Source organism: Melanostigma gelatinosum (genome assembly GCF_949748355.1).
Source record: "Melanostigma gelatinosum genome assembly, chromosome: 6".
In the NCBI taxonomy this organism is placed as follows: domain Eukaryota; kingdom Metazoa; phylum Chordata; class Actinopteri; order Perciformes; family Zoarcidae; genus Melanostigma; species Melanostigma gelatinosum.
In genome coordinates, this window is record NC_136639.1 from 7,999,695 (window position 1) to 8,143,873 (window position 144,179).

Here is a 144,179-nt window from a genome sequence, read left to right on the forward strand (position 1 = left end):
GTGTGTACAGTAGGCCAGCGAACAGATGGACCATACTCAGGAGAAGCTTGCACCGTATCTATCGCTCCCCGCCATGAATAAATAATGTTGTGTGCCATGATCTACAGCAGAGGCCATGTTCAACAATACACAACAACAGAAACAAACTAACCGGGTGGGGTGCGAGGGTGGAGGAGTATATCGGGAGTCATTTCATTGTAATTGTGATCAGATAATATGGATTTTCTGTCGGAAAAATGGAGGCAGAGGCACAACTTGAAGACCTGTACAGTACTTATTCCAAATGAGTGCTGTCAACCGATACAGTAGTTAGAGGAATGAGGACGGAGATATAAAGGAGGGTGCATTTGCGTAATTTAATTTACACATATTGTTGTTGGAGTCGACTCATCTTTTATAAGATGTTATAAATTGTTATGGGACAACTTTTACAGCAAACTTACTTGTGCACGATGTAAAAGTGCTGTATCCTTTTCAAATGAGTAAACATGAAGCTGAAACGAGGAGCCCATTCACTGATTGACAGAAAAAGAATGGGCAACAATTCTGTTTGTAGATTCATCGTTTAAAGGAACAGCTCAACAATTTGGTGACCACCTGGCTCTGGTAGAGCTCACCAGAGTGCTGATGACGTAAATTAGCATGGCACTGGTTCCCTCGACAAAAAGCCATTCTTGCTGAAGTAATCCTGTTTAGAAAAGAATGAACGACAGACGAGTTGAGAATGAAAAACAACAGTCATTTGCATTCCTAAAACAGGCATTTATGCTTAAAATGTAACATTTTTGGTTCATGGTGGTTTTGATTCGTGCACCTTTTCACTTACCACTGCTACCCCACATAAAGGAGAATCTTATTGTATATAATTCCTGTTTTAAGGCATTGGTTTCTCAAATATGAACAGGCTCTGATCATCTGGTTGAAAAACAAATTAACATTTCGCCTTGGGTATTACAATAAGCCCACAACCACAAATGGATGTTTTGATATTCCGACCCTTGGCTTGCATTCTATCTTTGGTGGAGAAAAGGAGACAAGTAATCCTCAGCTTACTTTCTTCCCCTTAATCCCTCCTTTTTTAATTTCTATTCTCTGAGCATCCACCTGCTAGGGGCCCCGAGCCCCCAGCACCAGTGTCCACCTGCCCCCCTGCAACCCTCCCCTCTACAGCACACACACACACAGGCACACACTCACACACACAGACAAACACATTCCACCTGATGCACAGCAGCACCTCCTGCTCTCCAGGCCTGCTGCCGGGCCTGCTGGCTCCTGCTCTGCTCCACTTCTTCCTGCCTCGAATTTAAAAGCTGGACTTTTGCCAATCCAAATAAATGTACAACATCCCTTTCGGTAAAAAAAAAACCCAAAACGTTCACGCTACGATTACCATGTTTGTCTAGTTGTTGTTGCTGTTGTTACCATATTTTTGATTGTAAGCTGGTTTCCACTCAGCCTTTCCATCGGTGTTGCTGTTGTTTATATTTTTAATCCTTTTGCAGTCACATGTATCCCCTATTGTGAAGTGTACCACTGTAATCTGATGGATCGCTTGTTTCGGTTCAGTAAATGAGGATGTTTATGGTGAGTCCACCTGAGGGGACATTTTCCGAGTAAAGAAGGCCTCTTGACACATACTATGTTCAATAATAACCCATACTCAATCCCTGGAAGCTTTCTGTATTGTGAAAAAAGGCATGTCTATATCGTGTGAATTGTTGAGAACGGACAAAATAAGACATCATAATAGAAGGGACTCAGCTTAAAGGACAATTGGAAACGCATTTTCTGATGCCTTTTACTTCCTCAACAAAAAAAGGAAGTATGAATGTTGAGTGGCGCTGGGAGTAAGTAGCAGTCAATGTGTGCCACCGACCGTGCAGACGACATTTCTGAGTTCCTGTTTTTTTGGGTGATGACTGGAGTTCTGCTCTCCGATAGCCGGGGCAGTGTCCAGGGCGGCTTTTTTTTCGTCTTTTTGTCCGTGTGAAACGAGCAAGCTTCCTGCTGTGGCTGGCTGGCTGGCTGCCAAGTCCCCAAACACCCCTCTACCCAAACTCCAACTCCAAACCCCCTCCCGTCCTGAAAAGCGCTGAAACGTACAACGGAAATTTCCAGGGCCTGTCCGCCCATCCAGTGACCCCCACCACCATCCAAACCCCTCCTCCCAACCTCCCTCCCTGTGGCCCCCTGCTCCCTCCTCCCCTGCCTTGAAACCAAAGGGGACAGAGAGCAGCTGGAAGGTGAAGTGCAGCTTGCCGGCGCTGAGCTGAAAAGTCCAGCCAGACACCTCTCGTGTGCCCTCCAACTCCTGGTGTCTGAAATCTCCCTGAAAACACCACCTCCTTCACTTGAACCCAGAAGTGCTTAAGAGTGCCGCAGAGTACTCTTGTACGCCAGACATAAGCGGCGGAGAGACGGGGAGGCAAATGTGGAGAACTACTCTGTTTGACAAATCAATTGTCCTCCCGTGGTTAACAGTTGTTTTAAGTGTATGTACATCTCAAGCAGGGGCCTCTGACAGGGCCATTAAGATGCACAAATAGCTCTGACTTTAACGCTATTAGGTACAGAAGAACGAGTCAGGGTAATCGATATTGCTCAAGCGAGAAAACCCCTGACACATCTATTTCTTACTTTCCAAGGCAAGCGTCATAAGGTGGCTGTATTGAATCAGGTAGTCTCTTTCAGATCTAGGTTTTTAAGAGAGATCTGACAGCAAAACCACAAATTGTGATTTTTACAATTCCGTTTGCGTACACAAACGAAGATAAACATGTTGATTAGTGAGCTTTACAAGTGCTGTAGGGTGTTACCTCGGTTCTCTTTTCATTTTGAACTGTAGGATTTTGTGGTCACTTCCTTTCTCCACTTCCTGCCTCCAATACACCCCCACGTGTTTTGTTGGTCCTGGTCCCATCTCTGGTAACACGAGCCAGTGCTTTGCTTCATCACTCACCAATGCTGTGTATGGCAGCCTGGCAGCCTGGCAGCCTGACTCTTCTGGTTTTACGACCAAGCGGCCGTTATTGGCAAAACAAACAACAACAAACCAGACAAGTCAAGACAGTGAAGAAAAAAGCAGGGAGTCAATCTAAGTACTGTTCTTGATCCAATGAAAGTGGAAACACTAAAGATGGCCTCCTCCTTGCCTTTCTACTTTCCATTGGTACTGGAGGTTTGTTGCGTTCACCCTGCTGAAACAGCATCAAAGCACTTTGTCTTAAGAGTGAACAAGTTAATCTATGGCGACACAGCTGCACCACAGCAACCATATCCCATGATGCCTTGTTTGCCTGTTTAGTATTATCCACACCTCCCACATTACAGGCTCCTTCCCAAGTCCGAGCCACAGAGTTTTGGAGTATGGGAGCGCTGCAGCGTTTGCAGAGCAGGATGCACCACAGACAACAATTCCGCCTCCAGGACTCTCTCATACACACATTCCTGTGGTGGTGGTGGTGGTGGTGGGGGGGGGGCTTAACCTCTGGAGCTCAGCAGGCTTTGTCTACCCCCCCCCCCCCTTCCCCCCTCCCTCCACCTCCATCTCTCACAGGCTACCCCCACCTTTTTACCGAGCGCTCACTGACACAACAAGCTTTTTCTCACACCAGAAACAGAACGTGAAGGCCTCCCTAATCTCTCCCATCAAGAGTCAGGAGAGACATTTATGTCAAAAGGGATATGTTGGCTGATGGGCGAGTGAACGCAAATGATGTGATGCCTTAATTTCACCAATGTGAGCCATGCAATATATATTAAAAGCCTTTCGGTTCGCAGTCATTTATATTAACGATACCACTTTCAGATTACTGCAGGGTAATGGGGACAAAAAGTGAACATTTCCATGAATGATGAGCACTCCGCGGTCGTTGTAAATTGCATTACAGAGGCAGTAATGATCTGTGTTGTTGTTACGTAAACTGTGTTGAATCACTTATTCATTCAATACGGACCCTAATTGAATAATTAGATCCTTGGCTGTGTAAAGACATGCATGTCGCCCCCCCCCCCCCCCCCCCCCGCGCTACCAAGAGGCAACAGATGGAGCATGTTATGTAATCATATTGATGTAAATTAAAATCTCAGATTATCCCGAGAGACGTGTAACAGAGTGACATGCTTATACATATCACACTGAAGGTGATAAATACCTTCAGTCCTTGGGGATAGCAGTATCTTGGCCATGGTGACACTGACAGAGGGCTTGCTGTGTTTTTCATATGGAGAGAGACAACAGAAAAGGCTGCTGGGGAGTGATGATAATATCGCGTCTCATCCATCCAGGTTTTCCCCTTCCAGACTAGAACAGGCAGCTACAGGGATGAAGTGGAGGGTAAACTCATGAACAATTGTTTTACAGCTTTTTTTTATATGTGGGTTACATATCAATGAATGTATTGGCTGATGTAAATGAACATTCTAAGAGTGATATATACTGGATTTGTATTCATTGATGTTTTTTTTGCCTTGTGTAGTTTGCCTTACAAAAGACACATTTTGCTATGTTGAAATTGGAGAACCCACTAACACACCGAGCCAATATACACAGTAGCATTTTAACAATATTACATGTATATTTTAATTTTCTTTGAATATTTAGCCATACTAGTGCCGTGGCTCTGTATGGCATTGTCGGTCGCTGGGTCCACCACTTTGGTCCAGGCTGAAATATTTTGCACAGTCTTTCATGGTTCCCAGAGGATGAGTCCTGACTGATGTCCTGACTCTTCCCCGAGCGCCACCATGATGTTGACATTCATGTTTTTAACTGAAATGTCTCAACAGCTACTGGATGTATTGCCATGACATTTGGGACACCCATTTACGTCCCCCTCGGGTGGCTTGTTATGACGTTGGTGATCTTTTGACTTTTTATTTAATGCCATCGCAAGGTCAAAATTTGTATTTGTCGTATACTTTGGTTTGAATAGCATAATATAATGTGACATTATCATCAACCTCAGCTTTGCTTTGTGTTCAGTGCTTAGTAGCACATGATAGCACGCTAAAAGGCGAAACTAAAATGAACATGAGCATGAACATGGACATTATACCCGGTAAACATCAGCATGTCAACATTGTCGGTTTTGTCACATTTCTTTCTCAAATCTTTTAAAACCCGTATCCTAATTATTATTCTAATTGCACACTATAGCCTTTTAAGCGAAGCCTCATTATATGCCACCATCTGTTTCTCTGCACATATTGCATTCATCTCTTTTCACCACATGTCTCCGTTCTCCGTGCACAAAAAAACAAGTACAAATGCAAAAGCTTGGATGTAACTTTCAGCTCTGACCATCATGACCGGAGCAAGTAACAGCCAGTCCACACAGAGGCTGCCACAGAGCTCCAGCGCCAGTGAACTTCCCTCTTCAAGGTCATCAGTCCAAGTAACTTAACTGAACCCCGCCTTGGCAGTCACTCCAGCCTGGCCCCCGAGGCTGTGAGTCCTTCCCTGACCCACAGAATCACAACATCCCCTTTTACTGCAGCGGAGGCCTGGAAGTCATCACCGATACGGGCAACACACAGGGAGCTCTGAGGTCATCAATAATGACTCCATTTACTTAACACCGAACCAAACACCTGCTCATTCATCATGGCTGGCACATGTCAGCCTAAACCCATTGCTCAAAGAGGAGCCAGCCAGCCAGCGCAGATCTTGATCAGGTCACCTCCGGCTCTGAGAGGGCTTCAGTGAGTCGATTGATACACAGAAAACACACAAAGTTAAGTGCTAATACTTCCACAGTCATGCTGGTAAATCCTGGACGCTGCCTAAGTGTGTGCGTGGATGTCATACCTGGATTGTACTCGGTAGAATGAAGCTGTTGTAAGCATATTCTTTTATAGCTCTTAGCATATTGTAATTCAAGCGATATGAGCGAAAAATTTGCTGTTTTCAGGCTTTAGAAAATCGAGCCCATGACGACAGATTTTGGGCAATCACAGGTCATTTCAGAGAGAGGGCGTTCCTATTTTTCTACAATCGCAGATGTGCATCCCTTCAGATGAACTATTGCAACATTTTTGCACAGGTTGCACTTTACGGGCGATTATTTTAACACTTCTATGATTCTGTCCCATAAAAAAAAAAGATAAAATCGGCCGATGTCACAAGTGTGTTTCATCTTCTGTCTTCAGCTTCTGCACTCGTTTCTGTTTTTCACAACAACATCGTGAGAGAGAGAGCGATACTGAACTGTCACACTCTGATAATCGACACTATATCTACGGATGGGTGACAAATAAAAGGAAAAACCTGAATCAATAAGTGAGGAAACCAAATGAATGCACATCATTACAACAGGAGCAGAGGTTCTTTGAATGATTTGTTTCTCCCAGGAGAGTAGAGCGGAGAATATATTACAAGGAACATTGATGATTCTCTGGAGGCTCGTGATGGCCAAACACTCTCTTTAAAAAAAAATGCTTTCTTTCTTTTGTGAGCCAAATGTATTTATAAGTGAAATGTCACATATTATGTCTTATTCACATATTATTATAAACTCACAGAAAGTCTTTTACTACATAACCGTGACTGGTATCTGTGGAACCAGACGTCAGGCAACTTTGTGTACTGTACACAAAGCTTTTGTACAGTAGAACATTGCAATATTCTAAAAAGAAGAGTGCTTGGTACAATGTGTCACTGTTACATCTTTAATTGTTGACATATTCGCAGCTGATGAGGCGAGGTGTTTTTAAATGAACAGGGGAATACATACAGTTAACATAACTGGGTGAAATGATTGAATTACAAAAAAGATATTGTCTAACTTATCTCCTGATCTAGCCATGAAGACAGTCATTTGTGGTTTTACTCTCCCTTAATATACTAGAGGTTATTAATATTAATTCATAGTACCCACAGCATTGAAACTGATTGACCGAGCTACCAGTGTAAAGTCATCAGGATTCATCCTCTGGGGACCCTGAATGTCTTCGCAAAATTTCATAGCAATCCATCCAAGCTGTGTTTTTTTTTTTTTACAGCAAACTAGCATGGCTTAAAATATTCAGCACAATCATTGTTAGTATGTGTTTTATTTGTCCTATCTTGTATTCTTGTAAATTGATGTTTGTCCTTGTGAAAATATCTGGTTCATGAGTGCAACAACATCTTTATTTCTTTAGTTGATAACTCTTCTCAAGCTCAATCTCCAAGGTCCCTTTGCAGAGCGAGGAGCAGCTGCCTGCAGTGCCCTTCAGCTCGATGCTCACACAGTTGAACACAGAGTTGAAGATGGAGCCTCCCTTCAGGGATTTCTTTCAAGAAACAGCACTAGTTCTTGTTTTGCAGTTGCGATGGCAGCCTGGCCCCCGTTCTCTGGAGACGCCATGTTGATGATGTTGGCTCAGTTGATTCCTCCGCCCGGGACTAGCATGTCTCAGATGGAAAAGGATTTTGATTTCATTGAGCATTTATCATTTAGACCTGCAGTGTATTGGTCCTGCGTCTGCTGAATACAGGGAGGGGAGTGGGCCTGGTACTTTTCCCAGCATGCAACATTCAGAAGGGAGGGAAAAAACACCCTGGACAGGTCAACAGTACACCGCACGGTTACGCAACACACACACACACACGCAGACAAAGAGGGACAGCTCACATCCACGCCCTGAGGGAATGCGTGTTTTGGGGTAATGTAATAGAAACTCACATGAACAGCAGGACATTCTGGATGTGTGGCAGAAGTATCAAGTTCCCATTATGTTTTGTTATTGTGACCTCAGTTTATTGTTTTCAATGAGAAATAAAGGAATGAACTGTAAACATGAGGCATTAAATCATAGATGGCGTCTGCAACTACCAGAGTGTTAAATGGCTCAAAAGCATCATTTTCAGCCGGGGGTTTCCCAGCAACATAGAAAACGTACATATTATCATGAGAACTTGAGTTTTCTCATCATCTTCTTTTCGATCCGACCAAACCTTTGTGATAAATCCCATGTTTCCTACAACACTGATACTAAACATGAATCACATCTTTTACCCAGTACGAGTAAATACGTCGGGAGAGTTGACGTTCAAGCAGAGACTCCTTTTCCTCATCTGAAGACTGTGTTCCACATTGTATCAGTGAAGACTGACTCGAGTTTGGACGTGCCCAGACAGTTTGGAGATTTATACAGGTATGTCAGTGGGCAGCTCTCTGTGTAACACACCACGCTGAATACCAGCCGTTCTATTCGACACAACCTCACTACATGTATATGTTCAAATACAACATGTGATTGCTAACACATGGATCTGTATTCCTGTTTTTAATGAATGCGTCTGCTTCCAAACTGTTACGGAATATATCATTGTCCAACTGATCAGGTTACACTGATATGCGCATAATTCTCCATAAGCGCATGAGACCGTGGTCAAGATAATTGGTGAGCCTCTTTCATCTGCGGTGTTGTTAGCCAGAATACCAACAGTGTTGTTAGCACCTGTGTCACAGAAGTCCTATTTAGCATAAATCCTGTTGCTTCCTGACACAAACAGGATGTTATTAGTCATTTTATTAGGCATTTTCTTCTCTTTTTTTTTTACAAAAGCAACTTTACATTCTGACATAAACTAACCTGATGGTGCTTACACACCAGGAGCGCTCTCCTTATAGGACAATACAGAAAGCTCTCAAGAAAAGAGATAATATGCCTTCTACATCACCCACAATGCTCCATCTCCATCCACACAGCATGGTGTGCTGCTGCAGCACGATTGATAACTCTCCAGGGAAATGATTCATGACCTTGTTCTACTGAAAAGAAAACACCTATACCGGCAATCTTCATCATTTAAGTAGATGAAAAACTAAAGCATGGAATTTAGAGACTTACATTATTATGCTAGAAAACAAAAAAACATCACTCGCCCACTACAAAGTGATTGACGGCTAAAATGGTTCCAGAACAGCATTGCACAAGTTTGTCAGATTTATGCCCCAAATAACTTTTAAATCAAACACTAGAAATGCAGGATGCAGCTGCTTGAAGCAGGTCTGAGCCAGCCACAGCTGGAGCACGCAGACACACTGAAAGACTGAGAAGCAAACCGAGAGTAGCTGGAGGGTCTCTTGTTGTTGTCCTGCCTTTGTTAGCTGCCCTCCTCCTGCTGTCTTTCGCTCCGTAGGAGAGCCGTGCAGGGCTTAGCGAGCGAGCCTCGGAGCATCAATGATGGAGGGCTCACAGCATCGAGCACAGAAAAGACAACTTAATACCATTCAGCTGCTAATTAACTAATTGAAAGACGAAAGTCTCTCAATCTCCGTTACAAATAACTGATTATGCTGCTTTGTGTCTGCACAGAAAGTGCTCATCGGTTTTAAAATGAGGCGTAAAATCAAGTGTGGCCTACAGCGAGTGTGAAATCTTGTGGCTCGGGTTCCATATTTGTCAATGAGATCAATGCCCTCTCTTACTACCGGCAGCAACAAGAGCCCATAAAGACCGGATTTATTGTCAGCTGTGTTTGTGTGGAGGAGGTGGATGGGCCAATCCCATAAGGTCAATCACATGAAGTTGTAAAATGAGATGTGGCCGACATTCATGAAGGGCCCTGAGTGGAGGAAGACAGGGGGAAAAGATGTAGAGGAAAGAAATGGACTCCATTTCTTTTTTGTAAGTCCTCCTCTCCAGCTGTCAGCCCCGCTCCCTGTCCCATGGGGGGTTGCCACGGTGACAGGAGGCCACATGTCTTGGGGGGCGTCGTTTTGGTCAAAGGACCCCATTGTTCTTGTGTTAAGCCGTCTTCACTATGCCCGTCTGCCAGGGGACAGGGGGCTCACACCCCTCACGCACTCGCACACACTCCCAGTTACAAGTTTTAGAATCAGACGGTGGGACGCGGCAGACCTAACATGGGCACGATGCTGTGAACACACACACACACACGCACGCATGCACGCACGATTCTTATTGGAACAAACGCCTCTTTGACACGAATGAATGTGCATCTGCTAAATGATTTCCTCTCCTGATGATAGCATCAGTTCCTGAGACTTCTTTCATCTCGTCAGTTGTGAACTTGACAGATGAATGACAGGCGTCTGCAATTCCCCGAGTCCACCAGCAGATGGCACAGCAGCCCCACGGCATGCACCCAGACCTATAGCGGTGACTGTAAGCCCGTGCATCAGTGTCCTAATGGGAAAGCAGAGGAGACTTTGGCACAATGAGAGCCAGAAACCTCTGGTGTCCTTCAGCCAAGTGGCTCTGACTTGTTGTAAAAAAGAAAAAAAAAAAGGAGCGAGTCAATTACCCCGTGATGGATAGATTACAGCCATGCATCATTCCGGGAGCCAATTTTCCAATGTGAACTGAATTTGAAACTCAATTTGTAAGCACTCCCTCCGCTCCTCTCTGACAGATGGAGCCAGTAAAGAGGAGCCCACTTGAATCTGTGACCGGTGGAAGCTGAGGTTAGAGGTCAATTTACTTCCAGACATTTGGCCGTGTTCAAAATGTAGATCGGGATGGCAATTTGTGTAGCGACGCGTTCAGTTATGGCGGAAGGTCCCGGTTTATGTGAGAGGAAAGCTGCTGTACTTGAACTCAACTGAGATATCGGCCGTTTTATTATCTGGATGAATTCCTTTCAAATGAGATTAAGTCATTAAGTCTTTACTTGCAACCAAGGCATTTAATCAGCATAAGAGTAAAGCAAGGTACATTCCAGGAAAGTCACTGAGAACACACAAACTTATTTCTGATTTGATGCAATGTTTAAAAACGTATTCACATATTAAAAGCGCCCATTAAAAGAACAGATAACGCAATGGGACGGGGCCCTCTTCTGGACATTTACCTGTATGTCAACAGTTCAGATCACTGGAGGGGAAATATATTTAAAAAAAAGAAAGAAGCGAAAACACAAATAAACAGAATTGTTTGAGCCTGTTCATTCGATTTCTGTGTGTTCCCCGCCATTACTATTCCGTTATTATTATTATTATCATCCCTTCCTCCAGCCATCTTCATCTATCCATGAAGAGCACATATTGACTTGGAGATGCTCGAGCCAATGACTTTGGGGAGTCTGAACATGCACGGCGATTACCAGCTGAGTGCTTGGCTATCGATCAGGAGGTGGTCAGCAGAGATGGTTGGGCTCACAGCGTATCGACTGGCTTGGTAAGCGGAGGGAGGGGAAACCGGCTACAAATTGCTGGTCAGCTCAAACAATTCACAGGGAACAAAGGCATCAACATTTTTAGCTAATATAAAACGACCAGCCTGCTCTTTCGAAACTCATGCCATCTAATCTAAAACAAACAGGATAGGAAGGTATGATGACTGTATTCATCTTAGGTCATGTAGTCCATTTAAAGTCTCACGAGGCGTCGTCTTGTGTCTCCTCGGGGAGCGAAGGTTGGACGGGTGGAGCAGCACTGAGCCGCCGGGCCCGGGGCTTCTTGCGGGACTCAGGGGAGATCCGAGGCAGCCAGGCGAGACCGGCACTGTTGCTGCTGTGCTCCGTAGTGATCTGGTTCCTCAGGCTGCGGCGGACTGAGCGCTGGTTTCTAGCGGCAACAGGTTTGAACATGTCTTCGAACTTAAAGTCAGCCTGCCAGGGGGCGAGGTGTAAATCGGCTACTTCCACCACTTCCTGGCTATCGGAGCTTGACCTGATGTTTTCCTGCTGAATCACTGCGTGGTCTCCCTCTTCCTTCTCCTCCTCTGCCTTGTTCTCCTGCAGCACTGAGACATTTGCACGTTTTCTCTGTGCTGACCGACTCAAAGCGTCGTTGGATTCTCCACCTGTAGGTGGGCAGTCTGAGGTGGGTGCCTCCGGACTTCCACGGCATTCCACGGAGTCTGTGCAGAGTGTATCTGCAGGAATCTGGGCATTATGTTCAGTGTCGACTTCTCCCTGCTCAGGTACAGTGCGGTTCAGCGGGGTTTCGCTTGATGCCTCAAGGTTTGTAGTGGTTTGGTCCTCGGTCTTTCCTCCAGCCTGATCCGGAGTCTCCTCACTGAGCAGGGCATCATTAGCAGCACTGACCTTACTCTTCTTCTTCGGTCCTCTCGGCCCCGGCAGCCTCCTGCCCTTCGCTGTGCGGTTTCTTTTACTGGAGCTTGGAGATGTGACAGAATCTTCGGAGGGATTTTCCAAAGCGTTCGTCACAGTGAGGTCAGCTGTTGCTCGAGTGTCGGTGGCCATCTCAGGGTTCGAGTGGGTCCCGTGATTTGGGGCTGTAGGGCGAAATGATGAAAATAAAAAACTCAATCAGAAGTTGTTTCTGAGAGCATAAAAGCAAAACCCATAATTGCCTATCAATAATGTAAAGATGAAGCTATTATCTGTATTTTTCTGTACCTGTGCCGCTCGTACAGGACGTCTGCTCTGCTGCCGACTGGTCGATGGGGGCCAGCCTCTCAGCGATGGGACTCAGGACGGGGTTCTTGGAGGCGTAGGTCCGGCAGCCGTACAGGGAGCGGTCCACGCTCCGGTTCCATCGCCGCGCTGCTGGCTCGCTCCTCTGTGGAAAGACAATCCTGCAGCGTTAAAGAGGTTTGTATTGACATGTCAGCGTAAACTGAAATGTGATAGCACTTCATTATGTCATCCTCAGTAAGTACATCAATCCAGATGTTTTTGTGGAAGGTTTCCGTGTGCTGATTGAGTCGGCGTCAGCGTTTGTACTTTGCATTGCCGATTGTTGTTAAATGTTACGCAGCTCCCGTCATGTCAAATTCCTTGTATGTTCAACATACAATGGCAATAAACGGTTTCTGATTCTGATACGCCTTTTGAGATGTAGCATTTCATCTTCAGAGGGTAATAATATCGAATATAAACGACACACCTTGTGCTCTACCGTGGATCTCTGTGTATTTACACTCTGCTTTAATTAAATCTCTACTCACGTCCTTCTGCGGAGTCAAATTGCAGAACTGAAAGTTATTTGGCGAACCTGACGAATAGAATCAAATTCAAACCCAAACACAGTCCTGATTTGGAGCCTGTATAAAATTAGAAATAATAAAAATAAAACTACAAAGCTGTCAGAAGACGAGCTCTGTAAATGTTGCAATGTGAGCTACACTAAGGGCAGCTTCAGCATTCCACACTGCCTTCAAACAAGCTGTCTGAGGCATAAGGGAATTTTTTGGTATTATTTGCTAACGTCTTAAAATGTGAGATTTCATAATAGAATTGTCATTATTGATAATCCTGTGGTGTGTGCCATGAGGTCATTTGGAGGAGGAACCCTGGGGCATACACACAGTTGTTTTCCTCCCAACTCAGGCAAAGTAAGCCGTCGTTAGATCGCTATCAGCGCCGAGACTTTCTTTCTGCCTCCCAGAATCCCTCAGTGGAGCCGTGTAAAGAGAAATCAAACGAGCAGACTCCGCCAACTCACCTTCATCTTCCCAGAGGCCGTCTTGGCAGCGGAGCGCGTCGACCTCTTCACAGGTTGGCTCTCCTCCGGCTGCTGGGGGAGCACAGAGCTGGCATGAGGATACATTATATGATCGTCTCTCTGCCACACTCGCTTGCAAACATTAAGTTGATGTCCTCGCATGAGATTTAGTTCAGATCCAGTGGAATCAAACAGTAGATTAAATGGGAGCATGTTATGACCCTGAAATTATTAAAAAAAGACGTCTCGTCTGGTAAATGGAGTTTTGCACAAGTGAAATCAAGCTGAAAACAGCTGGCGGTAACAGCAGACCTTTCTCCTTCGACTGCTGGAGCGAGCTGGAGCCTCGCTGCTCGGTGCATGCTCGGTTCCTGGCTGCTGCTGCTGCTGCTGCTGAGATTTAGAAGTTTTAGTGTTTGAAATGAATTATTCACAGTACGGGAATCTATACAGGATGGTAATAATCTGGTGATGAACAGACTGTTACTGAATAAATGGGAAGCAAACTTGTAAAACTATATCTTGTGAACCTAAAATGACCCATCCAAGAAAGTACCGGTCGATAAAAAAAAACACAGAAGCTACAATGATGGCAGACCTTTTTCCTTCGGTTTCTACATGGGGCTGGGGCTGGAGCTTCAGGTTGCTTCTCCTTCTCTGGCGAGGCTGTAGGCTCATCCAGGGTCCCAACTGGGGGGGATGGGCTGGGATTGGTCTCAGACTCTGAGGACAATTGACAGTATTATAGCTGAAATGACTTCTATTGAGAGTTTGTCAGCCGTAGGTAATAGCTGGGTCAGCATGGTTAATGATAACAGAGACTAAACATTGGTTAAACAGGACTTTGATAAAGCTGAAGCCAAATGACAAAGGTCCCGTTCTGTCTACGATACCGTGGATTAACATGTCCCATATTTCCCTTTTTACACACTCAAAGACCGGCAACTGGCCTGCTTTCTTCAGCTAACTTAAACTTAAATTTCATTTCTGCTCTAGAGACGGGAGAAGGTGCAGAACAGGAGAGACAAAGACATAAAGTTAAGTGGCAATGAAAGGAAAAACGGTAGTTCACCTGTCAGAATCTGAGAGAGGGACTCCTCGTCGAAAGCAGCGTCTAAATTCAACGGCTGGGCTTCCCACAGACAATCTGAAAATTCAACAAATGGAAAGAGCCGTTATCATCACAGAGTCTGACTGCATTCTACCAGAGACAACAGGCTGGAACTGTCAGGGTAATTAAACTAGAATAATCAACCTGTATTCCTCGTCCCCGCAGAGTCAATCTCCTCCATTGAAGGGAAAACAATCTAGGACAACAAAATACAAACAAACAATGTTGACTGTAACAAACACATAGTGAGGCATATCCTGGTTCCTGTAAGTAATATACTATTATTAAACATCATCCACAATTTGATCCAGTTATCATCTAAGAGCATACTAAGACAAACCCAAAACTGGTGTGTCACACTTTTACACACGTCAGTACTAATAAACAAATAAATGGAGGTGCTTGTGAAAGTCTTTGATGTTTGTAGCGGAGAGCGACTTGGATCGGCCCTTTCCACAGCAGCCACTGTGACACGTCATTGCAGGGTCAACAGGTGTAATCAATAACAGTAATTATGGGCCTGGTATTGTGCATGCTGCTCACTGGAAGGCTGTGACACACTAAATAGAAAAGGACCATAAATAATGTTAATTACACCCGTTATAACCGTGCTGTGACACCCGGGTTATTTTCCATTTTATGACCTGTAGAGAGCAGTATGAACACCAGGGCATCACAGAAACATTACCGATCTGTCTTCATCCTCTCCCACAGAAGGCATTCTGCGGTTGCGAGGCATTGCGAGTATCGGCGAGGCACCAAACACAGTGGGGCTGCTGAGATCGGGCTGTGCCGGCGCTGTTTGGGATTCACTTCTCTGCGGCGTCTTCAGCACCGAGCGCGGCTGTAAGCTCCCACCTGGTGTGGGCGCCCGGGCCGGCGTGCCCCCCTTCTGTAGAGGTGTGTTGGGAGGCAGGTTCTTATCAAAGAGCTCAGGAGAGAGCGGCCCTCCAAAGCAGACCCTCTTTTTCTTCACCGTGGAGGTCCCGGTGGAGTCGTCCTCTCCAGCAAAGACGGTCAACCCTTCAACGCACAAATCATTTGCATTTTTGTGGCCCTCATTACACAACGTACGAAGAGGCAGAAAGTAAAGTTTCTTTGCTTTAAACTCTTGCTGTGTTACATCAAAAGAAACTGATCACCAAATGATTTATGGTTCAGGGTGCTTGAAGTTTAAAAGAGATTGATTAAGGTTTTCAGACACTGATATGCCAGTTAGACAAGCAAATAGTAGAAGACACCAGTCACTAATATATGAGAAGATATGACATCCCGGAATTTTTCAAATCAAATTCAGATAATATACTGCATTTATAATTCAACTATATCTGAGATATAAAGGACGACCTAATTGTTGCAGCCTTCTTACACAACTGAAAATAAGTGTTTTCACTGGGTCAACGTAATGTCTGTGGTATCAATATTGGAACAATTGAATTTGCTCATCAAGTACAGGTCTTGTGAGTTGTGGGTGCTGATCCCCACATTACACATTGATCCCATGTTTGGTCTATTTGATGAGAACTATTAACACTCCCCTTGTAGGTAAAACACGCCGTTCTCCAATACACACAACTCACGACTCAAATGCCGTTAAATAACACACAATTTCCTTTCCGAAAATAAAAAGGTTAACACTCTCCTGGTATTCAGCCTGGACACGCTGCACCCAGCGAACGCTGTACACAGAGCCTCAAAGGCAGGCTTGAACCGAGATAAAAGGTGCGCGCCCGCTGAGAGTACCGTGTGTTTACCTGTGGGCTTCATCTCCAACAGAGAGGGGAGAGAGGGGATGTGGAAGTGGGGGGCGGGGCGGGCCGGTGAAGCCGCTGCAGAATCGTCGGGCGGTGGTCGGCCGAGGCTTTGGAGTTCAAAGACAGCGTCCTGTTGAGAGGGATTATATGAGACTGTAGTTCAAGGAGCTTCACAGAGCAGGTTGTTCAGTACGAGTGAACGTTATTGTGTATAGAATCGGTTTCATCTAATAACCTCACAGTAGGTAAAACTGATCCCCCGTCAAAATCGCATTGACAATGTCCAAATGTTATTGTGTAAAGTTAACCAAGTGGTTTGAACCACAGCTGTCAGCACTGATCAAAGTGGTTCACCTGTTACAAACCTTCAATGTGGGGAGGAAGGACCAGGAAATGCATATTTATTGTCGCATATTTAGCTCCATAGTTTTCGTGTAGTTTAGAATGAGACTGGTATCTTAAACCTTGATGTTGCACTTGACAGAAAGCAAGTGGAAGCTCTGAGTAAAAAACCCAAAAAGATGCAATTATAAATAAATAAACCTCCATGCACAGCACTTAAATCAAACTTGATTCGCTTGAAAATTGCTTTTATTTTGGATGCTTGTATTTAAAAAGCCCCGTGTAGCACGGAGTTCTAACATTCATCGAGGAGTTAAAAATAATCAGAGGATTCAATGGAAGGCAAGTACAGAGAGGGAAACCCTTTTAGCTAAATTATTAAAAGCAGTCAAGTAAGTACATGGTCAGAGTGAGTGTACCTCCTGCTTCTTCAAGCTCAGGTGGAGGATAGGAGTGCTGACCTCTTTAATCTCCACCTCACTGCCTTCAACGGGGCCCATGCGCCTCCTCTTGCCGGGTATGGGCTTCATCATTGGTGAGTGGTTCTCCTTCCCTCCATAAGGGCGGTTCCTATCTGACAGAGGGGGGAAAAAAAGCACCCATCGAAAAGACAAGTTATATAAACATACAAAAACAAATGGGACTTTGGGACACCTCAGCTAAATGAAGATAAAATATCCCATATCAAATAAACATAAAAGCACTGCTTGGAAAAACAACTTTGAAAAAATAAATAAAAACTTGATCAAAGGGACGGAGATAAACTCTGACTACAGCAACAAACAGCTCAGAAACTGGCCCATTTAAGAAGCTGACCAAGCTCAAAAGAAAACACTGCTGCAAGATGTTGTCAGAGTAAAACTTATACTGTGCTATGCATTAATCCACCGCTTTTCAACAGTGCCTCCAGACATCATAAAGGAGTCTTACTGGCATGGACCCTTGTTGAGAAATGAAACTATTAATCCTGTGGCAATGAGGCAGCCTCACCAGACAGATAATCTCTTGTCTTGATGCATCCTCCAGTGTTGCTGTCCTGCCTTGGCATCGGATCACAGACCTCACTCTCTTCCACATCCATCAGGCTCTGGTAGGAGGCCATCTTCTGCCTCAGCGTGGAGGCGGCCTGGAGAAGGAAGGGGTTACTTCTGACAAGCTGAGAGTTGAGACAGCAGAAACAAACAGATCTGCTCAGTGATGCAGTTTGACAGGTCAGAGGCTTTGGAGATTACAGAATTACCGAGAGGCAGGAAATCTATCACAAACTACTTCTCTCTCTCTCTCTCTCTCTCTCTCTCTCTCTCTCTCTCTCCACACACACACACACACACACACACACACACACACACACACACACACACACACACACACACACACACACACACACACACACACACACACACTTAGACGTTAACTGAGCTGTGCATCATCTAACAGCAAGAATATTCAGTGATTACTATTCACACAAGAGTAAAAGAATACTGCCTCACACAGGAATAGGATGTGACAAAGGTGTGCAAGATTTGCTCAAATGTATCCCATGAAGGATCTCACCTCTGGGGTGTGGAAGGTTGGTGGAGTCTTCATCCTCTGTTGTGCCATGAAGCGGATGAGGGAGTTTGTCTCTGGGGAGCCGCGGGCACCAATGTTGGACCTCCGCCTCACCTTTAATTGTACTAGATGAGATTTATCTAGAACAAGCGGGAGAAGAATGCCACTTCAGTAACACTTGATTGGTGCCATATACGGACAACTACAAATGTCTTTTGCCTCAGATTGTATGCATTAGTTGTGCTGAAGAGTACATCTGTTACTACTTTGGTCACTGTAGTATGATTTAACATGAGTGTTTCTTTTTGGATGGTTTAAATGCTAATATTACAGGCCATGTCAAACCCTAGAGTATATACATAATTCCTCATGTTTTCCAACGGTGGTGGCTGAATGAATACAAAGTAAACATTTCTGTCTATGGAAGGCAATGCACATGCAGTTTAGCGTCAAACAAAGACCTGTCCTCTCACCTTTGCTGTTTGGTAATAGCGCTGGAGTAAAACTCTGCACAGAGATGCCAAACTGACTAGGTGTGAGCTCGGAGAAGGTCAGGGGGACTGATGTGTTGTCTAAAACTGGAGGAGAGTCCTCTTCTGAGGGGGACAACGTTTGATCTCCATCGGTGTTCATCTCCGCGGTAGCCATCTGTGTTGACAAATTGAATGACGTTACGTCTAATAATTCAGCGGAACCACAACATGTGTTACTAGAAGTCACTAGGGAAAACTTAAAACGAATGACAACAGGGGACTATTAACTATCCTATATTCCCTTTATATGTGTTCCAATCAGTCTAATGCTTGTAGGCAATGTCAACTGACAATATACATTTAACATTTCTTTCAACTTCACGTCAAAGTCCATATGGTTGCTAAAAGTGACGTCCCACTGACTTAGCATGATGCTAATATAGTTAGCTGAATCCCCGGTAGCACAACAAAACTAAGTTAGCGTTAGTTAGCTAGCTTCATAATAAATGCCCTTATAGAATGAACTGAATGGTACGGTTTAACAACAGTAGCTAACTTTGCTGTAGACTCCTGCCAGGGACGTAACTCTGTTATATCGCCGACTATCACAGAATATTAATGATAAAGCCAATTGTTTCAAGCTAACGTAAGTTGTTCATGCCCTTCTCCTCACACGCGACGTTGGCTGAAGATAATGGAATGTGAAACACTTACCTCGTACATTTACCTCGTGTTTCTGATTAAATATATACAAATATATAAACACATGTAGGGACTATTGTGTCATAAAAAGCCATGACATCTTAATACATGTTCCTATAAAACACAAACGTTACAAAAGGGGGCAGGAGAGAGATTCAAATTACCCTCCACGCCAGAGCCAGCGGCGACGTATGTATCCCTCCGCAAAAAAAAGTAATGAACGTTTCTAAACAAACCCTTATACGAATTGAAAACACGCTATATATTATTTAGTCTTGTTTAAAAATGTATGTTGTGAATACCAACGACTCCCATTGTTAAAAAAAATGTCGATAATAACGGAGGAAGTGTATCGTTCGGAGGAACTAACTTCCGTATTTGTCAGGGGTTGAAAGAGAGCGGAACTCGTTTAATATGAACTGGCCAATAGAAATTCCAGATAAGATACCACGTGACCAAAGTCAAAGCAGGATGAATGGATGGATGGAGATATATATATATATATATATATATATATATATATATATATATATATATATATATATATATATATAGATATATATATAGATATATAGATAGATAGATAGATAGATAGATAGATAGATAGATAGATAGATAGATAGATAGATAGATAGATAGATAGATAGATTAAGATTTAAGAGAATCAAATCAAATGATGATCATGTATTCAGACATAAATTACCATATTTCACGTGGTTCACAATAGTTTGACATAATTTACAGCAAACTCAAAAATCAATAAGCCCAAACAGGTGGGTGAACTGTGGTCTAGTCTTGAAAAGCTCTGTAAAGCCTGCCCACACACACCAGTCACAAACAAACAGAGTTCCTTTTTTTGTGAGGTTTTGAAATCGGTGGCACAGCTGAGTACACTGAGATCAGATGCAACTGAGAGCCTCTTTCCACAGCTGGGACTGTCAACCACATGAAGCATGTGGCTTCTTCTGTTGGCACCAGGGAAGGCTGTGCAAGTCGATGGAAGCTTGACTGCTGTTGTTGTTGTGCAGCACAGGCTGGGCAAATGAAAGAAGTCTAGACATTCACAGGTGAAATAAGCCTCTGTGTGTATGAGTTCCTGTCCAAAATCAGATGTGTAAAATTTGAAAAACTGAAAGTCTTATTTTTAGAAAATAGAATTACCAACACAATGATGCACGGAGTCTTAAAGTATTGGCCTGGCCTACATTTCAAAATCATCCCCAACTAATCCTTAAATGTTGGGTTGTGATTTAGGATGTTTCTACAAAGGCTTATGAAACTTTCGAAGGTCATTTTTTTTTATGCGTCAATGCCATCATTTTATTACAGGAAGTATATTTCAAATGATCCTACTGGATAACTGTCTTCATTTTAACTGAAATAAGCTCAAGTACCCATTACCACCACTCGCCTTGTTCGAAATGTGTTGATTTGAGCAGATTTCAACAGTCATTCTAAAAGTGGATAGTGTTACAATATCCTTTCATGTAAGACATAGGAATTATGTGGAATTCGATGTTACAGCTTGTCATGTTCAGTCTAACACCAGTTTATAATTTGTGTGTTTATGTTCCTCTTTAAAACAGATATGTGGATGTACATATTTTTGGTCTCAACCAAAACTGTATAAGTACCCCTTTAAGGTACAAGTATCATTGGTTTAAAATATTTAAACACTGTCCAGTATTTACCTACATGTTGTGTATGTTGAAGGAGTACTTGAGTGATTCAGTTTGAGTCTTCCATAAAATTTGGAGACTCATCAGTCAAATTTAAAAAAATGAATGGTCAAAATTAAAGCAGCAGAGGATGAGATATCCTGAGTGAAGCTAAACACTGGATCCTACATTCCCCATAATGCATCACAATAGCTTATTTTTGTTGGACCATCTGTGTGCCCCCAGTATATAATGGAAGCCTCCTATTATAGCAGAGCCGAGATGGAAGCTACGCTAACCCAGCTAGGACCTAAGGCTACTATGAGTATGAAGTATGAGGTATGATGCAAATAAAAAAACGCACTACAGGAATAGAATACTGTTTTTGTTTTGTTTGTCATGTGTTTGTTGTGTTACAAATGGGCTACAACTACATTTCATCATGCATAATGACAATAAATGATCCTTAAATCCAAGCTCAGCCCGAGATAACTCTGATGACATCACTATGACATCATCAGGGTAATTTTCTCAGACTCGACAAAGCTTCTCCAGAGCCACAGAAAAACTTTTACTCGTGCTTTCACAGGACAAGTAGCACTTTCTATGACTAGTAAACTTTCTCTTTCACAAAGAAAATCACACACCTTGAGCATATCTCTATTTTTATTTGTGTATATATACACATATAAAAAATAAGGACATATGTACAATGATAATAAATATCAACACATTTGTACAAGTGAAATAAGTTACTTAACATATTTAAAAACAAACATAAAAGATCAATAACAGACAAGCAAAAATGGGGCAAAAATAAAATCAGGTTGATAATAGAATAATACAAATGATAATGCGAGAAACAGCAGAACTTAAAGCCATGTGTGGGAGGAAATATTATGAGCAAACAAATGTGTAAGAACTGAAGAAATGCACATAAAGTACATTACACATGCATTTTTTTTTGTATTTTGAGACCTGTATTCCTTTATCTTTTTGTTCTTTGCAACTTGTTATGTTAAATAAAAGGCCTGATTGTAAAAGGGAAATATTTTATAAGACATAACCAAGTACCAGTGTAAAGAGCTGACATGTTTTAGCTAAATGCTTAAGGGGCTGTAACAATATAAAGTGGGCACATTCTATCACTGATCTGCTTTGAATCAACAGATACATATTTGGTGTTTCGGAGCTGACAAATTAAATAATGGTTAAAGTTTTGGTACATTACTCAGCCTTTCATAAAGTGAGGGTATAAAGAATTGGGTCCAGCAGATCACCACTGACATAAAGAAAGGAAGAAAACAGGAAGTCCATCAGCCTGAAGACATTTTGCTTGAGGGAAAATTTAGCTGCAGACACAATATGCAGAGAGGTTGCAGACATCAGCTCAGTGTAGCAAAGTGGACGGACTGCTGAGACTTAAATATCGATGTGGAATCAAATCAAATCAATTTAATTATTTCAACAAGAACAAAAGCAACTGCAGTCTACTTTGGTTTTTCCAAAAGGTGAAGAGGCACAGAAAAAGTAAACACGTAAACATGAATTCCTGTACAACCCTTGAACCATAAAATCAGACATATATATATATATTTGTTTTTCAAAGAGAGCATTATTGTTCCACAATATTAGTGTCTGTAAAAGTCAAAAAATGGCCGATCAAAATGATGCACTTGTACAAGGATGATCATATCAAAGATGTGCAGTCCACTTGCAGAGGATCATGCAACGTTAAGATGGAGTGCTGATGGCTGAGTGCCTCTTCAACCGTGGGATCATTTTTGATATTCTACATCTCTCTCAGCGCTCTGTACACAGTGGGGGCAAACACAAGGTATTTTTGTCCTCCCCTTCCTTCTTGCTGTGCTCCTCTGGTCCCGACAGACACGTCCCAAAAACAAAAAGCCACCTCTGATGGACAAAGCACAGAAAGAGGACAAAATAATGTTAATTTAGGAACAGCAAACATATGCGCGTGGTGTTCGCTGAATTTGAAAGTTTCATTGAAATTGGATCAGAAAGAAGGTTTTTTTTCACATCACATTCTGGGCAGTTGGTGCATTGGATAATTTATTCTGATAGTTCATACTAACACCTGATTATACCCGCCTGAGTGAAGCAATATTTGAGGGTATTTGAGAATTTGCAGCAATTAATAAAACATTTGGTTATCTTCCAGTTCTGAGTAGAAGACTGGAATGAAATGGTCCCATTTACTGTCTGAGTCGTGCAAGCAGAACATTGTTATTAAACAGATATTTCAGGCTGACAAAGGTCTCCCTAAGGTCAACTTATTTTGATCCTTGTCAGATTGAAACGTTTTCTCCTTTATGAAATCTTGTCGTCGCAGGCTTCAGGCAGTGCAGGTCCTTTTCTTATCATTTGCCAAAGGAAGTTTCTGATGCACCTGTCCCCTCAAGACTTTAATAAAAGTTTGCACAAGGACAACTTTTGATGAGAAGGAGACTGGTCAAATGACGCAGAACATGATGTAACACGTGTGGGCGTCTACATGCTAGCAGCTCTGGGGGGCTGTACTTGCTGTACAATGCTGGCCACGTTAACAATGCTGAGAGGTGGTCTCACATTGTCACATGTCTATTCTTAGCTGGTAATATCTCCTCTGGTTGATTCAGTAGCACACAATAGACTCTGCAGGTAACAGGATGGGCCTTTAGTGCATGTGAAGGACTTAGCGAATGTATTTTATTTCAATGAAATACAGTGGGCACAAAAGAAAGTTAAAGTTTAACTCTGTATAGCTTGTGACTTTGTGGTGACTCGCAATTTTACCCGTAGCAAACAGGGTGACAGGTTAACCTGCACTTGACCCACGTGTGCAGTTTGATGGACATCAAACGCAGCCTCGCAATGACTTCTTCACTGGCATTGGATAAAAAACAGATATTAGAAAATCTGTCTTGCAGTGGTTTGACTTTTGAGAACTAGAGCCAATGAAAATGCGGGACATCATCTCAATATGTGGAAGGCGGGACAAGCGACAAAAATGCGGGAAACCTGGTCACCCGACGTAGCTGGAGTTGGTGTTTGATTTTTTTTAGTCTACAGGCAATATGCTGTAATAATACCACTTTGTACGATTAGAACAAGATCAGTCTTCTACCCGCGGATAATGCCTGTCTCTGCAAGATAAACTGGATCGTCTCATCATTAAAGGAAGATACATTTTGGGAGATGCACACATTTGCGCGATGGCAGAGAGTCAGATGAGAAGATTAATACCACTCACAAGCCTGTCAGCTAAATCTGGAACTGGAGCCAGTTAGCTTAGCTTAGCACAAAGACTGACAACTAGGGAAAGAAGTTAGCCTGGCTCCGTCTAGTGGGGAAAAAAACCCTGCCAGCATCTCTAAAGCTCACTAATTAAGATTAATAACGAATTTGTTTAGTGTTAAACAACAAATAGCAGTTTAGGGGTTACATGCCAGACAATTGCTTGGCCAGGAGCGGTGACTTTGGTGAGGTTAGCAACTTTGTTTCTACACTTCAGTTCAGTAAAGATTGAACAACAAGATGTGTTGTTTAATGAGCCTTTGTAAAGCTTTGCCTTCAGTTCTCTATGCTAGTTTAGCTAACCGTCTCATGGTTGTAGCTATATTTTTAATGGACAGATCGGAGAGTGGTATCAATCTTCTAATCTAATTCTCAACAAGGAAACAAAATGTTGCCTATTCCTTTTCAGTGATAAGTTGAGCAAAGGGACAGAAATATAAATTAACTAAAGAATTCTCAACACTACACTACAAGCAGAAAGATAAATTGGAAATCGTTGTGTGCATGAATTGAATGAAGTAGAACAATACCTTTCACTGGTTCACGGCTGTTTCCCGCCTGGAGCCAGCGGTTTATCGGCATGGCAGCAATCAGTCTGTCTGTCCAGTCGTCCATCAACACAGTGCCGTGTGCGTGTTCTTTTTGTGTTGGTGTGTTTTACAGTGCTCTTCCTCTGTATAAGTCCACAGTAGCCCCGGGTCAGTCTCTGGGCATCGGTAGGAGGGAGGGGGGGGGGGGTTCATGGGTTGTAAGGGTGCGTCACAAACACACTGTCGTCCAGGATGGTTGGCATTCAGAGGACTGTGAGTGTGTCGGAGTGTGTAGGAGGGGTCGTTTCCTTCTGGGCAGTGCAAGTTACCACCCTCACCACACACACACACACACACACACTATAAAGCACTTATTGAGACATCCACAGCGGTCGCAACAGTGACGGTTCAACTACAGTCTCCTTGCCTAATGTCTTCATGTCAGCTTCAATTTGGAATTAAGTGTGCAGTTATTGTTCCGCCGGTATGAGCTGAATGCAAATAGCCGTTTCTTTCTACAGTGATGAGCAAAATGTCCAAAAGGGCTCGGCCAAAACGCATATCGGTGACACACTTTGACTCTGATGAATGTCGTTTGGACTTGAAGGTGCGTTTGAAGGTCTCCGTGCAGGCCTGAGCGAGGAACGTAAGCCCTCACATCGTCACTCACAGAGTGGAGCCATTCGTCACGTGTTAATCGTCTGAACACTGCTGTGGTCGGTAAGACGTAGAAAAAGAAGAACAACAAATGTCTTAATTCAAACCAACCATCACAACAAATGAGTGGAAGGGATCAGGACTTTCTCCGGGGCTAAATACAACATGGAGCGGGGGGATTTCAATTGAGCAGAGAAAGTCTTGAGAGATTGTCCTTCATTCAAAACCCCCCCCCCCTTGCATCTTTCACGCCAATTCACTTCATTTTCCATTTCATTTCCTCTCTCTTTGTCTCTTGCTCTCTCTCCTCTCTGTCCCTCGCAGCGCTCCTGCTACGGGGACATGATTGTCGTCTTGCTTCGAGATTAATTCGTCTTTTTTTATACCGCTCTCGCACTCTTGGCTCACAAATACAAAAAGGAAAGACGCACGCTTCCAGTTTTTAAGTGCAGTAAGCTGAAAAAGTCTCAAAGGAACAGGACAGAGCGTCAGTTCAATATTTCCAGTCAGTTGCTTCTTGCCTTTCGTCAACTGGTTTCAGCACAGGGGCTGAAAGCCTCTTGGTCCACTCAACAAAAAAACAAGAAAATTTGCCCTTCAGAAAACATGTAACACCATTTGTTTGATTTCAATGCTTGACGTGTTCTCCTCTGCGTTCAGCCTTTTTAAATACAAAATGTACACAAGTGGCATTTGCACACTGGAAGCAGAAAAAGCCACAACCGTGACTGCATGTTGCCCAGAACATAATAATTATAGGAGTGCATGTTGGCGAACACAGTGTATGAGTGTTTATATTTAACATGCTGTGTGCTATAAATGTCAACAGTGAGCCAAACAGGCATTGGCAGAGCGGGAGAGAGAGAGAGAGAGAGAGAGAGAGAGAGAGAGAGAGAGAGAGAGCACGGGGAATTGACAGCGTGTCACTGAAAGAGAGAGAGAGCAGGCATCCTCAAAAGGAGGGAGGTAGGTTGGTTGTTTTGTTTTTCCAACTCAGGGAATGGTGACGGAGGAGGACAGGCCTAGACGGACGACTCTTCGGGGTTCGCGTCAGGCAGCACGCTTCTCTGCTGCAGAGTGCGCCTCAGCTCTTCCTTGAAGGGGCTGGAGTAGTCGTTCCCGCCCATGCCCAGGCCTCCCAGCCCGCCGCCCCCAGCGCCAACCCCGCTAGCCCTCTCCTCCCCTGCTGTGCTCAGGTTGAGGCGGATGTAGCCATTGCTACCTGAGCCTCGAATGTTGGTGAGGCTGAGACGGCTGGGGGAGTGGATGGGCTGGCCGGGAATGGCGCTGGGTGACGCCGTGCTGCTGACGCTGCTGGGGCCCAGGGCGTGACCGGGAACGATCTTCAGCGAGCCGTCTGAGTAGTAGTAGTTGGCGCCTGTCTCCCAGAAGCGGTCCTCGTCGCAGGGCATCTTGCTGGGCACAAAGGTGGGCGGCTCCTTGGGGAGAGTGATGGGGTAGACCAGGGTGCTCTCCAGAGGCTTCATGTCAGCCCCCTTTCCCAGGGCCAGCTTCAGCCTCCTGCGCAAGTAAAGAGCCGCTACAAGGAGCAGCAGGCACGTCGCTCCGAGGGTGATGACCAGCACCCAGAAGAGCCCCATGCTGCTGTCTGGAGCACGGGCCTCCATGAAGACCGGAGCGCTGGCTACTACGGCCACCTGGTAGCGCTCTGTCTGAAACTTCACCCCCTGCTCCTCAGAGTAGCAGATATAGCGTCCCGCTTGCATCTGGCCCGCTTCGGGGACGACGAGAGCTTTGAGGGTCCGGTCGAAGCGCGGCCCTCCAGCCTCGGGGTCACTCAGCTGGAGCTCACGTTCGTTGAGGACCCAGAAGGGCTGAGCCAGGTTGGAGACCAGCTGGCAAGGCAGCATCATGTCAGACCCCACCACCACTGTAACGTTCCTCAGACGGGAGTGCTCTGCAGAGGAAGAGGAGGAGAGTTTGAGAAGGGGGTGTAGGACAGAGGAAAAAGGAGAGGTGGCTAGGTGTCAGCCATAATAATTCCAATTCATATTCCACACCAGCCAGCTGTCTTCTGCACAATTCAATTTATTCAGCTCAATCTAACTCCAAGTCCATTCTCTTTACTTGCTACTGACTTCTGCACTGACAGTCAATTCCCACAAGGGGCCACTACTGAGGTGTGGCCCCTTACTCACCAGGGCTGGGGATGGAGACGGGCTTATCAAACTTGGCTTTCCCCCGGCTGAACCTTTCCAGCATTAGATCCTGTGACAGGGAGGAGGTGGACCTGGAGGGCAAAAATAAGAGCGGAAGATTAATAACATACAAACATATAAAAGAAACATTTACATAATAATTGAGCTACTACATAGCTGCAGATTTCCTTAAATAGACAAATACCGGATACAACTCGGTGAATGTGGTTCAGCTTTGATTACAGCTTGTTAATGTAGTTTCCCCAGAAGGGACATCACAGCATGTAAAGTAGGAGAATTTTACGCAACAGCTTCAGGGGGAAAGTCTGCAAAAGCTGCAGTAAAAGATGCATCACTCTTCTGTTAAGAGCTGCTTATATCTAGCAAATAGACTTTTATTAGTATGGTTTCACGACAGAGTTAAGTGGCACATCATATCTAAATACTGGTCCAATATTTGCAACCTGCAGGTTCCTTGAAAACATCAAATAACAAGCCTTTGATATTAAGTATGTTTAGTTTATAGTATGGGTGTATGGGTGCACATAGGTACTCGTCTGACCCGCGGTGGAGGTCGATGCGGACGCAGGCCCGGCCCTCGCTGTCCCAAGCGCAGTAGGGATCCCGGGCGAGCAGACAGTCTGGCTGAGACTGATAGCGGCTGCAGTTGGCCAAGGGCAGCTGGAGAACCTCCGAACGAGAGCCGATGTACAAGTACTTCTACAGACAAACACAGAGAGAGGAAGAAGAAGACGGAGACAAAGAACAGATCCAAGCCATCACCCAAAGACAGAAACCAGAGAGAGAAGAAAAACAAGGAGAAAGATAAACAGAGAGAGAGAGAAGGAGAGTGAGTGACTCAGTTAGGAGTTATAGTAGATAATGGGATAATCACTCTCAATTACAATAACATTCACCCCTCTGACCCTCTTCCAAACCAATCTGGATTGCACTCTTTTTGCGAAAGCTGTGGTAAAAAAAATCTCGGTCGCAGCTAAGCCAGCGTTAATAAGATAAGCTTTAGATCAGGGAATGCCCCGCCAAAACTGCATCGATCGGCGAACAAGCCATTGTAGAACCACGGGGACACGGCCGGTGGCAACACGCTCGCTCGGTTGACAGGACGGGGACGTTGAGAAAACAACAGGGGCAGAGGTTCAAATCCCCACTGAGGTGAAGGATTGTAATTACTGTTATTGCGAGGAGGGCTTTGGATTCATGAGGCGACGCTTGATCTGAAAAAGGGCAGTGTTAATAAAAACACCTGCTGAGTGACAGCGGGCCAGTGGCCCCCGGGCTGACTGCCTGTCAGTGGATCCAAGATTGTAAGTGTCTGGCAAAAACAGGTATTAACAGGACGGCAGAAGATAAAATCATACTGTTATCATTGAATAACAATGAACAAGTGATGCAACAGCAGAGCAAGCTAATGGAACCCCGGAACTAGGCTTTCGAGGGGTGTGATCAGGGGAAGAACCAAGCCGTGCCAACACAACTTGAGTAACCTTCCTCCTGAGAGACCATTAAGAGTTCTTATCTCTCTAAAAGACAGAAAACAATGCATCTAGGAGTCCATGACGTTACGTGCACATGGCTATGCTTTACTATACTGAGCACCAGCAGCTGAAAGCTCAAGCTATCAAAAAAAAAGGAAGCGCTGCTTTCTTCTATTTCTAATAAAATCGCTCTTGCCTCAATTTGTTGAATTGAATCTGGTCCGTTCACATGTTCTTCAGAAAAATGTATCCAGACGGAGATGAATCAACTGAAATGCCAACACAAAGCCTGAATGCATTTTGAGACGTTCCTTTTTGACTTGAAAGGCTAAGTCTCAATCTGCTTAACTAAATGGAAGCGATGTATCTTAAAGGGGATCCTGCAGGGACTCAGACCCCTTTTGCCCACAATTTGCTGACATCAGAATTAAAGGGCTGGATCGGACAATTTCTTTATCTTTCTGAAACAGACAAAGCGCCAATCAAGCCGACTTTACGCTGTGATTGGCTGTGACTGCCATCTTTTTAATATATATTTGTTGGGGCATTTTTAACTTCATCAGATAGCGATAGTAGAGAGGGATGACAGAAAATGAGGATGATGCCATTGAGTGCGGCAGTGCTGTAAATATCTTCCAACCTGGGGAGGTAGTCCCAGTTGACCAAACAGAGGTTGAGATATCCTGACGTTTTACTTCTAGATTGGGTCAGACCCCTGCCTGTGAGGTAACGCAGCCTTTCCATTAAACCGAGCATTATTAAAGCTAACCCAGGTGACATCATCAGGGGATATTTTCTCAGACTTGACAAAGTTCATCCAGAGCCACAAGGTAATCACACAACTGTTTTTGGTTCCCTACGACGAGTGTAAAAGTCTGCGTGTGTAAAACGGATGCAATTCCCTTTGAATAACAAATAGTAAACACGCTTTCCCGTTGTCCTTACCTTGGAGTGGGAGATGGTCAGGCTGTCCACTGGCTGGGCCGTCTCGAACAGCTGGATCTCCTCTATCACGTAGGCCTCGGAGCCCAGGATCACCACCCTTTGCAGCCAGCCCTCCGCTGCAGCACACAGGAGAGAAACAGGAGGGAGGAGTCAGCTCACTTCACCACTGTTGAGTCAATCTTTCACGTTCACCTTTCACTTTAGCGCAGGAGATTTTCTTTATCTGATCAGGGCAAAGTTTTCACGTCTGCGCTTCGGCACTCAGCGCCAGACTTCCCAAAAGATATTCACCTTTGACACCTTTGACCGTAGAAGAGCTCATTTGAATGTCATTGATGTGATATTAAGAAATATGTAGATACACACAGCTGCGACTGCACACCAGTTAATTTGAATAATGAAAATGTGATTTAATTAATTTGCCTGTACAGCTGTGACTGGATACCAATGAATATAAATATTAAGGATCTGCAAACAAACACCTGCTGTGACTGCACAGTATTTTACTTAAAAATGAATGATATGCACAAACTATGCACCTGTGATTGCATAGAAGTTCATTCAAATATGAATGGTGACATATTACAATACACAAACACACTCCTTTGATGCCATAACAATTGATTTGAATATTGATGTAAAAAGTCTATGAAAGACAAGGACTCTCCACTGAAAAAGTTTGTTACTTACAAGAAAACTAATGCAAAGTTGTCTGCAACTTTCATCAACTTCAATTTGTGAAACTTTAACGCCAGCTGCACTAGAATGTCATGCAACTCTGCAACTGAGAAAGACGGAAAACGAAACGGAAAACGACTTCTCCTGCCAGAGCCGAGTCCAGCTCAGCAAGAAAAACGATCCAAAGGAGTCAGCATGCTGGCCCTTTAAGACCTCGGGTAAAGATAATATCATCAGAGACATTTGCAGACTTTTTTATGAGGTGTTTGGGGAGCTGATGCTGAGCGAGGAGGAGGAGATCCTATGCGCCTCCTTTCATGTACGGCATTGTGAACAAGTTGAGATCCCCTGTGATGAAAAGCGTTTCAGGCACAGCTGGTGGGGTGACCTTGATGTGTGTGTGTGTGTATCCATGGATGGAACAGTATTACGTGCTGACATGTACTTTTTTGTGTGGCCCTCTCGATTAAGAGACTGTCACAGATAATATGAAAAGGTAAGTCGGTAGCCGACGGGAGGTTTGAGGGCAATACACACACACACACACACACACACACACTCACACACACACACAGCAAGCCACATATCATCACTCGCCTCTCGCGGTGTCAGGGACCCGTGTCGGCTAATCCCTCAATCCTGTGGCCTGTTTTTTTCTCTGAAGAAACAGTCTCGACAAGTGCTCCCTCTTTCTCTTTTTTTCACATCAGCTGTCGCTGTGCTGCAGCTAATAGCTAATCAACCCCACAGCCCAATTGGCACTATGAGCGCACGTCTGCCAAGGGCCCTGTTGAGTTTGTGCTGTGAAGCACGACAAGCGGGGATGACTACCGGTACACTTGGCTGAGGAAGCGTAAGTGTGTGCGTCTCTGTGCGTTTGTGTGTATCAGCTTGTGAGCGTGTTACCCACGTGTGTGTGTGTGCGTGTTGATTTGTGCGTGTCTGGGTTGGCCTCCCTGCTTGCCAGCAGAGAAGCCCCGAGTCCGCTGTTGTCGCACTGTCAGTTTCCACAGTCGCTCTGTCAGTTTCCACAGTCGCTCTGTCGCTGCAGTGATCTGAATGGTAAGTAGTTGAGTCTCGCTCCATTCATGAGGTGGGCTGCATTCAAATTCACATTCCCTGGAATCCACTGTCAGATCTGTGTTATTAAGGATTAAGGCTCCGTGAGGGATTCCAGGTCCGTGCCAAAACCGGACACCTGCATATGGGCCCGATGGCTACGACTGGAGATATTAATTAAGTCGCGCGTACGTAGATGTTTTCTTTGATGCATGAAGATGGATCTCAGCATGCAAATCAAGTCCTTAATTGAAACCCAGCTGAAGTCTGGCCAGATGGCATGTTGTTTTGCGCCACCATACCTAGTGCCAGTACCTGTCCCTGTCTGCCTCCATGGCCTGTAAGCTTTCATCTCTTCAACAAATACTGTGTGCAACTCACACACACACACACACACACACACACACACCCAGTTAGGGGAATATAAGCAAAGGCTGTGTACCTACAATACATTTTCTCTGCCACATCGAGAGTACATGATGTAGGTGGGCAAAGTCACAGGAACACCATATACTGTATAATGCAATCCAATACAACAACCCTGCAAACAAATTCTAGTTTTCAGCTTAACTTTTATGTATGAATACATATATATCATTTATCAGAAAGGTTATTTTGTCCCAAAAACTTGAACTGAATTTAAGTATGCTCACTTTAAGTACTAACATTATAACCAGGTAGAAATATCTTCAAGCGTAAAACGCATATAATGTCATTTCTGCCACTGTGGGGTCTCTCAATCAGAACTAAAATGAAAGACGGACTTTGCTGACATCGTGAAGTATTGTGGGATCATGGGAGTTGTAGTTTTCATTGTAAAACAACCACCACTGTCGATGAAAATCTATCTGAAGTGACTTGGACAGAGGTTGTGCTTACGGACGGAGTGATGTATTTAAGTGTTATTCATGTCACATTTACCAGATATATCATTTCATTCTGAAGAAATTGCCGCAAATAGCACCAGCTAAACGTTACGTTAACTTGCTCGTCACTCTCTGACGTATCTGCGGGCGTTTCTGTAGTTTGTACCTGTGCCGATGAACAGCATGTTGTACGCCCGCTGGTCCAGGGCGCTAACCCGATCCACCGCTAGCCTCGTGAAGTTGACACCCTTGGTAAGCAGCAGGGGGCGAGCCAGAGCTTTGTCCTCCATCAGCGGGTGCTTCTTGGCAAAGTTGAGCGTGGCGTCAGGCAGCTGCAGAGAGCTGTTGTAGCCGCTCTCCCTGTCTGAGTTCGTTATACACTGCGGCACAGACAGAGGATAGAGAGACGGGGGAGGGAAATGGAGGGAGGAAAGGAATGGAGGAAAGGACGAAGGGAAGAGTGAGAGGGCCAAGAAGGAGAAAGAGGTGAGGAAACGTCTTAGCTGCAGCTGGCACGGGTTGGCATGGCTTGCTGGCTTTGGGATGACTCCCTCCCTCTTTCCCTTTCTCTCCTCTTCTCCATCTTTATTTCACTCTCCCTTTCAAATCCGCCTTGCATCACATCCCTTCCCCTGCTTCCTTTCCTTTAGTCCTGGATCATTACCTTCTTAGCTTTTCGTGTCGTGCCAGCTTTTACTCTTTTCCACTTTCATCGCTACAGTACCCCACGCCGCCCATTTATACTTCCCTCCCTCCCTCTTTCATTATCCCTCCTCTGCCCACTTATGTCTCCTTCTGTGGTGCAGTGGTTGACAAAAAACCCTAGGTTTTAGAATGATGCTCTTGCTTCCTAAAGTTGCCTGGAAACATCATATATCACATATATCAGTTTCTTACCGATCCAGGACGTGGCACAGGGACAGCACCGGTGTAGCGCCCCCACCTTTGAGATGCCTCCCTGTACTCTTTGTAGGATCCTTCAAACACCTTCTTCACATCACTGATCTGGTACTGGCAAACCGCCGACACGTCCACGTCACCCCTGAAACATGGCGACAAGGCGGGAATTAGCGATGTGTGGCGGTAAAAACTGAGAGACGGATTACCTGTCATACGCTTGTGGAAAATGTGTCTTTTCAACAGCTTTTGGATGCAGCACAAGTAGAGTCAGACAGACATGCACGAATGTGAGCTGTACCGCACAGAACGGAAGATGGTAAAACAGCATTGTGTATATATATATAATACCCAGCACCCTACACTGTCACTTATTGAGTGAGCTGAAATGATAACATGTGTTGACACATTTTCTGTGGCGAAGCAAATTGATGTACAAATTGATGTACAGGCCACCGAAATTGTGCTGCGACTCAGGTAATGCATTCATTTTAATGGTAAGGCAAGGGGTGTAGGTTATTTTTTTTTTTTTTTCCCCCCCAAAGTGGGACTGAAATTGGGTATTGACGCATGGCCCAGGCACATTAAGCCATACTTGCACTCCTCATGTCACAAACATATTTCATTTCCATTTCCTCATCAGCCGGGACGACACTTATTTTATTTAGCTCTGAAACAGAGTTGCTGACATATCGATAAAAAAGGTACAGAGTTATGAATCAGCCACTAAAGGAAAGTGCTATTCCGGTCTGAAACAGTGCTGTTAATGTGCAGCAGTTCCACGGCATTTAACCGATGAACATCCCAACCAAAGGACAGCACTGATGTCTTAGTAAGTTAAAAAGCTGGCTTATTCAGCCAGATTATGGTTTGAACTCTTGAGTCATCATTTACATAATGTCCAATTATCTTAATGCCAGGGGACTTTAAGGAATCCCCGGCGAGTCACAGAGGAAAAGGATTCGGCGTTTTTTCAGCTGCAGTAGGAACTCTGAATGAAGAAACAAAGCTTGAAGTTCAAAGCTGGCTCGCTTTGCGATATGATATCTTATTGAGGAACACAAAAGACTGACATCAAAGGGTATTACCCGGAGACGGAGAAAGTCTCCAACTATCCTCCTGAAGAGAACCTCCTGCCCTCGCTCCTATTCTTTGTTGATAAGTAACTCATTCACACATTACAGTTATGTAGCGCTCCAGCAAATGCCAGTCTTTACTCCACTAATGACACTCCAGTTCATTATCAAAACTAAGTTACTGTTGTCAACACCAATCACCACATTGTTGTTCAATTAACACTTTTAATGAAGTCTTCTCTTCAGAAGAAACAAGTCCGAAAAAGTTGATTTGACCCTGAACTAATTATTATCAAGCTATAAACCAAGAGCCGAGAGCCGCGGACATCAACAGAGTCCGCTCAGTCTCACAAAGATGTAATTTACTCCTAAAATAGCCAATGGTAGGATGCATTTCTGCTCCCAAGACAAAACACAGGGGGGGTCATGATACTCACATCGGAAGGTATAAGAAGTCATGTAAATAATTGGATTCAACCAATGACTCAATCTCTCGTCTTTTCAGATTTAGGATGGAATATTTGTAGAGCAGGACCTGATTATTAAATCAGTCCGGCAAATGTGTCCACTATCATCTGAAACAACATTACGTCTATGTGACATTAAATCACTAAAACATGTTCAAGCACACTTGAGTTGTATCCACTCGAAATAACTCACAGCACTGTCAGTTGAAGGCCTATTATAATAAAAGCCCAATTACACAGTAAATACCTAATCACATAAAGCACATCATTAGAACTAGCATATCAGACTGACTGGCTGACCTGTGAGTTGAATAAAAAGCAGAGTAACTGATATGTTGGCAAAGTGATGTAGTGTCTCGCCCTGACAGCAGATGGCACACGTAGTAATTAACTCCAAAGGATGACACTTAAATTGAGCTACAGTCTCAATTAAAGGTCTCTGACAGCGCTCGCTCTGACTCACCACTGCGCGTGGAAGATGCCGTAGAAGGTGGTCGCCCTCCAGTCCTGGCCCGGCAGTGTGAAGACGGCCCTCAGGTTGTTGAAGGAGACGTGGCGCTCGGGGAGGGAGCACTCCAGACGGACTTTCTGGAAGGTGGTCCACTTCTTCTGCAGGGTTCTGGTACCACCCAGATCCCCCTGAGAGAGGACATGTTAGGTCTCATCAATGGCTGATATGGGTCGAATATATGTCAATTGTTTTGGATTATTTGGATTTGTTAAAACACCCCTGCAATGTGCCTTCACATGCACATTTCATTCCGTTCATTGTGCCTGCCCTGTATTAATGAGCACAAGCTGCAGCCTAGTATTGGAATTCAATTATGAAATCTAAAACATGGATTTCATATTATTGTTTCTGTTTTCCCTGCTGTGCCGAAAACGTACCGAACCGTGACCCCAAAACGGAGGTAGAAACCGAACCAAGACTTCAGTGCACCCTTCCACCCCTACACTGTGCCTTTTCTGTAGCAACATAATAACAAACCTGTTCCATGCCAATGAGCTGACAGAACTGTTGGCATGTTGGAAAAACCTCTTAAGGAGCATTTAGACCCTGTCATGTTCACGGGTACCATAGAAATGGGGGATGACAATAATAATAATATTCAATTATACAATAACCATTGCGCATTAATGAGCTGTCCCTTTATACAGCACACTGTGGGCTCAAAAGAGGCCCGTCTGACACATATTCCTATCATCCTCAGTGATTGCAGAAGCTGTAAAAAGGAATAAAAAAAGAAAGAAGCAAAGGCTCATAACACAGCAGTGAGATGCCGGCATTGTGCAGCGGCAGCAACAGCAATATCAGCAGGAGGAGCTCAACTGTTCATTGCTCTAGTACACATCGTGTGTGAACATCTGTTTGTAATTCCATTCAAAGAGCTTTATTGTTCATCACAGCGCAGACATGAAAGGGCATTTACCATAAAACAGTGCATATATTGTACACTTAATTAGACACATCTCCTCAGACTGTTAACAATCTATTTTGCTCAGTTTAAAGGTTACTGAGATATGTCCGCATGTGTCACTGTAACATGACTGAAAAGTCCCTAAAGCCACACGAAAATAAAAGAAAAGGCAGTCGCACTCTTCACAGCTAGAAGCACCTCTGATGTCCGGCCATAATCACTGTGGTATATCAGACCCAATCAGTTATCCTAATGAGACCATTAATGAGGCCAATGAAAGCATTTATTACCAAATAGCTCCATGTCAATGTAATTGTCGTCACATAACACATTGTTGGTAAATGGTTGTTTGGCTGAAATTCAGGGTGGGACAAATTAAAGCGCCGGACAGCTATTTTCTCTGTGCAGCCTTTTCTTCGTGCTTTATTCTGGTAACAATGTAAAAGCTTGTAGAAAATGTTTCTCATTACATGCATCAGGTCGTGTCTGACACGGAACTTGTAGGGAAAGTATCACGTTTCCATCATGTACAACGCACCGCTTTGTACAAGGTAGATGGAGGTGATGATTGGACGGATGCATACAGGCAGCTCAGAGAAAGTCTGTCTCGAAAGTTGTGTCCTCTTAGTTGAGGCAGTTTGTATCACTTGCACTTAAAATCCAAACAAAAGCAGAGCAAGTGCCGTTGGATCTGAACTGAAACGCCATTATGTGCACTTAGCTTTGTACGTAACGTCAGGCTATTCTAAGTGGGATTTATCAGATTTAATGTATTTACTTAACGTATACTCGAGCTGTTGAACAACTCCACCAGTTACCTCCTTATATGGGCATCTCCTGTTGAAGTCTGTAAGCCCAAAAGCAAGTGCTGTCTCAAATGATTAAGTGCTCAGAAACAGCTGCCAAAACAGCTGGCGAAAACAGAAAAACAGCTGATTGCAAGCCAAGCATGCAGGACACTGTTTTGCCGAGAAAACTAGTTTTGGGCTTCATATGTCCCCGTGCATTCCTAAACAGTCAGATTGATTACTGCTCCTTTGACGACGTTAGAATCCTAATTGAATCCGTTCTGATCAGTTTTGACGGTCAGCTGGTGCATTACCTTGCAGACTCGGGCCACTCTGGCCACAGTGAGCTCAGTGTCACAGTCCAGCTCCAACGCTCGCTCACTGAAGAAGAAGTAGATCTTGTCGTCGTCCCCATCTTTACTGCCGCTGCTCTCCCTCACCAGGGCTGAACCCACAAAGTCCGGCTCTGCACACACACACACACACACACACACACACACACATGGAGGTAGGTATCAAAAAGTGTATTTCCACATTGTCTCAGCCTCTAGGTGCATTTGAACTGAATCACAGCACACACACACACACACACACACACAGCTTGACACCTCGTTCTTATTCCCAGCCGCCTCTTCTCACCTCTCTGTCTATTTTCTATCAGCACTCTCTCCTTCGCCTCATCTCCCCTCCAGTCATTTCTCGCTCTCTGTCTCTCCATTAGCGGCCCCATTTTGTGTTTCTCATTTCCTCCCATCCGTTCCCGTCCTTCTCAGACTCTCTCTGCATCCAGCCCTCATTAGATTTCGATTGATATGTTTTTTAAAAAGGATTACACAGACATTCAACTAAATTCGATGCTAACCTTTTTTTTTTTTAATTACAAGGCTACAACGTTCCCTCCAGATGGACTGCTCTTTTCTGCATAAAAGCCTCTGAAGCAGTATTTTACGCCATCATGGGACACTACAACTCGCCACTGAAGCCCAGGCCAATTAAATGCTCTTAGAAGCCGCTTAAATCAAGGTGAGGCTAGCTTCATTGGTCGACTTTTTCATAAAAGCTCAGTATCAGCATGAATAACAAACGGACACATCGATCCGAACCTCAGCCTCATCTGTATGTTGCTCCTTCCTCCCCTCACCTATCCCTCTATCTTTTCATCGCCAGTCCTAATGTCTGTTCTTTCATCAGCCATTTTCCCTGCTGTGACTTCATCCTCTTCTCTCCCCTTCGCTTCTCTCCAAGTAGCTCACTCCTTTCTCCACCTCCCCCCCCCCAACAAGATAACGATCCCTCGCTGTAGCCAAGTCCTGCGCTTCATTTCCTGCAACTCATTTATTTTTTTCTCCTCTTGTTCTTTTGCATGTTTCTAGCTCACACTTTTTGTTAAATGAAACTCTGTTAAAAAGAAGCCAGCGTTATCTCTCATGCGATTCATTTTATTCAAATACATATTTAATGTGTCGCAGTGTCTGGGAAAACTTGATGCAGCATATTTAACTTTAATTCAATGGTAATTATGGAATAGATATTTTTCCATAAATTTGAATTTTCTTCTGAACATAACGGTAGAATACAAGTGTACAATTGTGCATGGAATTCTAGTAGTGGAGTAGTTTCTACGCTGGTTTGGAACGTAGTGTCTTCTTTTATCGCCTTTCCAAAACCAAAACACACACACACACACACACACACACACACACACACACACACACACACACACACACACACACACACACACACACACACACACACACACACACACACACACACACACACACACACACTACCACTCGATGGTAAGAACTGTGTAGCATACTTGTAGTAGGTAGCATATCATTCGCTCCATTACCTGAGACAGCGTTACTTTTGCCAAATTCATCCTCCTCCTTCTCAAAGACCAAATAAAACACATTGCTTGGATTTAACCTGTGTTGCTTGTTCATGTTTTTCCACAGACACGTTCAAACAGGGTTACATTAGGATTAACCAACATTTGAATTCATTCTCTACATTAATTAATGCACTATAACACTATGGTTGATTAGCTAAAATGCAATAGGAACGCAGCGCTACCCTGTTGTTCTATGTCTTTTACAGGCACCAGTAACTGGTGAGGATACTGATCTGGGACATGCAGCTTTCAGCGTCGGCCTTTTAGCATTACGTCATGTATGTCGCCAATAAGAGCAGATTAAAGATCCCTTTCCATTCGTTGGAACACGAGATGCCAGCTGGCAAGATTAAAAAGTCTTCTGGAGGCAGTTTTCAAACAGCTCATTAGTGCTGATAAAATGTGCACACAGCGGTCGTCACTTTAGCCGACAAAGTGGTTGGTTGTCAGCTAGAAATGAAAGGCCGGCTGTTGTTTACTTCTGTGTGAAATTGAAGACCCATTGTTTCAAAAACGACTCCGAATCTTGAGTAGTGAATGCGCTCTAAGCAAACAACCACTTTAATTATTTCTCTATCCGTTCCCTCCCCTTTACTTCCCTCCCTGTCTCTCTTTCAGTTGGCGGGTTAACCGCTTCTTCCTCTTCCTCTTTCTAAAATGTCCTCTTTTTCACTTACCATTGAGCCAGGCAGGCAAGTATTCACTCTTCATGCTGTAGTGCTGTTGGCCCAGGTTCCTCAAAATGACTGGCTCTGTACCCAGGAAGTTGTTGAGCGTTGCTGAGTACAGCTCCTTATCTGTATAACAAAATGCAAGCTTCAGTTTCACTCTCGTTGTGCGGGGCCTGAGAGAGGGACATTGGTTTAGCGGGGTGCACAGAGAAGCAGAGAGAATGGGTGCCTTTCAGTTCAGAGAAGCTGTTCACACTGAAGTGAACGCAGCATGCAAAGTTAAATTGGACTCCTGGACTCTCAGTGCAATCATGGAGCTCCGAAGCAGATGGGAAATGCCGCAGAAGTGGGTTGTGGAGATTTGATGGCCATTTTATGCTCGAGCTGTAACAACAATGGTGGTGTTGTTCACTGTACAGACTGCTGAGCCGGAACAAGCGGAGCTGACTGTTGGTTTGGTGTTGATGGATATGAACCCGTTTCCAACTAAGAAGTGCTAATGCATCTTTTGTTTAACGCGATCCTTAAATGATCGTTACGCTCGTTCAGAAACACTCAAACTTGTATTTTCTTGGCGATGGTTTTACAGTTGGTAAACAGTTCTGTCAAAGGCAAGTGTGCGCAACAGAAGTAACCGCTAAAGACCACAAAGACAACATGAACAAATTGACTTTACACATCCGTGTGCTATTAGTGAGTGGGTAAGACGTTAACAAGTGGCCGATATTTGCATGTATTTGGTGGAGAAACCTATTGTGTAGCAGCCAGCAGTGACGAGCATACAAGTCACTTGATGCCAACAACTACGTCATCCGTGGTCGTGTACAGAACGTCGACCACCATGACATAAATGAAGAGTTTTGACTTGATCGAGATTTAAAGCGCTCGTCAACGCGTTTCACAGCTCACGGACGCCGCCGGTGTTTCAGTTGAACAAGTGACAGTGATAACCGTGGTTGCTCGAGGTGACGGGCGCAGAACATGTCGGTGTTGTAAGAAATTTGAGCATAGAACTGTGTGTTTAGTAGCTATAATAAGTGTTCAATGATTCATATTTAAGAATTCATAATTAGTCATAATCATAAGTGTTTTGGAAATGCATAATTAAGATAAGCATAAAGTGTTTTAGGATTAGTAGCGAGATGGAGAATTTGAGACATGAAGCTTTTGCCAAAAGTTGCAAAGTCTTATCTATTATATGGAATGTTTATCATAGAGGGATTAAACCACAACTGACGGTCATTGAATGTGTTCGTAAACGCAGGGACAGAAAGGCAGACAGGCGAATACGCTGCTGGAAGTTAGCCAATAGGAATCGGGATAAACGGAAGAGGAGGTGTTTCGAACGGATGTGGGTGGTTTCATTTCAAGTCTTTTTCTCTCTCGCGTGATGGCTCTCAGAGGACGGACGGGTTTTATACCTGAGGAGCTGAGTTGAGTTTTTTGCAAACGGGGTTGTATTGATTTAATATTTCATGGAAATAGTGTACTTCACTGTAAACACTGTACTTGCATCAGTGGGATTAAATTCCTTTTAATTGTAAAGCAGTCTTGGTAGATTTCTTATTGCAGCGTGTCCACTGTGAACAGCAGCCGGACACGTGCTCTGGCCTCCTCGCTGTGGAACAGACTCAAACTTCCACAGTGTCCTGGTAAAAGCCTTCAACCCATTTTAAATACTCAACTGTGTTGATTTTCTACACGCACCATTTATGATCGTTCGGCTGAAAGTCACCAGTTCACATGGTCACTCATTAAACTGAAACTCCTGTTGCCCTGAAACTGTTGTTATCCCGTCGGAACATCGATCCTGACAACCAGACATCCTGATGCTGTGGACAGTTCAACATCAATGCTTAAAGCTTGCTTACTCGTCTGGACTGCTGGGGTAAAATGACACTTCCGTTGCCACCAGGCGCACGCATATTTTTGCATGAATACGGAGTACATTACAACATGCGTTCATTTACATGAATTCACACTGACACTCACCCACTATGAGGCCAGTATGCCCCTTGGCAGGGTCATATGGGCATTTACCCTTCCCATCTTCCAGGGCTGCAGTGTTCAGGGTAAAATAGTCGGCATTCTGCAAGCACACACAGGAACACAGGTGTTTGTGGTCAGTGTGTATTATGATCCGCATGACACAGCTGCGAGCTCTGTCTGTCCTTTCCGAGGACCAGAGCGCTCCATCCCTGGTCATGTTGTCCTATTGCATCAGTGTCACACACACACACACACACACACACACGCATAGTTACCACATAGGTGCATTTGGGCTGGAAGGCGTAGGTGCCGCAGGTGTAGAGGTGCGTGTGGTTGAAGCTCTGCAGGAAACGGATGTAGTTGAAGCACTCGGTCTGTGAAGGAGAAGAGGAGGAATTGTTAGAATGCTGTTGTTTGTTGGGCAGGTGAAGCTTTTGTCCTCTGTTGAGGTGAAGTCTATTCCACCGTGAAGTCTCTCGGTATGCTCGCACACACCTCTGAGATTTAGCTTTTAGTCGAATGCTTCAGTGTGGCTTCTTTTAAATCCTCATTCCCTTGAAATACCTCAGTAACCTTGAGACGAGATCATGTTTGCTGATTATATCCTCATATTAAAAACGTGTGAAATCAGTTGGCCAGTCAGTGATTGAAAGGATCTTTTGGCTTTGTCATCTTCTGTTATTTTTGTACAAAATAGTTAAAAAAAAACCTCAAAGACACTGAAGAGAGCAGATTTTTCTTTCATGTATTAGGTGTATGAAGTCAGCCAATCAACACTGTAGTACAAGTGTCCCATTGAGGACATCCCTTAATATATGATGTAACCACAATTTCTAAGTATCCTTTAAACTGAAGAAAAAACAACAACCACATATCAAAAGATAGGTGTGTAATTAGCAGTATAATGTATTCAGTGTTTTATGGGGAGTGCCCTTCAATGTCTGCGCTGTGATGAACAATAAATCTCTTTGAAAGGAATTGGAAACAGATGCTCACACATGATGCTAGAGGAATGAATAATTCAGTGCATCCACTTGATGTTGCGTTCGCAGCAGCAAAACAATATCTGTATCTCACAGCTGTAATAGGAGAAATATGATTTTTTTTTTAAATTCATTTTTACAGTTCCTGCAATCAGTGAGGACAATTAGGATGAGTATAACAACGGTCAGCGTAAACACCTTAATGGTTGTTCTTCATATATGTGTCTATATATATATAGTCAACTATCTTGATCATGCTGTATTTTATGAACGACAAATGATCAACTTTCAAAAGGTGAATTTAGAATAAACATTACATTTTGATAACAATTTGAAAACTATTTGTAAAGCTCCTGTTTTAAAAATACTCATTTCTCAACATGTTTTTCTTTCATTTTTTCTTTCTTTCTCTGAGTCAATTTTAGTCAACTGCAGCACTCCAGTGAACTATTTCCTCTGTTTAAAACCACATCAAAGGTCATTGTTGAGCGGTGAGAGACGTTTTAGCTCGCTGTGTGTTTCTATAACATATTAAAGGAGACTGCAAATGTACATTATGCTGAGACTAAAGTGCAAAGCAGTTCACTATCTGTGTTAACAAATGCACTACAACTGATGGTAAGGACTGCAGGCTCATATGCCTGGACAATGTATGACGTAATGCTGAATCACAAAGAGTTACTTCGCTGTTACACAGCATCATATTTGGAAGAAGTGGAACATCATTTTGAGATTTAAGTTTTTTAAAAATCGGATGGATGATTTCATCTCCGACCGTGGTCGACCATGATAAGAATTTATATATTAAAGGAATAGTTTCCTGCTGAGAGTTGAACGAGAAGATGTCTGTTGAATATGAAACCTCAGCATCAGTCGTTCTCACATTTTAGATTCTCTTTGGAGCCCCGTTAAAAGTTGCTGATCCTAACCCCATCTGGAAGTTGCACATTCACTGCGTGCTAATGTAATGGCTGGAAGGTTTCCAGTTAGAAGTCCCAGACTTGACCAAATGTAATTGAGCAAAGTGAAGCGCTGTCATAAACGAATGTCTTAAAAAGAAACGAGCAAGGCAGGTAACCCCAACGACTCGGACACTCTGTCAGCTTCAATCCACGTTACCTGGTTGTTCTTCCCTTTGGCAACGCACTCTCTCTTCTTGTCCTGCGGAGCCGGCCAGTCGATCTGGGGAAAAGAACGAGACAGATGCGATGTGGGCAACATGTCGTCTCCAGGAACGGTGCAGTCTGCCTTTCGGCCCATGAGCAATACATCCTGCAGGTACCAATGTGTCTATACATCATGTTCATTCATGGACCATAAAAAGTAAATATACGTGTAAATGACGTCACCTCACTTCTTTCTAAAAGGGTGCACTCAACAACCACAGACTCAAATTAATTGTGGCACTAAAAAAACATACATTTTTGAAGTTACACGAGTTCACCTTGAACTTAAGATACAGTTCGGTCCACAGACTGAGCCGCCCAGTCGGTGCAGTAAGAGAGGACGACTGCAGAGACCCGGGTTCAGCCCCCGGCAGCGGTGCCTCTTTAGTTCGTGGCAGAAAGGAAACTGTGAGGTCCTTAGTGCAGCAAAATTCCCTAATGATGATGCCATTGTTTAAAGGATCAAAGACTGACAGGCAAGACAGTGTATCACAATGCACCTGGAGGAAGTATCACTCCTGTGACAAGCTTTTGTCCTCCAAAAAGCAAAATTCTGCTGAAAGTGGGGAGGCAAATAGAAAAGAAGCGTGCACATTCTTTCACATGCTTCCATCTACCGCTGACGTTTGCTATGTCGTGTTATTCACAGTAGCTGCTTTTTTTAATGGCTGTGTGACACATGGCTGAACTTTGCTCCGTGGACAGAGGTCCACACTGTGTTTACTAAGAGGTTTCCACAACATTAGAAATAATTACACTGGTCATTACAGGCAGAGAGCCGCTGCGTATTCAATATGAAACTGATTTACTTGAGTGGCTATAAACCAACAGCAATCACACAACGAGCCGTGTACTGTACTAGTAGACAGATTGAGCTTCATAAACTCGACTTAAAATACTGACTTTTATATATTATGATAATAGAATTAATCATTAGGATCAGTGGCTTTGAGATAGAACCTGTAGGATCTGTGGTTTGAACTCATGCACAGTTTTTAAAGACAGACGAGATAATATGAAGCACAGCAACCAGCGGTTCATTGTTTCTTCTAATTTGTTCCCAAGGGACACTCATTAGTCACTAGTCACCGTCTCCTTTATGATCTGATGAAGAAACTCAACTCTCCATTTGCTCCACACAGTTCAGGTATTTTACAAAAAGCACCGGGCAGTAGCAGAAGCAGTCGAAGCGTTCTGTGTTAATGCCAGACGACCTACAGAGAGAAGTCTGCCAAAGCAAATGTCCTCCATTTTACATTAACACGTGGCACGAATAATAAGCTCTCTTCACATTAGTGTCTTAGAGGCAGTCTTTGTGTGACAAATAACTGTACAAAGTAGGTATGGTTAATGTATGGTTAATAAGCGTCTTATTCTGTCAGCGAAAGAGTCTCAAGTGATGAAAATGAAGCGTAAACCTTTAATTTGGGAAGGACCTCGGCGCTATTACACGGCCATCTGGTTTCAGCATCTTGAAAGCCCGGTGCTAATCTCGGATGTTTTATCTCATACAGTGGCAGCGCAAGTAATGGAATCCACGCTTTGGCCATTCGCTGATGAATGAAAAAAAGCACACTCGTTCCCGGGCAGCTCAAACTGAGACGGTCCTGAAAACAAATGTGTAGAGAAAGGACGGCTGGATATGTGAGCCTGATGTCTCGCCCACTTGAACATTTGCTACATTTTCTACTTTTCAAAATGCTGGCGGTGAAACGGCGCATTGATGAAGCGAAATTTCGTCGAAATTGTATCAGCGGTGTCTGAGGCACCATTGGGGAGAATGACTGAACACAATTAATAAATGAAATGAGGAAAGACAGAAATAACATAACTTATATAACTGACATGGGAAAGAACATAACTAAATAATGTAGGAGGAAGCACTTCAGACACCAATGCCTGCTGCCTGTCTCAAAACAAAAAAAAAGTCAAAATTCTGAGAAAATATATCCCTTGAAAATATTGAGGGAAGAAAAACAGGCGTGGAAGTAATGACGGAAGACGGCGGCGGAGGAATAAAAGAGGAGCAGTTAAAGGAAGGAAGGGGGAGGAGGGCTGAGAGAGTGATGGGCAGATGGTGGCGGAGGGGATGGACTATTCCCTCGTCTTCGCACCGCCATTTCTCTGCGTTGGCTCCTTCCCACTACAATGCACACTAGGGGGCTGACAACAGGCGGTCTTATCATTACTGTAAGACTCGTAACCCTCACTCAAACAGCCGCAGCCCGTGTTGCATGTGACAGTGTGTGTATGTGCATCTAATAACTGCTCATTACGGCTCTAAATCAGATCACAATCCCCAGACCGCTGCAGGCTGCCTGCTACACCTTCATCGGACTGCTGCAATTGTACTGATTGCAATATGGACCAATTATTGACGGAGCATAGCGAAACCAGATTGAGTCTCTGAGGCTTTAGCATCTCTGCGTGTGTACGTGTGTGTGTGTCGGTGTGTGTGTACGTGTGTGTGTGTGTGTGTATATCAGGTCAAGTCAAGGGTATTTATAGAGTGCGTTGAACAAACAGGTTTGCCTCAGAGTGCTTCAAAGAAAAACAAGATACGCAAATTAAAACAAGGACAATAAAAACATGATTGAATAAGTGCATCGTAAACTCCGAGAAACAGGGCCAACGCCTGTGTGTGCTCGTGAGAGTGCAAGTTTACTCCCACACATTCACAGTGGATATGTTTGTGCTGACAAAAGTGAAATATCGGAGCCAATATTAGGATCTTAGTATTTGGCAGCGTACTCACACTATTGCTGTTGGAGGCTTTTAGCAACAGATAACATAAATAACTCCCAAATAAAGTAATAACTTGTCAAAAAACATTTGAATTTCGTCCAAAATATATAAAACTTGATGGTGTAAAAATCCCTTTCCTGATTAACGATGAATCTTTATATTATAAGACCTTGTTTTTGTACGTTTATGGGATTTTCATGGTTTGATTTAGTTGAACGATTTTATGTTTGGTGCCCAAAACAGAAAGGATTCAGTTTAAGGGTATTCGTTAATTAAGTCTAAACACTACATCTGATGACAATGGATGCTTAACATCGCTAGCTACCTCATCTGCATCTTCAAGCGTCTCTTTTCTTCATCAAGGACCACAACAGAACTAGTCCGGAACATTCCATTTTCATCTAACAAACAGTGTTATTAATTCATATGATTCAATCTATGATAACGTGCGACGTGTATTTTGTCAGTTTCAGGGCTCCATATACTTTTTTTTCCTGCGAGAAATGCTATATCTTCAGTCAGCAGCAATAAATACATTTTATTATATTTTTGACCCTTTAAGGAGGACACACAATTCGAGAAGGCATTAAACTGCTTGTCAGCTCGTACATTATTAGCTTGTACAAGGCCTGAACATTTAATAAAATAAGTACAGCACATGCCAGACCAATAAAGAACCCAGCAACGAGTATGACTCAGTGTACTTTATGATTACTGCAGAGCTCTTTGATTGTTCGCCAGAATTTTTTTTGGTGTGTGTTCTGAAATGTCCTTGAATCCAAAAATGAGCCAAGAAAGGATCAAATGAGGTCGTTCTGTAAGTTAATAGACAGCAAAGAAGTGTGGCAGAGATTATGCTCTGTGTTCTTTGCCCGTTTGCTGCATATTCAAGCTGCAGCTTTGATGTAATAATTATATCACAGTTGATATCATAATTGAATTTGGCGTATTTAAATGAAGTATTTGAAATGTGTGTTTATCTCTGCAGTGCTCAGTCACCAGGCTGTGCGGAGGAGACGATGCTTTATCTTCCTGAACTGTCCATCACGAAGCGTTGTGATGTTAAATCGTATGTGTTATCATTTAATTTCTCACATTCCTACAAAAGCCTTTCAGACTGTGTGGGCGTTCGCAGTGGCAGTTAGTCAGAGGCAGTATTGTGTGAATACAATTGCTTGTCTTGAAGTCCTTCCTATCCTTCCCATATTGACGGTTTGTCAAATTGCAATCCTCTTAAATGGAAAACGCAGCTTTTAAAGTGTTGTGTGTGCGTTACCTGAGGCCGTAGCTGTTTGCTGATGTCGTTGGGGTCCAGGGCGAACAACGTCTCCCGTGCGCCGACGTACAAAACCCTCTCGTGGTCAGACAGAGTCAGCATGCTGTAGTTGAACACTCCCTGAATGCTGAACCTGGCCATGCTGTCCAAAACATCTGGATAAAGACACAGAGGGGCATCGGTACATTGCTGATAATACGTAGCTGCAGAACTGCTCAGATTTCCTTTCAATTGATCTGTTGACAGATGACAGAATAAAACCAGAGAAGAACATTTCACACTTCCCTTGTTGGAAATGTTTGATGTCTCATCTTATTCACACCACCGAGCCTCGCCTACTCCACCACCTATCGCTCAATGTCGTCCATTCTGCTCGTCCGGTACACGGTGCACTTCCCCCACAGCTTTGCTTTTCATTACGAGCTGTGTGTCGCATACGAACCGTTCAGCTTCACAACGTGTGAAAGTTCCTGCTCAATTTAACCCCGTGGCCAAATCTGCTCACGAACTTCCACCATCTCAGCTTCCACCTGTCGGCATTTCTGCAATCCATTACCTCGTTTCTACCTCTCACAAACGCATATCACAGCTCTTCCCTTCCCTTCCCTGGACCACCTCGCTGAACGACAGAGTAAGCAGCTAGCTGCTGGATGTAGCATTTAGCATTTAGCAGCCAAAGATCCAGATGTTTCCTTCAGGAGTTGGAAGAAAAAAAAAACAGCATAGCAACATCTATACAGTTTCGTGACTGCATCTTGCAGAAATATAAACACCGAACTGAAGTACTTAAAACTGCCTCTGTGGTAGTTCCTACAATCGGTGTCTGCAGGACCACATTCAGGCCCGCTGACTCACACTCAAGACTCACAAGGTGAACAAAATACCAGCTTCACTGTCTGGCTGGCAATCAACAAAACATCAACTAAACTGATAATGTAAAAAAAAAGAAAAGAAGCATTTTCCGTACTAAAAGCTCCCACGGTTATAACTCATAATTAAGTTTGCCGAAACTACCCGAGGTATCTAGCGTTAGGATCTGTTGTAAGTGATTCCTGCAGGATGGAACACTGCACTGAAAGCTTCAAAAGCTCTGTATTTACTTTAAGAACCTCCAGCAGAAGCCAGTCTTCAAGGCAAGTCTGATAAGTTCCAGATCTGCATGTCAGAGGAGAGATAAGGTGGTCTTCTATTTCGAGAAGCTGTGCAAATAAACAAGAAGCAATATTGCACTTGCCCTTCCAGCCCTTGTTTTGATGAAGAGTGCAGCGACGTGTGCTGTCAAAGTTATGCATCTAACAGCAGAGCGAAGGCAGCGTCTAGCTTTTAAAGTAGCACGATATTGATGAAACCATAATCTCACACTGATAGAAATGGCTGCAAGTCTGCACAATCTGCAACATCTAAACCTTTTGTTATCCATAAAAGAAACTAACCGTCAACCGCTTCAATCAGCCATTGCTTTAATGGGAGCGTTAAAAGGCAGTTTGTTATCGAGCCAGTCGACAAGAGGTTTGTATTCATACACTTGTTCAACACATTAAGAATGGCAATTTTCAAATTGAGAAAAAAAATTGGCTAATCTTGTTTTTATAAAACCACCTAAATTGTGTTTTGCCTCAATTGGACACAGCTTTTAGACTAATGCTTGTTAAAGAACTCCTGCACTCAGCACTGCAGCACTAAGAAGAGAGCAGCTTAATCAAGGCTAGACACACGGAGCGCCGATACACAACCAATACAGGGATTTAGAGTCAGACTTTAGTGCAAAAGGGAAAATGAGAGCCGACGTGGACGGAATGCAGAGCAAAAGAACATTGATAATGGGAGTAAATCTGCATGTGTGATTACATTGTTCATTATCTGTGTTGCACATCTTGATGCAAATCACATTTTAATAAAAGCCTAAATGAGGCCTTTTACTCTGATTCGGCGATCACTCAAGAGTATTAACGGAATATCAGCCTCCTTGTAAACCCAGTTATTGATCCTAGCTGACTCAATGTGACTTATCGCAGGACTGTCTGATTCGTTTGGGGAGTGCCCACATTTTTGGATTGTTTCTGATTTTCGCACTTGCCGACGGACACAAACAATCTCAAAAACATTATGAGAAAAATCACAAAATGGTCTCTCCGCGGTCCCATCTGCAGGGTTTGTTGAAAAACCAGAGCTGACTTTTTTTCATCGAAACTTAAAAAAAAAAGATAAACCCACTGTTTTACACACACACACACACACACACACACACACACACACACACACACACACACACACACACACACACACACACACACACACATATACATAAATGCAGACACACATACGCACACACACACGGCGTTCAAATCCCCTGACTAGCATACAGACAAACTAGTGGTGCAGAGCAGACGCAAGACAGGAGCAAAGAGATGTTGTTTAGTTTTCATTATCCACACTCTTGTTGCTTGTAGTGTCACCTTGTCTTCTCTCTCGCACTTTATCTGGGCTGATGGAACGTGTGCACAACGCGAGGCGATGACAGCCTGCGCTGCACGTAATGCGATCTCATAAATTGAATAAGAACATTCCCCTTTTTTGTTTGTTTTCGACAGCTTGAATATATTCACTTCTTTCGCTGTTTCCCCCGACTGAAAATAGCAGCTGAAATCCAGGGAGGGAACGGCGGGAACTGGTGTGATTTATGGTGTGACGAACTGCTCATGTGATGCTGTGGCCTAGTTGGGACTAAATAGACTTTTAGACATGCAGCAATATGTACTGGATGAAGGAGCTTTGTGTGTGTGTGTGATAGAGACAGAGAGAAGAAAAGAAAAGAAAGGGAGATTAGAAGTGAGGCCTGTTGCTGAACCCCTCAACCAAAGTCATTCAACCTAAAGCCAGTTTTTGGAAGATTTAGTTTTATTGGGTTCAAAAATACAGTGTGCACTCTCTCTCTCTCTCTGTACCTGCTGCACACAAGTGATGCTTTCAACATTTCAACATTGCTGTCAACGGAACGCAAACGCTACCAATTGTAGACAAATGGTAGCGCTAGAATCAAGACAAACTATAATCTTGGGCACATACTGTACTTTGCAGCCAGAGATCTCTCCTGTGACTGTTTGAAATGTATTGTTTCCCAATCTCATTTTCTTTCTAGTCTTACATTTTAAAGTAATCACTACTTTTTCTGGCCGCCAGTAAAATTGGGGCAAAAATGTGCTTTTATTTCTCATTTGCAAGATTAGATTTCCTCTCAAGGGCTCTCAACATGTCGAAGGCTCATAGCTAACGTTGCTAACAATGCAAACTACGACAAAAGTCGAAAATCATGATCAGCATTATCAGCTGTAACCGCCATATGAGAACAGTTCAGAGCAGCTAACCAGTGGAGCATGCTCACATGCACTAACATGCACTAAAGACTATGCACGGCCAGACCGGCTATGTCAACAAAGCAAAGAGAAGCTCGGATAACAACACACACACAGGGAGAGCGACTTACTTCTCTGCTCAGGTGGACATTACTCCACCATGTCTTCACATATATAACAGCTGATTGCTGCTATGTTAATGCTATGAATGTTAAATTCAGCTCCTTTAACATTTAGCCAGTTGAGTCTCACTGAACTTTTCTTTTTGCATCCACAGAGTGCTCAAGTGGCCCCCTTGGAACTGGACCAGCAGGCCCCACGTAATTTGAGTTTGAGACCCCTCTTTTGAAAAACCTCATATTACACCCTGGGTAAATGTCTACTTTAAATGGGACCAATTTCATGTGGAAAGATACAAAACATTTAAAGTGTAAGCTGTTAACGCCAGAATTGTTCTGAAAAACACTAAGAGCCTCTTAAAAAGCATTTTGACCATCCTGGCTCAATTAAACCCTTCCACTTAAAACCATGCTGCTTGTGTGTGTGTGTGTGTGTGTGTGTGTGTGTGTGTGTGTGTGTGTGGATGTGTGTTAACAACACCCAGCAAACATCTGATCAAGATATGGTTTAAAAAATGGCATGTTGTGAGAGGCACGGGAGGATGGAGGGAGAGAGATAGAGGAAAGGAGGGATAAGGACTGAAGTCAGCTTATTATGTGAAGAGCAGCGGCGTATAAACATTGGAGGGTGTGTACGGATGAGGGAGCTTGATGAGCGAGAGTGAAGAGAGAGAGAGAGGCGGCATCCTCAGGGGAGAACTGAGCACATCTGCTGTGTTCCACACAGCCAGGCAAGAAAACTCCAGAGCTGACACACGTTTACACACACACACACCTACACGCACACACACACACACCTACACGCACACACACACACACCTACACGCACCTGCACACACACACAAATCAGTGCACGTCTGAACACACACATAAAGTTGATGGGTAAGCTGAAAGACACATTGCATTTGCACACACACACACACACACACACACACACACACACACACACCTACACACACACACACACACACACACACACACACACACACACACACTCGCATGCAGAGTCCTGGATAGTTCTCCAGGGTACCTGCTCAGTGACTTGAGCATCTCTCCACCAACAGAGGGAAAGTTTTGCTCCGAGTGGCTTGTTTGAAGTGATCAGCAGCTCTGTCATTAAGAGGCGATACGGGCAGAAGCACTTACCATCTGCCACCACTCTGTGGCAGCCCTGAGGCTACCTGCTGTGTGTGTGTGTGTGTGTGTGTGTGTGTGTGTGTTGTAACCTGAGTGGCTGTGGGTGTCTCTGTAACAGACACAAGGCTGTCCACACCTGTGGTTTGTCACTATTTATGTGCAAGTGAACAAGTGTACATGTTGTTTTTGAAGGGACAGTGCGTGAGTTTGAATTTACATTTATGTAAACATCTGTAGGTTGAACACAAATCTCATTCGATGTTTTCACAGCAGTGGAGAATTGAATGCCAAAATAAAAAAGAGGCAACCCTCTGTTCTAATAATGACTGGAAAAAAAAATCAATGTACTCCAATGCACAAAGGATGCATATTATACAACCCGCCTTGCATTGAATATACAGCAGTGCAGCACACAACACTGTCCTTCACCTGATTCTGGATCAGGTCTATATATACTGGATGGAAGATATTTGAAAACAGTAAAGATTTTAGGACTGTCTTGAGAGTCTTTCCATCATTTCAAGGATTTTGTGTGTGTGTGTGTGTGTGTGTGTGTGTGTGTGTGTGTGTGTGTGTGTGTGTGTGTGTGTGTAAGAGTGGTTTAGGTTCAATTACAAGGCCTTTGATGCTTCTAGACAACAGTTTGTAGGGAGCAAAAGAAAAGAGGGAATATAAATAAAAGAGCATGAATAAGAAATGGAGGGCAGAGACGAGGAGATGCATAATGAGTCCAACAGATGAGGGGGAATACAAACAAAAGGGTAAATAGAAAGCCAGAACAGAAAGGGAGAATACAGATGATAGACAACTCAAAAGGCCCGACCGAGGTCAGTACCACTGGAAACAGAAATGATCAGCAATCTCTACAAAACCTCTCCACTGGCTGCGTGTGTGTTTGAGACTGTGATTAAAAAGAAGTATGAGCATTTCTGTAATGTTTATCACTATTTTTAGGTCGAAGTGTGGAACAAATACACGGATGCATCATCCTAAAATGTTTGCTCATTGAGTAAGCTATTTGTGTATAGCTCTGGGCTAAACTTGACATTTCTTCTGTCGGATGGATTTCCTTCCTTTCCGACAGCCGATTCTATTCCGTTCATTTCACTTCGACTCAAAGAGACCTGAAACACGCTTGAGAAAGATAAACCATCACAGTGAACCTTTGTTGCCAAAGACCAGCGAAGCTTGACCTCCACCAGCAGCCGGTGAGCTTAGCTTGGCATAAAGACAGGAAGCAGCGGGGAAACAGCCTGACGCTGTCCAAAGGTAACAAAGTCCACCTACCAGCACATCCGAAGCTCCCAAATAAACACGTCACATCTCATTTGTTTCAGTGTAAAAAAAATGACAAGTTACGATCTCGCTAAGCTCACTGGCAGCTGGCGGAATCTTCATATTTAGCGCACAGACATTGCAGAGAGCGCTATCAATCTTCTCATCCAGCTCTCGGCAAGAAAACCATTCAGCGTATTTCCCAAAATATCAAACTATTTCTTTAAGCAAAGAAACAAGACCATTTGAAAAAATGTCTTCCATTTAAACGCTTGCTTAAGAAAAAGTACAAAAGTATTTCAAGCAAAAATGTCAAAAGTAAAAGTGCTCATACTGCAGAAACAAAGTCCCCTGCATGCCGTATATCACTATGGATTATATTATTGAGTTATTATTAGTGAGGCAAAGAAGACGATGTGTGTGGGCAGCTTGTTAATGTTCGAGCTTGTTGAGACAAAGCTTACACCTTTATACTGTATACTGTTGTTTAGCTTCTTCTTATTCTGGTGAGTTTAACTTTGAAGATTATGATGATACATATTATGTATCATCATAATCTTTACAGTAAAGGTACATTTAGTGGAGTAAAAGGTCCAATATTTCCCTCTGAAATGTTGAAGCAGGACAACATAGAATGTAAGTATTTGAGGAAAGCACCTTAACATTGCACTTGTACTACTTTTATCCAGAGTCAAAGACATTTCGTTGAACAGGACTGTTTGGAATAACATCTTCCGACTCGGGTCACGACAGAGTGTGCAGCCTCTGCTCGAGTGTCCTTGAGTGCACCACACGGCAGAGTTGTCACCCAGGACCAGTTTATACAACTGCAGTCTCATGCAACAACAATGCAACTGCAGACAAAACATTATCAAGAGGACTACACACCGCAGGCCTCCTGAAGCGAATCAAGCTGTGACACTATGTGACTCTTAGGAACGCGGGCAACAACTTACTTAATACTGGTAGCTTGGTGGTGACATCAACAGGTGGAACTCAGCAGAAAGACATTTCGGGCATGTGTACAATGTGCTTGTTTCTGTGCTGGCATGTGTTCATGCACGGGCACTCTTCCTTGTATGTAGGGTATCTCAGGGTCATGTCACAGCTGCACCATCCAGCTCAGCCCAAATCATACCGAGCCAAACCCAACAGAACTCCAATGTGGGGTTGAGGCGGAGGACGAGGTGGCGGGGAGGCGGGGACGCGGGGGGGGGACGCCTGTTGCTTCACGGCCGGCCTCGCCTCTGTAATCTGCCTCCATCAGCCTTCCAGCGGAGCTCCAGCCTCCCTCTCCCTGTCTCCTATAAATACATCCAGCCTCTGCATATAGCACGCAACCGCCGAGCCACGCACTCACCAAACTATGATTAAAGGCCTATTTTAGGGAGCGCTTTGAAGCAGCGACAAACACCGAGCGAGAGACAGAGACAGACAGACAGACAGACGAGGGAGAGACGTTGTGCAGCGGCCACACAAACATGCAGATATACACGAGCGCGTGCACACACAGAGCTCCGTCAGATCGTCATCTGAGCAGGTGCCCGCCCTCGTTGAAGGAAAAACAACAACAATGTGCACACAAAGGCACACACACTCCCACGTGGATGCACAAGCTTTGTGTGCCGAACAGATGACAAGTTCACAGGAGAGTCAGGTGTACGACAGAATGAGAGCATGGATAGAGAGAGACACAAGAAAGGGAAAGATATACATGCCCGTACGAGCTACATCGCTAATAATTCCTTTTCCTCAACTGTGCAGTGAATTTAGGTCATTATGGATGATCTGCCATTGTAAAATAAGAATAAATGAGATTGATAGGATTATTCAACACAAGGAATTCAGGTACTTAAGTCGCTTGTGACTGGATCAATATGCCATAAATAATAATAGCAAGTACACTGAGGAAAGTGCATGTTTTTAAGCTAAATAATTACGAGTCTCTGCACGGCTTATATGTGTAAGCCGTTGTTTGTCGATTATGGAGCGTTTGCATTTCCCGTACAGCTTCCCGATTACAGTTTTTCACAAACAGTCATGGCAATGTGGAGGGGTTGAATTCAGCCAAATTGGTAGAGCGAGATGAAGGGATGGGAGAGTGGGAGGAGAGGAAGTGGTAAAAGTGGATTAAACACAAGGACGGAACATGTGAGCCCAGTGGGGGGATGGTTTTCGAAGGGGGGGGGGGGGGGTGGAAGTTGGAAGATGAAAGCGGAAGGGGGGGGGGGGTTGAAACAGCCAAGCTCGGTGGGGGGGGGGGGCGCTATTGCAGCCCACAACAAGCTGAAGAAATCATCAAGAGCTGGTTGATGCCACAAGTGAGGTTTTTCCATTCCAGCATCATGGTGTAGCACCTATGACTGGTACAGCAGCGGGCACCAGCTGAGACTTAGGCTGAGACTTAGGCTGAGACTTAGGCCTTTTGGTACAATGTTGTGGTGATGACACACACACACACACACAAACACACACACACACACACACACACACACACACACACACACACACACACACACACACACACACACACACACACACACACACACACACACACACACACACACACACACACACACAAAGAGAGATAGGCGGATGCCTGTGGAGCTCAACGGGTGCAGCATTGGCACTGCTGTAGTTTGTGAATTTGATCCAGTGAACTATTTACTATTTACATTTGTTGATTCAGAAGAACAGTGAATTGCGTCCTCGCCTCCTCAAACTGGAGACATTCCAGGCTGGGGTTTGAATCACCAAACCCTAAAAAGCTTGCGATTTAAGACAAAGCCTGCTCTACCACCTCAATCAGTAGATTTCTGTCCAGCTGAGTACTTATGACTCAGTACCGCCCCTTTTGAATGACAGGTACTCATGGTGTAGTTATTCTGCACACAGGGCAAAATAGAAATGTCCTGCTTTTAACAATCAGTGGAGGAGGCAAACATGTGCAGCTATGTGAGTCACAACATGTGGTCTTGTTCATTCAGAAAGCTACTCGGCACAGTCGATTCCTGCTTGTGCCTCAAATGAATTATTCCTGCGCACGATTTGTTTCCCCATGTGCTGCATGAGCAGGTTAACCTTCCCTCCAGGCTGTTGTTTTGTTTCTTTTAACGTCAATTCAAGAACTAAATGAATGCATCAAATAATTGAGTCCATAAAACAGCTACGAAAAAAACTAGTTTTTTTCCCCCAACCAACAGTCAAAAACCCAAACAGATTCAATTTACAAAATAAAAAAGTTAGAATGTGTCGGTCAAATGCTGTGTCAAATGTGAAAAATGACGCTTTTGAGTTACGGATAGGGATTATGAGCGGCAGTGATTTTTTTATGATAATGTCAACGGGGGCACTGCTACTACAAGAAGGTGCTTCGGATAAGAGCAGCCTTCGAGTGGCATTTTCATTTTAATCCACATGCCCACTTGCTCACACATCAGGTTTCACAGAGTCAGTGTGACAACAGAGAGAGTGCTCCAGCTCCTGACATCTGGTCCCGGCTGTTAATCTTCCCTGACCAATCAGCACAGGGTCAGGGGATGAGTGACGCTCGTAGCAGATAAAAAGCGCTGATGAATCTCCTTCTTCCATCCCTCCCTTCCTCTCCTCCATTCATCCTCCCAGTCACGCACACAGCCCTCTCTCTGCCTCGCTCTCAACCGCTCATTTTTGTAATTGGAGGGTTTGGGGAGATACGGCAGAGAGAAAGAAAGAAAGGGAAAAAAGAAAGGTAGAGAGAGAGGGAGAGAGGTTTTTGGAGGTCAGAGGCCCTTTTCCACTCTCTTTCTGCTCAGTTATTTCTCCCCCGCCATCGCTCTTTCTATCTTTCTTTTTCTAAACCAGGAGGAGAGCATTTGCTTTAACGCTTCTTTAAAGATGCATGTGCTGCAGCAAAGCTGGCTAGATTTTCAAACAACATATCAAGTTTCTCAGGGCTCTATTTCTCCTTCTCTCTTCACCTCCCTCTTTCTCTTCTCTCTCTCTCATTCTTTCCTCCTTTCTTTGTTCAACCACAGCTGCTGCATTTTGCCATAGTTTCAGCTTACTGGCCTCTGTCTTTGGGCTGGGTTAAGGAGTGTTTGTGTGGTTGAGTGTATGAAGCCGACAGGAGAAAGCCAGAAAGAGAGAAGGAAAGAGAAAAAGACAGAGGAGTGGGAGAAGACAGCGCTGCTATGAGCTGAGGTGTTTTCTGTCGTCAACAGGCCAGGTTAAGAGCGTGAAAGCAGCTTAAAACAACATAATGGATGCTCCAATCAGCTGTGACCAATTCAGTAAGAAACAGGAGGGGAAAGACTGGAACAGGTTCGTCTAAGAGACAGAATGGAAAAGAAAGAAAACAAGTCAACTTTTAACTTTAACTTTTTTCTTATTGCCAACAAATCCTATGAAAAGAAGCAACAATGAATTGATCCTTGCAGGGTGTAGACTTCAGTTATAGGACTTGGACTCAGGCTTTTTTTTGTAAATGTGGAAAAACCCTCTAAAATAGGCAATATGCTCCTTTCCCAATTTTCGGAAGGCGTATGCCTTTCTGTCTTCTTTTTCTGGTGTGATGTAACGATCGCGCCGGAAAACAGGGTCAGTAAACTTCCAGGGAAAATCTTACAGTCGTTACTTCAGCCTCTCCTTCAAAACTCTCAAACTAAAGTTAGTTGGTGATTGTTGGAACAGTGGAAAGATAAACAAAGACGTTTTCGATTCATTTCATTTTGTATCTGTTGCGTTTGCAAGAAATGCGTTCTACGCCTATTCCCGAGGTAGAATTGCTGTTGTCTGACTGGAGTCTGGTGCTATGAGGAGAGAATTTGAGTCTTTTCCTGGGATTTGTTGCCACTAAGGGAGCAATGGATTAACATCAGCCTTTTCCTTTAACATTAAGTGAAAAAGTGTGGATGAGAAGACCTTTAGCAAAAACATTATGACAGAGAAACGTGTACAAAATGAACATACATTTGAAATACAAACCACGTAAATGTGAAAAGAAATCAAGATACATGCACTCTGTCAGTAATTAGAAAAGAAAAGTATGCAAATTTATAGCGCTCATTAGCAGCTCTATGAGGGCCATACATAATGTGTATCCATAAAATGTCTCATTAGGAGCCAACTGTTATGTTTTCCTCCTCAATAACTGTGACATGTGGGTGGCGAAGAATAACAACAACCTACAATTCAAAATGTGACTTTTAAAGAAGAAAAGAAGAAAAGGTGGACAAATAGAGAGAGAGAGAGAGAGAGAGCGAGAGAGAGAGAGAGAGAGAGAGAGAGAGAGCGAGAGAGAGAGCGAGAGAGAGAGAGAGAGAGAGAGAGAGAGAGAAGATGATTGTATTTCTTCTTCTGCAACCTCGTGTAAGCGTCATGTAATTGCTGGGTGGGGGTGCTGGTGTTGGGGGAGGGGGGTAAATATTATCTCTTCAACCATCTCTGCCCCAGCATAACCCAGCCAACACACACACACACACACACACACACACACACACACACACACACACACACACACACACACACACACACACACACACACACACACACACACACACACACACACACACACACACACTCCTGCATGGCCCGGAGCTCCAAATCCCTCAGACTGCCAGCCTAAGCAGTACACACACTCACACACACATCTAAACAAAGGGGGATTAGACTGATAGACACACACACACACACACTCTCTCTCTCTTTCTCTCTCTCTACACAAATAGGTATAAACACACACGCCCTCTGTGCCCCGACATTTTCTCTCACTCTGGTTTTTCATCGGTTGTCTTCTTGCCTGGCTTGTAAACTCACACTGCATGCAAACAGCAGCTCACACACACACACACACACACACACACACACACACACACACACACACACACGTTAATATGGAAGCTGTGTGTCTGTGCAGGGAGATGCCTCCATGCAAAATGAAGCACAGGGCAAATGGCCTGCTGAGAGAGTGTGTGTGTGTGTGTGTGTGTGTATTTTCCTTTCTGTCGTTCCACTGAAGCTACTTCCTGTCCTTGTAAGGCAGTTAGTGACTGGCCTCTCTCTCCCAGTCTTTCTCTATGTCTCTCCACCTTTCTGAATCTCTTGCTTTCCTTCCATGATATCGCTCTCCTCTCTCTTCTCATTTCTCCCCTCCAATCCTTCCTTCCCTCCTTCCCACCCTCCCTCTTTCTGCAGCTTTGTTTTTCCATTTCGTCTCTCTCCTATCTCCTCCTCAGCACCGTGGCAAGAACCCATCCATATAAGTCATTTTACCCAGTATTGAGCCTGAAAATCAAATTTTTCTTCAACCAAGTGGAGAAATCTGTCAACGGGTAAAATAATCCCACTTGTTTCCAATGCAAATCAATTTACGTCAAGAATCCTTCTGCACTCAAGTGTCGTACTCGAATGAAGTATGCGACGCGTTTCATGACAAGGCTTTTATTTCCAAGACATTAATGACAGAAAAAGTTGAAGCTGCACAAGAAGCGAAGGGAAGTTATCTCGTCTCTACAGACAGATTTATTCACCAATTTTTTCCAGAAAGATACTGAATATTAGATACTTTTTGGAAATGTATTTATTTTTTTTTCCATGTGTGTGCAGCTGTCCCAGTTTGCCCTGTCTGGCGTGTCCTCACCACAAGTGTGTTCTGGCCAAAGTGCAGCAGGGCCACTCTGCCAACGTTGGCTCACACTGGAGCATTTCCCCAGAAGGTATCGACATCCTATCGATTGTTTCCCCCCCCCCCCTCCCCCGACATCCTCTGTCCTTACATCCCAACACAACGCCAGTGATGACTGCATGGAGGGATGAGAGGAAGGAGGCTGGCTGTATGGGGGGGGGGAGGTGCGTGGTAGCGGCATGAGAAAGCTGCATTTGAAATATCTCCACACCCCACTGCTACCCAGCGCCATTCTCCTCAAGAGCGGCTGAAATCTGAGCTCTTTGTAAAAGCGCCATAAGAGCATTACGAGTTCATGCGATGAGCCGCAGCATACAAAGCAAAGAAGGGGAGGGATAACAGGCAAACAGAAAAGGGAGGAAGAGAAGGGAAAGAAGAGATAGATATGGGATGAAAGGTGGAATAGGTGGTACACAGAGGTGAGAAAATGGAGCTTTTTTTATCCCATCTATTTTTTCCTCTCTCTTAATACAATTTCCATAATCCCCAAGTGATAGAATGCAGTACTTCTCCTTTGAGGGATTAAAAAAAAGACATTTTCTCAGCTTGCAACAATTGGCATTGTTCAGTGAAGACAGTCGGGTTTGGCTCTGGAGGAGGGCCGAGATAAAGAGTGCAAATGCAGTTGAGCGCCAGGATTTGATTACTGGGGGTCGATCTCTTTACAAAATCTGAAAGCCTCCACCCCTGATTTAATGCAAAATCCTCCCCGGTAGTTGTAACGGAATACATTTTTGCAATTACTGGTTTTGTATCGGATGTCTGACCAGATAAATCGTTCCAGGGCCAACTCGGAGGATTCCTCCAACAGCTGTCAGTCCTTTAAATCCGTCTTAAGGTCCGGCTTCAGTGGATTTGGTCGAGGCAAGGAGAGTAGATATGAGTTCATGTTTTGTGTCAGGTTCAACTTTGGTGAGCTTTGACATGCAAATTTGGATGTTCACCAATAGGATTGAACTTTGAGAGAGCCGAAGATGGAAGCTCTGTACGCCAGCTGCTGTGTTGCACTGTGCACTTATATTTACAACGCCTCTGTCTGACTATAAACTGCTCCACAAAGGAGGAATAAGGAAGGAAAGAGAAGTCAGTGGTACGAATACATGAAACAAACCGTGTGAACTTATTGTCCCATTACAAACAAGCCTACAAGCTTGTAACGGACAGCTAGTGAGCCCAGCAATGGCCCCAACGGTACGAAGAAAATAGAACGAAGCTTCGAGTCCTACATGTGCTACCTTATTCCCGGTTGGCTGGTGTTTGAGCGGTTAGTATGCCAGCTACAATCGTTCACCATCGAGCGCTGCGAGTGATCACTAATTATTCAAGCTTCTAGAATCACATAGTTCCCTTCGTCCTGAAAGACATGGTCAAAATAAAAGAAAATACAACTTCTAACTGTGTGTCAGTGCGTTAATTGTTTAATCTCTTAATATCTGCCAAATATGTGAAAAAACATGTGAGCAAAAAACATTGCTAGCTATCCAAGCTAACGGTCAAGTGAGGGTTTTATATGATAAGAAAAGAAAAACGGACACATTTTTAGCATGAAACAAGAGACAGTATGAGCAGTAAATGCAGCGACATATAGGATTAGAACTTGGAAAATACAGCTATTTTTCATTTTATTGGGACTTTAACGAGCCGCTACCGAAATGTATTCTTTACCTCAAAGGCCCCTGATGTCTAACTCCTCTATCAGCTTGTAATACACCGCTCACTCACCCTGGTATCGAACAGTCTTGCGTGGTGTTGGGTTCCAGTTGAGACCCAGCGACTTCTCCCATCCAATCAGAAACACCAGGAGCAAGACCTTCGTCCCGCCCATAGCTCCCATATCAGCTCCCATTCGTTGGAACTGGCGTTGTGTGATGGATCGGGGGATAAATCAGTCGATGAGAGGGACTGACTGGAGAGCGGCCCAGCTCCTGGCAGCCTGCCAAGGAGAAAAAACAACACATCAGCAGGAAGCAGCAATTCACTTCCTTTATTGGCTTGGTTGTTTATCAGAAACTATTTTGTCAGAACAACTTGCACGTTTTTTGCAAAAAGCCACACAGACTACGGTTCACACATTCAAGCTGCACTGAAAGATAAATGTGTCCCTTTGAAAACATGTACTATAAAATTTCACATGGCCATCAAAATCCACAATAATGTAAAACAGAAATGAGTTATGCAAATCATTAAAGCCAATAAGGACATAGCTGCAATCAGTGTATGTGCCTCTGTGTGTGTGTGCGCGTGTGTGTGTGTGTGTGTGTGTCTGCCAACAAAAACAAACAAACCATTTTAATGACTTTTGGCCGGGGGTTATGCAGGAAAGTTTTCTCTGGCCCTCCCTCACTCTGAGCGATAATCCAGCTATCGGCGCTCAAAAAGCTCAGAAATAGCTTATCGCCGCGCTCTTGTCAAGCCAATTCAGCAGCAGTATATTAAACTGGGGCTGAGTTATCAAAGTTAATTGGCGCTGGCAATGCATCAAACGCCAACGTGTTGGGAAATGAATGCCGAGGCAAGGACAGTCCAATAGCGCTGTGTTGTAAATGAATCGGTTTATACCTCATGAACATGTCAAGTGTGCGGCCACAGAGTGGCAACAGAGTCCAATAACAGCACAGGGTGATTGACTTGTTACGGTGCTGCAGGTGAGACTGATGCACAGGGCGAGAAGAGGGATTTCACTTAAAATAGTACTTACACGCATATAATGACACACTAGCAAGTTTTTTTATATGCTTGTGAGGACATGGCAGCCTTTAAACTTTTAATGCATGTCACATTATTGTTTTTTCTGACCTCAGGGACATCAATTAGTGGCATTATGTGTTAATTCAAGATGAAACATGTCACTTGTCAAATCAACCATGAACAGCCTGCGATAGAGTCATTCATTTTCATTAGCGGTACTTTAAATATAGTTTTTAATTACGTCGGACTGGTGCCATCCGTAGATATCCTGCAGCCCTCTGTGCTGACAAACATCCTCGATCAATGATGACAAGTAGGAGATTAAGAAAAAAAATCATTAATTATTCTTCAGTGACTGCTCGTGAACGGTCATATTTATAAAACAATCTATAATGATTTATTGGGGGTTGAAATTACAAAAAAAAAAAAAAATTCTCCCTTTCTCATTGGAATTTATTTGTGTTGCTCACAACAGTGAAATGCAACACCAACATCCAGATCCTGTCCCTGTTACTAAAGGCTTCAGTTTGCTTCAAACAAACTAGGTTTTACAACGTGTCATTTAAGGACAAAGAGTTTGTGCCGATTCTAAATGACCACAGGTGATGTGTTAACCTCCTCCTGGCTGCATTCCTGATCCCTCTGTGTCTGTTGCATGTCTTTGTGGTCTCTCAACGCAATCAAAAGTACAAATACGGAGCACAATCTCCCCTCGAAGGCTTTCATGGTGTTGCACTTGAAAAAGACACCATACGATTGTGCCATTGGAAATTGGGCTTCAAAAACGGATCCATTATCTGAAAAGCACTTTGTTTGAAGCATATTAAACACATGCATCACATATGAACTTTGTTTCGAGGTAGAAAGTAGTTATAATCTAATAGTACCTGCATGGGACACTGTGGGCAAAATAATGACACACATGTAACACAAGTTACATTTAAATGCCATTTTAAAATGCTGCGAGTACAAGAACATTCAGTTTGCTTCCGTTTTATTCAAATGGCAGCAGAAATCTCAGATATATGTATATGTCAAAACCTCAGTGCTCAAATTATCTGCATGACTATATAGCACTGGGAGTGGTGAAATTAAGTATTTTTTCGAAAAGTGGGTTTAATTTAAATGTAAAGGTGACCTATAGCAAGCCCACTGCGTCTCCAACTCACGGACCACAATCTAAACCGAGTCGAATTACTCTGACCATAACACTAAACCAATTACTGAACTTTAACCTGACCACTGCAGAAATAAAGCATGATGGATCGTTCTTAATGTTTGCATTCTGTTGAGGACCAAATATCCTCATAATAATTGAAAAACTGAGTTACATGAACACACACACACGCAGGCAGAAATGCACACACACACCATCGCTAAAATGTCCCCTCTGCAGCTGCTGCTGCGTATCAGCGAGTGACATGCCGCCTTTGATGATGCACGCTCATTGGAGATGAGAATACATTGACTTTTAAACAGACACAAAATCTCAAACTGTATTTACCTAAACCCAGCACAAAGACAGAGAACACCTCTGTACTTGTAGCACATTTTATGTCTCTGACTCCCTCTCACTCACCTATTCCCACAAGTGAATACTAAATTACAGTGCTGGCAAATAAAACAAAAAAAGAAACCCAAACACTCAGCCTCTTTGGTGGATTGGCAGGAGAGGTAATTGAGATTTGGAGATGTGTGTGTGTGTGTGTGTGTGTGTGTGTGTGTGTTTGTGTGCCAATGTCCAACCAAGGTGACTGTTATTGATTAGGCTTTTGGTAGGAAAATAAGAAGATGCTGAAAGAAGCAGAAAAACAACACCTCCCAGACTCCCTCCAACCCCAGATCAGATCATCGCGATGTGCGGTTAAGAGAGCGTGCTCAAATGCTTGGTTTGGGTGAAAGCACTTCAAGCCTCGCAGTGCCGACTATACCGGCTTTATTGGATCGATGCTGGAGGCCTCGCCGGCCAACGCTTGAGTGAGCTGAGATTGAGATTGAGATTGAAAGGTGGGAAGGGAGGGAGGGAGTGAGGGACGGAGAAAGGGATGAAGGGTTGAAAGAATGACAGAATTGGAGGGGAGAGTTACGGAGAAAGAAAAGAACAAAAACACGTTGAAGGAGGCTTACAGGCTTACTTTTTTTTTATATCCCTTTCATCTCTGTACTGAGAGGTAACCCTCTCCCTCTCTTTCCTTTTCTCTGCAAGTCGAACAGCACAAGTGTTTGTCACTATCAATATTGCCAAAGCGTTAAACTAAATTTTCAAATCCAGGAAATAATGGTTTATAAAATCCTCGTGAAATATCATTCATAGGGCATCATTAATATTGTCTGTCGAGGATGCTCCCTTTTCAACTCGTGCATGCCGAGGAAACCCTCTTTGACCAAAACAGCAAAAAGTGGATTTAGGTCATCGTGGCCTACTTATCTGTGGACTCGTTGACTTGTCTACTTGAACTGTAGAGCCAGGTACAGCATGGGGTTAACAGCAGAGCCTCCATGGACACCGTCGGTGCAGGTTTCTGCATCAGGCCGTATTGCACAAGGATCACTTTAAAGTAAATCTTCAGAATTCTTTAATTGATTTGATTTTCTGGATTGCAGTCGGAATGTGATTTCAAAATCGTTTCTAAAATATATTTGTAACCCGAGCTTTAACTCAGGTTACATTTTTGGGCTGGAGAAATAGCAGATAATGAATATTTGTCGACTGAAATGTATCCGTTGTATTTAACAAAAACAACTCATACCCACGGGCAGTGTGGTCCATAAGCAGATTACTTACTATCCTTTACTTTAAAGTAAAAGTATAGCAATAATACATTAAATGAATAAAGTACTTGGTTTCAAGTAAAAGTCATGCATTTGAAAACTGTACTTGAGTAGAGCTGTACAAACCATTTAATAACCAACAAAGAAATATTCTCCAGTTCAGTGGGATTCATTTAGCTGCTTTAACAGCATGTAGCAGAGGGATTCCACACAGTGCCACTACAGGAAATTGAGCCATTCAACACAGAGCAATAACTCCGTCAACTAAGAACAGATGATTGTTTTCCATTGAGTGTTGTTGACCACTTTCTCTTCACTTGTCACCGGTGTGCTGCTAGAATTGCACGGTCAATCTGCAAGCCACACCCGCGGGGAACTTTATAAACGCCAAGGGGAGACGGCTAAATTCGGCCTATGATGTATTCTTCTTTTTCTTTCTATCAAACTGACTTATGATCCCTCGTTGTGTCGTAAGAAGCGGCATTCAGCCTCGCTCTCCCCTGACGGCCATATGAACACACTTGCTCGGTGTCTCACCGCTGTCTCTTTAAGGTCCTGTGGTGACACATAACTCTGCAGGTGGTATCAAATCATCTTTTAGCTGCTGGTGAGCTGAGACACGGCAGCCTAATAATATCAGTCAGCACTCCACAATGGAGAGCTCATTAAAACCTGGAGAGAAATAGGCCACATGTTGTGATTAGCTTGCCGAGCTCCTGTGTGTGTTTTGGCTGTGCCTGTGGATTTGTGTCATTGTATGCGCACACGTGTGGGCGTCTTTTTCTCTCTGCCTGAATGTGTGCATGCGTGTTCGGTGCGTGTGTTTCTTATCAGAGTGCATTGGGAGGTAAGATGAGTCCCGGCAGGGAGAAGCAAACCAGGGTTGTTTCTTCGAAATGAGCGAATGTCGGAGGAGAAAAAGGAAGACAACAACGTTTTCAACCCCCATCTCTCTGTCCTGTTTCATGTTGTCCTCTTCCTGCCCTTCATGTTCCCCACCCCTCCTTTCCTGGCAGCCTTTTCCTACTCTTCCTTACATATTACCATACACACACACACACACACACACACACACACACACGCACACTGACCTCTGTTGCAGTCCCAGCTGATTGCTAGTCCTTCCAGCCATTTTTTGACTTGTAACCCCGACCTTTGACCCTTTTGTGGGTTAGAAAGCCAGGGCGCACCACCAACCGCCCTCCACCTCGACTTTCAAACTGGAACAGACTTAATGTCCATGAACCCGTAGATGCCCCTACACGCACACGCACGCACACACACACACACACACACACACACACACACACACACACACACACACACACACACACACACACACACGACCACTCCCTCACAGGAGGACGGACAAAAGGACTGATCCCACCCGTCATCTCCTCTCTCGCTTCCTTGCAAAACAAACACAGCAGCTACCGGCAGCTCTCTTCCTTCCTTCCTTCCTTCCTGCAACCCCGTCCCCCTCCCCTTTCCCTCCACCTTTTATTGCTCCGGGAGCATTTGAAAAGACAAACAAATACGCACAAGTGCAAAATCTCTCACACACACACACACACACACACACACACACACACACACACACACACACACACACACACACACACACACACACACACACACACACACACACACACACACACACACACACACACACACCGGAGCTGTTTCACCTAAACAGAACAAAACTGGATCAAACGATTTCACACCTTGTGGACGGCGGGATGAGAGCGGCTCCAGGACTTTTATGCCGCGCTAGCCTCACTATGAATTCATCACAGCGGGAGGTTGGAGCAGCACTGGTGCATGAATGGTTGGACACGTACGAATTTCCGAGGCTGCCAATATCCATTTTTCAACATTCATTCAGTTGAAAAGTTAAAAAAAGGATCCCAACAAACTAACTGTATCGTGCTGAAAGCCTCTGAAATATTAAAGAGAGCATCATGGGACAATGAAACTCAGTATTCACTCTTATTAAAACCAAGGCTTCTGGAATGGAGAATGAATAGCAGTAATTACTTGTAACATGTCTCTGTACTATAGAATAGAATGTCCTGAAACATTCATGGATTGAGATCACCATTCTCACAATTATTCATTTATTTTTTTTGTAGAAAAACATTCAGTTTCTTTTTTCACAAGCTGCAAATCAACTTATTTCAATCAAATGACATTGCACCAACATGTGTTTTTGACTTGTACGACTAACCAACAGACGAGAATAACTTTAATAGCGTGATGGTGTTTTCACGACCTTTGACCAGGGAGGGATCACACATCCAGAGGATGTCACTTCAAAAGAAAAATGGGGTCCTATAGGAGGAACAGTTTAATCGTTGCCACGGTTCAGCTTTTTAGCACTTTACTTTCAGAGAGAGCTCTCGTTCAGTTGTGCAAAAACATGATATCTTTCCACACAGAAGGATTCACTGCCAAATGATCATTTGTAACCCGAGTTCTGCTAATATTCTGGTGGTTCAGATGCTATCTGAGAGTCTGTGAACCCACCAGACAGCCCTGGAAGCAGATGTGTCATATGATCATTTCACCAATTTATATGATTTTATACAGCTGAAACGTTTTGATCAGAGACGAGAGATCAGCCCTCAACAAACGTTTTGGTGATTTGAATCTAAACTCACACGCTTTAAGTCGCTCAGCAGCTCGAGCTAAATAATGCCTGAAATATGAATGCAAAAATATACAATGGCTGAAAATATACAAAACAAAATATACAAAACTGTGAAAGCGGAATGAAATAAATATCATGTTACAGCGCTCCCTGTTACATTGATGACTTGTGGAATATGAAGTGCGGGACGTCATCAAGGACTTTTTTTTGTGCTATTTCTTCGCACTTATTCACAGTCCTGCTGAGCCATGAGTGCAACAGGGCTGTAAAAAAGGTTCCGCATTACACCGAGAAGCTTTTCCCCATACAGTGAGAACGATGAAGACAACAGAGCTTTTAGACAGAGTGTGAAGTTCATGGAGCAAACAGGGACACTCCATTGACAGTGAAACACACACCCACACCATACTCCGCATCTGAGAGGCTTTGTACAAAGACACGCGTGGACATTTAAAGCAGGTGGAGTGTGTGTTTGAAGGCACGGTTTAAAGCAATAGTAAGCGCGAGTGAGCCTGCAAGTGATAGCATTAACTGGCATTACCTGAGAATATCGGCGGGGAAAAAAATGGGTCTTGCGTCTTTATGTTGACCGACTCACATTAAAGAGCTGTGTGTTCATGGCTGCGTGTGCGGGTGATGTGCTGGCACAGATGAAAGACTGCTTGATCAGCTGCATGCTGCAGTGTGTGAATGTGTGTAAGAACTCATTTGAAAGAGTGCACGTGACTGTGCAAGCAGCAGAGTCCTTCTGAAACATCCAACACGGTGTTATCATCTTCTAAAAAAAGTGTTTGGAATACCCCCTTTAAAACTGCTACCATCAATATGCGAGACACCCATCAAATTCCATGCACCTGAGCACATGATTTCCCATATTTGCACACAATTAATGATTTGCTAACCAGCAGCGGGGCATCGAGCAATTCAACTGCATCAAGTTAATGTCATTGACTTTCCTTTCAGATGGTGATTGGAATTCACCTCCCATCCTAATTGCCTCAAACTAAAGCGGAACGGAGTGCCGCATTTGACTTTAAACAATCTATTTCCACTCGATGGAAATGTCAAAAAATAAAATAATCTCCTCCCATGAGAGTGTGAAGTGCAACATCTTTGCCTCCCTCGCTGCCACCTCCCCTCACAACCCTGCTCTTTCATGTCTCTCCCCGGGGAGATTCTGCAGGCCTTCAACATCTTCAAATCTCCATCTTCTCTCCTTTCATCCCTACTGTAGCTCTTGCTCGCTCGGCCACATCACCCCCCCCCACACACCTCGCCGTGTCCGTGTCATGGCATGGTTGGCCGGTCAGGCGTGGCCGGCTTATGATTCTTTGATCGGCGCTCTGATCTCTTCCATCAGTGCCAGGGGCTCCCGCTGATTACAGATGAAATGGATCTGATTTGGACTCTAACTGCGGGCCAAACACCTGCTCAGACCCGAGGAAGTGATAGAAGAGGAGGCGCTGTGGAGATGAAGCCAGAGAGACTGACGGCCAGCTAATCGGACGGCGAGACCATCTGTGCCTTTGGTCTGTATCCCTGATGGAGTCAGACCTTAATCCAATCATTTGGGGAATGGACGTGGCATGGGGGTATTTCATTTCAACTGTTGAACTTTCAGTACAAAGATTCAATTATAGTTGATCCCCAATTTTACTGATAAGACCATTTGTGATGCAGTAACCAGGAGACGTGTTACAGAGATTTCGATTTAAATTACTGGGCAGGATAATGTGATAACACAAACGTTTTTGACAACTTTGTGAAGCTTCTAACCAGATATTCAAGCTGCACCAATACATATTTAACATTGTGGGCCAAATGGCTACATATTACTCGAAAGGGGCCTCTCGCACTGATGAACTCACAGAGAATTATCACAGACTCTGCCGTTCCATTCGGCTTCAGTGTTTTAGAGCATCTCGTTGTAACTTCAATGTTATACTATGTTCACCAGCCACTAGCTGGTGAACATAGTGGAGCATTTAGCAGCTTAAGAGATAGATACATCTTTTAGGAGGTGGGGGAGACCAAAACAGATCCATATTGGACTTACATTCATCAGGTGAGCATAATTCCAAATGAATGCTAATGTTGTCAATAGCAACATGCATCATCTAGTCCATCACTACCTCCTCCATCACCAGTATGCATATCATTCGCGCCACTGAGAAGGTGGCTTGCTGCAATCTGCAGACTCTCCAGAACCCTGAAGATTGTGGCAGACCACCCCACACTGCATACAAAGGTTTTTAATCAGTCCTCTCTGACAGGATGCTGTGGTCATTTCATTTTTCTTTTTCTTGATTTTTGTAATGACACGATGTTTATGTTATGTACCAATACACCGAAGCAAATTTCTTGTACGTGACAACCATACTTAGCAATAAACTAGATTCAGTTTTTCTATATTTGAGAGGTGTTTGACTGAATCTATGAACTCCCTTTGCAGCCATCATTATCTACCCCAAGGAGCTGAAAAGCAAGCCGAAGGAAATTCATTAGTTTGAGTTGAGACTTTTTTTTTTTCTGTTCGCAACAGCTTTTAATCATTGGGTTTCAAGCCTGCACCCAAGAGGTTCATGTTTTTAATTCCAGCCAATCACTACAGCAGCTAATTTCACTCTGTATCAGTCTCTGGTGAAAGGTGCTGATCAGTAAGAAGAGCAGATCTGGTCATGTGCTGTTTGTAGAACTCTACTCTCTGAAACTTTGTTTCCCTGCTTCCAGGGTGGAAAGTGGTGAGATGAACGTATACTTAGGTGTCACTAGTTGTAGTTGTTCTCAGTGTAATATATGGGACACGGACTATTGCAGTAAGAATGTAAGCAACGTCAGTTCGTGGTGTGCGATATGACAAAATTATATCGTAAACGATTCAAATGTCTGTACGATCTGCCTTTACAGAGGGATCGTTAGCATTGTGCAAAAGTGATATACAGAAAGAAAAAAATCACAATAATTTTTCCACATCGCCCACCCTTAACATCAGTGATAGATTCCCCATCTAGCTACATCAACCAGATTACTCGTAATCCTTTAACCTGATTGTGGAAACCATGTTTTTCGATGACTTGAGATGCATGAAATAAGATTACCTCAAAAGCCACATTAACCAGGTTACGTATGTGCGAGCAGACACAGAGTCTGTGTTTCTCTCTCAGTCTCTCTATCAAGGGCTCCCTCTCCCTTTTTTCTCTCTGGTCGACCTTGTGCTGTCGAGTACGAGGGCAGTGAGAAATGGTAAAACCCACGTGCACTGTGCCCTGCCTCGACCTGCCTGCATGGGGAATGCTGGGATAGCGCTCGGACCTTTCATCAATACACATATCTAAGTGTGTGTGTGTGTGTGTGCGTACTACTCAGTGATCACCATAAAGCCACAAGTCGATCAGTCATGCTCAAGGCGACACACAAACGCACACACTTTCATCCAGACTAACTCGTTTTTTTGGTGCTTATTTAAATACTATAATTGCTGCACAGATATATGGACTATACAGAAATATATTCGCATAAATCCACATGTATTTATGTGGATGTAACGCGCACAAACACTGTGCACACGTGCAAAACATCAAAAGGATTCTTTATCACGTGTCATATGCACACCCGCACATAGGCTACACATCTTCAGTCTCACCACTGGCATATGTTGCAACCTGCTCCTCGCACACCAGCGCACTAATCAAATCACTCCCGCAAACATGCCCCGTTCCCCCGCTGGCCACATTCAGACAAACAAAAAAGCCGACAAACTTTCTCTGTTGTCTTTCAAAGCTCATTAAAAAGCATTCACTGCTGTACGATTTAGCGCCGTAATCAGCTCTGAATAATAGAAATGGTCATATTGACGCCTGCGGGCACCCGACGTACTGTCTCATTTCGGGAAAAACAACCGCTGGGCGTGTGAATGCAAAACACTGTGACGCACACACACACGCACACACACGCCCACGCACACACTGTCTCCCTCGCGCTCTGGTTTCACTCTCTGAAACAAGTGTATTCTGGCCTGGGGAGACCGCCTACTATGCTCCTAAGGTGTCCAATTGTCCGTTCGGTAGCACTCGTTCTCTTTCCCTCCCACTCTCTCTGTTTTCATCCCCTCTCTTCGGGTCACTTCTTTGTGCTTCTCTTTCTGGAAGAATTCAGGAGTTCACGCTGAGCTCAGAGCCCTGGATCCCAGTGTGGTGCCATGGGGCAGAAAGGTCACACCGAGCTGGACTCCTATAGAAACAACCCACACACCTCAGTAGCAAGTCGGCAGGAAGGGAGGGCGCGTTACAATGACAAAGCGATGAATAGAATGACAGCAGATAGAGAGAAATACAGCACTGGAAGGAGGAGACACGACAGACTTGTGAGAGTGACTTTGTTGGCTGAGGGTCCGTAATGGTAAAGTTTCATATTCAGGCACATGAACTAGCTTTTGTGATAAACTTATACGTAGCATTCCAGGGAACCAGTAGCAGAAATGGAATATCATATTCATAACTATGTTTTCATCAGCGTATTATCACCTAAAACCAGTGGCGGCTGGTGGAACATGTTCTAGGTAGGGCCATCCTATCAATTTCAGCAAACATCCCAGTATGATTTAATGCAAAAAAAATGTAAGTATCAAACACGCATTATGACTTGGTAGTTAAATATTTAACATGTATTCCAACACGAAAACAATCAGTAAATAACACTCATATAATATAACATAACATGTTAATTTATTGAGATGCCCCTATGGACCTTGTTATAGGAGGTAAAGATCAGGAGAAGTAAACATGAAGTGTAATTATGAATACTGATGTTAAATTAAGCTATGATGAGTTTTCACTGTTAATTTAACATCTCTATTACATGTTGATGCCTCCATGACCAAGTTAAGATGAGACTGAGGACAGCTATGTAGAAGAAAAGATGTTCACTTTGTCTAATATGTAGCTTGACAGAGTTCTCCATGTGTGTCCTGGTGTTCTCATGTTTCCTTACCTCCTCATCCCTCACTCCCTACCCTGGTGTTCTCATGTTTCCTTACCTCCTCATCCCTCACTCCCGTAACTGTCCGTGCTGGATCCGTCCCCGTTGTTTTAAAAAGCTAAATAAATGATTAGCATAACGTCATCCAGCTAGCCAAACCTGTCTTGTGTACAGCTAGTACAGAAGCTTCATGTACTGCTTCCCTTTCCCGCGAGTCTGCTGTCTGATTGTGAGGTCAGGCTGATCTGATATCAGCTCTTTGGCTGCAGAATCTCTTCAAAGTTCTCCTCTCAAACGGGTCTTGGAGGAGGAGTGCTCGCGCTGGCGCGGGCGCCTGTACAGACTTCTCCTGACGAGAACGCGCAGCGAGGGGGCCTGATCGTTCTGGCCCACAGCTGAATCTATTTGAGGGCGCTGATTGGCTCAATTGTATGTCACTCATTTATATCTTGAATCAGCAATTGGCTAAACTGCTTCATAGACCCGCCTCTTTTGGGCCAAAACGATCAGGCCCCCCAAGCTGCGTGTTCTCAGAGTGTCGTGCACACAGACAGAGAGCACGAGCAGAGAGCACACAGGAGGAGAGGACGAGCAGGAAAGGCATATATTTTGCGCAGATATCATATTTTACACACATTACTGGGTACATTCCATAGTTCAAAAACACAAATATTGACAATTTGTATAATTTATGGTTATTATAATTTTTTTATTTTTTTTTGTGTGGCTCATAGTGGGGCCATGCCCCATGGCCCTCTATTGACCAGCCGCCACTGCCTACAATTAAGAATTCTTGTTTTTTCGTTCGCTTAGAATGAGCCTCTCATATCTGCATAGGGAGCGGGTCCTCCTTTTTGTTGCATCGCCATTTTTCTACAGTAGCCCAGAATGGACAACCCAAACACTGACTGTAGAGGGAGCCTTTTTGTTTTAAGTTATTAGTGTTAGTGTAAGTTATCCGGTTAGTTACCTGCACACTTGAGAAACTGTGGTTACGTGAGCTGCAGAGTCCCCACACCATTGTACCACCAGCCGCCGTCTGACTTCCGTTGCTCCTACGACTTTATTGCGGTTTTGCCATTGCCGGCTCACGTTGGACCCTACACACTGGCCCTTTAAGGTCAATGAACAGCCATCATTGCATTCAAATAAAGCACTAACGGCTCACAGCAGAACTGTTTAGGCAATTCAACTTTCAAAAGACAAGTGACTTCATGAAACTATCCACCAGCCTGAGAAACAACCGACCAGATGTGAGCAGTAACACACTGCTTTATAGTTAACATGTGCATCAGTGATGTTGTAGCACACCTGCCATAGTAATCAACTGGACATGCCGCGGAGCACACAGAATAGCCAACAACTTTGGAACTGTGTTGTGTTCACTAGTGCTGGTTGACATGAACACCGACAGGAAGCGGGAACACACTGAATATTGAGGGGACATCATTAACCTTTAGCTTCTGGAGGCATTTAGTGACTAGTCATTACAAATAGGGAGGTGACCTCCCCGTCTCCCACGCCGATTATGCGCTTGCACTTTTATTCTTTTACTTTGCTGTTTTACTTTTCATTCATAAGCCATTCAAATCCCCGGAAGGCAAGCAAAAGCTGTAAAAGCAAATAGCGAGAGACACTTTTCCCTGACTCAACAACTACTCATAAAGAAATTGCCCTTGAGCAAAGCACTTAAACCAAACTGTAGGTTCAATGTGCTCAGTGACTGAGAGAAGACTGGACACAATGAACGAGTTGTGCTTCTGGTGCCGGGCAGTTCCCAGTGGCCAAAATTAGCAGACTGTGGTTGTACTGGGCAGCTCCCAGGAATGAATGTGCATTTACTGTAAAAAATAAAATAAAAAATGCAAAGCAGGACATTGCTGAAGAAGCGTGTGCATACTCAGCAGAAGGAAATCCTTCCTTGGATGAATAAATGTATGGAAAAAAAAATCTGCCAACAACAGCTATACAGTTAGGGAAATCAACACCCATCAGCTAAAAATGCACCTGGAAGGACAAACAGTACATTACCGCGAAGACGGATATTGGATGAAGAGAAGAGAGGCGCAGTGAAAGGTGAGAGGAGTGAGAAGAAAGCGGTGGGCCTCGGCGCCCTAACACAGGGTCTATTAGAGCCTGAGTGGGACCATTAAAAGGGAAAGACGATACACAAAACTTCATACAGCGCTCCTCTGGCCCGGCTCTACATTAACCACTGCCTGCTCTCTACTTTGTTGAACACTCGGGCTGATCGATAAGCAATGAGGAGGAAGGAGAGGAGGGTATATAGGAGGCGGCGAGGCGAGCAGGAGAGGAAAAAAAAGTCCAGGTTTACGGGAAGATAAGCTGGGATCGATAGAGAGACAAGGACTGCTGCTGCTGCGTGGAGAGAGAGAGAGAGAGAGAGAGAGAGAGAGAGAGAGAGAGAGGGAGAGAGCGAGCGAGAGAGAGAGAGGATGGAGGAATGCGAGATGCGGCAGGCACACGCCCGTCCACCTCATCAAACCCGACGGAGGGGAACCCGTGTGTGTGCCAGGACACTTGGGCGATGTCAATATACTTACAAGTAGCAGCAGCGTGTTTACTGCAACAGAGTTAATATACTGTAAATGTCAAAGGAAAGCCGGCACTCAAATACTGGCTGATGTGATTAACGAGCCCAAAAGCGTCTCAGCATAAGGTACATTAACACAGCACTGATTTAATCAATACAACCATTGTATAGAACCGTTGTTTTTAACCAGTCACAAACAGAAATGTAAAAAGACATTGATGGCGGTTGAAACGCAACACTTCCTGGAGAACATTAAAAGCCTACCAGGAAGGAGCAGACGTACTGTATGCCCTTTGAGGCACTGTAGGTGTTTTAATGTGAAACATCATTTCAAGGAGACAGGGAGTTGTGTGACTAAAATATGATACAACATACAAAAAAACGAAAACAAGATTCGGAATAAAGTGTGTGGTGTTCTATTACATGTGCAGTACATTTATCTGTGGATACCTGACACCTGTCACCCAGCCTTGATGTACATAACCTCCACCTTCCTCTTCCTCCCGCTATCGCTCTCTCCAGCTCCCTCCTTTGACCGTAATGTCCCTCTTTATTTTTCCTTTCTCGCCCTCCTCTCCTCCCAAAGCTCTCGGTGGCCATGATAGCACCCTGTCAAGGAAAAGCTATTTATGATCGTCAACCAATATCCTCACAGAGATAAACGCGCAGTGTGAGAGGTAGAGAGCGAGAGAGAGAGAGACACTACCAGAATTATTAGAGAGAACGGGGGATATTGTGACAGTGTGTGAGAGACATACACACATATACACACACTTGCAGAAAATATATGGATTGATTAACAGAGCAATGTTGCCTGAGGCACGAATCGGCCGTTGTCACGGTATTTGTGTGCGCTTGAGTGCATCCCTCTCTGTGCTCTGGGTGTGGAAGTTGGGATACAGATAATTACTTAAGTCTAGCACCACTCGCTTGATCAAACCGACAGCGGATTGTAAATCAGACGGCCTCACACACCAGTCTCTCTCACATGCACATCAGACATGATGATATCCAGTGTTCCACTATGCCAAGGCCATGGGCCTGATTTTAGGAGGAAAGGGGGCACAATGGAGTGTTGGTTGTGGATTACAACTCCTGATTCTATGGATATTTGTTTCTCAGATCTTTCCGACAGACTGTCCTTACTGTTGTTTACAATCGATCACATTGGATCACACTTTAAAATCTGATTTGAGCGAACAAAGCATCCGAACTGTAGAAATACGAACCACCTCAAATGTGGTTTGGATCCATATTTCGTGTGTTGTTGTGTTTTTGCTGTCCACCCTTTTGTAAAATCAATCTGGATAAACTCTGGAATATGGCAGTCTGAACAAGGCCTATGATTATAAAACGTGTTACCACAGCCGTAGCTGTCTAAGGCTGTGGTAACACATTTTTGTTTTGTTGCCAGGAAGCATTGACTGTCAAATCCGTGAGCTCCAAGATCGGTTCTTGCACGCATTGGGATCCGATCAGCCAGAACGCATGCCGAGGTGGCCCGGCTCGCATTGAGTTGGGATGTGGACAGCATGAGGGAACAATCTGGACAATTTGTCAAAGGTATAGGTCCCCAGAAATGTAAGCTTATTGTGACACATTTACCTGACATGTCAGGATTAAAATTGGTTATTGTGCGGTAATCTAAGAAAAAACCTTCATTGCCTTATCTTTTTGATTGATATCCAGCTTTACACCTTTTCAAACGTGAAATTGAGCTATAAATATAGAGATAAAGTGGAAATGACATTATATATTTTGATGCATTTAGACTAAAACTATAAACTCATAAAATGTATTTTCAGTAAACCTTAACTTTATATTCTGTGCATGGGCTGCCGTATTCACTTTGCTTGTGGCAGTGCTGCAATCCATCAATTCCTCTTTCCTTCTTCTCTTTCCTTTCTTCCTCGTTTTCCACTTTTACCCTTCGGCGAAATATGGCCGCCTCACCTTCACTCACACATACAAGAGGAAAGGGTGCGAGCATCCCGCTCACACACACACACACACACATACACTCTCAAACCCATACCCATCAGCGTATTTCTGAAGGAAAATGCCCTGAAACCTGAAATCCAATATCCCACTCAAATTCTACTTTTTGTTTGCTTTCTTATTATCTCCCGGCTCAAGCACGCTCTCCGCTGCTTCCTCTTTGTCTCGCTCCAGTCTAATTTATGTCGAGGAGTACCTGAAAATGCCTGTAATTTCCTCATCCAGTTTTGAAAACGACCACTCCCGTCCCTCCTGCATGGTTTTCCTTTCCTATTCACTTTCTTATTTCTTTTGATTCTTCGCTCATTTCACATGCCCCCCCCCCTGTCTTCCCTCTGTTCTCATCCTTCATTCACACTACCAGTACTGCTTTTTTGCCGAGGAAGGTTTCAGGGGAGGCAGAAAAAAAGATGCTGCTGTTTTTCTTCTCCACCCTTTCTTCTGTTTTTACATCCTTACTTGTTTTTCCTTCTCCTCCCTCGCACGTCTGTGTGCTTTCTTCTTGATCTCCCTTTCAGGTTTTTTTGTTTTCTGCTCCCCTCTCGTCTTTGTGAATGTTGAATCGAGACACTTGACTCAGATGAAGTTCACATTGGGCTAAAGGAGAAGAGGAGAAGAACAAGAGAAGGTTAATGAGTGATGGGGGTGGATGTCTGTGTGTGTGTGTGTGCGTGCACATACGTCCATGTGAGATTGGCACGGCTGCTTTAATCATTTGAATGTCTCTCCCAGAGGAGACCTGGCAGCCAGTCTGTGCACACGCAGAAGTACACACGCATACAAACAGCTGTTCTACTCAGATGTACACAGTTGGTGAACGACTCAAGCTGGCGAGCTAGCCACGAACACGCTAGCCAGACATGGCAGCCCTACTCAGTCACAATAGAGAACCTAAGTAATAAAGTGGTGTTTTTCTGTGGGAGCTGTAGTTTTAGGCAAACAATTTAATTGTTGTTAGGTTTCAAAATGATAATTGATAGATGGCATTGAGTTACGGCAGCTAGTGGAACAAATGCGTCTCTTGAGTGACCGTTTTGGTAAAAAAAGATGTCTGGCACACTTGTATCTGTTGTTTTTTTTCGAAATTTTCAGGAGTCATAGATGAAGCCAGCTTTGCGAACCAGTGAGAAAAAAGAGGAATAACAGGAGAGCCGACCTCTGCAAGTGGTTTGGGTGGTCGTTCAAACTTGTATTTAGAACATATGATGCCATCAACTCCTGTCTGAAAATCATCCCTCGTTTGTGGAGCAGATTGTCCAAAGGGAGGTTATATAAAAGTGGATGATGCAACAGAAAAGCAGCTGACAAGCTAGAAAAGCTTCCTCCATTTGGCACTCTCCGTTTCCTTCAAAAAGATAAGCTATGTTGCTGTTGGTCAATGGCAAATGGCATCAACCATACGTGCCGAAGTTCACCAAAGTTGAATTTGATGTGTAAAATGAGCAGACATTTACTTGATTTTCAGTTTTAATTGCTGTTTTGGGTCCTAATACGCACATCAAACACACACTCTGACATACAAAGCCACACACACACCTGGACCCTTAAGGCTGCTCACATTGGATCCCACATTGGATCCCACTCCAGATCACATAACAAGTCTCAGCCGGTGTGTGTGTGTGTGTGTGTGTGTGTGTGTGTGTGTGTGTGTAGAGGCTAAGATTCATGTCAACATCAATGGCTCACTAATCACGAGGAGAGCGCCGAGAGCCAAGCAGATACTGTCGGTAACGTATGGGCCAGCTAGTGTTACACAGAGGGCGCATACAAACTCTGACACATCATAGTTCATTCACTGCTGTCAATAAACTAGCCACTGGAAACCCTGCTACACTGTGTGCACACTGCTCTGCACGATATCGACTGGAAAAGCTGTGACGTCCATCAGACTTTATTGACTGAATGCGAGAAACCCCAGAAACCCTGACATAACTCACAAAAAACGAATCAGAAATCGGTGAAAAGCGTCTCTAATTTAGACTTTTTTGGCAAATTTATGTGAACGGCATGATGTCCTTGTCACATGAATACAAAAATAAAAACTCTGTCTCTCCAAAATGTCAACTAAAGCAGCTGCGTTTTGATCCTTGTAGCAACACAGCTTTTCAAATTGCCTATTTATCCAAAAGAAGTAGAAGGACTTTTTCAACCCGAAATAAATCTATTAATCCTTCATCACCGGGAGGGGACATTGTGAAACCTTGCATTGACTTGCTTTTCTAAAGAAAGAGAGCAACCAGAGACGGGATGAATCCTCTTTTGATGGTTGCAAGAACATAAAAAAAGCAGGTTACGTAAAAATCTATTCGATGGCAGGTCCTTCAAAATCGAGTTTGTTTAATTAAATGCGCTTGAAAGTGAATTTAGACGAAATGAGAAACATCACGGCTATGAGTCACTCACCATATGAGCGCGAGTGTGTATGCATGTGTTAACTGCTTCTGGTAGAGCGTTTAACCCTTCAGTGAGAGTGACTGAACCGGCGGCGTGTCTGCTGAAGCTTTAGCGGCAGCAAAAGAACTTTAAAGGCTGTTTGGAAAAAAAAATATCTCCCCGAAATGAAATATACTGCTGCTACTGAGGCCACTAGCTGTGCTACCTATAGGACTGGATGAACCCACACACACACACACACACACACACACACACACACACACACACACACACACACACACACACACGACTATATGACAGCACAGCAGCATACTGGCCATCTCTGGTAGATTTTTCCGAAATAAGTAAGTCATCCAGACCTCAGCTTTCCATTGGCTTCATCGAGGGAAACAGCAGCCAAACGCCGGCAAGGCTCCACACAAACACACACCCACACACACACACACACACACACATGCAAGCACGTCGGCTACACACAAACCAATGCGCACACATATTCTTCCAAAACACAGACACACACAAGGCGGAAAAGGAGGAGGAGGGGTGAAGTGGAAGGGGAGTAGAGGGGTCTGGTTAAAAAGCAGGATTTCAAGAACACCTGCACACACACACACACACACACACACACACGCACACACTTCCAGCTGCTGGCTGCCTGTGTGTTTGACAGGCAGCACAGTGAGGAGCTGTGTGGAAGCCAGCCAGCCGCTTATGAATCAACAATGACTAACAGTTTAAACCTGTACTTTCTGAGCTAATCGCCTGCCTGCTTATTGTGAATGCATGCGTTGTGCGTTGTGTGTGTGCGCGCGGGTGGGTGGATGTGTCGTGTACCCACCTCGTGTGTGAACATGGCAGAGTGTGCACGACTGTGTGTTGCTGTTGTGTAGGAGAACTTCTTCATCAGGCCCCGTTGTGACAGCCCGGGCCTATAATTGCTTTGCAGCAAATTTGACATTGTCTGAGCTGACAGCACCCTGATGAGCAGAATAAAAGTGGAGTGACGATGAACCCGTCACTTCCTCCGAACTGCCTCGACAAGAGCACAACTCTGCGCTCCGTTTGATCGGTGCACAAGACAACGCAATGGGATGCTAATGGCATGCAAAGGCACGAGCTTTGAGCGTGTGCCAAGGTGTGTGGTTGGCCTGGTAAGCGCGCGCGTGTGTGTGTGTGTGTGTGTGTGTGCCAGTAATGGCAGCTCTAATCAGCGACAGAATTGGAAGAGGCATGTGGCAATAAAGCCCAACAAAATGCCTGCCAGTCCCTATTAGAGCCGAGCACTCTCCGAAAGCGTGGCTGACGACACACACACACACACACACACACACATATATAGATATATATATTTACACACACACACATTCACACACTCCATCTTGGTGGACATCTGGCCAAGGTCAGAGTGAGATCTGTGCAATGAATGCCAACTGCAAACCCCTTATCACTCCACCCGCCCACGCCTCCACCACCACCACCACCACCACTCGCACCCCTTTAAAAAAGAAAGCTTGAGCTGCACAGCCTGACTTTACGGTCTTTGTCGCCCCGAGTGATTCGGTTGTAAACTGTGACGCCTGTAAGTGCAGCCTGTTACCCACGGGTTTGGATTTACGGGATAAAATTAGAGGTGGCCCCCATTTGCTGGAGTCATTATCAGCGCCGAGGCACGACCGAGTCAATTGCCATTGAGATCCTTCATGAGAGACCATCCGTACTCCACTGAAGGATCGATTATTCAGTGTGCTGTAGTAATGACTGATATCCAGCTGGCCGTTTACCATTTGTCTTCTTCATGCTTTGCCCTGTATGTGAAATACTGTTCCTGCTCTGTGCTACCACTCCTTTCATAGGCTTTGAGAGACATGTGGCTTTGACAATTATTGTTGACATTTTCACAGAGATGCCTGATGTTTGATCAACGATGAATTTGATACCACTTTTATAAGCTGTAATGAATAGCTTCATCAATTTTGATTGAGAATTGACTCAACCTACATCAGTTCTAAGCCATTAATAAGAGCGACTCTTGGGTTGCCAGATCGCCTTTAATTGATTGGACTGTAGACTAAAACTAGCACACATTTCATAAAATGAAGAGTTGCTTATTAGCCTTCAAAACTTTTAATATCTTTCGGTCAGATGGAGAATGGTTGCACACCCATTGTTAAGATGGCCAATAAACCTTTAGCTATTTATACATGTATATATGACTGCTCTAACATTAGCAGTACCAGAGGAAAATGCTCTCTTTGCCAGCTCCGAACTTTGCAACTGCAGCCCACAGCACAGATGCTATCACAGCCTTTGGCACCGCAGTCGGTCAAAACGCATCGACCGAGTTTTTGGCAATGTGAACGAGAGGGTTTGAAGTCCTATTGTCTCTGCAGCGTGACACGAAAACCCCCAAACTGTTGCTATCAACACATGAAGTGATTGTGATTTTGTTTTTTTTTCTCAGTGAAGTGGGACCTTTCCACTATCATCCATTCATTTCCTTTGCATGCCCGCATTGGATGCTTTTGGCAAGAGATATTGGGTTTGAGCTGAGGAGCCGTGATTATTGTTCTCACTGTGCCAGAACACACAGGAGCCGCCACGGACACAAAACACTGAGCAGCACCTGGTGTGTGTGAGCTAAACCCGACACACGGGAAGGGGAAAAAAAGCTCACATTTGTCAATACATCCACAACACACACACAACCGCGATATATCACAGACACTTGACATCTGTTTTGAAAGTTATAAGAGATGACATCACCACATAAGGGCAGAGAGCTCATTAGTAGACGTCTTTTTGACTTTTAAGGTGTTTGTGCATGAGAAGAGGAAAGCCCTGAAACACGAGTGGGGTGACTGCTCTGTGTGCACGCATTTCTGTGTGTGTGTCTTGTGTGAGACATCTGTTGTCATAGGAGGGAGGATGTGATGGTAAAGCACTGACTTGGGCCCTGGCCTTTTCACAACAAGGCCCGGGCTGGTGAGGAGATTTATCCCAATATTTGTCTCATAAAGGAGTAAAGCCGGACAAATCCGTCCTGCTGAGGAAGCAGGACCCTCTATCCCTCTGATAGAAACGCTCTACACAGGCCCTTTCACGGGACCACTTTCACTTTGCATTCCTGCTTCTCTCACAGCACGCTCTTTCTGGGCGTCAAAACACAAGTCAACTTTTTCATCTCGTGAAATGTCAGATAATGATGTGAATGCTGAAAAAGCGCTGCTGTCAACTTTACCGTATTGGTTCACTCTAACAGGTCTCATCCCCTCTGTTTTCAGCAGGCAGCTATTTTAAGCTCTGCTAAACTCGTGGTACCCATCGCCAAACAGCAGACACACACAGTTAGCAACAGGCTACTGAGGACACAGAGGAGCATGTAGCAGCTAAAGAGCTTTCTTTCTTTTGTGGAGACCAAAACAGAGCTACAAAGAGAATGAATACTGGACCTGAAACATGGCTCCAAATGAACGCTAATGTTGCTAAATGTGGAAATGTGTGAAGAAGTGTTCCTAACATATCATGGATATGTTCACCGCTTGCCACGCTGACGACAAATGAGCCGCAAATAACAAATAATGAACAACTAAATAAAACAATTTCCATTTCAAGATTTCAGAACGAGCAAGACTTGGTTAGTCACAACAACAAACTGTTTTTTTCTCTGCAGGGTCAATGCTCTATATTGCTCTCGCTCAATACAAAACTGTTGTCCCTGTTAGTACCCTCAACATGGGAAAATAGGGTCCAGGTTAAAAAACACAGAAGTTACCCTTTAAGTTCAACTTCTTCCACTGAAATATGGAGATTCAACTATCACTATCGATTAATAGGTAAGGGGAATATTGAACTTTGCAAATAATATTTTGATAAGTTGATCCTAATGTTGATTCTGTATGTTTTGGTCATTTATGTTTCAAAGCAAAGTCACGTGACTGAGTGGTGAGATTGAGCTTGAATGTGGATGAACAAAAAAGTACCGGGAGACACGAGCCCGTCTCTTCATTTCTTTTAAGCCTTTCACGTTGCTGCTGTTTCTCTGCCGTTAACAGATACCTACGCGTACTAATACACATTCGATGCTTCTTTGGCTGCGCGTTGACACCCATTGATGCAACAGCTAAGTTTCACGGCATTCTGACCTGTTCGAGAAAGACGTCTTTATTTTCTTAAATGCATGAGAAAAGAAGCATCCATTAAGAGTATACTTTAAAAAGTTTTCTTTCTTTCTGTTTGTCATTTTTCCTTGAAGGAGACCCTGAACCACTGCGGGGGAGTACGCAGCATTGCAGGTCCCGCGTGGGCCCTGAAGAACAATGGTGCCCGCCAGTGAATCAGTAAACACGCAGCCAGTCTCTGCATACTCTGATATTATACACTCATTCCAGGTCAAAGCCAGAGTGATTTTTCTTCTTCTCCTGTGGAATAACAGGAGGCAGGAATATCCTGTTTCATTAGCTTTCCTCTCAGTGCTGCTGTCCAACAAAATGTATCTGGCCGAGGGTCGGAGCCGCAGCTGAAATAGCAAATAGCCAGGGAACCCGGCATGGGGGGGGGGGGGGGGGGTTATTGACGGAGAGAAAGGTTAATATATGTGAACGTGGATCAATCCACGCATCTACTCCTGTTAGTGCATGCGTTCATCCACCACACATGCATATTCCCATTGGGTGATAGCTTAATATGTGCACATGTGCATACTTGCATCTGTGCTCTGCGCGAGCACGCGTGTGTGTGTGTGTGTGTGTGTGTGTCTGACAGTAACAGCGGGAGCTCCATGCATTATCTCATTACGTGGCTCTCCCAGGCTGCAGGAGGGGCCTGTCCCTAATGGCCTCTGTGTTCATCGCAGTGAGGCAGACAGAGGGCAAAATGTGGGCCACCCTCCCCCTCCATGGTAACTGCCAGGACCCCTGGGGGCCCATTGCTGCGCTTGCTCTCCCACTCAGGTGGCAGCTCCAGCCTTGGGGGGCCGATACAAAGGGGAGCTCGACAGCTAAACAAATGATATCACTTTCCACTACTGACCATGTCTGCCTCAACCTCACCTGACTCCACATACAGTCTATCATACTCACCCAATTTTGCTAATCCTAATCCTATCTTTTAAGCACCAGTTCACCCAAATTACAAGCACATATTTTCTCCCTTACCTCTGATACAGTAATGGGCCATGCAGATATTTTGGGTTTTATTTTACCACAGTTCTAAAGTGCTCTTGCATGAAAACTGCATTACAACTTGAGTGTCTGGTGAACATGCTGGAGAAGCTGTTTGAATCCTGCGCAAACCATCCGGCAGCAACAGAAAGCAATGCAAATATATGGCCGGAGAGGAGATACAAGTGAACTGACCCTTTAACCAAGTCACAGTGACGACAGGCAGAAATACCCTGCACTTTGAAGGAAATGACTCATCTTCCTATTCTTGTGAGGGGGGCATCTGTTCTACAACACACACAGCAGGTAACCGACGTCTGCACACATGCACACAGTGGACTGAACCTGCTTAGCCCGACATAATGAAGCACATAATCACATCCACGTACGCTGAGACACAAAGGAGTTATATCAAGACGGATTATCCCTGTTACACACACACACACACACACACACACACACACACACACACACACACACACACACACACATAGGTGAGTCTGCATGCACGCAAAGATGCATTATGAGCCTGAGCAGACAGAGTGCAAAAAGAATTATAACGGAAAAAGCAACTCTGGCCGAGGTCATCTTTATTAATAAACCCTCTGACAACAAACACACTCACATCAAGGCCCTCACCCACCCTTCATCCTTAACCCACACTCCCTTCCTCCCTCAGCTCCTTGACAAATGCCAATTGCCAGACTGACACAGTAGGGGGGGGGGGGGGGGTGTAACCACACACACACACACACAGTGCAGGATGGCCTAGACATGGCATGTCAGTGATCTGTCAGAGGGTATCAGCGCAGAACAGGTGTGTGTGTGTGTGTGTGTGTGTGTATAATGTGTGTGAGTCTCTTTCTGTGTTTGTGTTTTTGGGGGAAGCAAAAAGAAGAGGAAGGCCAGAGGAGACGCACTCGCACTGACACACTAAGAAGCATGCCCCGGCTCATTTGTTCCCACTGACAGGAGAGGAGAGGGATGGCTTTCTACTCGACATGCCTAAGGGAGGAGGAAAGGTGTGTGTTGAGTGTGTGAGGGAGTCGGAGGGAGAGGATCAGAGGAAGGGAGCTAAAGTCTGCATCAAAGAGTATGAAAGAGTCCATCTGCTTATGTAGCAGCAGCAGCAGCCCTTCTCACAAACAAGGTCCTCGGGTTCCTTCTGATGGATCACGTCTACGTATCTCAAACAGCATGTGAACAGAACCATCATTTGCTTTGGACTCAGTCTGTCCCTTACGTTTGCTGATGAAAACAGCTAGGCCGCTAAGTAAACTAATTTCAGAAGTTTATATTCTACAAGCTGAGGTCTGTATGTACACAGACCTCATGAGCATACGTCTGGGACACAAATCAACCTGTAAACAAAGAGTGCCGCCTTCAGGTTAAGCTCCCTCTTCAACCCGGCAGTCTGGAAGAGCCCGGTTCATCTTTTTCTTTTGCCGGAGCCCTCTGTGTCCAGACCCCCGCTGTGCCGCAGCAGTTTTCTCATTTAAATGAATGAAGGGGGCTGTGCTTTTTTCCATGCAGGGCTATTCGATGTTCTATTGAAGTATAAGCTTCTGTAGGTGGCACTCTTTTCCTTTTTTTAAGCCACTGCGGCTATCACTAAACAAGATGCATCTCCTTCAAGTTATTCCAAACAAACTGCTGTTGCTGCTGCCAAATACAAGACACAGTGCATCCCGTGATGCTGCTTGTTCCAGAGGATTCTTCCCGGGAATGAATTACATAACTCGGAGTGTTTGCTACAGCAAAGCTCAAGGAAAACAAACAAATAAACTGAATAATCACGCGTATGAATCCCACCATGAAACACAGTATTTTTCCTGTTGTATAATCGTGATAATAACAATAATAATAAGTTATATATTACATTCTGTGACAGGTTCAATTATAAACCATGCCGTTTCTTCAAGGGAGCTCACAAGCAGAACATGTGACACACTTCAACATCAGTGGCTCGTCTTAATCAGTAAATGCAGAACAGCTGGTGAATTTCACCATTCGCTCTGGTTCGGCTGCATTAAACATTCGGTTAAAAAGCAATTTCTTTTTCCACCTCAACGAAGCTGTTTCATGGTATTCGTGCTTCTTTGTTGTTGCCGCGGAGTGGAGCGATGGCAAAGACAGCGAGGGTACGGAGCACACTGTGTTGTTGAATTATAAAGTTCAGATCCTCTGAAGCCCTGGGACATCCCAAAACACTGCTCTTACAGTGTGGGTCCACCTTGTGATGCTATCCCACACAAAAAGAAGAACGGTAGTGTCCTCAGGCTCTCGAGGTAGACTACATTTGCTGTCGTACCATATGCTTACATATATCCTCACGTACACATAGACGAGATGAGACACCAGGCATTCATATTCATCTCGGTGTTCAGCGGCCCACTAAATGGTAAACAACTGGCAGCCCAGACACCATGACCAACAAGGATTATATCACCTCGTCATGAGATCACAGCGGGCCGGGAGCCAATCGCTCGATGCGCTTTAAACTGTCAGGACCGGTGGAGACGAGGTGAAACTCTCCACTCAAACCGGCTCACTTACATCTTATCCAATTCCAATGTGAGCCTCAACTGGAATCAATGATGTAGTAATGGACAGTGAGAAACCGTGCTGAAGTGTAATGCTACCTGTTAAATGCAGCTGCTGGCCGCTCGATATGGGTAGAATGCTCGCCCCCGTAATGTTGTGAGGATTAATTCCCTCTTTCAAGTAGGACTGGGAAAGGGTAATGGAGTTTGATTTTGAAAAGGTTGAGATTGTCTGCACTTCAGCTCCATATTCAGGATTGAGACGTGTAACAATAGCTAAAAGAACAACATTGATTCAGAGCTTTCTTGGGGGGGGGGGGGAGTGTAAAAATAAAAAACATACAAACAGAATTATTTAAGGTGGGTTAAATGCTCACTGCAGGCTTTTACAGGCCGACACATCAAAAGCTGCAGAGAAAAATCATTATTTCATCTACATCACAATCACAGATGGAGACTCAAAATCAGCTTGATATTATTCTGTCCCAAAACCTAAAGATCAGCTTTTAGAACCCGTAATTCATTCATACAGCACTGGGGAGCTTTTTCAACTTTCCATCAACTAATTGCAGACCATTTTGAATAACATCAGCATCAACAAACCTGCCTCCGAATGAATGCAAAGCTCACTGGTAGCCGACACATGCCGTCAGCCCTCGAATCAAAAGCTCAGCAGTCAATTTGAGATGGAAAAAATGTCTTCAGTCGGGCAAATTGAAGCCACATCTGCCCAAAACCAAACCCAGCGGTGGGCCGACTGTTTGCACAGGCTGGCAGCATGCAAATACATATTGGTATCTTGAAAAAGGATGTGTCGAATCCAAGACACATCTCCTTATTTCGTTCATTGGATTACCTCAAAAGTAGGACACATACTGAGATGCTCGAATAAAACATGTTCCAAAATCCACAAATTAAAAAAATAAAAGTCACGGAGCTGTAACATATTCGAAAGTCAAGGTTTTTTTTTTACTTTGATCGACATACATATGAAAAAGACTCAATAAAAGCTCCGGAAAGAGTGAAAGAGCGTTCCCTGGCCCTTTAAGTCAAGGTTAGAGGAAAGAACTCAGCCATTTTGTTGCTGCAATGGAAAAACAAAAGCGGCAGGGTGCCTGGGTGGCAAACAGGGAGGGGGGAAAATGACAGCGGTACAAAGAAATCAAATAAAGTCTGACAATAAATGAGGTGCAGAGGCCTGTGGTCAACGAGCAGAAGTCAGAGAGCTGCTGACGACAACGATCACACTCTCCGCCTCTGTCTTTTTTATCTGCAGTATTTGCCGCTTTCCTATTCCTGTCTGCATCACTCTATCTCACTTTTTTAGATTCTCTTTCATCATCTCAGACACTTCTCCGGCTCCCGTTCGCGAGATGAGTTTTCTCTATTCTTTCATTTATTTCAGCCTCGCTCTTTCTCTTAGGTCTGTCTGGCACTTTCTGACTTTCTCTCCTTTTCTGTGAGTATTGGACTGTCTCTCTGCCCCCCCCCCCCAGTCTATTTAGCTGCCTGACATCGTCTCTCTGTCTCAATTCAGTCACTTTTCTTTGAAGGAAGAACACAAGACAATTTGGGGAACACACTTTTTAGCTTTTCTCTCAAAGAGTTGTGAAAACATTGACGCCACTTTCATGTCTGTACGCTGAATATGAAGCAACAGCCAAGAGACAGTTCGCTTATCATAAAGACTGGAAGCAAAGGAGTCTTTTGTGCAACATCTCTGGATATATGGTGGGTTGCCAGATATGGTTTTTGTTACCTGACTGGCAACCCAAATGTGACAACAATACTTTAGCAAGTTGGGCACAGTCATCGCACCATTCTGTTGTCAACCAAGACATACTTCCAGTATGTAATCCCTGAAAGAAACCACAATCTGTTGTTTCTACATTTCTGTTTTTCTAGGTTTACTCAAATAGTCCACGTTTTAATTAGTGAAACTGAGCAGTATTAGCAGGCATATGTTCTGTTGTTTTTTATAACTTCGGCCAAGATTGCTGTTTCCCGCCTGTTTACGGTCTTTATGCTAAGCTTGGTTGATCGTTTACAGACTCCGGCTCCATACTCAACGCACAAACATGAGAATGATGTCTCTTCATGTCCATGTCACTCTCTCTATTCCTTTATCTTTTTCAGCTTGTTTCTCCTTCAATCTTTCTCTCCCTCAGGTCTGAAAAGTGTTTACCTTTGCAACTTCTCCATTTAAATGAGTGATGGGGAATCCAATCACACGTTCCCTTTGCTAGAACCAATAATTCGATAAACCCACTCCAACTGCTGCCACTGCACCAGGGAGCAAACACACACACACACAAACAGAGATACACATTGATGTCTTCATAGTTTAGTGACAACCCCCTGGTTCTCTTTCTCAGGTGTTTGAGTGTGTGTGTGTGTGTGTGTGTGTGTGTGTGTGTGTGTGTGTGTGTGTGTGTGTTTGTGTGTGCATAAGGTGTCTATGAGGTACTTTGTGCTACAATTCAGGTGAGAAGAGACACACAAATCAAAACTGCAAACATCTGATGTGTTCATACTAATTTAAAACTGCCTGTGTGTGTGTGTGTGTGTGTGTGTGTGTGTGTGTGTGTTTTAGAGAATTAAAAATTGTGTGTTTGCGCGTGGGAGGCGTGACGCAGTATGTATGACAGTACAAGAAAACATGAGAACGCACTGTGTATGAATGAGGCGGAATGCTTCAGCGCATGTGTTTGTTGATTTTGGACGGCTCGCCCCCACACACACGCACACAAACAAACACACGCGCACACACATAAATTGCCTCTTTCCCAAACCCCTGGTGCCTTTGTGAGTCAGTCTCGTCAGACACACACTGACACGCAGACACACACTGTGTGTGTGTGTGTGTGTGTGTGTGCATATCTTAATCTCCCAGCTTAGACAAACCCAGCAGAGTTTCTAGTAAATGTTGTTCATAAAGACTAGCAGGAGCTCTGTCTGTCATACAGCTGTGGTAACACACACACACACACACACATACACACACAGTAAGCAGATATATATATATATATATATAATTAATAAGACGAAAGAAGACACAGACAGAAAGCACTTAGACAAAGGCACACCCTCAAACACACAAATGCACACACATTCAGACACAAAGAGATAAAGATGCACACAGGTTACCACACGCACACGAAGATGCAGACACAAAGAAACTCTGACTCAGAGACACAAGGCAATGGCACAGACACAAAGAAACAGACACACACACTTAAACACAGACAAAGAAACACACACTGCGACAGACGACGAGGGGCCCGACGGCATGCAGCAGATCCAGGACCAGGACCAGCGCTGTGACGCATAGGCTACAATGCGGGGCCCGCTGATGAGCGCTGAGGCAGCATGCTGCGCTGGCAAACACAGCTCTGGAGAGGGCGGTTTTGTGAGAGACGTTCAGCAACAACAGCAGCTCTGTTGAACAAAGCGAGCGTCCACGCAGCTGCAGAAGAGAGAACTCACACATTAACGCACAGAACTCACACCGGTTGATGATTTTGAAGGAGTGTGAAAACTCACACAGACGTGTCTGAAAGTTACCCGGCACAACGCTGACATTAAGTGACTTGCCTGCTTATGTTTTTATACTCCAGAATTTTGTGTCAGAATGGGCTGAGGATGAAGAGATTCATTCAGCTGCTGTTGTTTTTTCTCTTCCACTCCGTACGTTTACAACGGTTTGCTAACTTGTGCAAAAAGACACCTGATACTCACAAAAGTATCAGATGTGCTTCACAAAAAAAGAAATGCATTGTGATGCATAATATTCACGTTCTGTGCTAAAATATTCACGACAAAATTACAGTTATAAACTTATATGTATATATATATAAATATTTAAACATATATATTGTCGTGTGAATAAATTGCACACAAAAAAAACTCCCTCGGTGAGTAAAGACCTGCAAATGTAGAGATTTCCTGCACTGCATAGATTAGGACGGACTTTGCATCTTATCAACAACAAACTTCAGCAGCTGGAGTAAACAACACTCCATTGTTTAGCAGGTCGGTGTTGATTGGGAAAAAGACGAATCGGTCCAACAGGTGAAGTGGTTTGGTGAAGGGATGTAGAAGCATGTAATTACTCTGAGGGAAGCTTTTTTTCATGTTGGCTCTGATCACCATTCATCACAGCAGCTCAGCACTGTTTGTCAAGTCTGAATCTGTTTAACATCAGCAATCCTGCAGCAGCAACCGTGGACGTTGCATGTATTCCCAAGAACTGCGATGGTGTGTCATTATGACAGTGATGTGTTGCAGGGTAACAACACAAACAAACCTTTTGTTGCAGTTCTAACAAATTGTGAGTTTTATGTTGAGTGCGTGTGTTGCTGTGACTTTACTCTCCGTGCCGACATGAAATTGATGTGTGTCAATGTAACCAGCGAATAAATTGGGAATATAAGACTTTTCGGCCAGTCTCCGGTCATAGCTGATCAGCTGCCAAAGGGGCGGTTCCAATCAGCTCCTTGGTACTTTGTGCTCAACTCCTGGTCCTTATTTTTTTGGCACACACACATTAAAACGCATGCACTTCGTCTCTTTCCACTTACACGCAATTTTTAAATGTATAGTTTGACATTTTGGAAAGAAATTTAAGATGAAAAAGCAGTTGATTATCTTAGCTTAGCATTCAGACTGTAAACAGGGGGAAACATGGAGCCTGGCTCTGTCCAAAGGTAACAAAATCCAACCTAGCAGAATGTCTACAGCTCACTGTCTGTTCAAAAACAAAAGTGGAAAGAAATTGAAATAGACCAGAACGTAACCCCCTATAAAACCACAACATATTGTATTTTTTACATTTCTACAGCTTCTCAGAATACAGATAATCTCAAAAGGCACAGATATATGAATACAGGCACACACTCGGCCAAACACCCAGCCCCACCCCTCCACTACCGAGCTAAGTGTTGGAGAAAGAGAGAAAGAAACACGCCGCCACAACCACACACACACACACACACACACACACACACGCACACACACACACCCTGTTCACCACACAGACACACACCCATGCGCGCACACACAGAGAGCAGCTAACTTAATTTAAAAATCAATTAATTAAAAAGCATGGTCCTCTCCCACAGGGAGTGAAAGACAAATTTGAGGAATTTAATCCTGGTACACAAAGCAGAGCTGTTCAGCCGCAGAGATATGAGAGGACATGATGGATGGGGTGATGGAGGGACGGAGGATGGACGTTCAATGAATTTTAAAAAGGGAAGGCGATTTAACTCAGTCGCCTCAATTTGACACGACTCACACTTGCTTTTCCCACTGTACTGTACCGCTTCTCCCATTTATATCGATCTATCTATTTTCTGATGGACAGAATAGAAGAAAAAAGCACCGTCAGCAGATAAACTGAGCATGATGGAAAGAGAGTAAGTGTGTATGTGTGTTGGTGGGGTTCAGGAGCATCACTCTCTCACTCCCCCACTGTCTCTTTACATTAGTTTTCAGGCTTTTTAAAAAAAGAGATGTTATTGATTTTTTTGACGCGTAGAAGCAGGGGGGGGGGGGGGCTCAGGAGATTTAGTTTGTGTGTGTGTGTGTCTCTGTTCTTAATCCAGGCGAAAAAAATCATAATAAAGAGTTTGCCTTGCTGTCCTCCCTGGTGTTCCTAAAGAAAGACTTCGCCTAATAGGTACGAAAAAAAGGAAAACTCTGCAAGATAAACTGTTCCATATGCCAACAGAGAGAGAGACTATGGAGACAGTGTGAGTGTACAGTAAGTGTGTGTGTGTGTGCTTATGAAATGCGTACGTTCGGCACTCAATGTGTGAATGTGCTAGTACAGGTAAGTGTTTGTGAGAAAATGCAAGTGGCCTTCCATATTTGTCTGCCGTTTGTCTGTTGAACAATATGAGTGTGTTTGAGAGCATGCGAAGTGAAAAAAGAAAGATTCAGAGTTCAGACCCTTTCGCTTTTTTTAGATCCTCAAGTAAAAGTAGCAACAATTGTCTCTGCTCACTGAACCCCTTCTCGACTGATTCAGCCAAGTCAACAGGGTATATTTGTTCTGGTAGTTTCCAGTAGGTTTATTGCCGATCGGCGACTACCAGAACCTACGTATGCCTCGGCTCAGCAAGTGAACAGTGTCAAGAGTAGGGACGTCACGATACCAGAACTGTAGGAGTCTATACCAATACCAGAGAGATTACATTATTCTTGATACTCAATTTAACGCCACAGTAAAAAAATAATAATAATACAATTCTTTTATTTTAATGTGAAAATATCTCCTTCAAACAACTGTATTTATTTGAGTTTCTTGCCAAAAACAACATTTTACAAGATTACATCTGCACACATGAGAAAAGTATAATTGACCTCCACCTAGTTCTCATTTTTACTGAACAGAGCTTGATTGCATCATAATGAAATTCAATGCAACAACATTGACTAGCTTAAGCCCTGCCAGTCTCAAGCTGTATGTAAAAACGTAACCTCCAATCTGTTGATTGGTGGATTAACAGGTATACAAGTATTATTACAATAATTCCCTCTAATGTAATGGAGTAGAAGTATGAACTAGCACGAAATGATTTTACTCAAATAGAGTCAATAAAGTAGCTAATTTATGCTTGGAAAGCATGAATGTGTGCGTGCATGTGTGTGTCAGAGCGTTATACAGTATATGTGTAAGTGTGCGAGTGTAACAGGCGTGTGGAGAGGTCTATTACGGAAATACGGCGGGAGCACAGCAGTTGAGATAAAAGGGGAGAAAAGAGAATAAGAGTGAGAAAGATTGAAAGAGAGAGCGAGAGAAGACGGTGAAAGCAGTTTTGAAATGGATGGTGTAATTGTTGACTGCTGGTCGACTCTTATCTTGGTTTCTCAGGGCTGTTGTCTGGGCAGACTGGCTCTTTCTCGCTTTCCTATCTCATGTCTCTCTCTAGGAGTGGACCAAACCTGGCAACCCATATCAATTATATATACTTTTCTCTATTTTTTCCCCTCTCGTCAACGCTTCCCAATGCCCGTCTTTCTCCTCCTTTCTGTCATATTACTGTGGCCTCATCCATTGAGCAATTCTTGCTTTTTTTCTCTTTCCATCCCTCTCTTCAGACAGCCAGACATCATGCAGAGAGCAGTGACCTGGAAAAGAGCAGCATGAGAGGGGGAGTGCAGCCAGCCGGGGGGGTCAAAGGTGAGTCTGAAGCAGGATAGCGTCGGGTGAGGGGGCAGAAATAGACTGTCTCTCTCTCTAGTCACATTTCCTCCAAGAAGTTTCTTCCTTGGACTGCATTTGAAAGAACTGAAAGGTTCCTTCATGCCACGGTTGTCTGCGTTTCCATAGCGGTCTATACACCTGGAGACTAACGAGGGCAGTCGCTGGGGTGACTTCACCCCAGCTCAAGATGTTCAGGTCGCTGGGGTGAAGTCACTCAGCAGCGTGCAGTTCAGTGGGACCGCCCGCTTCATCTAAAAAACCCCGTTGAAAACAGAGATCACTTGGTTTGGCCTCACTGCGACGACATTTGCTGCTGCATAGTATTTAACGATGCCTGTAGGACGTAATGAATGTAATGCTAAGGATAAAAATTAAACTAAATCAGTAAATCATCTGGAGAAACCCCCCCCCCCCCCCGTCCTAAAACGGCCCGAAATCGATACAGAGTACTTCCTCATTTTGTGAATGAAGTGGTTCTCGAGTTGAAGCAGTGGCGCTGTGTGTCTTGGGCCAATCACAGTCATCCCTGTAAACCCTACCCTGAAGGTTCTTGTATTTTCAGAAAGTACTACCCCCTGACTGGTGCCTTAATGTCCCCCAGAACCTGATCAAGACCGCGGCCCCTGCGATCGACACGCAATTAATTCCTGAGAAGGTTCCTATTCCCTTGGGAAACTTCCTGCGGTCGAAAAAGGGGCTTATATCACACCCTCCCAAACACACAACTCAGACCAACACCTCATCAACAGGACTATTACAGCTGCAGCTGCTAATACAGTTGCGCTCAAAGGAGATCCTATCGTGCTGGGCTCCAGCTGAGGCCCATTAAGGTGCTAACCAGAGCTAGCACTAACAAGTAAGCATTGTGCTTTGCTAGAAGTGATGTTTTTGATAAAAGTGTCTAGGAGCAGACCGGGAGAATGTGATTGAATAAAGTCCCACTGTAGATACCACAGATATGTAGGCTATAGTTGATAAGAAAACCAAAATGTATGTACTGTGTAGCTACGGTGGCTATATGCGTAGGATCTATGCCTTAACTCTGAGTGGCTCCCAACATTGTTGAAGAACCCTTGAGCAATCAAGCACTTTTTTACCATCAACCATACATCTTGTGGAAGGCTGACACCATGTAGAACTTTCACAGACTGCCAGCATTCACAAGTTGCATGCACATGTCATATTTGTATAGATAGGTTTTAAGGCTATTGCGGTTATAAAAAATAAAAGCTCTCTTGAGAAAAACTCCTGGTACAATGCACGGCAGAGTATAAAACTGAAACCTTAACAGTCCAACAACGCAATAAATTCTTGCAAACTTCATGTCCACATTCATTGCAAAATAAAATAGTCAATTTGTTTAAGCAGACCACCAAATGACAATTGGTTATTTAAGGGTTCACCCTAAACTGCCCCATTGGATCTGCTCAGTGGCCCCCAAGAGAAGGCTCTGGTTGTACTGGGCAGCTCCCACTGTGAAGGTAGGCTGTGCTTTTTGACATTATAGCACCACCGGGTATGTAGATGCTGTCCATATCAGGATCAAAGTCTGGTCTCCACATTTACTGGATGTGGTATTCTTGATGTCTGCAGGACCTCATCCCATCTATCGTGGGCAATATGCAAAGCAGACGAGTTGGTGCGGAGGTGGCGACGTCAACGTAAACAAACGGTTCAGGATGTTGTGTCATGATACTGTGCTGCCTGTTTTTACTTTTTATTCCAGGCAAAGAAAATGAACACATCTTTCATAGCAGGCAACAGCAAAAGTGTTACCTTGCTGCAGCACAGTTGGCAGCTGCTGTAAACATTGTATATGAAGAAAAGGAGCAGTGACTCCTGAGTTTAGATAATGCAGTCGTCAAAAAGGATCCATGAGGCAAAACCTGATTGGTCAGGGAATAAGGCGTCTCACTCCTCTTTATCGCACTTTCAATCGTTTTCTACAAATCATGCTGGGTCTTTACTGAGACATCGCCAATGAAACAGTCTTTCACACATTGTCCGGCATCCTCTTCACACTTGCCAAAAAGGGACCCATGGTACTGGAAAGACATATTTACTTGGTCGTAAAAGCAACGCAGGTCTAGCATTGATTTTTCAACAAAAAAGGGTAGCATAAACTCGATGGGCTGAGTTTCCATTAGGAAGTGCAACGCTAAGTTAACTTTCAATTTCCAATTAGAGGTGCTACACCGGGTAAACATCTACGTTTTCATTTAGGAGGGCTAACGACTAACTTTGATTTTCCAACAGGCCAAGATGACACGAGAGAAACACAAGCAGGAGCAGCTCTCAGTCTCCCGACAGCTACGAAAACTAAGCAACTCCCAAACGCTAGCTCAGCTGAGCTCTACAAGAGCGTTGTAGGGCCCTCCTGCTTCCGATAAGCCTGCTAGGGCCCCTCTGGAGTGCCTACCCTGGAGTGAGCCATTAGCCTGGCTGCAGCTCCTTCCTGGATAAGCTGCAGCTTACCAGCCTGCGAGCCGCAGGGCAACTTTTTATTTTCCTTTCAAAACTTTATGTGTGAGTGTGGGGCGATAGCTTAGGAGGGGCTGGACGTGCTGGAGTCTGCAATACAGTATGTATGTGTGTGTTCGTGTGTGTGTGTGTAGGCTCAAGCTGGGCTCTCCCGGCACTTCCTGCCCACTAACGGCCAGTCCCACGGTAGGGAGGGCGAGCTCTATCGGACCAGAACAATGCCAAAAAAGTCTGTCATAAAAACAAACTACCATGCTCTGGTTAGCAAGGGGAAGAGGAAGGTAGGGGCCTACATACCCCCTAAAGCCCACTGCATCTGCATCACCCACACACACACATTAACACACTCATTCGCAGATATCCAGTCCATGAGCTGCTATTTTTTCCTGTTATCTTTTGTTGGGTATTCATACTCATTTGCCTACACCCAGGAAACAATGCCTGAAAACAGCAAGACGGAAGAGCGAAATATGCATCGGCATTTACTCTATGCAAAGTACACACACGCACACACACACACACACACACACACACACAAACATAGCATTGTTGTACCACTGACAGTAAACAATAGGAACCACTGCATTCAAACTGGGTCCAAACAGCTTTGACGTGTCACCAAAACCAGAATAACAAAAAAAGAGAACAATTCCAGCGGTTCCTCTGTACACAAAACACAGTGCAGACGACTGAGTCAGAAAACATCTGCTGAGTCGGGACAAACAAAACAACAAGCAACCGACGAAGAGGCGCATCGGGGGCCTCAGAAAACATTCTGAATACCTTACACGGTGCCCCCGAAACAGTTGGCTCGCTGACACGGGTTTTTGGCCGAGCATATGAACATCTCGATCCCGATCTAGCTTTACAATTTCAACCACAGACAGGATGGGCTGGATGAAACAGCAACGAAGAGCGCAGCTGCTATCTGAGGAGGAAATTACTGGACAAGTATCAAATATGATGAAGACGTCTCTCCCTGAGTCTGCCTTTGAGTCAGTTTGAAGATCAAAACATATTGCATGGCCAAAGACCCTCTAAATGGATGGATACTGCTGTACAGATGAAAAGAAAAAATTATCAAGCTGAAGTGGTGAATTAAAATAATCGTTCAATATTTCTGGGAAAAACGCTTAAAGGCTTTTGTGCCGAGAATTATACGAGACGAATGCTACCACTCTCCTCAAATGCTAAATATGTCTCTGGAGCCAGAAGGTGGGTTAGCTTAGCTGAGCAGAATGTTTCCTCAGACAACACGAACCTGCACCTTCACAATTGCTCACTGTCAAACCTGCTGTATCATCATATTCATTGAAATACTGAGTTGTCATCATTTGTTATGACATTCTTCTCCCTGAAACCAACTTAATGACAAGGAGGCAAAAAAATCAATTTAATCTCTTGAACTTCATCTGTCCTATTTTACATAAAAACTTGGATGGAAACCCAGTTATTGATAGAAGCATACACAGAGAGCAGATCAACATAGTGATATGTCGTGAGAGCGGGAGAGAGAGAGAGAGAGAGAGAGAGAGAGAGGGAGAGAGAGAGAGAGTGACATCGGCGGGCAGCAGATGGCCAACAGTGGTCAGCTGGTAACAAACAAGCAGGTCAGGGCTTTCCTCCACCAAATTCAACTACTCATAAATAATGCAGCGGACACAAGCCACCCAGAGCAGTGCCACCGAGCTTCTTCTAACGACCTCCAGAGTCAAATAAAGGCAGACAAAGAGTTTGTTTGTTTGAAGAAAAGACCTTTATGTCATGTCATCTGTTCCTCCATTCATTTCAAACAACAGTGATTCGATTTGGCTGATGCCAACGATGACATTCTCATTCAACACAACGTAGCAGGATGGCCAGAGCTGCGTCGTCCATTTTTGTACAATCGGTGTTGCAATGCATTGCTGACCTCCATATAAGCTAAACCAACTGACGAGGAATCGTGGACTCGCTGACGTGAGATTTTGCAGTGACGACTAAAATGAGCAGTGGAATGATAAAGTTACGGGGCATAAAGGCCTCTGATTGGCTTAACCTGATAGTTTTATCCGAACCAATCTCAATCCTCATGCCTCAAACTAACCAATCCGACCGACGAATGGCCCCACTGAGTGTGTTGTCACCAAGCAACTGACAACAACCACCATATTATTTTGTATATTTAAAAACACTTCAATGTCCGTTCTACTATTCTATTTCTAGGATTTTTTTTTTTAAATTACAGTAATCAGCCCGAAAGGGGGGAAATTAGAGGTCAGAATTATAAACACAACTCCCGCATTGCAAGAGTGAAAACATTTGGAGCATCCAGCTGTACTCGCTCTACAGACTTGCCTCCAGGAACGTCAGTATATGCACCATATTGAATTTTCCACCAGCCTGACTTTACTAGAAACACTTTTTCTTCCCTTAGGGCTGATTTATTTATTGATTGCCCCAAAGGGGGGCTGCATCATTCATAGAGAGTGTCACACATTTATTGCTGCCTTGTGTTCCATTGTTTTGGAAATATTGCTTTTCTTTTCCGCAAATGTTAAGTTTTGACAATAATGCCAAAATGACTTCATTTAATTTAACTGAATTGATTTTGAGAGAAAGAGCGAAAGATCCATGGAGGCTGCTGCCGGGGCATTCGGGATACTGGCATTACCATTAGAGCCACCAAAAGGATTTACTACATCGTTTTCATTCAACGGGCTGAATATGCACTTGTCTGTTCAATTGAAGTTGAGCTGCATAAGTGGTAATGCTTACACTTTGGCAATGCAAAAATGACCTCATTATGCTCCTCGAATTGAGCCGAAAACAGCGAGAGAGAAGAAGAAGGGGGGAAAAAAGTGTGTATAAGTGGGTGAGGGAGGCAGAGGGTGAGAGAGAGAGACAGAGAGCTCAGGGGGAAGGGCCAAGTTGCAGAGGAGCAAAACGCTTCTCGTCTCGGAACAACGGCTATCACAGCCGCTGCCAAAACCCTCTGGATCCCTTTTTCAATGTCTGATGGAAACTTCTCAACAGGCTTTGAAGCCAGTGAGAGGGGCTGGAGGTTGTGCATTGTGGTGTGTGTGTTTCGGCTTGTTCGTGTTCTATATTAGCAGCGCCTTCTGTAGCATTTTAACATCAATAAATGACACGTAGCTGCATGATCTTTGAGACATTCCAAAGATTCGTGTCAATAAATTAGCCAGGAGGAGCTGGAAGAGCTTAAGGCACAACAGATAAAGAAACATCAGCAAACATCAACACTTGGACAATACATACATCGCTTTGATAAGAAGTACAACACAAAAATGTGCAGAATAAGGGAATGCCCGGCAAATACCCAAATACCCAATCTGATACTGTAACACTGCTGTGTCATAATTCCATATGCAGATTCTCAGAGGTTTTTTAGCACGTAATGCATTCACGCTAGAAATGTGAAAAACTAAATGAAGTCGATTATGCATACTGTAAAAAGATTTTTGAGTGTGTTGATAGTGAAGACACTAATCCAGCAAACCGAGGTGCTACAGCTGCAAAAAAAATAAATTAGTTGCAGGTGTTGTTTACACAGCTCCAGGAAGAGAAGTATTAAATCACGAGAAACACATTGTACTTTCTCTTTGTGAGGTGAAATTAGCGGTGGCCTTTCAAATCCTTTGGATAGTTGTCCTTGGATGTGCGCATGTGCATCATTTCCTGATTACAAAACACTAGTTTGTTTGCATGATAACTGCACTAAGACCCATGTGGTACATACCGTTTGTAGTTCCATGTAAGATGTAGTATGGAACTGGTACATAAGAATACACATCATAAACAAAGTTTCCGGGGGGGGAAATTTTAGCAACTTTCTCTTGAACACGCCCCTCCAGAAAAAACCCCAGTCTGCTCTGATTGGCTGGTGCTAAAAAGATGGTGCTCTTTTGCAAAGGCAATGGAGTTGCAGCAATAGCGGCATAATCACCAGAGGTAAGGGAGGAAGGACAAGAGGCAACATCCTAGTTGGAGGAAGCAACAAGATTCGTGCTTTTTGGTCTCAACTTTGACAAAAAGCATAACACTGAAATGAAGCCACGAGTTGATAATGGTTAGTAAGGAATAATTAAGAGGACACAATATGATCAATGTGCCAATGATACGCTGATGTGTAAAAATCCTTAATGTTCGTGTGTGAATGCGATTGAGTGAAACCAGACTTTTACATTCTTGTGTCACAGTGAGTCCACAGCTGTGCACATATCACACCTCTCTCTCTCACACAGCACCTTGTCTCTGTAGCTCCTTGATAATGAACTCATATTAATAATTATGCAGGCACATATGCAGAGAAAGCATGAAAACATAAGGTTTATTTCACTTTGACCCTCTATCCTGCAAAAGCCCATTTACCACGACGGTATTGTAAACAAGCTTCTTCCCTTCCTTCTTCTCTAAACATCAGCCTGTCCAGCCCAGCCCCGCCTCCCGCTTGTTCGCCTCCAGCACACACACACACACACACACACCCTCACACACACACACACACGACCCATCTGCTTCTGCTCTCCAGACCTTGCATCTGGCCTGCCATGAACCATATCTCTGTTCAACACAAACACACATTTAAACACACACACACACACACACACATTCTCACACACACACACACGTACTGTGAAGCATGAAAAAAACCGAGCAGGGCCGATGCTGTTCATGCAGCATCAGAAGAGAGAGGGCACGGCCGGAGATGTGAACTCGCTTCAACTCAGCAGGAAACACAGAGCAGTTTGGAACAGCAAAAACAAAAGCAAATCTGCTGCAGAGAGAGAGCTTTCAAAGGAAAGAAAGGCAGATAGAAAAGGAATTCAATCGTTGGCGGAATGAAAGGGATATTTTGAAGGAAAAAAAAAGAAACCTACTGTGGGAAGCTGGCACATCAACTGTTGCTCGGCGGAGGATGTGAGAAAAACAAGCCTCTCCCACAATCAGAAATACGTGATGTTGGCAAATTCAGATCCACACACTCCCACAACACCATGCATGCACACAGCCTGAATTGTCAACGCATGTGTTCCTGACATGCAAAGCTCTTGTGTTGAATTATCAGAAATCCCAGCGTTATCACGGGAGTTTACTGTGCATTCAGCTGCTCACCATGTGGGCTACAGTAACCGTTGCACTGATGCGACGCATGTGACACAGGGATGGCAATTAAACACACACACACACACACAAACACGAGCACACGCAGCAGACAGGAGACATCTGGTGCACTGGCGATGTCACGGCTGTGATGCAATGTTGGCCCTTTGGTGTCATAAACAGAGTTTATGTCACATTTGTGCACACATGCACAAAGATGGGCAAACGCATAGACTGACAAAGATGGCGAGGCTGAGCTGAAGTGATTGGTTGATTAACTGATTGCTCAGCAACTATTTTGATAACTGATTCATCCTGTGACTCAACACAAATACAAAAAAAAAAGAAGCTTTTTCCAGCTTCTGAAATGTAAGGATTTGCAGCTTTTCTTTGTTTTGTATGATCGTCAAATGCACATCTTTAGGCTTACGGCTGTGATTCAGACAGCTGAAGACGTCATCTTTGGCTCTCGGAAACTTTGACGGGTATTTTTCAGCAGATTAGTCTTTTATGAAAGTACTCGTTTGTTGCAGCCCTGTGGCAAGTGAACGGCAGCAAGAACACATGTCCAACACAAGACCCAGAGGGGCACACAAAAACACACTCACATGCTAAACAACAGGATTGTGTAGCTTGTACTACAATGACCCAACAGAAAATGAAAACTCCATTATATGAGACACACGTGTGTCCCTGAACCAGACTGTAAAAGCATTGCTGTTAACATGTATGCATGATGCATGTGGTCCTTTGTCTTCCTGACTGTGTGCTGTTTAATTGTGTGTGTGTGTGTGTGTGAGGAGCATGAGGAGTGTGTGAGGGAAGATGGGAAGGAGGCTGGCTGTCAGGATGTGGAGTCTATTGTCTGTCCGACAATGAAGCGATCGAGTCGGCAGGAGTCCTGTGGCTCTCTCAATGGAGGCATTAACATCTGGGGCCAGAGGGCTGCGTGGTGTGTGTGTGTGTGTGTGTGTGTCTTTGTTGCAACTGCCCTGGATAAAACTGGATTGTCAAGGCTTTTTTCTGTGCCTGGGAATAATGCAGGATGTCAGGATGAATGTTTCAACAACCAAACTGGACTACCAGTGTTGTATCATCATCTCAGCGTATTTATTTCGTGATTATGCCCATTGTTAAAGGTTTGTGAACTTGATTTTACAAATTAAAAAGTGAGTAAAGTGAGTTTGGGTAGGATCATCCTCCGCCACCTTATCGCTGAATACTACCAGTTACATTACTTACATTAATCTTTGCAAATTGACACGAAGACATACACAAACACACCAAACAATCCGCCCACAAACCTCACAAGAAAGAAATACTACAAGCTTTTATGAGAAAGTAAGGCAAACATGGAAGCAGAAAGTGGATCCTCAAGCACTCATATAAAGTCATCTGCCATCCCACATGGCAATAACATGACTCCATTAACTTCTCCCACAAACCTTACGGTCTTGATTTTGAAGGGCCACACTCCCCCCTGTACAGGCTGTGAGCTAACTGGCAGTGGCACCATCCAGCTTGTAAAAAAATAAAGACAAGGCAAAGGCAGACCCCCCCCCCCCCCCCCCCCCCACTCCTCCTAAACCACCACACCTTCTTTTTTTTACACAAATCCTTGCTCACTGTCCAGTGTGGACGCCTGCCCTCCTCCTCCTCCTCCTCCTCCTCCTCCTGCTCCTTAGTAATTACAATAATCACTCAACTGAAGCTAATACTTACTTCATTAAGGCAAAAAAGCAGGGGGGGGGGGGGGGTAAGGGAGAAAGCACTTTAACATAATATCTGAAGTTAGTGGAATATTGCCACTCTAAGCGCTTTATTTCTTTGAGTGTCAGCTGAGCAAAGGCGGAAATAGAGGCAGCAATTCAAGAGATGGCACTGGAAGTAAGCAGGGTTCTTTATATACTACAACTAGTGTACAAAATGAACTATTCAAATGCGTATGTATGTTTTCAGTAAGAGGCTGTCTAGACGCATGCTTTATATGTGAGCATATAATCATTGGACACAACATGGAAACTACAAACTTCTCTTTTCAGGCAGCCAACACTGCTCTCAAAAGTAAGATGGGAATACAATGGGATTCTACGCTGATGCCATCGAGGATGAAAGACACCAACAAGCAAATAAAGGTTCTTAAAAGTTCAGCACCACAAAACGCTCCAGAAATAGAAGCGATGCATGCAAATCATAAAATATGAAGTGCTTTCCCCCTCGAAGTGGTGCATACACATACGCATGGCACGTCAGCGCACGGACAGCGGGATGTTGCACGCTACAGTGTGTTACTGGGCTGTGATTGTGGAGCTGTAGATAAACAGACGACGGTGAAACCCCGGAGTTGATTCACCTTCCAGCTGCTCCTGCCCGCAGTGCGCTGTGTTTACACCGCGCGAAATGAGCGATAAAGTTGCATCACATCGAGTCCCCAAAAGGACAAACCGACAGCACCCAGATGAGCCGTTTAGACGTGTCGCATTGTATCTGACGGCGTCCTATTTCCAAGAAAAGGAGGCTTCATGGCAACAGTTGGAGATCCCGGAGACACCGGATCAGCATGTTTCTGCCCCTGCTTCCTTCGTCTAGCCTACTTTTAGTCCTGTTACAGCAACTGCAACCACCATTACGACAAATGAACGGCTACAAACTTACCTTGTGATTATGGTGATGGTGGCGTTGAAATGAACGCGTCCTGCGCTTTTCCTCTCCGTGTTTCTCTGACGACTGTATCCCGTCGTTCTTCCCCCCTCTCTTCTTTTCCGTTATCTCGGATTTGTTTCTGAATTTGAGTTACAAATTATTCCACATCCTCAGCAATTTCAGCTGAATTCGCCCGCAGTTTCTCTCTTCTTGTCTCCTCCAATTCTTTTCAAATGGTTGGACTACAAGGCAAATCAAACCTTATGATCCTGTCATTCAGTTTCTACACAGAGGAACTGGCTCTCCTCGCAACTCCCTCCCAAGGCTTTGTAACACGAAACCAGAGGAGGAGGAGGAGGAGGAGGAGGAGGAGGAGGAGGAGGAGGAGGAGAAAAAAGGGGGAAGAAATAGAAGAAAAGCGTGAATTGAATCCACTATCTGGGACGGGCTAGATGAGTCTATGCGCCTCTCTGCGCAGAACTTTCAGCAGTAGTCCGTACTAAACAGACCGGTGTGGTCGTGGCGCTGCGTCTCTGTGCCAATCTCCACTGGAAACAGTGTGTGCGCGTGTGTGTGTGTGTGTGTGTGTGTGTGTGCGCCCCCAGCCTACTTCTGCAGTACGCATCACAGCAGGGACCTGGGAGGATTTAAAAAAAGGCACGCAAAACAGGTCTCCGCCCATTAGCCTCTCGAAACAAGGCCCCCGACACAGACGAGGGGCCCCCCAGCAGCCATTACACTGCTTGATTAAGACCGTTTCATTGTGTGGAAAGTGAAGGTCTGTTTTGGCAAAGTGCTCCCCGACCTGTCTGACCTGAGACACTCCGAGGTCCTTTTTAACGGGGGCTGGCTGTGCAGGGTGGCCTGGCTGTCAAAGAGACCATTGTTAGATTGGAGTTCTTCACCACTTCCTGCCCCGCGGAAGAGCCGGTGAGCAAGGCACTGGCTCAAAACCTTCTGTACCTGAGCTGGACTTTTCATCACGCTTTCATGGCAGAGAAAATGTTCCACGAGAGATCAACACAGTATTGATACAGCAATATTGCCTTCAAACCTTGAACCACATGTAGCTTTGATATGTTTTTCTTTGTCTATCAGTAATCAGATTTTATAAATGCATGGTGGTCTAAAGCCTTTTCTTGACATGACAACACTTGGGATCTCTGTGTTTATATATTTAATGTATTAAAGTTTATTCTCAAAACATGACATGCTGCAGCTATTATCATAAATGTGCAGCCTTGAAAGAGGACGATACAACACAGCAATAACACGCTATTGATTTGTTGATCCATTACAGGTTAAAGTTCAGCATTCATTATCTTTCCCCTTACACCTTTCTGGCACAGTACTCAACTGGTTTGAATACTAAAGGCCAGGGACTACTTTGTGTCTGTAGCTAATTACACATCTGAGCAGGCAAACATGACATGCAGAGATCCCCAAGGCTCCAACATTGGGCCTCTTCTGTTTTAACATCTATATTGTTCCACTGGCTCAAAACAACAGAGAAAGTTACCATAATTATGCAGATGAGACAATAACTTACATAACCATACCACCAGGAAACTATTGTCCAATACAAGCACTCTGAACAAGTCAACAATTGGATGTGCCAGAATTGAGACCAAAATGAGGACATTGCTTTTGGAGCCAAGAGGGAACGATTAAACGTCAGCAATGACCTGACCAAGCCAGAAATCTTGGTCAGGTCTCTAAAGTGTATTTTAACAGCTGCAAGACAATTACAAAGGCAGCCTGCTATCACCTTCATAATATATCAAGGATTAAAGCACTTATGTCTCAGATGGATTTGGAAAAACGTATCCATACGTTCAGGTGAGTGGAGAATGTTAACGGTGTCTTCACAGGGCCCTCTAAAAGATCTATGAGACCGCGGCAGCTTATTCAGAACGCTGCTGCTCGAGTTCTCACTAAGACCAACAAAGTGGATCAAATCACAACCAGTTCACAGGTCTTTATACTGCCGTTCTTTTTGTCAAATCATTTATTTCATAATACTCCTTTTTTTTGCATCACAGAATGGTTTAGGGTCAAACTATCTGAGCTTTTGCTGAGCCATACAGACCTCTCAGGTCATCTGGGACAGGTCTGCTTTCTGTTCCCAGAATAAAACCGAATCACGGAGGAGCAGCGTTCACATTTAATGCACCGTTTATCTGGAACAAACGCACAGAATACTGCAGCTCTGCCATAACTCCAACGTCTTTTAAATCACAGCCGAACACCTTTCTGTTTGCTGCTGCCTTTCATTCAATCATTTCTTACACTGCACTGTAACTTTTACACTTTTATTTTATACCTGTTGTATTCAATTTTGGCTTGTTTAAAATTTGTTTTCTCTTCGCTTTTAAATGACTGTTTTTTATTGTGTTTAAATACTTGTTTTATAGCATGTTTCTTTTGCACTTTGTCTTTTTATGTTTTATGTAAGGCACTTTAAATTTCCTTGTTGCTGAAATATGCTGTATAAATAAACTTGCCTTGCCTTACTGACCCCCCCCCCCCCCCCCTCTACTCGAAAATGTGTTTTGCTTATTGTTCCTTCACTTGGAGGTTTGAGCTTCACTGTGCATCGTTTGACACTAGAAGGCTGTTTTCACACTGTTTTATTAGAGTGAAGGGTTGTTTTTTTTAACATTACCATGTTTTTAAGTTATGGCCTGTTAATCAAGAGCATTTTGAAGTTAACTGTCCTGACTGAGGATCAGGGTTTTTGCCATCAACTCTGAGATGAATGACGTACAAATGACACGCGAAAAGCTTAAAATACGTGCCATTTACACATGAAAAGGTCGGGAAATGTTATGCTATTTATACGCCTTCATATGAGCTCTGGTTGTTCTGGCATATCATCCTATTATTTTGGATAAAGAATATACCAACATGAAAACTATGGCTCACAGAACTTCACATCAAGAGAATCACATTTTTATTAAAGACAAGTTAAAAGACTTCTCCTCTCACAGAGGCAATCAAAACATTTTGGAGGTGAATTTATACAAGTATTTTTGTATAAAATGTTTGGTCTCTAAGCTCAAACCAAAAATAACCCTGATGATGTCATCAGAGTCATTTTTTTCAGACTTTGGGAAGATCCCCCCCCCCCCAAAGCCAGCGAAGACGTTACACAACTGTTCACACAGGCTGAGTACTGCTCCGTGTGACGTGTGAGCTGAACTAAATGAGTGAAATCAATGGAATGCCCCTTTAGTAAACAACTGCATAACAATATTGGTATTGTGGAAAGCTGTGTAGAACACGCTGTAAGACACAATCGTCACGATGCAGGAACACACATACAATGAGACAATTGTCCATTGATTTGTTTGCACTGGTGCATGCTGGGAAGGTGTCCTTTCAGGCCTTCAGTGGTAATTGCAATGTAAACTCATTCAAACTATTCAGTTTAGGCTGCCTACAAGAATGAAAAGATCATTTTAAACTGTGGGAATACAACACATATGAGTGAACAACAGCAGTGTTTGTTGATCTGATATGAAATTAATAATCCTGAGCGGAGAAGACAAAAGCATGCAATAACACACAAAACACGGGGTCATGATCCAAAGATTAAGTGTGCAGATTAGAAGGGAAATATTAGAATGACAATCTATTTGGATTAGCACAGAAAATAGTGCACATTATGTTTGTCTCTGTGTCAGTATTGATGTAGCTGCCAACAGCATGGGGCCTTTTAACCTCTGCCCAAATCAACAAACCAAGACCGACTATCGGCTGTCTCACAAAGCCGAGGCCAAAACATCTTCAACTACGTATCTGTCGTCCATACTTTCACTGCAGGAATACAATCAGCACTTTAGCTCCTGTTTACTGCCGTCTGCAAGCGTGTGTCTCGCACCCCGCAGACCATAAACTGTGCGTGAATTCACATGCTGCCTGATGGAAACGCTGGGAAGATAGTTGCCCAAATCCGCACACAGACAGATTACCAAATAAACAAGGCTGAATTATAATGCCTATAATCTCACACACACACACACATACACACTCACACATCAGGCTGTAGACGCTCCGGCACAGATTTGTGTGGTTTGAGAGTTAATGAGTTTGGATTTAGGACACTAATTTGGAGTCGGACTCTCATTCCGCAGTGCGTTAAAAACAGCTCAGTGATGGAAAGGAGAAGTAGCACGGCCTCGGGCCACATCAAGAGACACTGTTGAGAAAATGTGGGTTTCGTGCTCGGAAGTTGTGCTTAGCATGGTGAATATGGCCTTCTAGGAATCCCAAATAGACCTTTCCCTTCCCTTTGTCTCTGCGGGTCAATAACACTTGAAAATGAAACAGTGATGCAAACTAATTTGCAGGGATTATTCACACCCGAGGGTAGATAAAACAGACTTCAGGTGTGTATTATGTGAAGACGCAGTCATGTGTGACGTTCCGTGGCTGACCTGAAGTTCAATTTGTTATTGATATGCTGCGCTGCCTGTTCAGCAGTCGGCGTGGAATAAATAAGAGTTTCAGCACATTGAACAACTTCATATTGTGTTTTTACATGTTCTCTTTCTACACTTCCGAGACGCTGAGCACGTTTTATACCCCGCAGGCCTGTGAAAGCCAGCCGGGTCTTACTTTGGAACTCCATGCAGCTGATTGGACATTATTGCAGTCTTTATGCCATGCTTTGACTCTTTGTCCAAGAAGCAACTCAACTTGTTTGATCATACATAACCGTTATATTAATTCTCTGGAATCAGTATTTAGTAAGATGTTCAGAAATGTCTGTTTGAACTGTCTATCATAAGACCAAATCCAGAGTCAGTCTCTTTTTTCTCAAACCTTTAAAAATGTATAAAGTTTCATGGAAAACTGCACCATAATTTGCACCTCCACTCCAATGGGAGCATTTGTATTCCCTTCTTTTTTAGATTTTTTGTTCGAACACCTGCAGTGTGTGTGAAGGAGCACTCAATTTGTCGGCGTTTCTGTTTATCAGTGAATGTACAGCCGTCAACACACTGAAAGCGAAAGCTTTTTTACATACAGCAATGCCATTGCTTTGAGCGCGAAGCCTTGAGAGTGTGAACGCATAAATTATAGGCTAATGGCTGACAGAGCGGCAAAGAAAGATAGCGGCTGATAGCAAGTCAGCAGCTCGGAGCTCTCGCTTACTCTGTTTCTCACAGTATCTGATAAATAACAAGGATACGCAAGTAATTACAGCTTTCCAGTGGCAGTTTATTTATTTTTAAATAATACGATGGGATAAAAAGAGGCAGATTTGCATTTTGCTTCAGAAAAGCTTCAATAGATTATTTTAAGAGTATTAATTATTTAAATACATCACAGGGTTCGTTCGTATGTGTGCCTTAGACTGCAGTGAGCATGTGGACGCATCCGGCTCTATTCACTTACTCACCAACAGACCACAGTGTGTGAGACGACAGGGTTGTTTGCAGCACAGGGCATCGTCTTCATTCCATTCAGTCTCATCTTCTACACATCAGATTTTAGTTGCAGCAAACTAAACTGCCATTTATAATTTTCTGTCTGACTCTTAATCATTGTCGGCGGCATCATTGACGGAGAAGAATGTGAATACGATCGACTGATATTAGACTTTTTTTCAGAGTTTGAAGTGTGGGGCTACTGACCAAGCTGCCAAATTTGACGAGTTGGTTGTTGTGTTGACTAAACACACCTCTGGTTTGTATTTATGCTGAAAACATTACTACTCTCAGGTCATTGTCAGAGTTTGAAGTTTTGAAGTTTTGAAGAAAACAAATATCCGAACTCATCATGGACAACATCTCCCAGCCTCTGCATGAAATGCTCCAGACTGCTCCACCTGCAGACGCTGAAGTAGCACCGTCGCTGATCTATTGCCCCTGCAGCTGTCAGTCTCTTCAATCACAACTCTTCTCAGAATAAAACAACCACTGGAGTATAAGTCAATCACAGTGCCAAGTGTAACCTTTTCTCTTGCTAGATCAGACACACACTTTGCTTCTGCTGCACGCAAGAGAAATAAGTGCATTTAAGCTGCAGACACTTAACCCAACACCCAATTTCGTTTACTCAAGTCCAATTTTTGTATCAAACTTGTTATTACAACTTTATAGTCTCCTCACTTTATTTTTCTCCAATAACAATTTATGATTGTTGCTTTTTACTACAGTTTAGTTTTTGCATGCGTCACTTCTATTCCTGCCTGATCTAAGAATTAAATCTATTATGTTTCATGGGAAACATGGGATGTCTGACCGCTGTTTGTGTCCCTTGTGAATCCAAAAGCCAACATTGACTAATTTGATGTTTACTTCAACAACATAACAAACATACTTATTTTAAGTCAAACCATTGTGTACAGTAGTCTTGTTTTCTAAAAGGTTTCCTCAGTTACTTACCTATGGATCTGTTCTGCTGCTGCTGGGACACTTGAATGTTCGTGTAGCAGTTTAATTTGGCAGCAGGACTGATTAAGAATAAAGACGTCTACAGTGTGCAAGCAGACATCAACCCGATGCAGAGTGCAGCTTAATCCACACCGTTAGCTTCCGTATGGTAAACGTAGCAGGGCTTAACTCTAGTGATTCACAATTCAGGTCACTCTTCTCCGGCAACAACAGAGATTTTGCTGGTATTGACGGGAACTAAACCCTAAAGAGCTTCAACTTCGAAGCAGGACACACACACACACACACACACAACAACAAAAGCTTTTATATATCCCTAACTGGTGGACTCAAAAATCATTGTTTTGTTTCACTTCCAGCACTTACCTGTCTCAGAACTGATGGCACCACGGTTGTATGAATGACAAGCAGCTGCAGGAACATTATTTGGCATGTCTGGCAAATGTAGGAAGTAGGCGAGGCGGTGAGAAAGTGCGGTAAAGTCTCATTATGAGGCAGAGCACAGGTCACCTCCCGCGAGCCTCTGCTCTTTCTGCATCGCTCTTCTGGGTTTGCTCTGTTTGGACTTTTCCATCACAATGAGACTTTGGGTTTACTTTGGCTGAGATTCATTCTGGGGAACCGTTAGAGCTGTGAAAACCGTTTTTCAGAGAGATTACCTCGTGTTACCTTTCATTGTCTGCTGGAGTTTTTAATAGCACAGAAAAAAGAAATTCACAGCTTTTCACCCTCTCAGCTGTTTAAATGTGTCGCACAATTCTATTTTCACTTGCGGAAGATGCTAAAGATGCTAAATATGCTAAAGATGCTAAAGATGCTAAAGATGCTAAAGATGCTAAAGATGCCTGTGATGTCTTAATTAAAATCATTATCAACAAAATATTTACGTTTTCTCTCATAGATTTGCATAAAACTTGACAGACATCAGTCCAATTGTAGAAGGCAGGATTGGCCTTAGAACAGATTTAGGATACTAAGTCGTGAGCTGGATCATAAAGAAATTGAAATGAAAACTAATGAATGGTTTTAACACCCGGCAGTGGCAGTTTGATTCTAAACGGCGAAGAACCAGACTTGTCATCATCAATCTAAAGGTCTTTTCGCAACGTTAGCTTTTTGACAGAAAACCGCTTGCAGACGCTGCTGATCTGTCACATTTCATCTTATTGCAATTTCATGGGTAAACATTTGTGGAGCGAGGTGGAGAAATCTCCTGTCTTCATCTGAAATGAATGGCCCAAATGTTTCACTGCCTCTGCAATCGCCTGGTGGTTAATATCTATTGAGATGAGTGTATTAAAGCATGCCCCGTATGATGAGTAGCTCCCTCCTTCCACTGATGGAGGAAGGAAATTACAGCTCAACCTAACATCATTTCAACTTGTATGTTCATTAAAGGGTGATATGAAGCGACAAGCAAGGTTTTAATCAGAGCAGTTTTAGGGAGATAAAAAAAAAGAATCCTTTAAAAATTGCTTTTCATTCCCGTTTCATAAACATTTCTCACCTTTTTTATCTGACCTGCAGTGGAAATTTGGAGGTTTGATTAGAAAGGAAAGAATAGGGTGTGCTTTCATCAAAGCCAGGCAATTCAGTTCAGAAGACTGTTTTTCACACGCTAGAAAGCTTCATTTTCTAAAAAGTCGGGGTGATAGATCAGCTGGATGACAGAGACAAACGTCTGGATCAGCCCTGAGTTTCTTTTACCTAATTTCACAAAGTCGCCGGGCCTATAAATCAGTGCTGGATCTCTGCTGCTTAAATTGGATATCTGCAAAGATTGACTCACCAATGTTCTTTCTCTCTTGATAGGATATCACTGCTTATTCACTGCCTTATGTAAAGGGGAATGGCTTCAGGAGGTTATTCAATTCTACTGGAAACTGTAAAAGCGAGGTTACCCCAGTCCCCAAGTGAGAGTATGCCGCCTGTCAGCGCAGTGGGAAAAACTGCTGAGGGATGCAGGGCTGGGGCCCTCCTGGAACCCTTGTATCTCTCCTCCCCTCTCCATCTTCTGCTGCGCCCCTGGCCCATAGCTGGCTTACTATCATAAACAGCAGCGAGTGCCCTCACCTTCGCCTCAACTCCATCACTCTCTTTGCTGCAAACTCTGCCTGATGAGTCTTCTTCGGCAGCTATGCGTATGCAAACATGCTGGCAAGCATGAGCGAAATTATACATGGACAGCTTAACTCCCACACTGTTCTGTTGTTTTGCAGGAGGATACACAGGAAAAAGGCTCTGGTTATGCCCACATGTTGATGCTCTCATTTGGGATGCCAAAAGTTTGGCCAGCATCTGAATAAAAAAAATAAAAAAATCCTTGGTTTAACAATATGGAGCCATTTTCATTGAAAGGCCATTATCTGCCTGGGGCTTGTTAGAGGTCGGCTATGAATGCACATCATCACATCCACTTGTTTGCTTGGAGAAAGCCAGCTCTACCAACTCCAGCACAAAGAATGTGTTTCTGTGACTGTGCATTTTTTACCCATTGAGTGCATGATCAGACAACGACAACACTGAATACTAAATCTGAGCAGCTATACAGTATTCAGACTGTTCAGATTGAGTGTGCTGTTGATGGACACTTTTCTCACTCAATCTAATGCACAAAGGAAACGGAGAAGCCACTCACAGCTGCAACAAATTGTGGACGGTAAAAGACCCCAGAACCAAAAAATATCAAATCCGTCAAAAAATATTTTGTTGTCTTGTGAAATGTAATTTGTGAAGAACACGTTTTGTATAATTTCCTGTTTGTATCAAACGTCCATAACAGTGTGTTGATTTCTTTGTACAGTAATTGCAAAAACAGTATACCAACGCAATAAGTATATCGTATATACACTCACAAAGTCAACACTCTTGCTTCGTGGGTAATGCATACCGTGGTCACCAACTTGGTGGAGCGGGCCAAAACGATCTTGATAGTAATTCCGGCACCTTTGATTAATAAGCAAACAAATCTGATTGGCAGTTTCATACATAATAACACAGAAGCAAGACATGAGCAATCCACACTGACTCAAAGAAGCAAAGAAATCAACGGTAACATGTATTGATTTAATCTCCCCGCCCACTGTAGCGGATGAGGGAAATCCACCTGTAGTGAAACAGACACACTGGGAGCCTTACATAATCAATGTAAATAATAGGATAGGTTCAAAACACACAGCAGGATATGTGATTCAAACAGCTGTCTATGCAGATGAAGTGACAAAAATACGTAAAGAAATAGACTTGAAGCGTAAAGAAACCTGCAGGGGGTCTATGGTCTATAGGGGGTGAAAGTAATGGCAGGTCTCAGGGGGTGAAGGGGGGCGCCAGTGCCCCCGTAATATAAAGCCTGGACTCCCCTGGCCACCCTAACTGTGCTGTTCTAAAAACGCTTTCTATTTAAATTGGCCGTTGGGTTTCCCCCACCTGGCAAATTGCACTTTAACCCTTGCTTGCGCCACACCTAAATGTAGCTACTAGCATATTGCTGAAATCAACGTCAACATGTACATCATTCAAATGGCACTGAGATACATTGTCGATCACTGAGGATAATGGCTTGGTGAGCAACAGGGCAGAGAGGGTTACAATCCTGCCACGTCGCTCAAATCAAGCTTGTTTTTGGGTGTATTTTCCTGCCCCGCTGTCACCCAATGCAATCATCCTTCAATCAGTGTTCAACGGTGAAAATCCAATCACACTGGTTTGAGGTTTCAGAAAGCCATCTGCTATAATCCAATTCTTGACAAATATCCCTGTCACGGCGCTCCCTCTGCCACCAAAACAACTACCGATACGCATTTCAGCAGGCTCATTTTACAGGTTCATCTTGTTAGGGATGAGACAAATATGAAGGGCTTGACAGTTTTTGAATTCTCAAGACACCGTCCAACCTCCCACACCCTTACCCATCCCAACGGGGGCATTTTCCACTGCTGTGACCCCACAGAAGTCTGGACAACCGGACAGACACTGATCTTTTCTCCGGCTGCCAAAGTCCCCCTGCCTTATGCCACATCTTGCATTCTCTGGAGCCTGGGCGTAGGAATGTTTTTCTGAGGCATCTTTGCGATCCTAAAGGGCAACTTGCTCAGCCGTGAAAAACAGTCGGAATACTTACACTTGCCATAAATGCCCAGAAGCTAGGCAATCTTCCATGTTTTATAATGTTGTCCCGGGGAACAGAGCAACACTGAGGGCCTCTGATAGGGAAAACAAAAGACAAATGACTGACCGTGCCCTTTTCTAATCTATCAATTTTTTCTAGAGCCCTTTGTCCTTCAAGCCGAGTGCCGCATGTGGGCCTGCTGCACGCAGCTGTGATTGTATCGCCCTGAAAATGCCTTGGTCAGTGTTTGAATTTGCTCAAACACATTTATTCAATGACCTTTAGTCAAAACCACCTTCAGTAAGATGTTACCAGAGTTCCACCTGACATATCTGGTTCACTGTTGCAAATAGGGTCTGTCAAGTTCTTAGAAATCTCTATCAGACACTGCTGCACAAGCACAAATTAGATGTTTACAGGAATTTGTATGGGGCTCCATAGGATTGTTTCGTGATGTTTAGCATTTCCTGGCACGCCGTAGAGCCATTGTTGTGTATCCATCCTGCTGGGTAAGTGAGTGGACTGGTACCATTAGCAGACAGACTGTGGGCACTGGCTGGAGACTTAAGACCCATTGTTAGAGAAGCAGTTTAAATACCAGCATGTTGTTAATACCCCCCACATGCTGATTCACACATACTGCCTCCTCTCATGCACACGGAAATGCACAGACACGTTAACACTCCTACCTTTGTGCTCCATCTTCAAGAAACCACCACTGTTATTATCAGCAGCTCGTCTGTATCTGAGTGTGTGGAGCAGTCAGTACAGTATATAACAGTGTCGCTCTTTCTAGTAAGGTGAACTGTGCTGTATAACCACTTAACCCTCACTCCCCTTTCTGCCACCATCCCATGGCAATCCCAATAAAACCTGGATTATTTTTATAACACAACGTATGGCTGCTGACTTTACAAGCTCCCCTCCAGCTCCTGGGTGAGAAAGGGGGGGAAAATAAAGAAAGGCCAGGTCAAAACCACTCTGCGTCTCCAAAAGGGCAGCATATCCAAAACCATCAATGAAAGCCTTTTCTGCTGGGAGGAAAAATAAACACCCTGACTGATCCATTTTCTTTTGCGTCAGTCTGGTGCTACAGAGGGAACCACTGTATAGCTACAGTTCCCAACCAGACCTAGTGGCTTTCCTGTCCTGTCCACTATCATCTTTATCTTGTGCAAAGGCCAAGTTCAGATGTGTTTGTACAGTTAAAGAGCTCGTCCCTGTCTGACAAGACAGAGGGTGGAAAAGTGTTGAATCTGGGGAAACTGCTTGTCACAAATCCAACATTGTTTCAGTTTTAGTTATGCTATCACAGACAGTTACAATAGAGTTCTGCAGGGACGACGTGTTTTTACAGGCCAACCCTGAAGGCAGCATCGCTGGTTCCTTAGACACAAAGCCAATGGATTATTTGACTTCACACGATGTTTCGTAATCTCATTATGCCACTTGTTAGCAACCAGCTTTTTAAGACACGTAAAAGTTTCAAAGTTCCTGAGTGTGTATTTTATGTCGTAAAAGAAAGCATTAATAAGTCTATTATTTCAGGTATCTAACCAAAAACCTTTTCAAAAAACCCATCGACTTTGAGACTAGGGGAACCGGAAGTTCAAAAATGCAAACTCATTCACGAAGTGAAAAGCTGGTGGTCATAGAGACGCGATAATCATTTAAATATGGGCATAACAAACAAAGAAAGACAGCTTGAGAGAGCATTGGCTCCTTTCTCACCTTTACACAGCTGGCTAATCACAGCGTGAAGCGGATGCTAATGTCGGATTGTCAGTTTGGGAAAGTTCCAGAGATTGTTGCACACAGCCTCTCCAACCCGATGTCAGAAAGGTGTCGGGGGAACGGGGTTTCCAAAGCTGTTAGACCAACTCACAAGCAGTTCGGTAAAGAATGTAAGCTTTACATTTGGTGTAATTCCCAAATCCAATCATTTTCATGAAGTCCCTAATTGTAGTGAGTGAACCAATTGCAAGAATACTGCAGGTTGCTGTTTGGTTTCCCTGAACACTGACAAGAGAGTCAGAAGAGTTATCGGAGGCAGTGACTGTGAGAGAGCAAACTGCCAATGAGGATGATTAATATGCCAGTTAATGTAAGTCACAATGTCTTTGACTCCTTTCAAAAGGTGTGAGATTAATTTGTTTATTACCCCTTTGGAAAAATATGTTTTCACCACTATATTACCTGTTATAGCTGTAAAAGTGTCAGTTGCATCCTCTTATCCTCTAAAATTGAGACTCAAGTTCATTTCTTGATCAAATCAAAGTTGAGAGAATATTTCCTCCGGGCAAAGACAACATTTCTCATCTGAGCTCAGCACGATGTGCGAGGGGACGATGACTATGGATATTAATCAGCGCGACTGGTGGGTGGGATGTATTTCCTGGATAATTCAACTTTAATCTTATATTTAGAAGTGGTGATAACAAAAGTAACGACTTATTTCTGTGATTGGAAGCTGTAATGTGGCATTACTCAAATTGAAATAGTAATTTGTTTCACTCCATTGTTGGGTGGCTCAGTAAAAAAAGGGCAGGACGGCGTTGGGATGAAGGGGGCTGCGGGAGCTGCTGCATCAGCATGTGTGCGGTAATGTGATAGCGAGGTCTGGCCGCACAAAGAAAACACAACCAGCTCTCCAACAAACCCTGCTAGTAAGACCCTGAGAGGGATGGGCAGTGGGTGAATGGGGGCTGGGGGCCTGGCTAGCATAGCTTCAGTAATTATGCTGCCTTCAAATGCCGGTGGAAATATTGTAATTCAAAGTTAAGGCAAGCATGAAGAACATTAAATGTTAGCCTGAAGTGCAGAGAAGTGACATTCGGGAGTAATAAAGCAGGGAACCAGTGTTCCAACATCTGGCAAATATGAGGTAGCCTTTTATTTTTATCTCTTTTCGTGCCATATGTTCCTACTGTTTTTATTTTATATTTTATATCATATCATCAATTGTATTTGGGATACACGTTATCTGCTTTGTTTCAAAGGACTGCTGTTGTTTTTTCTTCAACCAAAAGAACTTGACTGCTGTCATGCTGTAAGTCATATTTATGACTGGAAGGAAAGGCTTATGAGGAGCATTTAAAGGTGGAATTACCCTCTTTAAAGCAAGAACTGTCCCACTTTCATGGGATGCATGCATGACTTTAAAAGTAGGAGATAGTTAGTAGGTGGCAAGGCACTACGAGTTTTATGAGTTGCTCTGCATGATAACATGGGAGGTGCCAGTATCCTTGGTGGGGCTAGTTGGGGGCGATATTTTCTATCGGTGGGGATACTGAATTTGTGGTTAATACATGAAGAAACAAGGCACAGATGTATTAAAAGTAAATTTCAAGTATCAGTATAAGACAAGAAAAGGTGTACTCAGCAGAGTGCAGGTCTCTGCCATTTATTCCTACTGCTGTAATGTTTGATCCGAAATTGTATCAGACACGTTTTTTCCAAATCAAGAGAGCAACAATTCGGAAACAAAAGTCCAAACTGTCTAGTTAAGAGTAGGGACGAGTCAACAGACAAGGACGGTGTGAAACAGTCAAAAAAGTACGTGTTTCAAAAAGTGTGAATCACCGCAACCAGGAGAAGTCCTTGACCATACAGTCATAAATGAGCACCAAATTAGGTTGATGGGCCTGGTAGAATGCGAGATAAGCCGTGAAAATAGCTTTCTCAAAGGGTGGAGAGGGCCACTATACATTCACATCCAATCACCTTAATCTTTTCTTATCGTGTTTACCATGGTTTTGTGCTGTATGAAATGCTCAAATCAGTTCCATCAAATCAAATTGCAATCTTACGGTTTAAGTACTTGAAGGCAGGTACGTTGACTGGCGGTTCCAGCTGCAGCGATGTGGGAGTCGGGTGTGTGGTCAGGCCAGGACAGATGTGTTTAAGCTGACAGGGAAAGTAAAATAGAGGAGGAGGGGTGCTGCTTTCATCGAAACACTTCCTGGTTCTGAACTTAAATCCCCCCTCCGTCACTCCCTAGGGTGGTATCCCCTGACCAGACTCGGTTTCACCACGTGACGGACGCACATTGCGCGAGTGTTTTAAACAAGCAGGCTGCTCTTGTAGCTCAGTGAGTAGAGAGCTGGATAACACAGCACATATGGGACAAATTGGGTCCTTGACTGTGTGACATAACCACATCCATGTGACTTTCTTTTCCACTCTCATGTACACGTCGTCAGTTCCAAGCACATGTGCTCAGACACACGGACACGCACTGCTCTCTGTGCTGCCACACAGAGTCTGGTGGGATCAGGTGGTGATGAGAACAGAGCATGCGGCCTGGATATGAACAACACACACACAGTGGGCGCTTTGTGAACGGATTCAAATTCTGCTCAAAATGCGATAATAAACACACACTGCACACACACACACACACACACACACACACCCCTGTGTTGTCTTTGCCCTGATCCAGTTAGGTAGAAAAAGGAGAAAAACAAACAACCTTTTGAAATGTGAAACTCTTCTCCATCAGCAGCCCCTGTGCTCTCCTCCACCAGGTCAGGAGCAGAGCAGCAGCAGCAGGAGAACACGGGCCTCTGTTGTCTCAGCCGGAGCCCTTTGGATACATTTTGAACCCCTTCTCCCAATGGACGCAGCAGCATAGAGGCCTTGTTGTTGTACTGGGGAGCATGTGAACGCACTGCTGACTTGAGCGTGGTGAGCAATGCGACTCGTTACTGTAACAAGGTCGATCTGCGCTGACAGAGTTTGTGTGTGTGTGTTTGTCTGCCATGTGCTGTCCTTGCAGAGACTTACCTTGCAGTATGTGTGTGTCAGTCATCTTAATTGTATTTTGTAATAGTAATAGTAATACAGAAACAAATACAGATGACAGATGACAAATGAGTAGCATTGTATATAAAAATGCAATTTCAAAATACCCTTTAGATTACCAGAATTTCTATATAAAAATCTGTCCCTCTGGGAAGAGCCTTCATTGCTACAGTACAACAACATAACAAACAGAGTTGAATCAATCTTTCACTGACACATTTTGAAAGCTTTACAAAGAACTTTTGATGTAATTTATTGCACAGTTTTTTAATGTGTTCCTCTGAATACAGTACTTCTGAAAAACACAAATCCTCACACATGATTGACAGGTATTTTAACACAGGAACGAACACTAAAAAACAACACAATCCAAAATCGACACAATCTATTACTCAAACAAATGCCATACGGCAACCTGTGTAACATAATCGCTGGTTCCAGACCTCTGAGTTGCTGCCTACATCTCAGATTGGTTCAGGAATTCAAATTGTTCTGGTGTTGTGCCTATTGACAGCTGTTTCCTGCAGTTGGAAAGTCCAGTCAGAGATTTGAAGGAGGGACAAAGAATGGGTATATCTCCCGTCATCATCCCATTTCCTACTTTCTAAGAAAGTACTGTAGTTTCGATTTAAGACCATTTTAAGGCAAAGGGAAAGCATCTCTCTCACAAAACGTTATTTTCTGTAACTGTGGTTACATTCTTAATCACACATAAATAGCCATCAAACACTCAAAAGAAGATTTAGTGCGGCGACAGGAGCTCTTAGTTTAATTTTCCTCCTCTGCATTTCATCAAACGTGCATCAGGAAATGCAGCAGTAAATGCCGTCGCATTGAATTCATCGCGTGGTTACTTAGTTCGATGAACGGGCGTGTACACTGAACAGCATGCTGCAAATTGTGTTTACCAACCACCAGCAGCCCTTGTTAGTCTCTTTAGGCCGCTCTGGAAACGCAGACAACAGTGGGCTCAAGGAACCTTTTCACTTCCTTGAAAAGTAGTCACAGGACTGAAATGACCAGGAACGTCTTCGTGGAAACGCGGCTAAAGCTAGCTACCTACCCAGCAACACAGAGCTGAGTCTGAGCCTGAAGTGTCCCAAAAAGATAAACCAGCAATGCTTTTCCTGCAGCATCACCCCCAGGCCAATATTTACCCCCACAGGTGGTAAGGAGGTAAAAATGAAAATTGTTTCTTTCCATTAATTGGATTTATCTCATGGTTAAAAAATTGCCTGTCTGGGCCTTTAACATGCTGTATTCATTCACAATATTATCTCTGCATGACTTTGCATGTTGGCATGTGCCTGCACGTCTACCGCAGCCTACATTTGTGAACATGTTTTGCGCACCATGATTATTTATCACATCTGGAGGTACTCGGGGGGCCCTCTGGAGCGGCAACGATCTGTTAAATGCACGGCAGCTATTGTGATCCCACTCATCGGCTCTGGAGTGAGCAGCCTTAAACAGGAACCCCAGGGAGCCGGTGATATGTTAAACGATCTGACTCCGGTCCTGCTCAACCTCATCCAGCCCAGGCAATAAGAGACATGAGAGTGCTGTCTGTGTGCCCGTGCATGTCTCGGGGACAAGAGTCGTGTGTGTGTGTGTAGGTAAGATGAGCACTGCCTTGAGACGAATGACACTAAGCCAAGAGAGAGAAAAATATGGGGAAATGAGAGCAGCAGAAAAAGGGATGCAAATAACCAAAATCGGACCGAATGAAATCGACTGGAATTGCTCCTTTGGTGAGGCGGCAGAGGCAGAGCTGCCTTTGTGTGAACAATTCAAATGCGGAGGATATATCTCTCCCGGCTGTCATGCAGCCACATATTTACATAGCTATGGCGTGATCCACGTACATACACACACACACACACATACCAGTAACGGTGTGTTTCTATACCAACACCGGATCAGAGGGCAAATGATGGCTGCCGGGGAGAAAGTGTCAGACTGAGACGTATCAGCTTGTCCTCCACCTGTTCTGGTACACCGGAGGGAGCAGAGCGAGATAGAGGGATAGAGACAGAAAGAATGATAGAATAGGGGATAAAAAAGAGTGAGGAGGAGATGCAAGGAAAGGAAGATTGAAAGAGATGCACATGCACGTATAGGCGGAAGGAGAAAGGAAAAATCAAGAGGTCTAGAGAGTCAGATGGAGCCGCATGGTGGGGAAAGAGCAGCAAAAACAGAATAATGGCTGCAGAGAGAAGTGTAGAGAGAAAGAGACGGAAAGTGAATGAGAGGGTTATCTTAGGAAAAGGGATGAAGGCAAGGGGAGGAGATGGAGAGGAAAAGAAAGCTCAAGAGGCAGAGGAAGAGAGAGAGTTCAAATGGACAACAAAGATAGCAACAGTGTGAGAGATAGACAGCAAGAGGAGGGTGGGTGGCTGAGACAGAGAAGTGGATGTCTCAGGCCATTTCCTGTGATGATAGCCAGAGGCTTATTTTTCATCTCCCTCCAATCACCCCCCCCACCACACTCCCATCGAACCGCTCCTCAGCCATCCACTCTCTCCTCAGCCACCCGCTCACTCACACGATGGCATACAATTTGATTGCGAAGCGTTAACCTGTGTCTGGCGACTGTAAAAGGCACGGCCGTGCGATAATAATGGAGTCCGCCAGCAACACGTGTCTCTCAGCCCATTCAGTCTTGCTCAACAAGTGACTGCTTGAAAATAATTACATCCCATTTTATTCATTGTCAGGGAATTTCCTGCTTGAGTGGCCACGCATAATGGTACCCCCCCCCCCCCCCCCCGACACCACCACATACATGGGCGGGGCTGTAGCTTTGGAGGGATTGTGTGAGTGTGTTTGAATATATGTTCGCGTGAATGGCTGCACACATGTTTCACTTGTTTGACCGTTTCTGCTCTGTTAATACGAGTGTGTGTGTGCGGGACTAACTTTATAATTCAGTGTGGCGTGAGATTGATTTCAGGGACGATGGTGCATTTTAGGCTTCTACGATATCACCAACCGCACCGTACGGGGTCATCACTTTTATATGAAAAGCAAAGTCACTAATCATGGTCAGTGATGCATAGGTATGGGAGATCAGCATACTTGCCAACCTCATCAAAGCCTAAATGTTCATGTTAAAAAGTTGAAACCAGGCAAACGTGAAAGCATCCTTAAAGTTAGCAGTCTGCTAAATGGGCATCTGGGAAATATTGTCAATCGGAAAAGTTCCTTTTTTTCAGTCAAAAGTGTTTGTATATGTCTAATGTTGTTAATTGTTGCAATGACTTAATTGTACAACATGATTTGTCAACCAGTGACATATTCACACACTCTCCTGTCACACTCTGAGATGTGGTCCAAATGACTTCCTCTAGCGATCCGCTTCTTGTCTTCTTGAGCTCCTCATCAGGACATTTTGCGACAGCTGTTCTCGGTTGATGATTCAGTCTGGTCAGTTTCTGTGGTAAAGATGTCGGGAGACGCTCGAGACTTTCTTTTTCCACTCGTCAGGAATTTACTTCCTCCTTGGCTGCAGACCACGTCAGCCATCAGAAACTTCTCGCAGTTAAACTGGAGTCGCTGGACACCTTTATGGCGGACTAATTGTAAAACACAAGGACTTGACTTACTTTTGAATAGAAACTGAAAACAATGATTCCTCATTGTGTATTGTCTCGCTGCTGCTCAGGGCAGACACCCCTCGTTTACAAATCTCCCTGTAAAGTCCAAGCAGGAAAGACTGTGCAGACTTTATCATCACATATCATCTGGTAATAGCAAACAATGATATTTTTCTTCATCTAACTTGTCTCTCCTGATTGAAATATTATTGTGACAGCTAAAAATGTGTACCTTAGAAGTGAGTGATGGTGTATAATACCAGTTACATTACAAGTTAACCTTTCGTGTGTGTGTGTGTGTGTGTGTGTGTGTGTCTCTGAAGTATGTGTGTGCTAGTGAGCTGTTTGTTCAGAGCAGAAGACTGGAGAGGGGGAGAAGATGTAGTTGTAAATATTTAATGTCGTCCACGCGCTATCGTTGCCCTGCATTGGACCTGAGGCAGAAATGAGCAGCCGTCTCTTATGACCCGGCAGCGCCGGACATTTGGCGAGCAGACAAGCGAGTGAGAGACAAAAAAAGGTGCAGGGGAGAATAAATCGAGAAAATTGCTCTTTCTCCCTCTCTGGATTTATTTTGTTTGTGGCACAGAGGCACAATGGTTCAATAAAGTGAGCAATAAAATGTGAGGGAGAGATGTGAGCAGTGAGTTGACTCAGGCTGTGGCAAAGTCCCTGCATTTGATCTGCTCCCAGAACTTTCAGCACCGCTGATAGCTGACTGCAGAGATCTCTTTGGATACAGCTGAGCAATGACTGACAAGATATTATTGGGTAAACATGATAAATGATAAGGAATAGAAATGGTCAGATCAGCGTTTAGGGAGAATTGCTTTGGATTTTCTGGTTTTGAAAACTGCTTAACAAAAGCTTTTAAGGGGAAAGCTGGAGTGGCGTGTAGTAGCTCACCAAGTGTGTGACTGCGAATAGCTTCCCATCTCCCACCAGACAGACTTATAGCTTTCTTTCACCACATCAAAACCTTAGAGATGACAGACCAGAACGCACGGATTAATCATTTGGGAAACGTCACAGTCAGCATGTCCCCGACTAAGAATTCACATAGTTGAATGTAATAGGTCTGGTCTTACTTATTATTGACTGGTCGTTGAATCATTATCAAAGTGATTTATTCACGCACACAGGAGATTGATAGAAAGCACAGGAGATCTTTTTCAATTTTATGGCGAGAAAACAAAAAAATCGATGTCAAATTGGACATTCAGCACCCCCCCATATATCCTGAATGGAATCATCCTGTGTTCCATAACCACATATTTCCGCCACTGTGACAATTTGACAGTGAGATTGCGGTCGAATCAGGCTCCCTAGATCAAATAGTCAAATAGTCGACAATTGTTGTTGTTGTCGTAAAAGGTGCAAGGTAAAGATTGGTTTGCTTCAACATCAAAACGCTCTATAGAGCTGAGGGGAGCTGCAGAGTCATGTGATAATTCTCTGTGGGTTCGTCTCTACAACCAGCACCTTTCACCTTTATGTGTCATACACATGTCTTTGCAGAACACCTGACCTGGCCATAATCTCTCAACATTCTCAGTTTAATTTTGTATACTCTTGAATACTCACAAAGCCTCCGCCCTGGAACGGCTGTCATTTTTACTTGTGTAATTGGGTGCTGTTGGTCAGGATTGGTAAGAACTGGTGTCTGCACAGCTGATTTTGGAACAACTCACGTCACTTTTTCCCCTCGGGAGAAGCTGTGTCATTCCCGATCTCTCCAGGCCTCTGCTGCATCGATACGAGCACTGCTGGCTTTCCCCTCTCCCTTGGCTGCAGCAGTGGGACATTTGGAAAAGACGTTTCTACCAGCATCAGTCGCAATATTACCACCATTTCTGTCTCGTCTACTTTTTTGCTCTTTCCATATGCTTTGGGTTTTTTGGTAAACTGATATTGCTGATGTGAATGTCATGCATTTCTTTTGCCTTTGGGGTTTCTTGTCTGACCTAGCATTTCTTTTCTGTGTCCAATATCAAGTTGTCAGCCTTGGCTGTCCACCATCCAGTATACTTGCTCTCGCTTGCCCATCTGTCTCCGTCTCTCTGACTCTGTTAATCCTGCCCTCTTTCTTCCCTCTCATCAGTTTTGAACACTCTGGTATTAATTTGCTCCTACAGAGGACAGCCAGAAGAATAGATGCTTATGAACCTCGTTTTACCGGCCAATCTTTGCATGTTTTTCAGCATTTTCACTTTTAATGAAAAGCGAAGAAATAATTTGAAATCACACAAATACAACAATGCAAATAACAGTACATTGTCTTATGAATAGCCATAGACAATGTTGACTTTATATAATAAATTAGCAACAACTGGTATTTTCATCAGACTCTATATAATTTGTCCATAGTGAATATCCACGAACCAGACCTGCTGTGTTAACCTTCTGCCATCAACAGAACGTATGCCTGGCTTGGAGAAACAGGTATAAACCGATATTACTAAATGTGATTCTAAAAAGCCATCCATTATTTGACCTTCCATTATCAATGGGCAACAGAATGCAGTTTTTCTCATATTTTTCCAAGTGCCTCCGATTCCATTATATTTGAGGACCCCAAAGAGCAGCCAGTTACTCCGCATGGCCTGGCTGGCTCCCTCTCATTCGGCGTTCTTCCCTCGCTTTATTTTCCTCTTCGCTCTCTCTTCATTCTGCCATTAGTTCAATCGCATTATTGCCATTTCTGCCAAAGTGCTGGACAAAATGCAGTTTCAATCACCAGTAATCAACAATTCCCTCTCTCTTTTCTCCCTCCTCCTCTCTCTTTTCTCTCTTTTCCATTCCAGACAATGACTGGCGTAGACAGACAATGTACAGCTGTCATTCTAACCCCCTCTCCCCCTCCCCCTTCCCTTGACTCCACCTCCACCAACATCTGTTGTGTCCAGTCAGGCTTTGAGCAGAGTGGTGAGGGGGTGGACGCTGAGGTCAAACCAATCTCCATGCAGATTGTTAAGACTTCCTATCCCACCCCCACCCTCTCGTCTTCCTCCTCTTCTTCTTCTTCTCTCTCTTTGTGGCGGTCCCAGAGGGCTGCTGGGAAGGATGTCTGAACTATGAATGGGTCTCTATTACCAAAAAAGCTGCTGTCAAAGCCAGATTCCCACCATCATTACCACAGCGAAGGAGCCTGAGAATGATACGCATACACATGATACATATGAACATGAATTCAAGAAATTGCATTCAAGCAAGTTTATGGTCAGGGATCAGATCAACACTACACCTCTGGAGATGGTTTGAGCAATCTGATTTCAATCTATGGAATGCTTCTTGGGTGCATTAGTTATTTTGAGATGGGATATCGAGTCTGCCCAAGACGCATGAAGTGACTACGTGTCACGGACCATGGGAGAGGGGCAGATGAACAGCTTAAATCGATGTGTGCACTGGATTGATAATTGTAGAATTTACACATTCAATAGTGCCCCCATGCAACGGCACAATCAGCATTGACGAATTCTCCTCAACTCCACACATTCAGGCATCAAGGTCAGGTTTGTTGTAATCATCACAATTTGAGTCTAAAATGTTTAAAATACTGGTTTAAGTTATGCCAAGGGCAATTATGTCCTGCGAGCTACAGTCAGCTATTTCAATTGTCCACGCTAGTATCGTTGCTCTTTGGCTAAATTAACAAGCATTCATTTTCGAACAGATGTTTGTGGATCCCACAGGGTGTGGGAATATGTCCAATACTTTGGTTTATGATCAAACACCTGCCAAACTATTGACATGCCCATCAGCCTCAGCTGTACTTTGTGTTTCTGCAAATTAGCAAATGTCAGCACACACAATAACCATGGTACACTTTCCATCTAAACGTCAACATGTGAACTCTGTCGTTGTCGTTGCACGACAACGTTAGTATTGAAACGTATTTACAGGATGTGGTTTGTTTTCAAGGCTTTTGAAGCAAAATACCGACGTCGTGTCCTTGAATTCATCCCTGGTTTATGAAGAGCTGTTTTGAAGCTCAAAGTGGGTGGCTCTGGCTGTCGCCATCTTGGCAGTGACGAAACAGCCCGACGCCCTGCTCACCAAAAAATGGGCAAAAAGTCGGATTGTCAGTAGAGTTGAGGTGGGCCTGGGGAGCAGAGGAGACAGCAAGCAGCTAGCGACCTGAGTAGCCACATGTCACTCAAAGCACCCGCACCCTTAATTATGCATTACTTTTATTTTATAAGCATTTATATAATTTGAAGTAATGAGTAATATAAAAATTCACTGGCCGTACAGTCATAATTGAGGGTAACCAAAGTGTTTTTGTACCGGGCTGTAAACATGTTGATTTCTGCCTTATAGTTGGGCACTTTAACATAAGAGTTCAAGGAGAATGACTCGCTTTTGGAGCCTGCTTCAAGTAGCCATTTGAGTAACTGCAGTTTTTCACTTTTTAACACCTTTTGGTTTTTCCTAAAATGTGATTTAATTTCCCCAGAACTGTTTAAGCAACGACAAAAAATCCACTTAAAAGTCACAAACATTTCAATAAAACCAACCTTTTAATTTTTGCACATTATGCACAAGTTAAAATTGAATCCGAAGTTTCACAGCAAACACACATTTGGTCTAAAGATCCAAGACTAACACCTTCCCAATCTGTTACTGTTGCATTCCCTCAGTCAGAGAGGGGATGTTTCAGCTCAAACTGCCATCTAATTAAGGAAGAAATGAGTGCACCACAGGGTTCCCACTCGACATTTGAACATTATCATCTTTCTTTCAGACACCCTTGGGCGCTGGTTCTCCTCCAGGAGCCTCATCTTTGGTTGTAGCAATGCTTGACCAACCCCTCCCCCCATTTGTCTGTCTGGCTAATCAGCCAGGCCATTCTCGTGGAGATGGCAGCTATCCACCTAGGCAACTCCAGGAAGGGCGAACTGCTCATTACCATGACTCTGTTTTATTCAATCAGTCCTCCTCTTCCCTTTTTTTTTACAGTTCTTTACTCTCAGTTCTTTCTCTTCATTTTCATTCTTCCTCTGGCTCCATTTCTCTGTCTGGCTCTAAAACCACTGAGGACCTGCCAGTTCTTGAAGCCATTCGGCTGCATCTTATGCGTCTGCCTCCGAGTCCCAGCTCGGTGGGGGGTGAGACGGAGGACACCGTGTTACATTGGAGTTAGCAGGCAGTGCTTGTGGTACACATCGCCACTGGCCCTTTATGCCAAGCGGCCGCGATTGCTTAAGCAGAACTTCGACAATGAATGACTGCTGACAACATGGAAGTGATAGCACCGTGGATACCGGTTAGCCAGCTCTGAGGGCTGGCTCCAAGCGGTACTGTCTCATGTCTGCCACTGCAGCAAGCTGCTGTTAACACATCATGAAATATGCCGCTGATGGTGGGTGGGCGATGATGTGCTTGTGAAGTCTGTTCAGTCAGATGTGACTGTATGATGCCGTGAAGAGGTCCAAAGGGTCAGAGGTTAGACACACCCTACAATATACATGTATAAAAACATGCATACAAGCATGAACCTTTGTAACTACCGACACTGCCACATGTGTGTGTGTGTGTCCCTGGCTCTGTGGCCTTGGCAGAGGGTACAGCTGCCTGGTGTGGCCTGTGGAATGCAGGCTGTCATAAATGCCATAAATGAAAGCCAATGTGTCTGGCATGTCCTCCTGTGTGTGAGACTCACTGTATGAACAGTTCAGGTGCATGTGCAATTTATGTATGAGCATGAACCTCTATTGGTGCTGGAACTTCTCGGAGTTGAAACAGAAACTCACGTTTTCACATTTAAGACAAGTTAGGCGGCAAATTAGAGCAATAAAAAGGATCAAGGGAAAACAAAATATATTACCCTGAAAAGTTCCAGCAAATATTTACTGAAATGGAAATCCATTCTCTCCAAAGTGTGAGCATTAAACCGAAAACAAAAGACTGTTAACATAAAATGAAACCATCCATTCAGAATGATAAACTAAAGTAATTGTGTGTGTTTGTCTGTTAAATTATGTATTGATGCAACTTTTCTTTCATCAGGAAGACAAAGAAATGTTCCAAACCCCTACGTCTCTCCAAATTTGATCTATGTGTGTGGACAAATAAAGAATATTATTATTATTATTATTATACACTGCCAGAGGATTGATGCTACTGCTGCGCTGTTAATGCTTTGTTAATTTCAAAACTACGACTAACTAAAATTAACCGTACAGTGTTTACACGACTTCAGGAGAATTAGCATTTTGGATTTCTTACAGATGAAACGAAAAAGGATTGAGGGGAGAATTCACAAAAGATTGTGAAAATCGGACCTTGAGACGAGGCAGATAGTGACTGAAAGCGATACGCAATTCATGGTGCTATCTGCGGCTGCAATCCATTTTTTTTCATTTTCCAAAACCATGACTTTCAGTCAGTTCTGAGAAAGTTGCTGGGGAGTTGTGATTACATAAAAAAAAGTGACATCAGGTGATGTGTGACACACTTTTTCACTGCAAGAAGTGGGAATTTGTATTATATTTTATGGTTAGTATTACCAAGAAAAGAAAACGTGAGAGCAAGTAAAGATGCAGTCTCAGTGTGCTGAAGTAGAGCTTTTCCTTCGCTATGCAGCCAGAAGCCTCAATTCATTTCTCCCGGTGTTGCTGTTGCACAAATGGAACTGTAGAGAATTAATCAAAGCCTGTTTAGAAGTAGTTCAGGCCATTCCACCATTATCCATAACTGAACACGATTCTGGTGAAGCCACTTTGCTTTTATGTAAAGGTTCGAGACGCTTTGCTCAACAGTGCCAGTGCGTGATTACAAAAAAGTGTAAAGTGGTTCTGCAAGTAAACCAAACTCGGCAGTGTTTAGAACAAACTAAAATGTAATTGTTCGTAGACAGGTGTTATGCGATGTCTGACAGATGTTAGCGTGTGTGTGTGTGTGTGTGTTGAGCAGCCTATCACAGTGGACAAGCTGATAGCAGCAGCAGAGCAGAACAGAGGAGACTCACAGTTGGTTACTCCAGAAGAAAACAGGGGACTGAGAAGTGTTGAGGGCAGATAAGCAGCCGTCTCCTTAATACTTTGCTGAGAAAGTCTGTCTGGTTCTCTGAAACTTCTTGTCAAAAGCCTCTCTTAATCGCCCCTCCGGCCAGCCATGACTTTGTAATGTCAAGAGAGAAGAGAAAGAAGAAGATCAGAGGAAAAAAGAGGACGAGCAAGGGAGAGGGAAGGAGGAGTAAATCGGCAAACAGAAAGGAAAGATGGGAAGAGGAGACAAGAAGTTAGGGGACGAGACCCAATGAGAGATGTAAAGATATGTGGGGAGGCCTCTGCTACTATATCAGTACTATACATCCTTAGAAGCAGTTTAAGTGTAAAGAGGGATTAGAGAAAGCAGAAAACTAGGTTGTTGAGTATGAGTGCTGAATTAGAACAGGACCCCTGAGAAGGAGGAGTGAGACAAGGGTAGGGGGAGGTGGGGAGGAGAGGAGAAAGGGGGGAGACATGGAGTGGGACAGAAATAGAAGACAGGAAAAGACACCACACAGCTGGGCGGAAGAGGAAAGACAGAAATAGAGAAGGGGGAAAACAGATGGATAGAGGGAGAGACGGTGGGAGGACGGACAGGAGGCAACAGTGTGTGTGATGAAGGGGGAGGGAGAGAAAGAGGGAGAGAAGAGGGAGATAAGTAGCCATACAGATGTGAAATGAGTTATAGCCCTGAGACATGGATTTACACAGCTCACTGCGTGTGTGTGTGTGTGTGTGTACTTGTATTAGCCATGTTGTGAGTACAGAGATGTATTACAGAGATGTCATAGAGACTCACCTCTGATCTGAGGAGAAAAAAGCCGGTGCACACGCAGACAGACTATAAAGTACATGGCTAAGACTTTTGTTTCCCACATGAGGATCTATTAACTTGTTACAGGTAAGGCTGCTCAACCTTTGACAAATGTTGTGAAAAGTTGTATTAGCTGCCTGAGTGCACACGATTCCCTTCAACCAAACAGGTTTTTACCGCGACCTCTGCGATCCGGTCATCTCGTTTCTGTCAAGCTTTAAAAACAAGTATTTCCTCGGCTGCTGTCAGTTTTCATTTCAGCGGGGGTGTTGATGCGACCCACCTCCACCTCATCCACCTCCAGTTTCATCAGAACCAGCTGTCCAAAGCGTCCCTCCACTGAGCTCATAGGAATCCCACTCCGCACCACATTTATCCACAACTTCAGGGAATATACAGGGTTTATGCTGTGACGGCCCTCATAAAAGTATTGGGGACTCCTCACATATGTCTTCAACTTTCTCTGTTGTGCACACGATATCAAATTAATTAGTTTCTAAATAACTTTTTATGCCCTTCTTTCAACTAGTCAGTCGAATATCTAGAATATCAAAAAACAACGAGCTGAAAATCCCTTCCTGTTACGTTAAAATATATCCATTCATCCATCCATCCATCCCTGCTTATCCTCAGAAGTTTGCCAGAGGCTGGAGCCGATCCCGATGGTTACACTTTTCTTTTCAATGAGACTTCTGTGATCAGTTAAACCAGATCAAAACTCAGCTGTGTCCGCTTATGTGTGTCGAAAATTCAATGTGACCTGCCTGAACGCATAGTAATCAAATACATTTTGTGGTCAAAAGGAGCAACAGTAAAACGGCAGAAAAAGACATTCAATTTCCTATAAATGACGTAAATATTGTATCAAAAATTATTTTACTATTTTTGCTGCTTAATCTTCCTCCCTGCGGACGTGTTTTCTTGAATAACAGCCACTAACAAAGCTTCGCTAATTTGACGCTCAATAAATGTTCCTATGAATTCTTCCCAAAAATATTTTGCTATTTTAAAGCTTTTACTTTGACGCAGCAAAATTGGACGAGTGAATGTGAATGGAGGACATGTCCTCAGCAACTCTATCAACATATCAGAGATTTTCATTAGTTTCAGCTGCTGCTGCTCCTGTTGCAAACTCACACTCAGGATGCAGGTGGTGGTGCTCTGCTGTGCTACCTCATGGCCAAACACTACATTGCATTTCATTTGCCATCACTGTTGACGGCCTTGCTTTTAGTGGCAGGTTTTGTCATCGTGAGCTAATTAATGAGGTCATATTGACATCTACTTGCGAAAATATATACTGTGTGTGTCCACTGGACATCTCGTTGAACTGTCTGAATCCTCACGACATTTATTGTCCGTTAAAAGCTTTTACACAGACAAATGCTTCTAATTTCAGTGTATTTTCACACAGAAATACTTTTTCCATCTGTGAAAATAAATAGAGAAAGAAGACGAGAGGTGTACAAAGTTGTGTGTCTGAAACCGCTGATGTGTGTGAGGGGCTCGTGGGACCACATAGACACTTCCTTGTCCACACAGAATTTCTCTACAGTCTCATGGAGTTCACATCCTCTTACATACACTTACACAATGCACAAAAATAAAACTGGTGCTTGTCAAAGTAGTGATCATGGATCACTGGGGATCTCCAGCAGGATCCAAAGTGTCTTTAAAATCAGAGGAACTAAAAGAAAGCAGCGAATTGTTTGATGTGTGTTTGCGAAAGCCTGCAGTGAAAGTGTAAATATAGTGCCAGAGTTACGGTTCTGTGTCAGTCAATCATTAACGGCAAGAAAATGTTACATGGTGAACATTTTTTTTCCATTTTACATGTGAAAAAGAAAAAGGAAACACCGTTTCTAAATAACCTTGAGCCCTTTCTTACTGTAACTGGCCGGTTACGGGTTAAATATACACTTCCTACTTGCGCAATGCAACCGATTCAATTAACTGGCAGACAGGAAATAACTACTTTAGGGAAGCTCTGGTCTTGTTCTTCTGCTACACATGATTATGAATCCCAATGCTTTATCTTGGGGAGACCTGCCCTGCACAGCTGGGATTGCCAATTATTGACATCATTTTCACCACTAACTCAAAGGCGTTGTTTGCACGAACTAATTGCAACCTGTATTAGCTGTATTAGCACAGGGGCGTGCTGTCTAGCAAGTGTCTTTTCATTTTCTTTCTCTTTCATTTGAATTCATTCTCCTTAAGTGTGCCATTGTGCTTATCCTATCCTTTTAATTCATTTGAGTGCTGGTGTTTTCATGTGGAATCACCGAGTCTTTTCCATGACCGAGTCTTTTGCGATTAACTGCAGCGCACCTGTCCCTCATTAGACCTGCTCACCTGTTCCCACTTCCTCATTAATCAGTCAGTGACTGCTTTTTCCTCCCTGCTTTTTGGACTCCATGCCCGTAAGCCATTTACTACATCATTGAATTGTGCCGGCTGCCTCCTCATCTGTATCTGTGTTTGGGTCCTTCTCCTGCTATCTGCACTCCAAATCATAACAGGCTCATGACAAGTTATCAGTGTGCATCCTGAGGAGATATCAGAGGAGAAAGTTCAATCCCTGCTGTGAAAATACAACAGATACAAGCATTGCATTAGATGAAGTCATACCTCAAACCATCGCCCATACAGGCAGCAGTTAACCTTTTCAAGACAAAAAACAAGCTGAATGTGTGACTGTGCGTCGCTTTCTCTCCGATAATGCCGACTCACCGTTTCTCGATGAATAAACAATGCCAAATATGTTGCATCAGATTTCAGGACATTGGATACAGATTCAAGTTTCGATACTTTATTGCCAAATCAACGTAATTGATAAGAATTTGTCTTAGTGAGCTCACTTAAACGAAGACAGAGAAAGTAATAATAGTAACGCCACATAATAAATCAGGCATGGCATTAAACACGGAGTATCAATACCCATAAAATAATCATGAAGCATCAAACAAATGGGTGAAATAAAATCCAACACATAAGAACACCATAGATAAAACACCAGCACCTGTAGGGAAATTAGCAGCAACATCAAACGACCCACTAGATAAAGTGCTGCAAGCGCATTAAAAAAATCTGCCCTATTGCACATTTATTTATCCTGCCCAGAGGCTCGCAGTGCGATGTTTGTAGTGTTGAGGAGGAGGATAGCTTTGGGATATGTGCTTTTCTGGACTCTAAATGTTCTGCTTTAATGCTTCTTAGTCTTTTGTAAAGGGGTGGGGGATCACATCCAATAATTCTGGATGCAGTACACCCCACTTTGTCCAGCTGTGTCCTGTCATCAGCTGACATGTTGCCAAATCACACAGTTGTTGTGTATAAGGATGCTCTCCACGGCTGCTCTATGAATCTGCACCAAACCATCTCTGGATATGCTCCACTTTTTGTCTTGGGAACAAAAGTCTCTTGTGTGTTGAATCGTAGTGGTGGAGGAGATTTTCACTCCCAGGAATTTGTAGCTATCCCCTTGTTGAATATTTTTTTGTTGAGATGACAAATGATCCCAACACTTCCTGCGAAAGTCCACGACTAATTCCTTGGTTTAGTCGTTACACCAGTCCACCATGGATAAAACCTCACTCCTGTAATCAGTTGTATTGTTGTTTGAGATTAAACACTCTACTGTAGTGTCATCAGCAAATTTGGACATCAAGTGGGAGTTGGAAATACAGTCATTTGGGCAAAAAGTCAAGGAAATTATTAGAGGAAATAAGTGTCAAAAAAAATATAAAGGTGGTACACAAAACCACAGCTGAATTTAATGAAATACTGGAGTATGTGTACCCTATGAAACTTCAGAAAGACAAAGAGACACACGCACGCACACACACGCACAGAAATCACAGGCCGCTACCCATTCCAAAACAAACTGGCAACATGACAAGAAAGAAAAAAAAGCAATAGGAAATAAATAATGAGAATTCTGGATTTACGAGATGAAATGCCAAATTGTAAAATCACTGCAGAGAAATAACTCCCTGCCTACTACTGAGAGCTAGAGAGGAACAGAAGCTGCCATTTTTCGATTTAATAATGTTTTATTTACTGTATGTACTCCCCCCCCCTCCAAATTCAGCGTTCTATATTGTTGTTTTGTCACAGCTCTGATTATTGTCCTTATCTCGCTTGTGTGCATTAGGAAACGTCAACTTTTTTTGTTGAACCCGCGCCAGATTGATTCTTCTAAATGAATGTAATTAAACTGATTACAGAAGTCCAATTAACTGGATTCAATTTAAGTGAGAAATGGAGGAAGAGAGGCGCTTAGACAGCTGGAAAATGCAAAACAGAAATAGAAACATAGAAACAGGGAAAAAGCTCCATAATGACTGCTGGTGAGGGTGTTCAGGGTGCCAGCACCCTATTTTTGGCCCTTGTGCTGAGAAGCACAGTCATGTTGTCACCCTCAACAGACAAGTCAGTGTGTTAAAGTGACCCTGCCCCGCCTGCAGCACATGACGACGCAACCACTTCTGAGGCATGACCAGCCATCATGAGGAAACCGGTCATAATGATGATTGCCGGTTTCACTCCGGGGATTTTTCCAACATTCAAAGGCTGTACGTGTGTGTGTGTGTGTGTGTGTGTGTGTGTGTGTGTGTGTGTGTGTGTGTGTGTGTGTGTGTGTGTGTGTGTGTGTGTGTGTGTGTGTGTGTGTGTGTGTGTGTGTGTGTGTGTGTGTGTGTGTGTGTGTGTGTAAGTGTGTCAAGACATTTCTTGCATTGTTGAACATATATTTGACGTTTTCCATTTGAGTCTTTAACAGATGATCTCATCTGGTGTAACTGTGAATATGTAAGCAGACAGAGGGTCTGTTGAAGGCTTTCCGGTGTTCTTGGCTCTTACGATTGAGAAAGTTAGAAAAGAGGCAGTTGACACACAATAAAAGTCATGCGTCAGATGGATGTCAACACTGCAGTACACGACCTGCAGCAGACCTGACCTGCTTAGCCTCCATTTGCAATGAAAAGAGTGTGCGTTTCAGCTGCAGTCATGACAGCCTTTTTCGTCTGTCTGGTGGAGTCTCATTCATCCTATATGACAGATATTTGACTACACATTTTTTAGATTCATTCATTGTCACTTTCTCTCCAAAAAAAGCAGATAAAAGGTGTCAAATGTTAAAGAAATGGTAAGACATTTTGTGAAATACACTTATTCATTCACTTGGTGAGAGTTAGTGTAGTTGTATTCTATTCTACCTGCGAGTGGTATCAATCTCACTCTCGAATAGGCTTATTTCTTATTATAATAAAACACAAACTGCTGCTTTATATATTGTTTAAATGCAAGCAACAGTCAATATCAGTTTGAATAGTAAGCTGACACATTTTCTTTTATGTATTCCATGTTTGTAAAACCGTCTATGGTGCAGAAAATCCATCTCATAACTTGTCATTGGCCATGTGATTGGATATTTTCAAACATGTCTCTGCTCATGAAATGCTTTTTTTTTTTTGCATTTATGGATTTATTAATCATTGCCTTGAAGTGAGTGTGAAAGGGTGCGTATTGACACAGCTGATTAATATGACAGAATCCGATGAAGCGTCTTCATGGCTCAACTCTCTGCTGCCTCCGCAACTGCTGCCATGGCAGCCGCACACTGACAAACGATAGATGCACTTAACTGATGAAGTGTTAATATGATGAATGCTTCCGTGAATAACACGAGGAGTAGATACGCAAATGTAAAGGTGACTCCGTCAGGAGTCCAAAAACACAGTTCAGTGCAGTCGGTGTCACTATTATTCTAAATCAGTTGCATGCATTATTATGTTACATGTCTAAGTGGAAACAGTTTCAGTGCATGTTTGGATTTCCAAGAACAAATCCCTGACCAGTGCAACCAAAGAAGATGAAAGTAATATCACAAGGAAATTAAACAATTCAATTTCAATGTTAGGTGATAAAGGATGAATGAAAGAATCATGCTGTGACACAATTTTAATTGAAGTCAGATGTCGATAGTTTTTTTTATTTTTTATAAATGTTTGAGAAGAAATTCCTCTGATATTATTGAGGGTCTTCAATTAAGGAATGCTTGTGAGATGGCTTTTGTACAGATGCTGTTGCTTTGTGTATTTTAGTGTTGGTGGACTCTGTTGCTCTGAAATACATTTGATATACGCAACAAAGCAACAGAATAAGGAATCAAAGACTTCATACGGCAGCAGTAACGGTGATGGTTAAATTGTCAGGGGTAGTTCACATACAGTATAATCAGGAAAACAGTGTAATACTAAAGTTGTTTTTGTCGCTACTCCGTTCACTCTCCCAACGTCTGGCTCCCTGATTGCTGCCAAGCTGCCTCACCTGCACCAAATCACACACCTGCAGCACATCAACTCATCAGCCCTGCACTTCAACCCCAGCTCTTCCCACATCCATTGCCACATCATTGACTCCTTTTATATGCACAAAATATACCGGTTGAAGCCTTTATTCCAAAAAAGACTGTTTCTACTCAGCAGTTTTCATGGCTTATGAATGAATATTCCACCAGTATTCCCGTTCAAATGCAGCCGTGCATGCTGCAATTAAAGTAACCTATGGGCGGACTTGTTCCACCATTAAACACAGTCTCCCTCTTTAATTTCTTAAAGCCTTGTTTTGAAAAGGTCGGCATTGCCGTATTTGCACCTCCATAAACCTTTTGGTATCCAAAACATACGAAGGTGAGTTTCACCTTCCGACCAGAAATGCGGGCTTTACTTTTGGCACGCACCTCCGCAAACTGTTTGCTACTTGGTTCGTGTACAACGGATAGAGCTGGCTGTAAACAGGCGAGAGATCGTGGGGGCGTGTGTCGCAAACTGCTGTAAAATCCCCAATTGAAACGCATACTCCAAATACGTTCCTAAAATCTGAATAATATCGCCACATCCGCTGGTCGTAATAAATTCTACATTCGGAATAAGGCCTGAAAAGGAATACACCAACGGAATATGCTGTTTGCATGACCTGTATCATATTGTCATTTTTGGATTTTTACCACATTTGAATATGGCCATATTTAAGGTCGTTAAAATCGTGAACTTTGTTCTGCATAACTGCAAGGTGTTAGGCAATCCCCTTCATGGTACACCAACATAACACCCATAAACAGGCTGGTTTACAACAACAACAACAACAACAACAACAATGGTGTTTGGCCTACCAAACGGACGGTGCAGTTGCTCTGAGCATCTAATACTACGAGTTTACATTGGAGTTAGTTGAAAGCCATACAGGGTGCCTAGTGCGTCAAAATAGATGCCAAGAGGCGTAGCACAACGTGTTGTAACGCATGTAGCCCAGAATCCCCAGCGACTTCCAAATCCGCATCGTTTTGACAGGCAGGCTAGACACCAGTCTGACGCATTACTGCCTCTCAAATTCAAGACTTACCTACGAACAAAGGTTCGGTTTACTCGTCAAACAGTTGAAGTAACACCTCTGATAGGCAGATAGCCAATCAGATTCCCGTGCTATACCCCAGGTCACTCCATGGACACACCCCTGCGTGCTTCCACTGTGCCACCTCACCCTCATGTAGCATGGTCTCTGCACTCCACCTCCGTCTCCTTTTACTCAATAAATAAACATTCTTACTTTCACCTGCCTCTTTTGGGTCCATCTGATGGCACGGTTATAGTTTTTGGACTGAATGAAAAATCACATCATATCAAGGATTTTTCAAACCTTGCAGGTATCAATTGGACTGTACGTCCTGTTGGATCGATAACAATTCAATGACTTTGTAGGAATAGCATTTTCTTACATGAAGCAAGGGAAATTAATTTTTACCTCACCTCAACAACAAGGCAATTCAAAGTGCTTCACCTAAGACATAAAGAAACACGAGGACAAGATTAAAATACAAGAAAAACAAGGCAACATAAAGATGTATGAATATGATATACGCAAATGAAATAAGTTCAATTAGAATGAAGTAGATTAAACACGAGAATAAAAATTACAATGCAGTTAAAGTTCTGTGCAAGATACAAACTGTCCCAAATTGAATTTAATAAAATGCTTTTTATTATTTAAGCGTTAATTTAACATTGAGATTTGGAGCAACGTTTTTGGGGAGTTTGTCCTGCACAATAAACCACATAATTGCAGAAAGAAATGTATTTATTTATTCATTTAGCCTTTAATTTCATGACTGAACTCACCCATTCATTTTCTCTATACCTCTTCTGCATGTTATGAAGAGGTCGGACTTTTTCCCAGCATGCCTTGAGTGGAAGGCAGAGAAACACCCTGGGCTGTACCCTCTACATTGACATGGCCCTAATTACGATGAATAAGTGAGATAAAATCTCAATTAAAATATTCATACAGTTTGCAGTAACCACAAGTTTATGGAATTTAAAAAAGAAGAGACTTCCAGATATAAAGCACTGTTGATAGATTAGACTTTTTGACATTACATCCTCTGGGGCTGATGCCCGATGATGGGGATGGACACTATAACCCTTTACCCCTCAGCTTGGCCGTCATCACGCTGATTCTGAATGCAGGCTTAATGCTGCTGCCGTCTGTATCAGGAGCTGATGGCACAGAGTGCTACAGGTGCAGCTCAACAGGTTCATGAGGATCACACTGATTAGTGATTAGCTGCTCAGTGGGTAAGAAAGAGGAGTTCTAGGATTACTTGACTGGATTATGTGAACCAGGAGGGAGTCGCCTCTTGAACTTTTAGCTATTGAAATTGAATAATCTAGGTGTGACTTTCTTTAATTTCTGCACTAATTATCGTCTTAATAATAATTAGTGTAGGAATAATAATAATGTCTTAATGTGATTATATTTGTAACATTAGTCTACCTTTAAGCATACCGGATATTACCAGCAATTCATTCATACCTCACAATTAATTTCCAATGCAGACATTCAGTGAAACAGTTAGCTGTTGGCAGTAGCTACATATTTAGGACACGGTTATAATATCAGTCATCCTGATCATATTCAGGTTTGTGTGTTTACTTGCCTTAATACAACTATACGTAGATGTCAGACAGTTGTGAGTGTGTATGGTATGACTTGTATGACAACCAAGTAGCATTTTTATGTTATACTTTAGATACTATACTACCGAAGGGTAAGGCAGGTGCAAGACCCGTCGTTTGGACAAATGAGCATATGCAATAATCCTAAATTTGGTAAAGGTCCACAGCAGGTGGAGCTGCTAAATCTAAGGTTATGTAGCAGCGCCCTGCCCCTTTAACCATATTGTAGCTGATCATGTGCAGATATGCGGAAAAAAAGCAAGAATTTAAAAACCCTTCAGCGTTTTTAAACAAGGCACGGGGATCAACAAGAAAACTCCGAAAAGAAGTTGACTGAATTACATTAGAAACAAGTGCATTCATATGACCCTTCTGACTCACTGATTTTCACGAGTTTTTAGGGTGGATGTATTTTTACAGTGTGGGGGCTGTTTGGCAAGACGAGTTACATAAATCTAGCAAATCAAAATGGCCTTAAAGCAGCAGGTTGAAGAGCAATACAACCATTTGATACCGCCTTACAATGGAGTCAAAGCACAACGCTGAACACATTTCTTTCGTGGAATTACATAATCCCTGTCAGCAGCTATTGCTTGATGAAAACATTTCACCACCAAACTGATGCAGTGACGCCAGAGTGGACCGACCCATCAGAGTGCCTGAGGAGTTTTCCAGTTGGATCTTTCACTTGTGCTGCCCTCAAAGTCCTTCTGTGCTGTGCTTGCCCCAAGGAAGTGGAAGGACCATCGGGATGCTCTGTGGAGAAGTACACTAGGAAGGTAGTGGGCTGCTGAGAAGAAGTGTGCACTGAAGAAGGGTATTTACTGATCGGAGGATTAGGGCGGCGGCAGGCGCAGGGATGGAGGAGACGACAGCAGGGGTGTCGGAGAATGATTAGACTGCCACTAAGCCAATTGGGGAAATGGGACTGTGGCCAAAAAGATATGAAGCAAGGCAGAGAGGGAGGGAGAGAGACATTGGAAGAGATGAGTGAGGAAAAGTAGGGAATGAGAAAGGAGGAGCGAGATTCACAAGACCAGCGGGGGGGGGAGGAGGGTGATGGAAAAATATCTGGGGTGAGAGAGAGAGAGCGAGACGAGCGATGACGACAGAAATAAATCCATAACAACTGAGGATGAAGGACAACAAAAGAGGCCAGCGCAAAAGATGAGAATGAATAGAAGCGAGAAGGAGACGGATCAGGAAGTCAAGGTGAAAGAAGAGAACACTGCTTCCACTGGTTGTTTTTCTACTTTGTTTTCGCCAACTACCAGGCGCTGCCGTCACCTTTCCGACACACTTTCCTCTCGTGCCAATATGTCCTCCAGAAACATAACTGTAGAGGATGAAAAGAGTGATTGTGGCCTGGTTTTCAAGGCTTGTTGAGGTCACAAAGTCTCTACATCCCATCTGTCATCTTGTCAGCAGCGGGTCAACTGTAAAGACAGAAGGTCTGAGGAGAGGCTGGAGAGGTTTGGGTGGGCGGCCATGGATTCGGGTGCAAATATGTGGGTCTTTTATTTCAAAAACTATGATAAGGAATAATAAGAAATTCACAGTACTAGCCATTCTAAAACCTGATCGACAACTGTCTTCATGTAAAATATAACTGTAGCTCTTGGCAGTCTGTGCAGTTCCCAAACATTGTGTCTGCTTCCTTATTAGTTGCCCTCAAGTTTGGCAATTTAGGATTTCAAGTTCTGTTGCATTTCTATCAAGATCCAGATGATGCAATTGCTTTAGCAAAATGACCACAATTTAAATGTGTTTTGCAAAAGTTAAACTGGGTTGTGTTTTAGTCAGCCCAAGGCATAGCTTGTTAAATGTTTTGTCGGGAATAAAATAAGAGGTTTCCTTCAATCGGAGCCTTCTGGCAATTTAATCAATTCATTGTAAAAACGAAGACATCTTGCATTCACAGCTGGGCTACATGCCATTCCAACAGCACGACAGACTGTGTGCGAAGTCCCACAAGAACCATTAACTGTCATTCGTGTCCAAGTGGAACAAATCTTAAAACTAATTAAGCTGCACCCCCATGGCAAGAATGTGAAGACAAATTTTGCCATCAGGAGAGGGAGAATTGAGAATCGATGGCTGACAATTTCCAAAGTTGTCCCAAATTGTGTGTGCAGTCGGAGCAGAATCAATCACAGCAAATTGAGTGCTGCGTAAACAGGGATAGAGTGATTGACCAAAACAGAGTAATTCAGACAGAGGGGAGCCAAGCCAATCTTATTGGCGGCACACTCCATTCTTTTGGAGTTCCTGCCAGGGAAACGGCCAGCCGGTACCATTTCGAAAGGTTAGCGCAGCCTGCAAGGCACCGGCACTGAAATGAAGAAGAAATTCCAAGCAAGCAGCTAACTCGGAGATACCCACTAATTTGAGGTATGTGACGGGGAATGCAGCGGTATATACAATCAGACACATTCTCCTCTCTTCACCACTCGCTGCGTCCTTGTCTGACATGCGTTATGTACAAACAACGGCTTTGACGAGGCAGACACTTGCACGCACAGTCATACACACACAGTCACACACACCTTAGAGTATTTGAAAGGAAAAAGAACAATGCATTTGTCTATTGTAGAACTCAAACAGCACGTAACACTAGCACCTGTCACAGGTGCTCGGAGTTAATTGTGATTGTAACATAACTGCATCCATTTTCAGGCAGCATCTGGCGTGCAGTTTATCTGTTTAC

At 43.7% G+C, this 144,179-nt stretch overlaps 2 protein-coding genes across 12 annotated transcripts; both read right to left on the bottom strand.

Annotated features, from left to right (window-relative positions):
• Positions 1-10,667: 10,667 nt before the first annotated feature.
• cdca2 (cell division cycle associated 2) lies at positions 10,668-19,523 on the bottom strand. Of its 11 annotated transcripts, none has more exons than XM_079271153.1 (14): positions 19,465-19,523; positions 18,599-18,773; positions 18,129-18,265; positions 17,565-17,730; positions 16,994-17,148; positions 16,233-16,362; positions 15,167-15,501; positions 14,623-14,674; positions 14,440-14,514; positions 13,966-14,090; positions 13,680-13,760; positions 13,368-13,439; positions 12,320-12,482; positions 10,668-12,195 (listed from the first exon to the last, which is right to left on the bottom strand). In XM_079271153.1, the coding sequence occupies exons 2-14, from the start codon at positions 18,771-18,773 to the stop codon at positions 11,333-11,335; spliced, it is 2,529 nt and encodes an 842-aa protein (XP_079127279.1). In that variant the 5' UTR covers positions 19,465-19,523; the 3' UTR covers positions 10,668-11,332. The 11 variants fall into 11 exon arrangements, with proteins under 11 accessions (XP_079127279.1, XP_079127273.1, XP_079127274.1 ...); XM_079271147.1 differs by lacking the exon at positions 19,465-19,523 and adding an exon at positions 19,313-19,428 and having other exon boundaries at positions 17,565-17,700; XM_079271148.1 differs by lacking the exon at positions 19,465-19,523 and adding an exon at positions 19,313-19,428 and having other exon boundaries at positions 17,036-17,148.
• A 2,105-nt stretch (positions 19,524-21,628) lies between these two features.
• On the bottom strand, positions 21,629-105,993 carry sema4c (sema domain, immunoglobulin domain (Ig), transmembrane domain (TM) and short cytoplasmic domain, (semaphorin) 4C). Its single transcript, XM_079270954.1, has 17 exons — positions 105,748-105,993; positions 78,662-78,799; positions 62,286-62,496; positions 48,016-48,170; positions 43,948-44,010; positions 42,121-42,219; positions 41,849-41,945; positions 39,863-39,982; positions 37,606-37,757; positions 35,549-35,724; positions 33,543-33,687; positions 32,812-33,025; positions 30,043-30,158; positions 28,164-28,321; positions 27,602-27,693; positions 24,786-27,360; positions 21,629-22,872 (listed from the first exon to the last, which is right to left on the bottom strand). The coding sequence occupies exons 3-16, from the start codon at positions 62,407-62,409 to the stop codon at positions 26,465-26,467; spliced, it is 2,607 nt and encodes an 868-aa protein (XP_079127080.1). The 5' UTR covers positions 62,410-62,496; positions 78,662-78,799; positions 105,748-105,993; the 3' UTR covers positions 21,629-22,872; positions 24,786-26,464.
• Between the last annotated feature and the right edge of the window lie 38,186 nt (positions 105,994-144,179).

Coding starts and splice junctions, on each gene's coding strand:
- cdca2 (XM_079271146.1), bottom strand. Junction 16,363..16,993: donor TGAGCTTGAAGAAGCAGGAG/GTACACTCACTC, acceptor CCCTCTCAACAG/GACGCTGTCTTTGAACTCCA. Junction 13,761..13,965: donor GTAGAAACCGAAGGAAAAAG/GTCTGCCATCAT, acceptor TCTAAATCTCAG/CAGCAGCAGCAGCAGCAGCC.
- sema4c (XM_079270954.1), bottom strand. CDS start 62,409: ATGGGAGCTGATATGGGAGCTATGGGCGGGACGAAGGTCTTGCTCCTG. Junction 44,011..48,015: donor GCAAACAGCTACGGCCTCAG/GTAACGCACACA, acceptor TCTTTTCCCCAG/ATCGACTGGCCGGCTCCGCA. Junction 28,322..30,042: donor TGACCATCTCCCACTCCAAG/GTAAGGACAACG, acceptor GTTTGTCTGTAG/AAGTACTTGTACATCGGCTC.